The sequence below is a fragment of the Vanacampus margaritifer genome, chromosome 13 (genome assembly GCF_051991255.1).
Source record: "Vanacampus margaritifer isolate UIUO_Vmar chromosome 13, RoL_Vmar_1.0, whole genome shotgun sequence".
NCBI lineage: Eukaryota > Metazoa > Chordata > Actinopteri > Syngnathiformes > Syngnathidae > Vanacampus > Vanacampus margaritifer.
Window position 1 is genome coordinate 16,254,993 of NC_135444.1, and position 112,297 is coordinate 16,367,289.

At 39.2% G+C, this 112,297-nt stretch overlaps 6 protein-coding genes and 1 long non-coding RNA gene across 12 annotated transcripts in view; 2 read left to right on the top strand and 5 right to left on the bottom strand.

Moving 5' to 3' along the window:
* Window positions 1-24,849, bottom strand: part of mier2 (mesoderm induction early response 1, family member 2) — a 33,484-nt gene extending 8,635 nt beyond the window's left edge. For 4 of the 6 annotated variants that reach the window (XM_077584482.1, XM_077584481.1, XM_077584478.1 and 1 more), the window contains exon 1: window positions 1,849-1,903. The gene's annotated coding sequence lies outside the window, so the exon portion shown is untranslated. The other 2 variants (XM_077584479.1, XM_077584480.1) reach the window with 2 other exon arrangements.
* On the top strand, window positions 24,832-26,131 carry s1pr3a (sphingosine-1-phosphate receptor 3a). The gene has a single exon (XM_077584484.1). It carries the CDS (start codon window positions 24,832-24,834, stop codon window positions 25,999-26,001), a length of 1,170 nt encoding a protein of 389 aa, XP_077440610.1. The 3' UTR covers window positions 26,002-26,131.
* A 7,893-nt stretch (window positions 26,132-34,024) lies between these two features.
* shdb (Src homology 2 domain containing transforming protein D, b) lies at window positions 34,025-69,158 on the bottom strand. Its single transcript, XM_077585195.1, has 7 exons — window positions 68,885-69,158; window positions 66,950-67,320; window positions 62,362-62,512; window positions 58,566-58,787; window positions 40,163-40,337; window positions 39,110-39,229; window positions 34,025-34,660 (listed from the first exon to the last, which is right to left on the bottom strand). Exons 2-7 carry the CDS (start codon window positions 67,280-67,282, stop codon window positions 34,474-34,476), a joined length of 1,188 nt encoding a protein of 395 aa, XP_077441321.1. The 5' UTR covers window positions 67,283-67,320; window positions 68,885-69,158; the 3' UTR covers window positions 34,025-34,473.
* Window positions 69,159-73,060: 3,902 nt separating this feature from the next.
* On the top strand, window positions 73,061-85,369 carry ankrd24 (ankyrin repeat domain 24). Its single transcript, XM_077585168.1, has 22 exons — window positions 73,061-73,195; window positions 73,573-73,703; window positions 74,412-74,500; window positions 74,584-74,648; window positions 74,730-74,787; window positions 75,511-75,581; window positions 75,661-75,767; window positions 76,455-76,621; window positions 76,881-76,897; window positions 77,057-77,149; window positions 77,687-77,788; window positions 77,864-77,983; window positions 78,070-78,199; window positions 78,464-78,639; window positions 79,341-79,504; window positions 80,186-80,931; window positions 81,564-81,880; window positions 81,942-82,175; window positions 83,237-83,413; window positions 84,077-84,238; window positions 84,331-84,396; window positions 84,509-85,369. Exons 1-22 carry the CDS (start codon window positions 73,082-73,084, stop codon window positions 84,575-84,577), a joined length of 3,375 nt encoding a protein of 1,124 aa, XP_077441294.1. The 5' UTR covers window positions 73,061-73,081; the 3' UTR covers window positions 84,578-85,369.
* On the bottom strand, window positions 82,230-83,391 carry LOC144063157 (uncharacterized). Its single transcript, XR_013296504.1, has 3 exons — window positions 83,229-83,391; window positions 82,853-82,984; window positions 82,230-82,592 (listed from the first exon to the last, which is right to left on the bottom strand). It is a non-coding gene; the product is annotated as an uncharacterized LOC144063157 (long non-coding RNA).
* A 488-nt stretch (window positions 85,370-85,857) lies between the features above and the next one.
* shc2 (SHC (Src homology 2 domain containing) transforming protein 2) lies at window positions 85,858-107,144 on the bottom strand. Its single transcript, XM_077584408.1, has 14 exons — window positions 107,042-107,144; window positions 104,638-105,384; window positions 99,280-99,350; window positions 96,360-96,420; window positions 96,116-96,235; window positions 95,919-95,972; window positions 95,794-95,845; window positions 95,585-95,711; window positions 92,977-93,157; window positions 91,369-91,462; window positions 89,973-90,140; window positions 88,836-89,143; window positions 88,590-88,750; window positions 85,858-87,696 (listed from the first exon to the last, which is right to left on the bottom strand). The coding sequence occupies exons 2-13, from the start codon at window positions 105,367-105,369 to the stop codon at window positions 88,622-88,624; spliced, it is 2,097 nt and encodes a 698-aa protein (XP_077440534.1). The 5' UTR covers window positions 105,370-105,384; window positions 107,042-107,144; the 3' UTR covers window positions 85,858-87,696; window positions 88,590-88,621.
* cimap1d (CIMAP1 family member D) lies at window positions 106,216-110,337 on the bottom strand. Its single transcript, XM_077584409.1, has 4 exons — window positions 110,134-110,337; window positions 109,797-109,907; window positions 109,396-109,509; window positions 106,216-108,995 (listed from the first exon to the last, which is right to left on the bottom strand). The coding sequence occupies exons 1-4, from the start codon at window positions 110,171-110,173 to the stop codon at window positions 108,508-108,510; spliced, it is 753 nt and encodes a 250-aa protein (XP_077440535.1). The 5' UTR covers window positions 110,174-110,337; the 3' UTR covers window positions 106,216-108,507.
* Window positions 110,338-112,297: the final 1,960 nt, after the last annotated feature.

Consider the following 112,297-nt stretch of genomic DNA (forward strand, 5'->3'; position numbering starts at 1 on the left):
TGCGATTAATCTGTGTTAATTCATGATTAATGCGATAATTTTTTTGTGATTAATTAAACAATGAACACTTTAACTTTGACAGCACTAATTATTAAACAACAAAATAGCCATGTGATGTGAAAGTATTGTTATTGTTCACTTGGGGTTGGCATTTTCTGTGACTTTGAGTGTGAAAGGCTTTAAATGACCTGGTGAAAGATATGCGTGTCAGCAAATCAAAGTTACTTTGGCAGTTGTGAGTTTTTTAGTTAGCCAGTCATGGTGTTAGTGGTGGCCATGCTCCCATGCATGAATTTTGATAACGTGTTTGCTTTGTGACTTTTTGTTTAATAAAGTGATTGAAAGTCATTTCACCCGTTGTGGCAAATGTGTTGTATAAACACCAGATTCTGCCGTTCAGAAATTCTATGGCCAATCTGGAAAAACATAACAGAAGTCAGTCACACTTGTTGATACCATTAGCTATGTTTTGCTAGTCAGTTCCCAATGTTTGCAAAACTATGGGGACATTTTGTTTGGAAACAGGAAAGTAAACAACACAACACAAGTAAGGGGATTTTTTTCTTCTCTCTCAGAACATTATTTAAGTGAATAGTTTTGCATCGCTTTTTCAGTATTTGTTTGTCTGCCATGTTGGCAGGTGAAGTTAGGAGAATTCTTTACTCAAAACACTTAATAAGCACTGGAACAAAACAATACGTCGACCTCCAAAATGGTGGTGTGTGACGTCAAGGTAAAACAAGTGAATACCAAATTGACAAGTGGCTGTCATCTTTGTGGAATTTTCTATAAACGATTGAATGTGCACTTCAAATGCAAAAAAATGAAAAAAAAAACATCACAAAAAACTCCCAAAACATTTATCACCAACAATCTTCCATCTGCGCTAGTTAAGTGTAAGCGTTTGAAACTTGACGCTCATTTTGACTCCCTAACGTCTCGAGATTTTGGCCTGCTGGGATAAGTATATTTAGTGTTTCAATTCTGAATATATGAATGTGCTTTTGGGCAGCTTGTATTACTCCTTATGGTTTGACTTAACATACGATTAATACATAGGCCTGTTATATCTGTGCCAGTAAAACTAGCTGATAAGACCTCACGCCTTATATTTTGTTTCATTCTGCAATATGGAAATTCCCAAAGTTTCGTTTGGCGGTGGCATCCCTTGTAGCATGCTTTTGGAGCATAGATTAAAGTTTTAGGCCTCCGGAGCAACAGGGAAAAGGAAACCAAGGAAACTTTAGACAGTAGCACACAAGTTGAAGAATCTCCATTCACTCGTTTGTGTTATTTGTTAAACACGACCCGTTGTGGTGACAAAGTTGTGTTGCTTCTGTTGCAAGTGTGTGACCAGGGGCGCTTTCCTGCCACTTGGTGCTGAACGCCTCTTCCTTCTCGGCGGATCGCGCGAGAAGGAAATAAAAAGTCAAAATGTCCCACAAAAAAAAAAGGGACGACAAAGACTACGCGGACAACTTTTTCCGCGTGTAAAAACTTCACCAAACCACTCGGGCCAACGCCGTGTTTATAGCTTCCCTTCTTTTGTTTTCGGTTCAGTTCCTTTCGACAGGCTATGAGAGAGAAGGAGGGGGAGGAATGGCTCTTTAACGCCGAGCGAGAGGATCGAAACGCCGGGGAGCTTCTCCATTCCTCCCCCTTCTACCTCCACTTCCCCGATGTTTAACCCCCGCGTTGCTACATTTCCCCCCCTCCACCCCTTCCGCGTTCGTTCGCCGGTCACACCGCCGACATATACGCCGTACCGTGCTGCGTGACTAGCGGCCGTATGTGGCCCTGGTTTAGCCCGTCGTCTGGGCGACTACAGCCTCGTTTTCGTCCACTTACCTCCGCCGCCATTCCGTTCCTGCGTGAGCCGACTAGCCCGGATGTTGTAGGTCTGTTGTGTAGCACTGTGTAACGCGATGTGTTATTGATTCAGGTAGTTGTGTACTTGTGACCACAGAACTTCACTTTTTATCATCCATTAAAAACATTTATATAGATTACGTCCCAAACGAGCCTTAGGCGTGTTAAAAGTCATTTTAAACCCACCATTTCCTCTTATTTCCCCCTCAACACTTTACATCTGCTAACTTCCCCCACTGTAAAGTACTGTACAGCAGATATTTCCTACTATAAACTACGACGCTACAGAATATTAAAACGTTACCAGAATATTAGCAATATTAGCAGAATAATGGAACACTGAGGTCTTACTGTAAGTGGCCAAACATTTGCACAAATGCCACTACAACAAGTTTGTTTAAATTGTGTTTTTCTTCATTTTAAAACGTTTTGTTTCATTGGATGTACAACACACTCTGCTCTGCTAACGTGTAATAAGCAGGGCTGTAACAATGCACCAGAGTTATTTGAATCATTTTAATAGAAAACAACCACTGCCGCTTTCTAAAGATAGCACCCAGGGGCAGCAGATACAATGAAATCAGCAGAGGTCCCAGAATTTAACCCTGTGGAACACCATCCGTTTCAATATACATGTGAATTTATATTGCCCAAAATTTTCTGACCACTTTCTTTCTTTGCTTGAGATAGTTAGTATGAAGGAATACAATAATAAAGAAATCACATGACGCACCATCACAACAGTCACAAGTCGACTACTGAGCGCACCAAATTCCCTGTAGCACAGATGGGCTAAGCAATATAGCATGAAAAATTCTACTGGAAAAGTACGAATATCACCACTTTTTCCATTTCTAATTGCTGGTCCCAAAAAAACAACTGAAAACCAAAAACATTTAGTGTCATAGTAAAACTACTTTGTATATCATGAATTAGTCATGCTACTAACATAGCAGCCTTGGTTAACATCACCTTGTTTACTGTACAGCGCTAATGCTAGCTTAGCACTGCTAGCGCTGCTTTTATTTTGTTTTTTCCTTCAGCTCCACAGCCTTCTTTGTGACTTTTTATCACACCTGCGCAATTTCAAAACTGCCTGTGATCATGAATGGCCATGTTTGAGAATCACGCTCTTGCACGTCGCTCAACTTTGGTCAGAGTCCCAAGGAGGGCAAGAGTTTCGCGAATGAAGGGCTACATTTACAGTAAATCTGCTAGTGGTTTTAAAACGGCAAAGTTCCCATCTACAGTAAGTTTGGGGTGTCTGCTTGGAAGGTTCACAAAATGTTTGAATTTCACTTGGAAAAGTTTTTTAAAGCGCTGATGGCAAAAATGCCTTGTTGACAATAGATGCAGAGCTGGACCAATCCATTTATATGATGGCTTATTACCAGTTTTTCTTGAAAACATTGGACAAAATGGTCCGTTTTCAAAAATGTTGGTGCCTAAATTTTCCTCCTATATGAATGACCCATAGCCTTGAAATAAGTCCAACTAAACATAATGTATAGTGGCTACGTATGTAGAAGGGAGGGGGCAGCCACAGTAGTACATGGCCAGGGCAGATAAAGATAGAAGCTGCTCTCTTCACACACGTATGCTTGCCAGAGGTGCCAAAAGTCCTCACACTCTGTACTTGTAGAAGTGCACAGAAAATAAATAGAAGATACTTGTGTAAAAGAAATACTCTGGTTAAAGTAGAATTACTGATTCAACTCCATTATTTAAGTTTAAAAAAAAACACTCTAAAAACAACAGATACTCAAGTAAAATACAGATACATGAAATATCTACGCAAGTACAGTGATGAAGTGTGTGTGTGTATTTATATATATATAGATATATATATAATTAGTATTTTTTTAATCCATCTCGGGGGCGGCCATTTTGCCACATGCTGTCGACGGAAAATTACATCACAGTGCCTAAGGGCTCAGGTAATGACCAATCACACCTCACCTGTTCATCATCTTTTGATTGGTCATGTGACGTTCGCAAAACGCGCCCTTAGGCACTGTGATGCCATTTTCAGCAGCAAGGTGGCAGTGCAAGGCAAAATGGCCGTCCCCTGATATAGATAAAAATGGGTCGATTTTTCTGCCCAATTCATACATAACACAATATTAATCAGGATGTTGTGTTTAGACTGTTGTGTGGGGGCACACAGTACATATTATTGTAAATATATTTTTTATTTATTTAATGTATTTTCACATCTTTTTCAAGTAATAATTCTGTGCACCTTTTAATAAAGAAAAATAATCCAGAAAAAAAGATCAAAATAATTCATTTTCATCGTAAATTCAGTATACCACCAGAAAAAAAAAACTGATCACAATAATAAAGCATCAGCTAGAATCGAGATGATGCTAAAATTAAAAAAAGCAGCAGTAATCATTAAACAAAATCAATACTGAAATCGGTGATACTAGTCTTATTACTTGGTATCTGCTCAACGTCAAATCAAGCAGTATCACACAGCACTTGTGTAAAGTACCCCGTGTGTTGCCATCTGCAAGCATTGTAAAGTAGCATGTGACAACAATTAAAAAGCACACGCCATAACGCTCGTCTTCACTCTTCCCTCTCAGTTATGTCGCCAGCCTCAACAAGGTCATTTTCGAAAGAACATTTTGGATACAGGCTTCAATATTTTTTAAATTTCTCCCAAACAAGGGTTTAAAGAATGTATGTTGCAACACTACTACATTACTTCAAGTAACCAGTAGGTGGAGACTGCACTACTTGCAAAACAAAACAAATCGTCGTCCATGAGAAAACTGTAGCTTGACTTCTCACTTCACACATTTTATCTATGGTAAATAAAGGAGTTCCCCATGCGTTAGTGGCGTGAAGAGCTGCTTTATTTACTTCTCTTCTTGTAACCCCTATCAAATAGTTTATAGTTTACAATTGTGCTTGTCACCCAAAATATGAAAAGCACAACTTTTGTAGAGGTACAACATACTTTTTTTTTTTTTTAATCATGGATTACTGCAATATTTGATTTTGATTAATCTCAGCTGATTTAGGGTGAGGTGGTGTACACATAAATCATACGGACAAACAATCATTCACATTTACACAATCGACAATTCCAAGTCTTTAGTGACTCTAATGTACATGTTTTTGGAATGCGGGGAAAAGCCAGCAATAAACCACGCACAATCATCTAAATCGATTTTCATGACGTCTAAGTAAAAAAAAAAAAAAAAAAAAATGTTAATGAATTTTTCCTTTGGACTATTAATGTGATTTACCCAAAAGAAGGATAGAAATATTTATTATAAAAAAAAAAAAAAACGTGTTCATCTGAAGCAAAAATGAGTGAAACTAAAACAAAGTGTCAATAAATTGGGATGCATTGATACCAACACTGATACTGTCTGAATTTCTTGACTTCACTTGTACTCGGATACATTCTGTAAACGTACATATTGTATATTTCCTCATTCTTTGCCGACTTCCACCTTTCTGTGTTTGTGTGACCGGTCAAATCATCTTCAGTCCACTTCGCATGATCATCAGCTGACTCACACCAACTACTACAGACCAACTTGTGACATCATGACATTATAGTACACACAATATACAATACAGTGCATTTGAAATAAAAACAATACAAATGTGATCGTCTGGAATGAGATTGTTTGCACAGATGGGAGAAGAATGGAACAAGGAAGGAATTTGCTCCTCCCATCAATTACACCTGGTTACAGTTTCTTTCTTATTGGTCGTATGAATATTGCTATTGAAGATGTTTAAAAACTGAAAACATAACTGTGGAAGCTACTGAAAATAACAAAAGAATATTAGGCCCACAATAAAAAGAAATATTATGGGAATAAAGTTACTTAGAAAAAAAGAGTAGGCACTTTTTTAAAAAGATAAAAAGCTTTTTTTTTTAAATATATATTACAAGATAATAGTCAAAATTTAAACAGCACTACTAAGTAGTATTAGCCCTCTATTTTCATACAACGGCATTCTGTGAGTATATATATATATATATTTTTTTTAATGTGGCCGTAAAATTGCTTCGTACAAAACAAAAGCAATCTTAATTTAGAATACTACTTCTATATAAAATTTTGAAAATATATTGTATTTCTAATCATTCATTTAATTTTAAATTTTGAAAAATTGTTCCTGAATTGTTCCAACTCTAAACTAATCCAGTATTAGCGCCGACTGTAACAAAAAAATATATACTACAAGAATGAAGCCGTATTTTTTTTTTTTAAGAAAAAAAAATCACAGATACAAGAATATTTTTTCAAGACAAAAAGTCATGTATATTTGACGTAACAAGTAATATGAGAATAAAGTAGAAATGTTAAGTTAAAAAGTCATATTTTAAAGAGTGACTTTCACAAAACTTAGAATTGTAAAAGTACAATTCCATTCTAGTTAGATTAATTTTTTCTTTAAAAAATACAAATAAACAAACCTCAAAATAAATATATATATTTAAAACAACAATAATCTAACACAGTTTTATTATGGGAAGTTTACAAATGTATTCAAGTACAAATGTTACATTTTTTTCTTTGTAGCGTGGCTGTAATATGCCTTCCCTTCCACAAGGGGGCAATGCTGCTATGTTTATGATTTAATACAAGCAAGCGCAACTAGTTTTTCTATGGTGTCCATCATCAAACAATTTCCATCAATTCTGCAGTACATCATGTAAAGGATTCGCTAGTTAGTGGTGATATTTCTACTACTTGATATCTTGAGCCATACTTCCCAAATGGGGATTCGAATAACCAACAAAAATGTGGTGGTGTATTTTGTATGTTTCTGCATTCATACTAAGGTCACTTATATATTCAAATAATGTGAATTTACAGCGTATCACTGCAGAACTGACAGTGATTTCTTGATCTCCATTTGAGACTTTCGCTGCCTATTTGCTCGGACATTCCAGCCGCTCTTCCCGGTCTGTTCCATTAAGTGAACATTTCCACTGCTCTCCCTCCGTTGCCCACTCCCCTCTGCAAACAGGATGTTTGTGTCTCGGCGGGGCAGCGCACCAATACAAAGACGATCATCAGATAGCGCGGCTGCCGGCACAGACAGATTAACAGGGATTTAGCGGGGCTTCCACTCGGACCCCGCTGCTAAATCAACGCAGGAAGACGCCAAGTATGGAGAGTCACTTCCGATGCAGTTTTTCGTTTTTTTAAATGTTTTGATTTGTTTGTTTGTTTGTTTTTTTAAACAAAAAAAAACAACAACAACAACAAAAGTTAAATCATCTTTTCATTGTTATGCATACACTTGCCGGCGAGGGGTTCGAGAGATAACGCGTGAAGCCTCTCTGTGGCGGTGGTCGTCATGGTAATGAAAGCTAGACTCCCCATTGGACGAGCAGTGTATGAGGCGGGACAAGGGCTGGCTCACTTGCATGGGACAACGGACTGAGTTCAGCCAGACAGGAAATGGTGCAAATAAGTGCTGTAATTCTTGATTGTTGTGATGTTTTGATGAAAACGTCACAGACAAGTTATTAGGACTTCTTGGAATTGTAAAAAATAATTTGGGGGGGAAAAAGCAGTAGACCTTCTGAGCACCATGAAGCAGGCCTGGCCAGACGTGAGGTTTTGGCCGCAACAGCAGGGATTCCAAGGCCACATGACAGGACTCAGGAGACTTGGGTTTCCATGTATTGTACTGCATCAAGTGGCTGAACTCACCGCATTTAATATCAGATGCCTGGCCGGTGGTTTGTGGAACACAGGATTGTTATGGTGACAGGAGATTGTTTCACTGCGTAACAATGTCGCTCCAGAGTCTGCCAAAGTACGAGCGGCAAACAATTGCATTCAAACAAGTGATAGAAAAAAAGATCATTAGAAGGACTGAGTTGATGTTCATTTTTGTTGTGCAAGGTGGCGGTTATTGCGAATAAATGGCAAAAGGAACGCTCATGTTTATTATTCAATACAGATTTTTTTTAGTCTGATTCCGATATTTGGCAGGATAAAATTCAGATTTACTAGCCGATTAACAAAAAACAATGAATAATAATTTGAATGTCTTTATTTGTCTTGTTTAATGTGTTAATGTGTTTTAAAAAAAAAATAAAAAATTTAAGAGAGCAAAGACAGCACATTATATGTGTATGGATGATTCAGTGTACCCTGGATTTATTTATTTATTTATTAATTTTTTATTATGAGTCACTGTATGTATTTCTGTTTTGCAAGATGGCGGTTATCGCGATTATGCGAATAAAATGGATTAACGTAAGGATACGATAAGTCACATTACACGCACTCGTGCATGCCTGACATTTGTGATACGTTGCGGGTCAAAGTGACCCACTTTCAAGTTAAAGAACAAATATTAGCCTTTCGCTATCAAACTTGACGCAGAAGGAAAAAAACATTTCATTAAGACACGATTGCAATGAAAACAGTTGCTAACGGAGCTACAACAATGTCTCTCTGGATATTTTTGGAACATTTAGCCTTTAATGGGTCAAACTGACCCAACAGTTTTTTTTTTTTTACTATGAAACTTCACAATAACAGATGATAAGAAATGGTTATATTTGGCATATACGCAATAAAAATAAGATAGAAACAAAGTTTATTGGGTTGGTTTTGGAATGTTAAACATTTCAGGTTGAATTGATCCATTTTAAGAGTGAAAAAGTATAAAATATCTGTATTTTTATTTATTTTTTGCTAAGAAACGTTGCATCGACAGACAATTAAAATTGTTCATTTTTCTTTTTCAATTAAAATGTTAAATGTTTATCGGAATGCTTTTGGAACATTAAACATAATCTGGATCAAATTGCCCCATTTTAAAATGTTAGAACGTCATACTGATGCTACTCATTAGCCTGTCTATGGTGTTTTGCATTTTTGTTAGCATAAAGCTAAACAGACTTGACAAGCTGAAGCTTTGTGGTTGTTTTAAATACACAACGTGTAATTCTCTTTGTTGTAAAATGTTTAATGTTTATCAGAATGCTTTTGGAATAATAAACATAGCATGGGTCAAATTGACCCATTTTAAAATGTTGTAGCGCGTTGCTGATGCTACTCGTTAGTCTGCTTATGGTGTTTTGCATTTTTGTTAGCATGAAGCTAAACAGACTTGACAAGCTGAAGCTTTGTGGTTGTTTTAAATACACAACGTGTAAATTCTCTTTGTTGTAAAATGTTAAATGTTTATCAGAATGCTTTTGGAATAATAAACATAGCATGGGTCAAATTGACCCATTTTAAAATGTTGTAGCGCGTTGCTGATGCTACTCATTAGCCTGCTTATGGTGTTTTGCATTTTTGTTAGCATGAAGCTAAACAGACTTGACAAGCTGAAGCTTTGTGGTTGTTTTAAATACACAACGTGTAATTTTCTTTGTTGTAAAATGTTTAATGTTTATCAGAATGCTTTTGGAATAATAAACATAGCATGGGTCAAATTGACCCATTTTAAAATGTAGCGCGTTGCTGATGCTACTCGTTAGTCTGCTTATGGTGTTTTGCATTTTTGTTAGCATGAAGCTAAACAGACTTGACAAGCTGAAGCTTTGTGGTTGTTTTAAATACACAACGTGTAATTTTCTTTGTTGTAAAATGTTTAATGTTTATCAGAATGCTTTTGGAATAATAAACATAGCATGGGTCAAATTGACCCATTTTAAAATGTTGTAGCGCGTTGCTGATGCTACTCGTTAGTCTGCTTATGGTGTTTTGCATTTTTGTTAGCATGAAGCTAAACAGACTTGACAAGCTGAAGCTTTGTGGTTGTTTTAAATACACAACGTGTAATTCTCTTTGTTGTAAAATGTTTAATGTTTATCAGAATGCTTTTGGAATAATAAACATAGCATGGGTCAAATTGACCCATTTTAAAATGTTGTAGCGCGTTGCTGATGCTACTCGTTAGCCTGCTTATGGTGTTTTGCCTTTTTGTTAGCATAAAGCTAAACAGATTTGACAAGCCGAAGCTTTGTAGTTGTTTTAGATATACAACGTGTAATTCTCTTTGTTGTATGTTTAGTGTGACACCAAACTTGAAGTAAGGAAGGCCATAAAACAGTTTGAAGCGTCTTTTTGAAGAACTGTTTACTTCCTGCTGCTTGTCATGTGAGTCGAGTTTGAGACGCTGGTATCTTCAATTCTACTTGTGTGACAAGTAAGACTGTTATATAAAAAAATAAAAAATAAAAAAATAAAAATCCGTTCCCGACAGTTCCAAAAGCCTGTCCTGTATGATAAAGTCTCATGTCATTTTTCTTCATTCCTGGCGACATCGTGTAATGTTCTCTCGATTTATTAATAGTCATTTTGGCTTTGGCCCTAGAAGAACAAGCAGACCTCATGGAAACAGCAGAGGGCACGTCCTGTGAGACATTCGCATACAAGTACGCTGGTGGAAAGTTATATGTAGCACTGGCCTCTCCACTTTTAGGCGCTCCCCACCCTCCAACCCATGTATCACCCTCTTCCCTGTGGTTCTCCGGCCCAACCGCTTCTTTCCTGGTCTACGTTTGCCACTTTTGGCCTTAAGTCCCTTCAAACGCAGCTGTGTTGGCTTAAAAGTGTGCCGTTTTTTTTTTTCGTTTGGGAAGGAGTTGATTCTGTACAGCAGAATTCTATTTTGGATCAAAGCAGGCCAAAAAACGCCAGTTGGCCTCCGATGTGGGCGACACAACCGATTCTCTGTTTGCTCGGATTTCCTGGCGTGTTGTTTTTCAAAAAGGTGCAAGAAACCTGTGCATGAATCAGGCCAGTAAGTGGTGTCATTAAGTCGGGGACGCCCCAGACACTCGGGCCTTTCAGCGGCCACGCGCACACACATGTGCCATAGATACTACGCACAAGCCTGCATCTGTTTGAATCCACCGTCACGACCCCCCCCACCCAACGTCGCTATCATATGACCCCCAAGCGGGGGTCGGCTGTGTGACATTACATCACTTCTCTTAACGGTCGCTTGGCTTCCAAATCTGTCGTTAATCATTTTACCGTTTTAACACCAATTTTGATAGGCTTTTGCTGGAGGGGGTTTGATGCAAATTTTAAAGACCACCATCAAGGAACTTGAGTACGTCTCAATACTTTAATTCATCTGAGAGACTGTTTGTGCTGCTGTTTTTCTTAGCAATGCAGTTACATATAATGGAAAAATGACTTTAGAATTGTTCAACATATATGCCTGCCCAAGTGTGAAATTCTTCAATATTATTTTTTTGGGACCCGCCTACAGTGGATATAAAAAGTGTACACACCCCTATGTAAACTGTTGTTTTTGTTTATTTGTTTCTATATTTATACCTTTTACATTTTTTTAAAAATATTTTTATACCTGTGCATGTGCCCTAAGTTTGGGAGGGTGATCGAGGAAGAGGTAGGGAAAAGGAAGTGCCTTTTGATTTATATGAAAAATAGCATTTTATGCTAACATTTTATTGATTGATTAATATTTAATTCTATATTCTATTCTATTTTTACATTTATTCCCATATATATTTTTATTTATTTTCAAATCTTTTTTTAATTTTTACTTTTATTTATTTATGTACACAATAAATATATATTTTTTCTAATTCCATGTATTTCTTATTTTTTGTGTTTCATTTTTGAATAATATTTCATATCCATTTTTATTTTATAATACTTTTATTTATCTATTATTTTGGCATTTTTGGTCCTCAATACAAATGCAGGTTTCCTTCATATCAACACGACAAAGATAAACAATGCCAAAACAACTTCCACCATTAATGTGAGCTACAACCTATAAAACTCTTTGAATTTCTGTTCATCGTTTTGAGAGGTGAAGTACATGTAAACAACTGGAATAATGTGGTTGCACAATTGTACACACCCTCTTATAATTAGGATGTAGCTACTGTATGTGCAGAAATCACATTTAGAGTCAGCACACACCTGCCACAATTTTAAGTACATCTGAATAACCTCAAATAAAGTTCAGCTGTGCTAGGAGGCTTTTCCTGACATGTTTTTGTTTTTAAGTAGAAGCCTGAAGGCTGCCATTTTGATTTCTTTCATCATTTCCTCTACCAGATGGGGGGGGGGGGGGGGGGATACACCCCCTAACCATGATGCTTCACTGTGGGTATACCAAACATACCTTTTAGAGTAACGGCCCAAAAAGTTCAACCTTGGTTTCATCAGACCACAACACATTTTCCCACATGTGCTTGGGAGGTTTTGTGGGTTTGGAACAGGGGTGCGTAGACCTTTAATATACACTATAATACCACAATCAACATTGAATTTCTCCACCCATGACATGGGCTAATATCTGGCATTTTATTTTTATCCTAAAACGACGGACACGGAAGCATAGTTGCGTCAAAGCCAAAAGCGCAGCACAGAACATGAACGTAGTGTGTACCTTTGTGCTTGATTGTCTTCAGTCCACTGAGAAGGCATGTCTTTTATCTTTTGGGCTTCTTCCATTTCAAACAAGTCCATTTGGTGTGAGAGCTGCAGAGAAAACATGAAGTCACTAAAGCCTGTAAGCCTTTTTTGGACATTTCTAATCTACAATATTTTGATTCTGGCCAACCTGGATAAAGTTGGATTGGCATTCAAACTGAAGTAAGCCGAAGCCAAAACACACATAAAAGTGCACAATGCCCAAGTCATTTGCCAGCTCTTGCTCAGGTTATATGGAGGCAGTAACTCTGTTTTAGAAGCATGTGTCTCGACGCTGGCAGTGGCTGTTAAAAGTAATGGATTTTAGACATGTGCTCAGTTTCCTGTTAGACGGTTCGGTTTCGACACCAGGGAAAAGTGCTCACTGGCCAAGGCGAGGGCAAGCTTGTAGCAGCGTGTGCATAAGTGTTAGGTAAGGCAATAACGGAAAGTAATGGAGTACAAATACTTTGTTACTGGACTTTTTTGGTTGTCTGTACTGTACTTGATTGGTTGAAAGACTTGAATCAGTAGTCTTTTAATTTAATCTATACTTAAGTATTTTGTACTTAAGTACATTTCAAAGTCTGTGCTTTTATGTTTATTAATGTTGATACCAGTTTATTTTTAACACAAGTATTTGTACTACTTACAGTTTGAGTATTTTTGCCAGGCCTGGTATTGTATGTTATTGACAGTAGAAGTTGTACATTATATTTGCACTTTTAGTTTTTACTTTTATTTAAATCAATACCTCAACTACTTAAGTACATAGTATTAGTACTTTTGCCATCTCTAATATTTTATATAATTGACTGTAAAAATCTAATTATTTTTTTGCTTTTGTACACTCTAAAAACAGTTGGGTCAAAAATAACCCAATTATGGGTAAAAAAAATTACCCATCCTCTACTTGGGTCAATTTGACCCAATTTGAGTCAAGAAATGGGTCTTTTAGTGTAAATCAACTCATAAATATTGGGCAGATCCTTTTAAAAAAAAAATAAAAAATAATATATATATATATATATATATATATATATATATATATATATATATAAATATATAAATATATATATATATATATATATATATATATATAAATAAAACAACCCAGAAAGTTCGGTCAAATTGACCCATGAAAGGGATCGGTCCACTCTTGATCCATAATTGGGTTACTTTTGACCCAACTCTTTTTAGAGTGTGCTTAAGTCCACTTCAGAGCATGTACTTATTTTTTACTTTACTTTTGCTTTAGAGTTGAATCAGTACTTCTAATTAAGTAGCTGTTCTTCTACTTAAGCAGAGTGGGAGTCTGGGTTTGCTTAAAAGGCGACGTCAACGTCAAGACAATAGCTTTGTGTTTACATAGAAGACCCATAAACCTTGGCGAGACCTGGAATCTGACGCGGTGTTGTTGTCTCCGTTTATTTTCCTGCCACATTCCCACCGTGCGATACTGTATGACCTCTCCCCTCGCCCTTGTTCACTTCCCTCTCTATAAACACTCGCGACCGTCACGGGCAACCGCGCGGCGCGTCCAAGGACCTTCGCCTCCGCGCGCTGCCAGGAGGACACATGCGGCCGGAGGAGCGGCTGGGCGAGGTGGGAGGTGAAGGAGGGCCGCTGTGATCTTAGTAATGGACCGTGGACCGCGCCATCATGTGGTGGTCTCATAAACAGTGGTGCGCCGCAGCGAGGCGAGGCCACACACTCCTCGCCCAATCTTTTGTGTGAGAGGATGTGTGTAGTCCACCGCAGCATATGTCGTACAGATGGTCCTCAAAAGAAGATTTGAAAGCATCGCAGTGACTGTGGACAGACACAGTCGGGACGAGGTCCCTGGTTCTCAAAGTTCAAGTCATATTTGCGCCTTTGACGCACATTCTGTACCATGGGGTCAAACATTCCCGACATGCAAACAAATCACTACTTTTGCAATGGAGGAGGCATGTTAGACCTGCTGTTGGTAATTTTGCAGACATGTGCAACCTGGGGAATCTGGGGCAATGAGGGCTGCGCCGCTGTGGGAGTGGTCACAGCCACGCCGACGCCTTTCGCTCCCTTTAAATGCTGGTCCTGCATTAGAGTCTTGTGCGCCCTCCATTAGGCTTGGGTTGATATTTGATTCTGATGGTATAAAAACCATGAGCAAAAATATTGTGGTATCAAGGTATTTAAATCAGAGCTCTAAAATGTCTTTTTTGAACTATTTCCATAAATAAAAACATTATTTTATTTTTAAACAAAATATATAATATTTGATCAATTAAAGGCAGACAAAAGGACAGGCACAGACAGACAAAAAGTCAAAAAAAAAAAACAGTTTTAATTGTAGTAAGTCAGTGTCCCATCACTGGTGATGAAGACCCATGGGCTACTAATGTTGTCCTTGGGGGCTAATTAGTACCCACTGGCACCATCTGTTTTTACAAATGTTTTACAAGTACAATGCACATAAATCAAAATAGCAAAAAGGGTTAGCAGCTAAGCGCAGTGACTGAATATCTCTCGTCTCCCTCCCTTTTGTGTGTGTGTGGAGTATATACAGTAACTGCTCACTCCTCGCCTCTCTGCTCAACCAAGACGGTGTGGGGTGAGGGGTGGCTGGCCTCTCTCATTAACTTTAAAGAGGTGGCACATTTAGTTAGCAAGAAATAAAAAATCTCATTACTGGTTTAAACTGTATTAAAAACTTGACTTTTTTTTTTAAATTACGGTCAAACCAGTAATCCAGTCTACCTAGATGAGGTGTTAGCAGGTTGCGACCAAATTCTCGGTCCTGGCCAGCTCAGGGTGGTAGAAGCTGTAAACGGCTCACATGGATTTCTGATGCATCCAGTCACTCCTCTGGTGGAGTGGACGTGTTTTTCCCGGCTGTCAAAGTGTCGGCGTCTAATGTGATGTGAAGTGTGTTTTTAGCTTTTATTTGGGCCCGCGTGTGTGTGAAGCCTGGCGGCTTTTAGGATAGTCTCCCTGTCTTACTGTTGTTACTGGTTCAATGCTCACCACAGCGCTGCAGATCTCTATCAAGCCGCTTCTTTACGGGGTGGTTAGTTTGACGCTGTTAGCCCGCTAGTGCACATTCAGCAGTCATTTCATTCACAGGCACACATTACTCTTGACCACAGACTCCCTAGTAGGGTTACATGTTGGCCTCGGATCCTGCGTAGGTCAGCACAAGATCTTTTCAAAAGTTTCAGGCTGTTCAGAGGCAATGTTTGACCATTTTGCACCTAAATGGTGGGATCCAGAGCTGGCAAAAGTACTCACACTTAGTACTTCAAAAGAAGTTCACAAGATGAAAACAGAAAAAAAAGAGTGGTCAAAGTAATAGTAGAATGAAAGAAAGTAAAAGAGTACAGACTATAACATGTACTCAAATAAAAACGTTTTGATAATGTTGTGAGAAGAATATTAAAAATGCTTAATTAGCTAATGCTAATAATTGGAAAAGCGTATCTTACTTGTTTTTGCGTCGTTTGTGTAATTAGTGGTAGTCCTGCGCAAAAAAAACAACAAACAAGCAACACACAAAACAAAATGGCTGCTCTCATCTTTTGTTATGTAGTGTAGCATGTTCTAAAATGTAACATTGTAGGACGGCTTAAAAAATAAGCATATCACCGTCTCACTGATTCTAGTTGACTTGTGCTTTTTGGACATTATTGTATTTGAGGATAGACTACCATATTTAAGTTAGCATGCTACATGCTCTAATTAGTGGTCAAATATTTCCACACACCGATGAAAACCATTCTGATTAGCACACAGTTGTTGTCTGTCCATTATTGGACATAACATTTTGCCGACACCGATGGATTTTTTACATTTCTTATCGCCAATCCAGTGGTCCCACTGCTATGAACATTTTAAGAGAAGCGGCGACTGGATTAGCTAAAGCTAGCTAGCTAGGCTAACAGCTAAGCTCTTCCTATTGTTGTAGTCTAGGACACAATGCAGACGTTTAAAGACCGTTGCTTCGACGGCAGGAGGCGAGGACAGCAAATGGGCGACTCGGATGTCCTCTGTGAATTGGCCAATTGGAAGACGAGACGCCAAAAACACGTTAGGCTCAAGCTTTAAACTTTGATGCAGAATCAACTTAGCAATTCAACTCCAAGTAGGGAGTAATGATAAAAAAATCATCCAAAATACAAATACCTGAAAAGCAACAAAGTACTTGGTTACTTCCCATGTCCATATTTGGTATACCGTATGTTTGCTCTTTTCCCAATGCCAGCTGCCGGTTAGCTTAGCTTGGCACAACGACTGGAATGAAGTGGCTCTGTGTGCAGGAAACAGCATTAACTGGCTCTATCTTGTATGGTCAATCGGAACAAAAATACTTTGTGGTTGCGGTCTTGGCCGGGCAGTGTAGCTTTTGTTTGTTTTTGTGTGGTTCCAATCAGTCAACTTTGTACTGTATTTACAGAAAAAATATCCAACTATTATCCTCAAGGATGGTCATGTTTCCTTCAAAGATAGCCTTAATTAACAGTGACTGTATCCATCAAAAAGGCGAGATACAACAAAACCCTGCCAATTCTCCTTTCCCCAATTAAAATACCCAGTTTCAAAAGATAAATATAACATTGTCTTCATTTATTTTTTAAAACACTTTTACCTATTAAAAAAGAAAAACACTCAACTCCAAATACTGACTTGTTATTGGAATACATATTTCTGCCTTTTCAGTCAGTTTTGCATCCGTGCAAATGGGAATTCCCCCCCCCCCCCCCCTCCAAAAAGAAAAAAAAGTTTGTCTTGTGTGGTTTATCCTACGCACCCCTAGAGATTTGGGATGACACGGCCGGAGCCCCTCTGAAGTGACACAGCCATACATCACACGCAAACTTCCCAAAAAAAGATGAATCACAACAGAGGAATGTTTTGTTTAAGTCACAGACACTGAAGTGGTTGAATTTGCCTAATTGGGTTAATACAGTATGTTTGTTGCACTATGTAGGAATGAACCCCATTTTGAGAACTAGTGGTATAAAAAAAAACGAACGGATGGATGGTTGTTTAGTGTGTTGGAGAGAAGTTAATCATTTCCGCAAACTGTTTTCACACGAAATTGCAGAAATGAGCAACATTTCCTTTACAGGATTATGCAGAGCAAAAAGTCTGCAGTGAACAGAAGGCGTTCATAAACGGTCGGGACATAAATGGTAGCGTTTGTGTGACGTAATAGGCGATGACATGAAGGAATGATGTGTCCTCGGTCCAAGACGTGTGCATGTCTTTCCTCTGTGGTTGCAATGATTCACTCAAGTTAGGAAATGGAAGGATCAGACATTTCGAAAAAGCAGAATTATTAAACGGGCTGTAAAAAGTATACGTCACCTACTCGGGGCTAGAACAAGTATTGCAGTAATACACAGATACAAAGTCAAATGCGCAAATACACACAGTCAAGAGGTTCTGGGTTTGAGCCTCGTCTGAGGGCATTCTGTGTGGAGTTTGCATGTTCACCTTGTGCTTGAATGCTGCATTTTTAGGTCTTTGACTTACTCAATTTTTTTTTTATTTTGCAGGTGTCTTCATGCCGGTAAAAATGTATGTTTGGTTACTGGGGGGGAAGGAACTCTTGTAGTACCCCATTTTTTGGGGGGTTTATATTTGGCTCCAGTTTCCTTACCAAAGTCCGTCATGTGCATTTTGATACAATGCACAAAAAGTACCAAGAAGCCCAAAATTTATAATACTTTTGTTACTACAGTGAAAATACGCTACTTTTTTTCTGGGAAACATTTTTGCAAAAAAAAAAATTCTCAAAAATATACAACTTATATTTGATTTTTTTTTTTTCAAACTAAATCTAAAACGGATCTCTCTAAAATATAAACAGTGGACCAATGAAATGCCTTTGGTGGGGTTTTTCTTTAGTTTTTTAACCTGTAAAATTATTTTAAAAATGCTGACAAAAAAAGATTTATTTGAAAAATTAAATAAAATCCATAAATAAATCTGCGTGTGCCGAACCACAAGTATGTGGAGTTCCACTGTGCATATATATATATTTTTTCTTACTGAAACTTTTTAAATGAAACTATATAACTTTCTTTTTCTAAATATTAATATTTTTTCTACAATATTTTAAAAATAAATAAATGAAAATACATATGCAAATTCAATATATGTATATATTAGAGCTATGCAATTAATCAAAATTCAATTACAATTTCAATTATTACACTCCACAATTACAAAATTGGCATAATCGTAAACAAAAATAAAAGATTATTGTTGTTGTTTAAATGTAAGCATTTGCACCTTTTTTATTTTAAAATGACACATTTAATAAATCTTGTTTGGCCCAAATGGAACTTACATAACGATAGTGTTTCAAAATATTTTATTTTTCTTAATATATTTAAATGTTTAAGCATTTTCTTGTTTTGCACCAAAAAAAATATATATATATATATAATTTTTCCATAATCGAGCAGACCTAGTATATAATGACTTTTTTAAATATGATTTTAGCCTCATAAGAGTACAACTTTTATTTACTGCATACTACACAGACGGACTACGCTAAATTTCCAAGTCTTTATTCTTCAATATTGCATGTGGGCGAAGAAGATCCTCTCTTGAAGATATTCATTTTTTACTTGCAGATAAATATAAGCTGAAAAAGCTAACATGCAAACTCCACACATATTTGAACCCCAAACCTCCCAAGTGAGAAGCAGGCAGGCCAATAAGCCACCATTCTGCATGACAGGAACTAGCAATATACATAAAATATTACATTTAGAATTAACTTCCTAACAGACCACATGAATGTGTCTTTCCTTATTCAGTGAGCCTAATGCCAAACTGGAAATTAATGTCAGTGCCGACATCCACCACTGAAATGAAAACAAAAGCCCCATTGTAACACGAAGGACTTTAATGCTCTCACTTTCTAAAACTGTCCTCAATTCTTAGGTTTGTTATTCAGACCGGTCCTTACAGGGACATAAAAACTTTTTTATTTATTTTTTTTTTTTTACAAGCGTTCCCAGAGGTCACAAAGCAGTTGTGAGAAAGCGAGCGCCGGTTGTTTACTCGTCGATCTATTTCCATCATATTCTTCAGCCATATTTAACTTTCCTATCATAAAGAAAAGAAATAACGCCATGAGGATGCGGACTTGAGTTCCGGAGTGATTGCTTGAGACGCAACCGGGCTATGATCAAGAGTTCCGAAATTGTGGCAGGTTTATAAGCAACACTCATCTTTTTCCCTTCCCATGCCCTAAATCAAAAGTCACCAACCATGACAATCATTTTCACATCATGACTGATTTGACCTCTTCCCACAGATTACAATAAACAACCTCACTCATTCGAAACAAAAACCTCTCCACGGCTTTCCCGTCATTGACTATCATACAACGTTATGGGCGGTTTATCAGAAGCTAATGCTGTTAGCTAACAGGAAGAAAAAAAAAAAAGTCCTATCATGCATCCATCCTTCCTTCCTTCCTTCCTTTCTATCCCGCCTGCTTTGATGGCGTTATTCCGAGTTGGGTGCAGATAAAAAGGTTATCTGAAAGATGCAGCAAAGCGGGTCCCCAGACAAACGGTCACCTGATGGCCTTAAGGACCCCCAGGAGCGCCTGCTGATAAACCACCACAAAGCCCCACCACATCTGATACATTATCTAACCACAGCGCTCAACTCGCAGACCCCCGACAGACCGCCGTGTAAAACACCGCGGCAGGTACAAACAATCCGGGTTTGTGTAACGTTGGCAGTGTGAAAATGAAATGAATTTGCTGCGGCAGTGGAGGGAAAAGCAGCATTGGAAGTTGCGTCAGGTTTTTCCTTTTCCACCACTACTTCTCCATTGTTCCCACCTCCTTTCGCATTCCCCAACGTCTAACTCATCAGCGCTGGCCCACGTCACGCCGCCATGACTCACTGCGGACTCGCACATGTGAACTGAACGCGCGCACACAAATAAACACAAGCTGTGTTTTTCCCACAATTTACCGATCATGTAGCTGCATTTGTCTTTTCCACCATCCTAGAAGTGGTTTGCATTTCGAGGCAGGGATAAGTTTCTAGTTTCGAGTTAGGGTTGCGGTTTGAAGTTGAGGTTCGGTTTTCAAGTTTGGGTTCGGCTCGCTGCACACCGAGTCGTGTTGTGTGCGTGATTCTGCAGCTGGTTTTCGTGCAAGCAGCTTCGCAATTTGAATCACAGATGAATTAACTAATTAATCTTAATATCACCTCTTTTAAAATTTGTCAAAAATGGCTGATATATTGTCCCTTTTTAAATGTTTTTTTTATACAATACAACATAAGACAAAAATAATGGCCACAAAAAAATGTAAGAAATGGGGAGGGGGGGGATAGGGCATTTTTTCTCTCTGCTGTAAAGAAAAAAACAAAACAAAATAATAAATTATTATTACTGCCATTGACGGCTATAGACGTCAAAAATTAATTTGAGCTATTTCTATTAGTTTAACATTTTTTCCCCCACTTTTGTTAACAAGAGTATGAAAACCTAGGAAAAAAATGATTGTACATTTAGACCAAATATAAAATTTGTGATTAATCATGAGTTAACTATTAGTCATGTGATTAATTACAGTTAAGAAAAATTAACCGCCTGACGACCAAATTTTTAATAATCTTTTCTTTTTTGAAAAAAGATGATTTAAAATTATAAAATAAAAGATTATTAAAAGAATTAGGTCGTCAGGTGATACATTTTTTTCATTGTGATTAATTACATGACTTCAATAGTTAACTCATGATTAATCACAAATTCAAATATTTTTCTGTTCTAAATGTACAATAAAAACTTTTTTCTACGTTTTCATACTCTTGTTAACAAAAGTGGAAAAAAATGTTAAACTAATAGAAAATGTTTAAATGAATTTTTGACGTCTAAAGCCGTCAATGGCAGCGAATGAGTTTTAAGGACCTCAAGTCAGGGCGACGGATTTTTAACTTAGGATTTGATGTCAGGGCTGAAGTTTTTCGTGTTTCACATCATGATGGTTTGAAGTTATTATGAGGAGTGTTTCAAGTTTGTTGTCAGAGTATGTGCACATCTGTCGCCGCCTGCTCAGGGTAAAATCAACAGCTCCGAGGGTCGTTCACGTTGCTCCAATGCAAGGAAGGCCGACCAAAGGCACACAAACTCAAAGACTGGAATTTCACTGCGCGGCTCATATTTGCATTCATGAATCAAAGTGTTGCTTTCAATGTTGAAATCGCATCCTTCTGCTGGGGATGAACCTCCACTTTCACCCCGCTGCCACATTTAGCTTCCGGCTTTACGTATAACGCAAGACAGTTGGAATGACTCTTCCATTTCATGTCCATTTTGGTCCCGTCCAATGGGAGAGGTCTGACCTATCTCATACACTCGAGTGACAAACGGAGCACAGTCGTTAGTCACTTTGGAAAGGAAAAAAAACGATGACACGTCAAATTGGAGAAACATTGGTGAGGTTAGAACATTGTTGGCCCGCACACAGGCCACGGACTCCCCATAAAAGGGAAACAAACACATAAGATCCCGTTTCTTATCTTTAGACTGCGATAAACTCATTGACATTCGGCATTAATGAATACAAGGAATTCATTTCCTTGATACTGGTCACCACAGGAATTGTTGGACATGGCACATCTGTCTACATCTGCAACATGTTTATTATTGTGGTTGTACTTTGGACCTCCACTGCACCACAATGAGAACTGTTTCTAATACTTTGGTTACCTTAGCAACTAAATACGAGAAATACAGCTTGAAAACCACATTACAAATTCTTAAATTGTGGAATGAATACCGTACGTTTGCAAAAGTGTTGCTCAACAGTGAGCATGAATATCTCGGGGGTTTATTTTGATCATTTCAAATGTACTTTCCTATAAAGGGTCATTAGATGGTACTTTTTGGGGGGCCTTGTTTGTATCTATGGTTGTTTTGCATGATATGTAATATATTACGTTACAATTATTATTATTTTTTTAATAATGATTTTTTTTCTTTCTACATTTTATTATGCAATTGAATACATTTTGCATTCTATTATCCATAATACAAAATTAACAACATAGAGTATGCATATTCATATTCATGAAACTGTACTATAATAATAGAAGACATTTACATGGGCGTGCAGAGGGTGGGGCTAATGGGGAGATGGCAGCATACACATGTGCCCGCCCCCCTCAAAAAAAAAATCTGTTGTGGTGAAAAAAAAGAAGAAGAAAAAAAAACGGCATTCACCACAGCTCATTTGATATTTTTAGTTTAATGTATTATCATCATCATCATCATTGTTATTATTTTTATTTTATTATTTATTTATATTTTTATTATTTAGTTATGAAATATATATACTACTTTACAGTCTTAATTTGATATGTAGTAATAGTTATATATTTAATATTTGCTCTATTTAGTGTATATTAATGATTAAAAAATAGTATTATACATTATATTTGTTTTTATTAGTCTTTAATGTCTAGTGTAGTTTATGTATTATTGTATTTTTTTCCCCCATAATTTTTTGCTGCACAAGAATAAAGTGTAGCTGCACATCCAGTACAGTAGGTGGCAGTAGTGCTCTGTTTTATTTTTATTTCAGGCAAATTGATTCACGTTAAATCTTTTCTGACAGACTAAAAAAACGTTATTAAAGATATTCTTTGTTGTTTGTTGGTCTATTTTTTTTCTTCTTTTCTTTAATGTTAAGACAATGGTGTACTAACGATTTTATAGACAAATGTATAATTATTGTTGGTGGACATAGCTGTCAAGGCATTTTATTTCCATCTCCAAATTGCATAAAGAATGTATTATAATTATTTTTCAGTCATAAAAGTGCATGTGTTTGATTTGTGCTATACAGTAAGTGAAGTCCGTACATGATTCCTGGACGTGAGCAAATTTAACAGTGAGGGAGGAGCTGAAGTCACAAGAACCGCCCAGCATCCTTCTGAGAGGACTCCACTGTTTGCTGCTGCCTGCTTGAGCAGCAGAACCGACCGAGCGCGCCTCGAAAAAACTTCACACAACTTTTGCCACCGCACTTGTGACTGGACAACCGTTACACGTATTTTTTTAAGACATCTATAAAGCGGAGGGACATGTTTATACGAGGACAGTAAATGCAGGAAGAGCTTTACAGACCAATGACGTATTCAAATGTGGTGAGTAGTTTATTTTTTCTGTGGAAGTTTTCTTTCTTTTCCCCCACAACAACATTGATCCTTATTCATTCATTTATGCCACATTTGACCTGTTTTGAGAGTTAGGCAGGTATTTAAAGATCGATTAAGACTGAAACATGCAATTCCGATCGCTTTTTATTCTTTTGGTTCATTTCTAACATTTAGTTCTTTAAAATAAAGTGCAGTTAGTCATAAAAAAAAGAAAGACAAACCAATTGAACTATTTAATCAATGTTAGAACTACTGCATTTCTGTTCTTTCTGCATTCTTGAAAAGCTGGGTCAAAAAATTTAAGTATTCACTCACTTGGTTAAATTTGACTTAACTTCTGGTTGTTTTGAAAACAACCCAGAAAGTTTAAATTAGCAGGTTGGTCGATTTTTTACCCAAATTGGGTTGTTTTTGATCCAACAGTTTTTAAGGGTGTATGCACAGGTAAGTCATCTTTCTTTTGTATTTACCGAGGGCTATGCACATTAATAAATATTGCTGTATACAGCCCACAGGTAGTGAAAAGGCTTTTTTTTAATGCATTATGCAGAGCCAAAAGCTATTCTACAAAAAAACAAAAAACATTTAAAAACATGCAATAAAATGATAAGAGGAAAAGCATAGAGAATAATGTTGAATCTAATTTCTGGGTAAAATAAAATAAAATAACCCAATTGTGGTACAAAAATAAAAATATAAAAAATTGGACCGACCTGCGACTTGTGTCAACTTGAACCAACTTTGTTTTGTACAAAACAATCCAATGTTAGATGCAAGATGTGGATCAGTCTAAATTGGGTTATATCAAAAATAACCCAATTTTGGTTTAAAATAAATAAATAAATGGCAGATGTGCTACTTTTAAAATTTGACCTAACTTTGGGTTGTTTTATACTGAACAACGTTGGGTCATATTGACCCAAGTGGGTTAGTCCTTTTTTTGGGAGGGGGACCAATTATTTTTTTTGACCTAGCAGTTTTAATAGAGTTAAGAACATCTATGGTAGCCTATACTGACATACGTTGTCTAAAAACTATATCCTTATAATACAAAATAAAATGGGGGTTATTCTTGTTTACATTACTACTCCTGAATTGCATTCATCTATATTGAATTTTTATTATGAATAATTCAGTAATGCATTTTTATGCGTTGTGCATTGTGAAGGATATTATATATACTGTAAATGCACAACAAGGTATAGCATAATTTGAAATTTTGAATCCTACCTTTGCATGTGATTGGCAGACCCTGCTGAGGCGGCTGTAGTAGGATGCCAGTCCCCTCTGAGTCCAGTGCTGTGGCGCCCCCTGCTGTGTGAGCGAGGGAACTGGGTGGTGCGGTTGGTGAGGGGGGGGACGAGGCAGCATGGGCACCGCGCTGCAAGAAGGCATGAACATGGTGATCGTGGCCCACTACAACAACTCGGGCAAGTGGGAGCGGGGCCGTGGCGGCGGCGCGTGCAAGACGGCCGTGCTGCTGCTCATCTGCGTGCTGATCGTCCTGGAGAACTTAACGGTTCTGCTGGCCCTGTGGAAAAACAAGCGCTTCCACAGCCGCATGTACTTCCTCATCGGCAACCTGGCCTTGTCCGACCTGCTGGCCGGCGTGGCCTACGTGGTCAACATCTTCACCTCGGGGAACAGGACCTTTTTCCTGACGCCGGCCCAGTGGCTGGCCCGGGAGGGGAGCATGTTCGTGGCCCTCAGCGCGTCCACCTTCAGCCTCCTGGCCATCGGGATCGAACGGCACATGACCATGGTGAGGCTACGCCCGTGCGAGACGGCTGGCCGCGGCCGGCTCCTGGGCCTCCTGGCGGCCTGCTGGCTGGTGTCGGTGCTGCTCAGCGCCCTGCCCAGCCTGGGCTGGAACTGCCTGGACAACCTGGGTTCGTGTTCCACAGTGTTGCCGCTGTATGCTAAGAGCTACGTGGCGTTCTGCATCAGCGTCTTCAGCGCCCTGCTGGTGGCCATCATCATCCTCTACATCCGGATCTATCGCCTGGTGACGTCCAGCGGGCGGCGGGTGAGCAGCCGGCCTTCCGAGTGTTCCTTGGCCTTGCTGAGGACGGTGGTGATCGTTCTCGGGGTCTTCGTGGTGTGCTGGGCGCCCCTCTTCCTGCTCCTGCTCCTGGACGTGGGCTGCAGCCCCGACGGGTGCCCCGTTCTCTACGAAATGGACTGGTTCATCGCCCTTGCCGTGCTCAACTCGGCCCTAAACCCTCTCATTTACACGCTGTCCAGCAGGGAGATGAGAGCCGCCTTTTTCCGCCTGCTCTGCTGCTGCCAGAGCGGCGGCGAGTCCACCGGGACGCCAGCGGCGGGTAACCCCAACCTGGGCACGGTGGGGCCCACGGCGGAGAACAGTAAGAGCAGCGTGGGGGGCGGAGGAGTGGGGGGAAAGGCCACGATGAACAGAGGGATCAACTCGGACGGGAAGCACGGGGATCCCGCCGCCACCGCGTTGCCGCACCCGGCGGGACCCGCCGAGCTGCTGTCGGCCGTGCTGGTGAAGGCGGGGGCCCTGAGCAAGTTCTGACAGGAAGCACCTAGAAAGCCATAACATTACGTACACCTGCAGCATCTAATGTGATGCAAACTTTACTAAGGCACATATTTTACAGGTGATAAATCTGCCCCAAAAAACTCCACAAAAATTTAACAGTACACAAATACTGAAAAATCACCAACAACTGACACCAACTTTAATTGCATTCCTTATTTTAATAGATTAAATCCAAAACATACTGCAAACTATGACCCCAATCATTTCAAGCTCATCAACATTCAGTGGGCTACAGATGAGAAAATCAACTGAAACATCTGGATCAAAAATATTCCCATTTGGATCAAAATTGGACTTACCCACTACTTGGGTCAATTTGACCCAACTTCCTGGGTTGTGTTGCACAAAACAACCCAAAATGACCCATTTTTGGGATTGTTGTTTTATACAAACCGACCCCCAATTTTTTTTTAACCCAAATTGGGTACTTTTTGACAAGTGTTTTTAAAGTGATTACTCAAAAAGGGACAGCCCACACTTGGGTCAATTTGACCCAACTTTTTGGGTCCCCAATTTTTTTTTAAAGATTTTTTTTTTAAAGTTATTTTGTACAAAATAACCCAGGTTTTTTGGCTGCTTTCTGTGTTATTCATTTGACCCAAAGGTGTTCCTAATGTTGTGGCCGCTGAAGAGTGTAGTTTGGAGGGTCGCAATGCACTATTATGTGGTCAGTGTTGGCTGGATGGGAATAAAATAATAATAATAATAAATCCAGATTCTAGACTAATGAAAACCACTATGTACTACAAATGTAAAGTACGCATAATATGTTTGTATTTAAATGGTTAGTGTCATGGACAACAAAAGAAGAAAAAAAACATTCCTATGAGTAGTGTTTCAAGCTTGTGTTGTGGTTGTTGTTTTTTTTTTGTTTTTTTTATGTAGAATCTACTTGGGCACTTTTGTTTTGTTTTGTGTGTGCTATATGCAACACCTGCATTTTTTTTTTCTTCCCGCAACTTGACTAGTATTTATTTTCTGTGAAAACATTTGTTGCTTGAGGTAGATTTTGTGCCCTGTGTGCATAAAAGCCGCCACGGTACTGGGACTGTATGGTGTTAAATGGGACAATTTGAAAAAAGAAGACCAAAGAAATGGAGAAAATCATGACACTTATTATTATTGTTAATGAGGAGATGAGGCTGCTGCTCTTGGCGCGTTACCACTACTGGTGCACAAACCCCGTTTGTCCTGATGGTGGCGACAGAGCACCACCTCAATACTTACATGCGGTTTCGCTGTAACAAGAGGAAGCTTTGCCAATTAGTTTTGTTTTTGACAATGTTTACGTTTCCTCATCAGCATCTAGAAACCACTCAGACATCAACTAACCACTAGTAGTGATTAGCAGTGTTGGATGGGAATGATTTCATAGTTGTAGTCTGATTCTTTTATATAGTCAATAAAATAAATATTTAAAAAAAATCATATTTGGTGTTTGTCAGATTTTAATGTGCCATTTGTGTGAGTGTTGTTAACTGTCAAACTTAATATTGAACTAAGAGAATTAGATTTTTTTTGTGTGGAAAACAACTACATGGCTTAGCTTAGCTTAGCTTAATGCTATCGCTAACTACGTGCTTTTCATTTCAATCAATTTTTTTTTTTTTTCAGTTTTGATAATACTTTTTTTCAATGCACGTACTAAAAGATCCACTAGTCTATCCCAACAACGGCTAAAAGTAAACAACAAAAGCCTGCTGACTTTTCCCCCCCTCTCATATTAAGGGCTCTCGCATTAAAAATGACCAATCAAGGTGGCACAAACTGCACTTATTTGTGCATTGTTTTGCAAAAATCATCTCATTAAAAATATTATTATTGAGTTACTGTTTGTCCTGCTATTGCTCAATTGTGAACTTGAGCAAAATTATTACAATTAATTAATTATTTCTCAGTTTTGTGGTTCAAATTCTTAATTATTCCTTTACCAAGGACCGCTTATTCATAGCAGAGTTCACTATTGGCAGTACATTGCACGGCAAAGAGCAGACAGGAGCTGACGGAGTGGCATTTCACGCTCACCTCACAGAGATTACTGCTTGTTCCGCACCTTCAATTGTGATGTAGAAAGACAGCAGGGATGCGAAAAAAGCACAACCTCCTCCGGGATAAAAGGTCATCGACAGTTGGCTTGCCCACGCGACCGCTTGAGCGGTTCCTTCCTCGCCGTTAGCCGAGACGGCCACGACCTTTTGCCATTTGAAAAAGGAGGAAATGTTAATGTGGATGGAGATTTGACTGCACAGTAATCTCATATTGGAGTGTCACGGATATAATAGGATGCCATGTTGGGGTTCTTTGTGTGTTGGCACGTATATAAAAAGTCTACACACCCCTGTTCAAATGCCAGGTTTAAGTGATATATTTACTATTTTTTTGCTTTCTAGCAGAAAAATGAAGACTGCAAACGTGGACTCCCTCCACCTTGACTTAGGCCCTTTTTTTGTTTTTGCAGTAATTTATCTTGGGCTCAATTACAGGGCACATAAAAACGATTGATAATCACATCTATGGAAAATTGATTGTGCCGAGAAATGAATCATTAGACCACAATGCTGCTGCTTCCAAAACATGTCCACTTTAAATTAATTTCTACAGCAATTTTCCTTTTCTAGAGCAACAACTAAACACTCACAAATGTCCTTTTTTTTTCTAAGTGGGTCAATCACCTTATAAATCATGTTAACTAAATAACCGTCGCCAGCTCTCTGTGAGGGTTTAGACACGGCGGATTTGTGTCATTCTCAATGTGCAATTTGCATTTGCATATGACTAATGTGAACACGACAAGAGGACAAAAGGATCAGCGCACCCCCCCGTCATCATGATCCCTGGCTCTGTGGACGATTTGCATGATTTGTGTTAGTGAAATGTGCGGCTGTGTGTGTGTGTGTGTGTGTGTGTGTTAAGTCTTTTTATGGTCTACTCTGAATTAATTTCCTGAAAGTGAAGACCGACATAGGCTTGGCTGATGAGTCGGAAATGTCAAAAGACAAACACAAAACGTGATCGACATTAGAGTGTATTTAAAAAAAAAAATGAAGAGTTCAAACACAAAAGCAAAATTCATTCAGGGTATTCTAAGTTACTATATATCAGGAAAAGCTAATGTTGAGAAGAAAAAAAAAACTTTTATTGATCTTTGATGCCATTTAAATTGCAAAACCAGACAATTTAATAAACAAAATAATTTTGCTCCAAAACTCCAAAATGTGTTATGACTGGGTTTTGGGTCGCATACATGATGATTGCTATGCAGTTACTATGTCTTTTATAATGATGTATTAGTCACTCTAGTTTGTCTAGGCGCTCTTTTTTTGTCATATAGGCCTTTATTCTGTCATATCTGTCAAAAACAACCAGATCCCAGAACCTCTCAATTATGAGGCGGACATGCTAACCACTAGCACACAATGCTGCCCTTGTGGATAACCCAAATATCCTTTTCACTTCATCCTATTGAACTAGCGGACGAGCAATCTAGCGCTCGCCTCGCATGATTCCTACTTGGCGGAGGTCACGCTCGAGTAGCTCTATCCAAAGCGTGGGACCTGCCGAATGTCTTATCATGGAGTCAAACTCTGACAAATTCTTCCTTAAAATAACTCCACATCTACCCAAATCCCTCAAAACAGCAGCTGCCTTCTCTGCAAACCAGCTCTGATTGCAATCTTCCGGCAAGGCATGCATGCACAAACACACACAAAGACACGAAGGCACTGAAACACATTCAGTTTCTCTCTCTCTCACACACACACACACACACGCCTAATTTTATTTGACCTCCACACTCCAGGCCCCCCCTGCCACAAGTGCAAGCTTTAGAGAGTCTCAGTCGAGGGATAAGCGAAGCAGAGCGCGACGGCCTTTTAGCCCGATATGCGTGTGCAGTCTCTCACTTGTGGGGTTGAACACGCTCCGTGTGTAATGTGTATATATAAATACGCTTGCAAGAAAAACGATGTGAACCCTTTGGAATGACCTACATTTCTGTGTAAATTGGTCCTAAACATGTGATCTTCATCTCAGAACAATTTTTTGTTCATTAGTGTTAAAAAAAAAAAAAAGTTGCTCGACCATTAATTTGCTCCCAAAAACGTATATGTTCTATTTTAAATGTTTTAAGTGTCCCAAAGACGTATTTATTAAAGACGTATTTATTTATTTATTTTAATGTTTATTTTTAAGCTAGAGCCTACTTTTTTTCCTTTTTTTTTTCCAGGAGAGCTCAGTATTGTTCATTCGATTTGACATCATCATTGCTCTCCTTTTTAAAAAAATTAATTAATTAAAAAAAAAAAGAAGTTTGCTAGATGCTAGAGCCTACTTTGATGCAGCCTCTGACCCGAAGAGGACGGTAAGCAATGGTAGTTATTACAAAAACGGCTAGCAGGGGGCAGCAGAGTTTAAGAGATCAACCAGGGCCGTGTTGAAAAAAAAGCTCATTTACCCACAGTTTTAAGCAGATTTGTGAATAATGATGAAACTTTGCTATAGTCTAATGCTATTTTTTGCAAAGAAGAGACTCTAATCTTTCTTTTGGTAGGTTCCATGTTCTTATAGCAATGGAACATAATATTCTGTTGGCCTCAGTCAAAATCCAGTAAAACAGCCGGGAGTGAAGGGGATTGCTTCAGAGAAAATGGCAGGGAGTGAATAAGTTTTTAAAAAGTGTTAATTTTAGGGAACTAATTTTTTTTTTTTTTTAAAGATGCTGCTGACCCTGGGAATTCTCTGCACCTTCTGTTTTTGTTTGAAATTAAAATACAATTCTAATACTTCAGATATTTTGACATTTTAACTTAATTTACTGTAAAAAAAATAAAAAATAAAACAATAGGGAGCTATTTACTTAAGTTTTTATTCATGCTATTGCCCCTGGGAGATCCCTGAACTTTTTGTTAGATTTTCAACTCCAATATTTTACAAACCTTAAACGTTCAATAAATAAATATGTAAAAAAAAAATTTTTAATTAAGAGCTAGAGTTTTTTTCTTCTTCAAATTTTGATGCCACTATTTTTTCTTTCAGTGAAAATGAATATCGGCTCCAAATATCGGTTGTCAGCATCCTTGACTACTAATAATCGGTATCGACCATGAAAAAAACCCATATCAGTCTATCTCTACTTGTTATTGCCTTGAGCCTGATCTTGGCCTACCGTTACACCCATAGAGTTCTACATTAAAGCGGTTTCAACCAAACCCCCTGAAGGCAACCATAACCACAATCTGTGACGAAAACAAATTTGACACTCCTGAGCTCCACCGAAGGAAGATTGCTTTTCATTAAACACGCCGGGATGACAGTCATTTCCACTCGTACTCCCCAGGTACATTATTCACACGTACAGTTGCATATTGTGGTCTGTACTCACTGTGCCGGGCCAACTGTGATAGATGAACAGCTGCCAACGCCGCCTCATGATTGACACCCACCAACACACCTGACATTACACACACAGGCACGCACAAAGTCACGACAGCTGCATGTGAACACAGTCTAGCAGTCATTTGGAGAGGAAGGTGATACTGGCGCCGGTGTATGTGACAAAATGGAACTTTTGGTTCAATTAGCAACTAGGAACTGCAAACAACAGCTGCGTTCATTCTTTTCATTTTTTATTGGCGATTGAAAATAAAAAATGAACGTAAATCACAACACCAATATTCTCCTTCCCTTCCTTTTTAACCATTGTGCATGATTAAGTTAGGAATATGCCCTTTTTTTTATTCATTGGCGATTGTGCTTCTTCTGTTGTGCCCAACTTGGCCACCGGGGGCAGTATAAAACATCTCAGTTATTAGTCGTTCTTCACAGAGGATAGTTACATTATCTGTCCACTTGTATTAATAACTAATAAATAAATAACCTGATTTTCGGCACATAAAAATGGAAACAACAAATGATTGGAAGCAATGCAATTGAAGTGAGGCTGCCATTTGTTTGATTCCAACATTCTGTGCTGCCACTGTCGTTACATTTCACATCCTTCCCCAGGGAGTCTTGCCGGAAAAATGGGACCATTGCAGCACCCCCTGCCATCCTCAATGTCAATGTCTCTCACACACACTACACTTAAGATTTTTTTTTTTTTCCTACAGTACCCACCACCCCCCGCCTTCCCAACAGAGAGTGATCCAGCTCGCCTCGTCTCTCCGTCACGCGGGTAATCAGCCTCCGCTATTTCATTTGGCTCTGTAATGAAAGCAATCCCAGCGCTTTTCACTCTGCAGCGCAGCCCAAATAATGAGAGCTGCCCCCCTACTCCTACCACCCCCCCCCCCCCCATCCACCCCAAGCGTGCTGTTAATGGATGGAGGAGAGCAAATGTGTGTGTGACTGAAACACACAATGCTGCCAAGTGTTCTGTTTCTTTTTTCTGTCTTGTGAAGGTTTTTATTGAAAAAAAAAAAAGTAATTGGCGCGTCTTCATCCTTGTGATTTATTCTTCAATTAGCACTGATACAAAGACAAGCACCTAGCGCGTCGGTTTTGTGTTACTTCTCTGTCATGGGAGTAAGGGTTAGCTCACCTCGCCCCCTCTAATGCTACTAGCTAGCTAATCTTTACATATTAGCTTTCGCATTTATGTGTAAATGCCCAAATGTTGGTTTAATAGCATACTACATGTGATGTGATGTCAGTTTGTGCTAGCTACTTATTTTTAACCCCTAGGCGTTATTGTGACCATTTTTTGGCTTTTTGTTGGTTCTGACCAAGCAAGCCATTTCAAAATAAAATACTGCCCACGGGTTAGGCTAGCTGAGCTAATTGAGCCTTAGCGTTGAGTATTGTGTACACGCTGCAAGAATGGAGTTGATGCTTTATAGTCTTTGTTCTTTTACAGATGACACAAAATGATCCAAAAATAGTCATGAAAACTCGCTTTCATTTGTTAAAAGCGGCGGAATGTTGTGAGACATTTTTCGCCAAAGAAAACATCAACCAAGAATTTCAAATGAGCGAGAGAGAAAAAAAATCCAGATGGCAAGAATTTACTCAAATACGACTCACCAATCAGCTTCTAAATCACTTGGCAGGGAGACAATCGGCAATCAAACGTGTGTGTGTGTGGGGGGGGGGGGTAGAAAGGGACGACACTTTCAAGTGCTTCCTGATTAGCTTGCAGCCGGCAAACATGGCGTTTAAAGTCAGTGGAGAGAGACGCTTCTCTCAGACAGCCGAAATTATTTTCAACAAAGAGCCCAAGCTTGAGTGGGATTCTGCATTAAGAGGAAAAGTCTCTGTGTGAATTAGGAGAAAACTAACGTGACGTGAAAAGTCACCTATTCGTGTTATTTTTCTAGCTGGTTGTGTTTATTTGGGCACATTGCAAAATGGCCTAAAGTGCCAGAAGATGGCACTGAAGCCCTGGAAAATAGGAAAGTAGTAATTGGCGTCAAGAAAGTATGTTGAAATGTTACATCTTGACAGAGAGACTACAAGCATAATTTTTTGGTCAATGTCTTGTCTGATGTAAAAAAGAAAAGAAAAATAAAATATTTTTAAAAGGGAGGTCAACTGTAAACATTTCTTGATATGCTATATTTGACCTCACTAGTCGAAACATGACATTCTAATTAATATTACATTTATGGAATATGAGTTGTGCAGCAAAATCCAGTCGTTTTTGTCCCCCTCAGGGGGCGGCCATTTTGCCGCTTGTTGTCGACTGAAGATGACATCACAGTTGCAGAGGAGGCTCAAGCAACAACCAATCACAACTTAAACTTTTTTCTGAACCTGAGCTGTGATTGGTTGTTACCTCAGACCTGAGCAACTGTGATGACATTTTCACTTGGGAACAAGTGGCAAAATGGCCACCTTCTAATATTGATAAAAACTGCTGGATTTTGCTGCTTAACGCATATTCCACTCGGGCAATATTAACCAGAATACTGTATTTAGTCTAGTGGGGCTGCATAGAACATATTGTAGTCAAGAAAAATTTGGGTGGGCGTAAAGCTCAGTAATGAAAGACACATTCATCATCCTTTATAGTTCTATTTATTGATCCTAGTATAAATGTGAAAAACCTGACAAGAGGAATATTTAACCAGTGTTAATGAAGTGTTTTGGTGAAACAGCAGTAATTGAATCTCAATCTTCGGCAAACTCTCCCCTGCGAACAGAACCTCCGCGAATCACGACTTCTCCCAAGGTGCCACTGACTTCCTCAGCTGTAAGGCCGGTGCGCCCAAGAAAAAAAAATAAAAAATGAAAACGAGAATTTCTGATGTGCTGAAATCCATCAACCTTGGTCCAGCACAGATATGTCAGAAAGAGAGCGGGGAGAGGAGTTCAGGTACTGGCTTCCCTGCGAATCAATCTCCTTGGATGTCAGCAACGCTTGGCACAAGTAGAACAGCAGTTAAAGGTCCAGTCCAAAAATAACCGGGACGAATGAGTTTGAAGTTTCTCTACGAAAACTTTTCAGAGTCAGAGCGTCTGCACCAGCACGGGAAAGAGCAGCGACAGGTGTTCGGCGCCGCGGATGGGGAGCTTGTGCGTGGTGTAGAAGTGCACCAGCTCGGGGATGGAGTCGAACAGCGGGCTGTTGTGTCCCAGCACGTACTTGCCGTCTTTGCATTGCGTGAACTTGATGTGCATGAAACCCTGGCAGCTCCTGGGACCAAAACAACAAGCTCAAATTACCACGGGGGAGTCACGGCGAAAGGAGTCATGAAGCCTCCGTGGATTAAGGGAGGGAGGGGATGTTATGATGGATGAGGATTAGCACATGCGGATGCAACGAGAGAAAGGGGAAGCGTTGGACTGTGAAGGTGGGTGAGAAATATGCAGGTCCCTGGCGGTCATGGCCGACTTCCACTTTCATAGGTCTGTTTAGGAATGTTTTGCCTTGGCGGAGGTCTGCGCTCCACTGTGGCAGCTCAGATTGGTAAGTCTCCTTCTTATATTCCTCGCTTGTAAAGCTAGATATGGAGGACCAAAACTGCCAAAATTAAAAATAAAGAAGTGACTGAATAAATACATAAAAGTGAAAATAAAAACGTAAAAATAAAGATAGAGATTCAAAAAATAAAAATAAATGTTGAAATAAATACATAAATAAATGTATAAATATAATTAAATATCAATTAATTAATAAACACAATATTTCACATTTATTTATTTCATGCTACAGACGCTCTGTCAGGTTGAAATGTTATTCAAATGAGAGGGCGGTCCAAAGGGTGTCTTGGGTTCTGCCATTTTTTTTGTATTTATTTCGACATTTATTTTTAGAATTTCATATTTTTGTATTTATTTTTTACCTTTATTTATTTATAAATATATACATATGTATATTTTGATGTTTTTATTTGTATTTTTTTTATTATATTTTTATATTAATTAATTATATATTTTTTACTTTTTATTTTAACTTTTAGTCATTTATTTATTTACAGTAATTTCTGGACTATAAGCCGCTACTTTTTTCACTTGCATTCGACCCTGCGGCTAATACAAAGGTGCGGCTTATCCATCAGATCACAAGGGGACGGTGCGGTAACATTAAAGCACCTGCGGCTTACAGTCGGGTGCGGCTTATATGTGTAACAAACTCGAGTATTCCCCAAATTTATCTAGCGTGGCTTATAGTCAGGTGCGCCTTATAGTCCAGAAATTACTGCAGTCATATTTATCTTTAATTTTGGTAGTTTTGGTCCCCTATACTAGATAGCAAATCACACATTGGCGCAAAGCACACATAATCAAAGCACTGCTATTTTACAATCAAATCATCATAATTGATCACCTTCAAAACATCACTTACATGAACCCATCGGTGAAATTAGAGCTTTACTGTCGATTATCCACTCAAATCCTGACAATCTTTTGGCACAACGGCCCCCAGGTCGCGCTATTCTCTTGTCAATGCTGTTGTCGGCCCTCCTGGTGGGAGACAAACTACGTGGCTGGGGAAAAAAATGCCAGATGGATGCCGCATTCTATCATCGTCAACAAAGAGTGTTGTTTCTCGGGGGGAATGTTTGCGTCAGGCAGTCACAACATTCTGATGAAGACTAAACAGAATGAGTGACGCTTATCTACAGTAGTTGTTTTTAGGAGCCGAAAGCCTGATACCAGCTTAAAGGTTAAATCATAGATAAATCGGAATGTGTTACATGGGTTACTGATGTATTCTATTTGTGTGAAAACCTCGTTTGGCTGTCCCCGCATCAGCTGAAATTTGTACGTATGATTATCATTTTAAGTGTTGAAAGAAGCTTGAGAACAAATCTATTACGTCTGAACACTTGAACTGTCAAAAAGTGTTGTCAAGTGTCGCCTCTTGCCTCACTGTGTAGAAGCCGTGCAGCATTATGTTGCCTCAAGATTGAAAGTCCGGATGTTGTATATGATATATGTGAGTAAGTCTCTTTTGTTTACAATGGATCGATGTAATGCTTCAGTACAAAAGCAGCTCATTGTTGTATTTATTGCATCACTCATGGCTCTAAGACCTTTGAAAAAGAATTTAAAAAGAGGTTTGCTTTTGTGAAGCATTAAAATGGAAGACAACCCCAAAATTTTCTTTATAATATTGCATTTGTGGATTAAGCAGCAAAATGTACTTGTTTTTATCTATCTCAGGGGGCGGCCATTTTGCCACATGTTGTTGACTGAAAATGACGTCACAGTTGCTCAGAGCTGACCAATCATGGCTGTGATTGGTCGTTACCCAAGCCCTGAGCAACTGTGATGTCATTTTCAACCGACAAGGCAAAATGGCCGCCCCTTGTGTCGAATCAAAACGTCTGGATTTTGCTGCTTCATTCATATTCCACAAACGCAATATTAATTAGAATGTCGCATTTAGACAAGCAGGGCTACATCGAACATATTGTTGAGAAGAATTTGAGGTTGACTTCCCTTTTAAGGCTTTTTGTCTGGTTGAGGGATCGACGTGAATGCAGTTAGCATTAGTGGCGTTTTTCGGCATGTTATATTATAGATTGAACATCATTTTTGGGTTGGTGTTGTATTAATTAACACAAATGATAGCAATATAAAGTATAATACCTAGTGGTATATCAGCAAATGAATGACTTTTTTTTTTAATAGTTATTTTGAGATATTTTTCTTTATATTTATTTATTGCCTTTTGTGCAATGTCAAGTACGTGCCTTGACGCATTTAAGTTTGGGAAACTGATTTAAACCACATGCAAGGTCACATCGAAGTGAAATTCTAATGAATGTAAACAAAACATGTCCATATCACTCACTAAGCAAATTGAAGGAGATCATAACGTTGAAGGCTGAATTTAATTACACTGTCCCGAGACTCCATATCCGCTCGCTTCACACGAGCAAAATGCGGAACCAGAGTTGCGACCTTGCGACTTGACCGACAGGACGTGTGCAAAAAATGTGTGAGTAATCCTCAAAGTTGTTTACGTGCAACCCCCCTCCACATCCCTCCCATCCTCAACACACACGTGCACTCCTCCAATCTCTCTTGTGAGTCTTCTCCCTTCTTGTGTTGCCCGCAGAAGGTGATTCATATTCATTAGTGATTACGGGGAAGATGATGTGTGCACTGAAGTGTGCTCTACCTGCCTGATTACCACTTAGGAGGGCCCTTTGAGACCAAAGAAGAAGGCTACAGTGAGAGGAGAAGGCGGGGTCAGTTGTGGGGGGGTCAAGGACAGAGGCATGATGGGAGGCCAAAGCGATGGATCGTGGTCGTAATTACAAGGGAGAGATTTGACCAGATAAGCATTATAGCAGCCTGCAAATGAGTAGCGGAGGAGGAAGCGTGAGGCAGCTGTCCTAAGTTTGGGTGATGAAAGAAAGGAGGAGGGGAGAGACAGATGGAGGTGTGTGTGTGTGTGTTTATACAGTGACTGCTGTTCAGGTGGCTTCACACACACTTTGCAGCAATGAGAAGCATGCGATTAGTAAAAGCAAACTGATGTGATCGAGGGCCACGTTTGAGTTTTCAAATGAACAGATGGGCTAGGTCACCTGTAGATGAGGTTTCAAAACAAAAAGTTAAAACTTGTGTTTAAGAGTTCATTTAAAAAATAAAAGAATACTTTATTGCTGGTTCCTGTTAAATTTTAATATGAGCATTAAAATTTATTTGATCATAACAATTCAATTATTTAACAGTGTATTATTTTTACATTTCATAAGAAATAGTTACAACAAAATAGGTAAATTTTTAATGTTATCACTTGAACTAAATTAATTGAAAAAAATAATTTAATTTGACTAATATTTTTGTATTATGTAAAACTGAATTTTGTAATAAAATATTTTGTTTATTTTAAATGGTTTTACTTAAAGCTAGATAAATTGTCATTAATTAATAAATAATGATCAGAAAATTTAAATTCCAATTAAAAAGTACTTTTTAATGTTACAATTTTTTTTGATCGTAGGGAAAATTGGTAATTTTGCACTAAAACGCTAATTTGTTTGCTAATAACAAACAGTGAACAAATATTTTACTAATATTTTAATATATTTGAAAAATATGTTAAAATATTAGTAAAATAATTGTTCACTGTACAAAAATATTATTTTTGTAATAGTATTTTTAAGTAAAATGATGATCAATATTCTTTCAACTATTATTCATGACTCCAAATAATTGAATAAATAAATAAGTACATTAAAATAATGCACAACTTACTAATTTTCCATTTATTAAAACTTTATATCTGTACATATAATTTCGTTTTAATTAATTAAAAATGTTTTACTCATTTTTTTTTTACTCTAAAATTGTTCATTTTTATAATAAAAAGGAATGCCTGCTCTTCCTGATCAATTAACTATTACTCAGTAAAATAAAATGAAGTTTATTTGACCAATATTGTTATATTTTATTATTTGCAATGAATCATTTAATAATTTAATAAGCTAAATGATTTTTTTTAACTAACAAAAAAATAATAAATACATTTTAACTAAGAATCAAAATGTCTAAACTAATGCAAAAAATATTACAGAACTATTCAATTAATATAAATACTCAGTAAGCCAGATTAAACAATGTGGCCCTCTGGCTAACCCACCCCCGGTTTAGAAAGTGCCCGGGTGAGTGCTTATGTGTGTACCTTAGAGACAGCGAGTAGTCGCATCTGTTGGTCTGGCTGTTCCTCACCAGGTAGCTACACTCTTTACTCAACGTGAGCAGCGACTCCGCTTCGGACCGAGACAGTGAACCGTGGTACCACCTGAGACACAGAAAAAGCGAGAGTGGTCATGCATGCTCTCTCGCTCACATTTACTCACACAATGTGTGCATGCGCACACTTACAGTGTGTCTGGTACCTGACAAAAAGTGAACGTCTTCTTGTTTTTTAGTCCATACAATGGATTAAGGAACACCATTGTTTGTAACAACCATAATTAATGAGGCATTCATTTTGTGTTTAATTTTTTTAAAGAGCCATTGAAGGTAATAAACCTCACAGCAGCACTTAAATGACCATCATGGATTCAATGAGGCAACAAAATCGGCTAGCGCCTTGCGTATTAGCGTGTGTAAACATATACCTTTTCAGCATGTGCTTAAGTGATGTCGACTCGTGTGGTTGGATTCCATTAGCGAAACAAAGTCTTTATGTGCAAAGAGGCGGCACATAAATCACACCAATGATGTCTAAAATTACAACACCAAAGTAAATGTGTGTTTTTAATGTTCAGACCTAATTAGTTTTTACTCTAATGCTTCACAGCTCCCTGGGTTCGGCTGGGCGCTGCTTCGCCGAAACACATTAACGCGTCGTATTGTCCACGCTCATTAATGGATCAAAGTGAAGGGAAGTTAGCCGAATAACACAAATGGTCTTTTAAATGTTAAAAGCTGCTCATAATCAAGTGGAAAATCATCCCATTGAGATGTCATGTATGAACTCATCTTGCACAGCATTATGGGCATGTTTAGAAGACAGTTAATGTCAAGTGTATCAGCAATGCGCCTACTGCTATAAAACTTTTTATCACTTTGCCATCCATTAGATTGAGGTAATTAAACTAATGGCCACAAGGACGGTGAACATGAAATCAAGCAAACCTCTTAATGTGATGAAATGTCAACAGCAATGTGGCCTATTGGACAAATCATGTACTGTACATTATATGGATCAGAAAACGGGCAGACATACACTTGCTTCTCCAGAGGCTGTGTGGGGTCCACCCTCTCCCCCACCATGGTGAGGCCCTCCTGGGGCATTCGAAACTTCACCCCCCCGCCCACCAGCGGGCTGGACCGGGGCCCTGGGGGACGCAAACGCTCGGTTGGCGAAGACGAGCGATCCCATTCGGTCCCGTCGAACTGCACTGTTTGAAAAAAATGAAATTATTAGTGACTGATATGGGTCATTTTTATATCGCTTGATCAATAAAGGTAAAGTCATACACACCACAGAATTTCATGTCATTTGAATATTTCAGCTTGCCTCTCATATTACATGGCAAAAAAAAAAAAAAATAGTCACTTTCCTTAAATCACGCGCAGCAGAATAGCTACGGAATCTGAGGCTAAATGGATAGCAGGTGGAAAGCAACAGAACAGACGGAGTCAAAGGTCGCGGTGACTGCAGATGTTTGAGTTCATGGGGGAGGGGTGGTGACGACGGAGTAAATGTGGGGAAGATGGCGGGTCGTGTTCAGGGCGAGAGGTCACCTTGTTCTTGAGCGGAGGGATCCTCCTCCCCCCTTTGACCCACCGGGGCAGGCCAGGACAGCTCTGACAACTCTCTCATCTCTAATAGAGGAAGAGGGGGTGATGCGGGTTCGGTGTGGGGGGGGGCGGTGGTGTCAGGTGAGAGAAACAAGAGGGACAGAGTGAGAAAAGCACAGATGGCTTCAACAAAAAAGCAGAAAAGTGAGAGAGGCGGCGATGACGAAGCGGTGAGAACTCAGTCCAAGATTTTAATGAGAGGAAGCAAATGGGAGTGAGACGCGGCGGCAGGAGGTCGTCTTGTTATGTGATAGACTGAGGATGCTGGATAATATACACAGTAAGGAATGGGATGCTGAGTAATGACCTATGACCTGCCATGATACCACATGTTTTTCTACCTTGCTAAAAAAAAAAAAAAAATTTTAAATTGATACATCAGGTATGATACGCCAAACATATCATATTAAATAAAAGACATTTTGAGCCCTCTATTTCACGATTATAATATTTTTGTTCCCCATTAAAATCCTGATGTATATGATCTGACACATGCATTGCGCGGATAATCCATTAGAGGGCAGTATCACCCATCTGATGGCTTTTCCAGCGACCTTGCAAGATTGCCCCAATTGAGAAAGGAGAGACAATTAAATGTACTTTCTGATTTTTGGAAAAACTATGCTTGATATGTCGCTTTATTATTATATTTATCAGTTATAAATGTACAAAAGTCATATGTGGAAGTTGATTTTCAATTTGTTTGTTTTGTTTTGTTTTTCAAAAGGACCAATAAATACTGTATTTACAAAGAATCTGAATTTTCTCTGATATATTTAATGGTCCAGGCTTTATAGGGCTAAAAGGTTTTATGATCCATTTCTCTTATTTCCTATTGGATAATTTATAATCAGAACCAATTGAGTGCATTCTGTTAAGAGCTGCCAAAATTAAATCGATTAATTGACATGTAAATTAACTCATTCACTCCAAGCCATTTTTACTGAAGCAACCTCCTTCGTTCTTGGCTCTTTTACTGGATTTTGACAGATTTTGCAAGGCCCACAAAATATTGTGTTCTATTAATATAAAAACATGTAACCTACCAAAAGAAAGGTTAGAGTGTCTACTGTCATCAGGAAAAAAAAAAGTTTTTCCGTTTTGCAGCAATTAACTCTTTCACTGCAAGACGTTTTCAGAAACGGGATGTCGCCAGTGCCAGCCGATTTAAGCATTTTGACTGATCTTTCAAGGTCCACAGAAAATGTTGTGTTTGGACTATGGAAACACACATACTACCAAATGAAAGATTGAACTCTCATCTTTCATCAGAAAAAAAAGTTTGTTTCTACCTTATTCCGTTCTTTAGTAATCAACAATAGAAAATGGTTAGTTTCACCGAAATGCTCTGTTTTGAAACAAAAAGTGGAGAAAAAGAGCTTTTTGTGAAACGATGTTATTTCATGCACTCTAGTGAATTGTACACTTCTTTTTGTCCATGAATGATGCCACAAACACCTAAACAGTGCTTTACTTCTGTAAAACGCTTTCACCAACAATGAAAAAGTGTTTTTAGTTTGCAAAATACATTTATTTCCATTCAACAGTGTAACAATTTGACAAAACAATTTTGCAAACTATTTACAAATGTGTGCAACTGTGGTACTATTTACAATTATGTGGATGTTTCAAATACAGTTTTTCTTTTTGTAACGCTCTCCTGCGTGCAAGGAGAGGGAGCAGGGTTTGCACAACAGATTACTTTCACTTTCTATTGTCCGTGCAGACGGCCTTTTTTTCCGGGGAATAGCAAGTAGCAGACTCTACGCACTCTTCGTCGTCCGATTGAACGTCCGCCTGAGCGTGCTCGGTTGTGCTCCGCGTTTTCCGGTGTTGGCATCGCTAGCCCGTGAACCTTTTAAGACGTCGTCATAGCCGCCGCGTCAACGCTTCCAACTTTGCCGTCAACCTCGGAGTCACCATCATCATCATCGATGATGATCATCGTCGTCATCAATGTGCTCTTTATAGCGTTGGTCGATGCTTTTCGTCTTTGAAAAAAACGGCTCGACCGTGAGCTGCTTGCAAACCGGTCGCCATTATGGCTTCTTCCGCCATTGTCCCCTCAACACTCTAGCCCCGCCTCACGTCTTCTGCTGACGGCTACCCAATCTTGTCAAAAGAGAGTCATTGCTGCCATCTAGGGGCCAAAAATAGTCATTAGGCTCACTAGACCTGCTTGAAACTTTCAACACAGCTGGGGAAGGCTTTCCTCCATCCGTTTCACCAAAAAAAAAAAAGAAAATTGGATGACGTCTTTTAACGTCATTGGCGGCCCTCCGTAGGTTTTTACTTGACGTCTTTTAACGTCAGTGGCAGTGAAAGAGTTAACATTAGAAAATAGCTAAGTTTCATCATTATTCACAAATCTGCTTAAAACAGTGGGGAAAGAGCTTTTTGAAACATGGCCCTGATTGATCTCTTATACTCTGCTGCCACCTGCTGGACGTTTTTGGAATAACTACCATTGCTTCTAGCATTCTCTTCAGTTCAGAGGCTGCATCAAAGCCTTCTGTATGCTATAGCATAACAAAACAAACAAACATAAAAAACGCATAAATACGTCTTTGGAAGCATGGTGATATTTAAGGTTTTTGGGAGCAAATAAGTTCATCGACAACTATTTTACAATAGAGTAATCATTTGGAACCATTTCTTGATTTAAAATTAATCGAATAAATAATTGATTCTAAACATATCCGATAGTGACAGCAATAATTCTGTTCAACCTCAGAAGTTTCTGGATATATATCAAATCCCATATTTCAGTCCACTGAGGGATGGTGTGCACCATATACAACAGTTCCTCTGGACACAGCCATTCATCATGGGAGAGAAGGGAGATCATTTAAGAGATATACTGCATTGCCTGCATTGTTCACTGTTATGGGATGCTGAGAAATTTCTGGGCCACACCAGCAACCAGGACAAAATTGAGGCTTCATGTGTGCCATGTGGCAGAGTAATTGAAGGGTGTGAGGGCTGTGAAAATGCTTCTTACACTGTCCTACCTACAGTGGAGGGAGGGAGGGGACGGTGGGGGGGTTACAGGGTGCAGAGTGAGGCAGAGCTGAAAATAGCTCATTATCCACCATGGCAGGCAATAATCTGTCGTCTCTGTAGTCTGACACAAGCGCACGTTATGCGAATTGGATTTGCCCGTTCTTGTGCGATACTCCGGCTAAAAAGATTACAAAACAAATACAAGGAAAAGAGATGTCTTAATGAGCTGACAAATCTAAAGACCCCCACCGCCCAGCCCTCTTTCCTTCTCTCCGCCAAGCCCGCCTCTTCAAAGGCTATTTGAATGGGCGTAGGGAGAGGGACCTGGCTGTATAAACATGCCTCCCTCCCCTCCCTGGTTAATTATTGAGCAGGCAGACACACTCCGCCACTTTCTCTGGCTCTCTGTGAATTATTGATGCGTGGCACGGTACAATGGCCCCATCTGGAGCGGGCCACCGAAGCCAGGACCAAAGTGTGGCCTGGCACCCCTCAATGAGACTCGTACGCACACCTGACACTGAGAATACGCCCATCGGTCTGTCCGCTTGCTCTAACTGGCGAACAAAACGGAACCACGGGGCGATGAGTAGCCCAAAGAGACCCATTTGATCAAATTTAGCATGATTTGGGTCTTTAAGAATTCCGTATGCCATGAGCTACAAGCAAGCTGCTGGCATACAATACAAGAGCTGTATCACAAATGGGTCATTTGCAAAGCTTGAGAGGTATTATTTTTTAGATGATTAGTCCATTTTAGGACTTTCTTTCCCAATCTTTTTGTGAACTCTGTAGTCCAAAGCCCGTTCTCACTGACATGTTGTGCTTGTTCCAATAACATGTTTGTGGACAGACAGAAACTGGTTTACAAAAGCACAGTAAAGTGTTGTTAACTTTGTGACTTTTCCAACCCCTCTATAAACTTTTTTTTTTTAAGTGACGAGTGACTTAAAAAAGAAAAAACTAATTCCCCCCAAAATCTGAAATTAGATTTTTGTGAAATTATTAATTCATTAATTAATAAATATATTTATTTTATTTAATATATTTATTTATTTATTTTTAATGCAGATTAAAGTAGTATTGTTCCCAGTTTTATAGTATCGGCCGATACCGAGGTTTTTTTCCCCAACATGAAAAAGCTGTCCTGTCATTGGTTGAGAGCATTCAAGGGCCAATAGGATATCTTGACTCAGCATGCAGTGACCACGTCACACATCAGTGAATGTCGTGCACGAGCAAGACACAAGATGCTGTATTAAAAGGAAATAATGGTATCGGCATGTTACTTGTTAGTACTTGCCGATGCCGATCCTACTGTTTTAATGCAGTATTGGGGCCTATCCCAATACCGGTATCGGAACAAAACTAGATTAAAGTTGCCCAATGGAGGAATTTGCCCCAAAATATCTTTACAATAGCCTTTTTATTTGATAATTTATGACTCAAACGTGTAATTAGCAGATTAACATTTTAGTTGTGCTCCTACAAGCCTCTGGCCAATGATTTTAAGACTGGATTCGGGTTTGAATTTCCCGCTCTCTATCTGCGGATGTGACGTCATTTGGGCATTGTCTGCATTGAGCAGCTTTAAAACTGAAATTGTCAAGCTGATTACAAAATTGCGTTTTTTTTCTCTCTAAATTTATTCCACACAGTTTACGTAACCTTGGAACCACGGGCATACCGTTAAAAACGTTATCTTCCGTTTTATGCTGTTTTTTTGTTTTTGTTTTCAAAGCTTGTAACTAGTCTATCTTACTCAAATATTCCATTTATTAAAAAAAAAAAAAAAAAAACAGGGATCCTATGTATTGCTCAAAAATTTTACGAGAAATACTGAGATCAGTTTTGTTTGAGATATATCTTCTTTTTTTCATCAGGATGAAAAGCTCTTTTGACCAACTACTGACTAAAAAAAAGATATCATTAGTCTTGCACTCTAATAAATCCAGTTTATGCCTGAAAGTCCAACATGCTGACAAAGCATCATGATAAGAAGACAGACGACACGCACGCTGGCAGGGAACATCTGGGCTGCCGTTGACAACTCGAACCTGATGATGTGCTACGCGCGGAAAGCTGCGTGTGCTCAGCTTTGTCCTCCGATACCGCACAAAGACTTTGCGGAAACAAAGACTTACAGACAAAAGCCAGGCGCTCACTTAAGCGCAAACAGCCTTGTCGATTCTACTCAGAAGTCTCCTCAATTCTATCTCGCAATTGAGCTCAATTTAAGAACTCGGTGTGTAATTCGGTAATTTGGCCAAATCCGACATGAGCCTGGAAGCTCGCTTTCCTGATAATTACAGGAGAGGAGGGCAAATGGAACATGTTTGAGTTGAGTGACGGGTAACTTTAAGCACACCTGCTGTTTTTTTTGCAAGCTCAAAAGAAAGGAGGGGGTTGCACAAAGACAGCTTCATTTGCTTCATTAATGAAGACATCTGTTTTTTTGGAAGGGGCTGGCATGCATATACGCTCATGAAGACCTTCTGCTGGGCACGCGGAGCCCCCCCCCCATAAAGACAAGATAATTAACACCTTATGTTAGTGCAGAGAGAAAAGGGCCATTCACACAAGTTTATAGCACATTGGTCACAGCTAATCAATTCCCGGCCATGTTTTGAATTGATTCCCATTTGAATTTATGCCTCGAGCTCATCATTTCCAATCATAGACTTGCACATTTTTCTGTAGAACATAACACAAACAGGCGCTGCTCCTCCTTACTGAGAGGAGCCAGATAAGGTAGTTTGGGCATCTGGTTAGAATGCGTCCTTAGTGAGGTGTTTAAGGCATGGTGGACCCGGGGACGACAAAGGAAGGAACGCCTCGGGTTCCCCCCCAAAAGATCTGGAAAAAGTGGCTGGGGAAGTCTGCTCAGGTTATTGCCTGAGTGACCTGACCCTGGTGGCCCTTGATTAATTTTTTGAAAATAAATCTATTTACCGCAGCGGAGCAGTTTTAAATTGAGCTGCTTCAAACCCAAAGAGGAAGAAAGAGCGGGTCTTGGCCAGAAGCCAGTAACCTGGCAACTGCCAGATTGATAATTGTGATTCGCTCAAGGGAGTTCTTCACAAAATCAATCTGGGAATTCTCCACAGTGATTTGCTCGGGAAAGGCGGGGCATTCCGTACAATACTTCGAGCCGATTGGACGATGTGGCATCTTGTGCACGGTTTGTTTTAACCAATCACGGCAACAGATAAAAATGTTGTCTTCGGTCTCGTCTTAGGAAAGAAAAAAGCACAAACATCATTACCAGATAAAAATGATTCAGAATCGATATTTGATCCAGAACGATTTTAGATTCAAAATGACTTGATTGACGATGATTTCTGCTTCAATATGCAAAGAATTGTCATGATCTACTCCAGTCTGACTCGCTAATGCTAATTAGCGCGCTACTCGTGGCATTTTTATCACTCAAAAGAACGACTATTCATACAAAACACTTCAGGAATGTATACAGGAAGGCATCTTAACATTAGTGATCGACATATGATCTTCCTACACTGCAAAAAAAAACAACAACAAAAAAAAAAAACTCTTTGACTGCCAAAAACGTTAAATAACGTTTAGTAAAATCCTATGGAGGAGTGCCAAAGACGTTAAAAGACGTTTTTTTCAAAACAGAGGTGAAACTAACCATTTTCTATTGTTGATTACTGAAAAACGGAATAAGGTAGAAACAAACTTTTTTTCCTGATGAAAGATGAGAGTCCAATCTTTAATTTGGTAGTATGTGTGTTATATATATATATACATAATTTTCTGTGGACCTTGAAAGATCAGTCAAAATGCTTAAATCGGCTGGCACCCACGGCATCCCTTTTCTGAAAACGTCTGGCAGTCAAAGAGATAATAATGAGAAAAAAAATATTGGAATAACTTGATCATGACTTTTTACTTCTATGTGGCTACAACTTAAAAGTGTATTAGCCCGCGTGGAACCACACTGCCCCTAAGTGGCCAAACCGTGTACAACATGAACAGTGCTCCCAATAAAGGCACACACAAACAAAGGCAAGACAGTATGAAATAATTTAAAGAAAATCGGTTTTGGGACATTTAAAATCGATTCTGAATCATACTAAATGAGAATCGATTTCTTGGCACACCCCTAGTTAGTATGGTGGCTTAATTGGACAAGTGTTTTGGGATATTTATAACTAAAACTGTTATTATAGCCTATCATTTATAGGCAATTCTAAAAAAAAATTGCTAATTTTTGCCCTTTAGGTTTGAAAAGCGATGGTTCACTGAATTCGCCTGCTCTTTTTCCTTGTCTAGATCCCATCAACTCACCCGTCCATCTTACAGCCAAGGAATCACAAAGGACATGCCTTTCCATTAATGTCGGGCTAAGGTCACGGCCGTGGAGAAGTAAAAGTGTCGAGTGATGGGGGAGAACGAGCAAATGTGACAAAGAGAAGTCCTTCCGCGGCGCCACTAAATTGATGAAGAGGCTGTTCTCCGATGATGGCCCGCGGGGCCTACCGAGAGCAGCGCACTGCAAATCTCATTTTCTGTTTTTCTTTCTTTGTCTGTGTGTTTGTTTCCATGCGCACCGCCACACAAAACATGGCCAGGCTCCAACTGACGCATACACACACACACACACACTCAGACAAGAAATCCTACATCCAGACAGTGCTTACACACACTGACATGACCCGGCGTACACGCATATGCTGACTGACAACTGGTAGAAGAACCCAATTGACCAAAGTGCCATAACCGACAAGTTTTCGAGATATGAGCCATCTTGAGTTGTGAGCAAAAATTTGAGTTACGAGCAAACATTTGACTTGCAAGCGCTAGTTACGATACATGGGGAGCAGTTTGGTAGATACTGTAGAAGGGGTGGGAATCTTTGACTGTCTCACGATTCGATTCCGATTTTTGGGTCTGATTTTCGATTCAGAACGATTTTTGATTTAAAGTGATCTGATTGACAAAGAATGATTTTTGCTTCAGTTTATAGATGTGCAAAGATAATCTACTCCAGTCTCACTCGCTAATTCTAATTAGCATGCTACTCGCGGCACTTTTATTACTCCAAAGAACGGCTATTCATACAAAACGCTTCAGGAATGTATACAGAGAAGCATGTTAACAATACTCACCAGCATATGCTCTTCCTACGCTGCAAAAAAAAACCTACTTTTATTGGAATAACTTGATCGTGACTTTTTCCTTCTACTCTCTAATGTGGCTACAACTTAACAGTGAATCAGAACGTGCGGAACCACACTGCCCCTAAGTGGCCAAATCGTGTACAACGCTCTCAATAAAAGGCACACACAAAGAAGGGCAAGACAGTATAAAACAATTTAAATTAAAAAAATATTGTGATTCTCATTTAGTACGATTTAGAATCAATTTTAAATTTTCTGAATCGTACTAAATGAGAGTCGCAATTGATTTTTTTGGCACACCCCTAGCAGACAGTGAACAATTCTTCAAAAAAAGAAGCCAAGCACTTTCTTTAAGCTAGCTTAATGCTAGCTCCATGCTAACATACAAGGCAAAAAAACAAGGACGGACTAACGAAACTAGCGTCAGTATTGTCGTGTTGCAACCCCAGAAGAAACGGATATTTCAACACAATCAACAGCTTGTGATGAGTGCAAATGGTTGGCATCGAATCAGTTAATCATCAAGCCAGTGTTTTGAGAACATACTGTATATAAAACTACCAATTAACATTACTTTAGTGAGGCAAGAACGGCTTTTTCAAAACAATGTATGGGCAAAAATATAGGGACACGTTGCCATTAAACACAAAGGAAAATAAAATGAATAAAAATTTGGACTTACATTCCTCCCTCATAAGGCCCAAAGGTGTTTGATGACGGCTAGCCTGGATCTCTCCAAATTCATTCAGAAGAGCCAACTAAAATGTTCCCACAAAGTATAGAATTACAGTACTTAAACCCTTACTCTGATGACCCCCGATTCTTCTTCCTAAAACAAGCAGATGTTGCAAAACCACAGCTGTTTTCTGTCTCTGTGCATTCAGCTCTTATTACTTTTGCAGCTTTGAACCGAGCTATTGTGGGGCAGATTTCTAGAGCGGATGCTACACCTAAAAGCGCATAATTGTCGGGAAGGCTGAAGGCAATGTGAAGTCATTTTCTCTAGAGGCATGTTGGGGTGGGATATTATGGAAAACTGGCATCCCATATGATTCCCATTTAGATTGACCTCCTTGTGGGAATGTTGCTCTTATCTAAACAACAAAACAAAAAAACTGCCTTAACTAATCAACAGGTAACGGGAGGAGAGCCACCTTGTGATCAACAAACTTTTATTTTTTTTTACAGTTACTTGGAACGGAGCGTACAAAATTAACCTTGGGCGAGACAAAAGCTGCTTCACCAGCTCTGGTACATTTCCATGACAACACAATACTGTAGAATGTGTGAAACTGAATGCAACTTAGGTTGAACAAATCAGAAAGGCAGACACAATTTGAATACTTACTGCTGTGTTCGATGACATAGAGAGACCTCAAATCTAGCCAGATGTTAGCAAATCTCAGAAGACCTCAAAATGTTTGCTCTACTGTTCCCTTCTAATAAATATTTACAGCTTGGAAGCCACATAGCTGGTGACAAAAGTTTCTAATAGGGGTGTTAGAAAAAATCGATTCGGCAATATATCGCGATATTACAGCGCGCAATTCTCGAATTGATTCGATATGCGGCCGAATCGATTTTTAAACATCATTTTTTTATGGGAATATTCAACAAAACATCTTAGGGTTTACACATTAAGCATGGAAGAATGTTATAATAATGGAACATTAAGCCTATTTTATTTCAGTGTAGTTCAAACATGAAACAGACTGCAACCTGAATTTTCAGATAAATAAATACATTTTCATACAAATTTTACAGTGTACATGTTTACTAATTAGTATTTTCTAAATTTGAGTTTAAAAAAATTGCAATAATCAATTTATAGATTCGTATCGGGATTAATCTGAATCGAATCGTGACCTATAAATCGTGATACGAATCGAATCGCCAGGTAGTAGGCAATTCCCACCCCTAGTTTCGAACATGTTGATAAATAGCTGCTTTTGCAAATTATAAATGGGCACCATGTCTTTGGAAATGTTCGGCAAGGTTCAGTCAGTGATTGTCTTACACTAAGCTCCTTTCTTATGATCTGGCAAACAAGGTGAAAACGATTCCGCTTATGTTGTCTGTTTTAGCGGGAATTGAGCTCATTAGTTGCTGAGGGGTCGAAAAAAGTCACTAAATAGCTACCAAATGGCGGAAAATGGCAACGGTGATGCAATGTTGTTAGTGGAAGCGGTGAACTACAAAAGCCATAAACAATGTATGAAATTCATATACATACACACACACACACACATACAAAAAAACAAAAAAAAAGGAGCGCAATGATGATGACATGTCAAATCGGTAAAATTACCGAATGAACAATACTGAGCTCTCCAGAATTTAAAAAATAAATAAATAAAAACAATGTATGAAATTCATGGATTAAATTGATGCGTTGCCTAACCTTAGTCGAGAGTTGCTTTAAAACGTGCACTGCTGCTGTCTAATGAGCAGCTGCACTGAAACGACACGACAAGTGATCTGCTCAGTGATACCATAAAGGAGCGTAATTCACCCGCCTTCAACATCATCCGGATCCTCCAGCCAATTTGGGGACTATTCCCCACTCTACAGACACTCATATAGCCATCGTGACGCGAGAATGAGCCTACTCAAAACTGCGATACAGCACAGGGTTATAAAATAAGAGGAGGGGAAAAACACGTTCATCTGTTCATTAGGTGTGTCCGTGAGATGGCTAACGAGATGGCGCCTTTCATTAACTGGCTGATTGGTGCCGAGCAGCTGCAAGGGTTGTCTGTTGACGTCGGCGAATTAATGAGTGCCGTAATTGGAGCTGGATGAGGGAGACTAGTGACAGCTTTCAAAAGGCTGAAGGTAAAAAAGCCAGCGAGATTGAGAGAGGACCGTCACGTCCGAGCCCCTCAGGCAGGCCAGACGAACGCAGACGGCCAAAGTGGAAGATGTGGCCAGTAGGAATGAGGTCAAAAGGATTTGGAGCAACAAACAAGTGATCAAATGTCTTGTGTTGCGTTTTATTGTACTTAACAGCATTATCAAGAAATACTTTTATTCTGATTAATATTACATTTGTGTAATATGAGTTAAAAAAAATGCAAAATCCAGTCATTTTTATCCACCTCAGCGGTCGGCCATTTTGCCACTTGCTGTCGACTGAAGATGACATCAATGTTGCTCAGGGCTCAGGCAACGACCAATCACAGCTCATCTGTTTTGTGAAGCTGAGCTGTGATTGGTTGTTACCTGAGATCTGAGCAACTGTGATGTCATTTTCACTACACTAAGTGGCAAAATGGCCGCCAACTGATTGTGACAAAGACTGCTGGATTTTTCTGCTTAACTCAGATTTCACTAACACAATATTAACTCATTAACCACCATTGACGGCAAAAATTCGTTTAAACTATTTCTATTAGTTTAACATGTTTTTCCACTTTTGTTAACAAGAGTATGAAAACCTATATATTTTTATTTTACATTTAGAACATATATAAAATGTGTGATTAATTGTGAGTTAACTATTGAAGTCATGCGATTAATGACAATTACAAATTTTAATCGCCTGATGCAATTTAAAAAAAATTAGGGGCGTCATGCGATTAAAATTTTAAATTGTAATTAACTCTTTGACTGCCAAAAACGTTAAATAACGTTTAGTAAAATCCTACAGAGGAGTGCCAAAGACGTTAAAAGACGTTTGTTTCAAAACAGAGGTGAAACTAACCATTTTCTATTGTTGATTACTGAAAAACGGAATAAGGTAGAAACAAACTTTTTTATCTGATGAAAGATGAGAGTCCAATCTTTCATTTGGTAGTATGTGTGTTTCCATAGTCCAAACACATAATTTTCTGTGGACCTTGAAAGATCAGTCAAAATGCTTAAATCGGCTGGCACCCACGGCATCCCTTTTCTGAAAACGTCTGGCAGTCAAAGAGTTAATCACATGAATTCACTTACATCTTTTCTAAATGTACAATTAAAAAAATTCTAGGTTTTCATACTCTTGCTAACAAAAGTGGAAAAAAATGGTAAACTAATGGAAAGAGTTCAAATGAATTTTTGACGTCTATAGCCGTCAATGGCAGTAAATGAGTTAACCAAAATACTGTATTTAGACTAGTGGGGCTACATAGAACATTTTTGGGGAATGACTACCCCTTTTAATGAAATATGCCTTAAAAAAACAAGCGGTTTGATTTTAAAATGTCAATGGCAATGTGCTACTCTAAAAAGTGTTACATTTGAGTGAAACTTCCGCCATGCTGAAGAAAAGCTTGTTTTTGAACAATATTTGGTTAAAATAAAACATTTTGATCACCGTTTCAAGACAATGTCATTATTATGTATTGTTAATCAGTAGTGGCGAGTACCCAAATACAAGGACTTGTGCACTATTCGTGCTACTACTTACCTATTATGTATTTGTGGGTTTACGTCACTTCACAAAGAGTAACCATAACGACGATATGCGAGTTTGACAATGGCTGGTCTAGAAGTAGCGACAATAATTAGCGCAGTTCGTCTGCGAAAAGCATCAGCTGAAGTTCTCCCTCCCGCACTCAACACCGACGCACTCATTTGTGCCGACACGCGCACTACTTGCACGCCACATCCTCTCACCCTCCAATTAGACGCTTGGTGATAATCAGAGTACAGTATGTACTCGCATCGTGCAAAGGCGTTGATGAGGCGAGGGAAGACCACGGTGACCCCCACCTGCACCTACACCCAAAGCCACCCACGCACATGCATGTAGGCTCTCCTAGCCCCCCCCCCTGATTCGCCTCCTCACCTCAACACAGCCCGTAGCCATTTCTCACACATAAGCCCCTCCCTCTTCACCTCACCTTGGATGTGCATGTGTCGCTGTCCTTTGCCTTCACACCTCTCATTCCCTCCCCTCTTCCTTTTGCCATCCGCCAGTCGTTCCCTGTCCGCGCAGAATGGCTCTGTGGCCGTGGATTAAGGGCGAGAATGGGAAAATACGGTTGGTTTGTTTAGACTGGCGTGCTTTGGTGCGTAGCGAAAGGCAACATGCCAGCACGCAGGCCGAAGGACGCTAAATGGCAATGACAGGGGGTCAAAGCGCTACAGCAGAGCAAGCATTTTCCTCCTTTGGGCTGTGTCATTGTGCCGTGTGAGAGTGCATGTTATCTGAAAAAGATGCATTACCTTTTTAATTTGCTGCCATACTTTTGCTATTAACATCACACCCAATGAAATGAACAGCAACGTCAAACTGATTTATATCTGGCCTAGGCGTACATCGTCATAAAGGGCGGGGTTGAATACAATTCAGGGACGCAATGATTGAACTCATTCGCTCCCAGCCATTTTCACTGAAGCCACCCCCTTCGCTCCCAGCTGTTTTACTGGGTTTTGACAAATTTTGCAAGGACAACAGAATATTGTGTGCTACTGTTATAAAGACATGAAACCTACCAAAAGAAAGATTAGAGTCTCTTCTTTCATAATTTATACCTGCAGCAATTAGCATTTGAATATAGCTAAATGTCATCATTATTCACAACTGTTTAAAACAATAAGGAAAAGAGCTTGTTGCAACATGGCCCTGGCTGATCTCTTATACTCTGCTGCCACCTGCTGACTGTTTTTTTTGTAATAACTATCATTGCTTTAGCGACCTCCTCAGGCCAGAGGCTGCATCAAAGTCTTCTGTATGCTCTACCATAAAAAAAAAACATTAAAAATTTTTATAAATGTTTTTGGGACAATGGCAATATTTAAAATAGAGCGTTTTTAATATGTTTTTGGGAGCAAATTAGTTCAAATGTAACGATTCAATTTGTTTTTTTCAAATCAAAACCGATTTTTCAATACAACTTTTTTCAAACTAATACCAGTGCAAGTACTCAAATATTGAGTAGTCACTGATACCGATAACAAGTACCGATACCGCTAGTATTTTTGATACATAAAATTTCCCAACCAAGAAAGAAAATAATTACATAATTGACATACAATTTACAAATTACATCATTTCTCTAAATATAGCATTTTCCTTAAAATCGTATGAAATTATAGCAATTTTCTATTAGTCTAACATCTAATTTGTAGTTCCTAATCGTAAAATAGATATTAGACCGCGAGTACCAATATCTTGAAACAAGCTTGGTATCAGCCTGATACCAGTACTTACAAAATACTGCATATAGTGTAGTAGTGGCTGTGTTAGATGAGCGCCCGCCTTTGAAACCCGCCACACACCGAGCAAAGCGGGCGAACGCAACAAAACCGTAACAAAGTGCGCAACTAGTTTTCATGAGAGGCCAACACGTTTTACTGTGATACAAAATTTGAATCGCAGTGTTGTAGACTTAGCGGCAAATTTAAAAGTCATATTGTATCAAAATGTCCTTTAGCTCCAAGACATGCCAGTACTGTATGTTGTGTTTAACATTAATAGTTAACTATATGTATAATTCATAATGTTTGTACTAGTGGCTGAAAAGCAAAGCGTGGAGCGTCTGTCGCAGATATCCACACTCTCTCCTTCATTTCTCGCACATGTCCTTTCTTTGTATTATTATAATACAAAGACAGGCCAGGGCGAAATGTGTCTTCCTTGCCGATTGTGTCAGGTTTCTTCTGGTTAGAAAAAAAAAAACACTAAGCAGTTCTGTATATGAAAAGCCTTCAACACATTGTCCGTGATTGTCCAGTTGAGTCAAATTCAGCCGTGTCGCTTGGTGTATGGCGGGTCTAGGGGTGTGAATTGCCTAGTACCTGGCGATTCAATTCGTAGGTCACGATTCGATTCCGATTAATCCCGATACGAATCTACAAATTGATTATTGCGATTTTTTTTTAAACTCAAATTTAGAAAATACTAATCAGTAAACTTGAAAATGTATTTATTTATCTGAAAATTCAGGTTGCAGTCTGTTTCATGTTTGAACAGTACTGAAATAAACTATTAAGGCTTAATGTTCCATTAATATAACATTCTTCCATGCTTGATGTGTAAATCCTAACCCTAAGTAAGACGCTTTGTTGAATATTCCCATAAAAAAAATTGATGCTTAAAAATCGATTCGTACGCATATTGAATCGATTCGGGAATTGCGCGCTGTAATATCGCGATATATTGCCGAATCGATTTTTCCTAACAACCCTAGGCGGGTCTAGCTGTGACTCCATTTTACTAGTAGGTAAATAATTAGAGTCAGTAGGTATATTATACATATTTTTTAAATGCTTTATAAAATCTTATATAGCGGGGGCGCAACAATGAACCGCAGTGTGGCTGGAGAATCCCATATTTTTAGATAGGCTTTTGTGTCAATTCTTCCATCTGGTAATGTGATTTTAGCACCAAGATGGGCTGCAGTCGCTCTCAGTGTGACTCTAATTAGCACTGGATCGGTCATGCACATGTAGACATGTAATTAACTGGGGGTGGGAGGCTCTCGTACACACTGATGGGGGGGGGGGGGGGTCGGGGGGCTTGGGTAGTGGGAACGGAGCAGAGTGCCGACGAGGCACGGTTGATTTATTATCCCATCACCTTGACCTTGCTGACTTGGAAGATGCGGCTCAATTAAGCCGGCTTAGCCTCTTATGGTTAACACTGATCTACTTGGACGGACTGGATTCCTCCTTTACGTTCCATTCGTCCCAATAACGTAGTCATAAATGACAACAAATATATACCGCCAGGCATCTTTGAATTAATGTTATGCTAAAATTCCCACATTTCGAAACCATTTAAAATCATAAAACATCACATGTTTAGCTCATTAGAACATCCAAGTAAATATTTCCTACATTCCCCAAATGCCTCGAGTTACGTCGTACGCAACCTGTTGTTTCAACTTTACGGCGCCCGTGCCTCGTACGTTGCACCTTCTTTTTTGTTAATTTCCCACACTAATCACGCCATTTTAAAGTTATTTAAAGTTGTGTTGTTGTTACCTCCAGTAAAGGACGTCCATCGTCAGGTCGGCTCGCCGTCAGGCGCGTCACATTTCCGTGTTTAAGTTTGAATTAGCTCCGCTCTGCCGTCTTTCAGCAAGGAATGTCCGTGCGGAAACACGAAACATTGGTTCCGGCTCTACCGGGTCGCGAAAATATGTTTTCTTTTGTTTTTAATTACTGCACAAATTATTTACTATTATTATTATATTATTATTATACAAATTATTTGATGTAAATATCGACTTTAACGGGGAAATTGGATTTAAGATGAAATTCAGATTACAGCGCCAGCTAGGAACAGAACTCCGCCGTAACTTGAGGACTCCCCAGAATTCCAGGGGGAAAAAAACCTTGTGTCCCTCATGACTGAACATCAACCCAAAGGTTGTCATGACTTTCGGACTTCATGTGTAAAGAGAAAGAAATCAATATTCACTCAGAGTTGTTTAAAGAGAATAAAGGAAGACAGATGTGTCATTTGGGAGAGCTGAGACCGTGTAGGTCACACCGGTCTCCGTTTCTTGCATCAAGCATTTGTACTTGCTATGTGATCTAGCTTTAGAAGTGCAGGACAATTAGAAAATAATTCCACTGTGCGGTATACTGTAACAGGCTGTTCTTTGATACCCCCCACCCCTTGGCAGCTTTCAGCCCATGAAAAGTGCTCATTATGAGAGATGACTTTACCGCTCACTCACTCCACACAACACAATCTCTGACAATTCTACGGAACAGTCCCATGATGAAAAAGATTTGGAGAACTCTTGCACTTTATGCTTGAGTAGCTATTGATTGGTTGTTTTGCTTCTTCAGAATGATGGATGAATCTCTATTATGAGAGCATCACAACCAGGAATGGACATTGCAGCATTATTTCTTTCATTGATTAACCAAGACAATGAAAAATCAACTAACAATTCATTTTTATACACATTGTTCACATTCATTTCAGATGGCAAAAAAAAATATTAATAAAGGAACTCCCACACCCCCCCAATAAAACCATTTGAATCTTAATTCGAAGAAGCTTTGATCTTAAAACGTTATTGGCAGGCTAATTTGGTCAAGCCAGGAAACCCAAGACTTCTAATTCTCTAATTCTCTAATTCAAAACAAAAAAAAAAAAAAAAAAACAGCTGGTTTGGGATTCAGTTTACACAAGACGAGGATGGGAACTGATAGGAACGTAATAATTCTGATTCCATAATCGAAACCGATCAAACACTTGATCGATTCGATGCTGGGGGATTCTCATTGGGTGAAGGAATTAAGTAATACACATGATATACGACATCAATGAAAATCAATTTACACTCCAAATTCTGAACCAAAAAACACTCCTTGCATATGACGTCATTTGTTTGTGATGGAAGAGGAATCAATAGACGGAATGGCTAGGCAAACGACTGTTTTAAAAATAATAATAATAATAATTCCTGACACAAGACCAGCACTATAGAAAACTCATTCAGCCAATCTTATTATTAGACTTTAGCCCAATCTGATCGGCTCAATGAGATTGACCGATACTTGACCGATAAGACTGCTAAACATTGGCAAAAAATGCTTGAGAATGCTTCTGTTGATGCTCACGTTCAGTACATAATATACACAGTAAATAAACAAGTAATTTAAATAGTCATATTGCTTGATCATGTGATCAAATCGGGCCCCAAAAATCTTGATTGTGTAAAGCCCACTTATTATATTTAGCATTAGCAACAAATGTTGTATGAACTTAACATTCCACAATCGTACCTGCAAAAGCTTTGGAGATGTGATCTTTCTTCCACTCCCAGGGTTGGTCATACTCGTCCGCCGGCCTCTCGTCGTCTTGCGGCAGCCTGCTGCCCTCCTTGCCCTCCTCCTGAGCTTCTCCGAACGTGAAACCCGGACGTTGGCCTCGCCCGTCTTCATAAGGGGTGTCGTACAGCTGCAGCCCGCCCCGTGACCGTCCTCCGCCCGGGCCACGTTGGAATTCTATCAAAGCAGATACAAAAAAAAAAAAACACTCAAGTCGGCGCACCGTCGGAGCGTGCTGAAGATCACAGCCGCAATAATATTAACACTGGTATTGTTTGGTACCGAGAGCGCCTGTTGAGCGCTGACATGACTAGAATTAAAAGAGCGGGACGAATGATGTTTGCGCAGCTTGCGGCGGGGCTTGGAATCTCATATCGCGTCTTAACAAGGCTTTGGGCTCCGATGCTGAGTAGCATAAAAGGCACGCGGACTCATCCGCACGACCCCCTGCAGCATCCGAGCGTCGCTCACAACGGCGCCCTTATTCCCCCGTGAAAAATTCTCATCACTTTCTCAGCAGGTCCCTACTGAGGAATATTTCTTGGGAGTCAAATATGGCCCTGGGATAGAAAGGATTATTGACGCAAGCGAGAGAAGTTAATCAGATTCTTGCATCTCATCAACAGGAGCCACTAATGGCGTTTTATATCTGATGACCTAAAAAAATGTACCCTTTTAAGAACAGGTGGTAGGAAAAAATGAAAGTAAAAAAAAAAAAAGGGCACACCTAAAAAGATGAAACAGAACCGTTTAATTGTGAAAGGCGGTGAAAAACTTTCACACCACACCAAGAACGCTACCGCCGGGCTGCCTGGTCGTCACCATGGCGACCAAATGGAGGCCCTGGGGAAAGGCCCTGAGGCTGTGAAGAAGAAGGAAAATGGAGGGAGAGCAGAGGAGCAAGGCAATAAACAGGAGGCTAAGAGGAGGAGGAGGCGGGTGAGGAGCAAGCAAAGCGGGAGGGGGCGGGCGGGAGGCAGAGCGATTGTTGAGCACGCATGTGGGGGATCTGTCAGCGTTTGATGTTAAGTCATGGCGACAGAAGAGCGGCGGCGCCGAAAGCTGCTCTACCTGCGCCGGGAACCCGAGGTGTCAGCGAGGCCGCCGGGAGATGGCGAAGATGAAGGTGGAGAGATGAAAACATGGCTTATAGGGAATAAAATGAGAAATTCATTGGAAGCATGATGGCGGGAAACACAAGCGCACAGGGGGAGAGAAAATGGAAATCTGACAGAAAGGTGAGCGGGGCTGAGGACCGAGGGAGGCTGAGGCATAAAGATGCATGTAAGAACAATTCAAGACTGAAGACCTGAAAAATTGGGACGCCCGTTTTGATGAATACGAGTATTGTGACACCTGACCGTGACACCTACAACAGTGATTCCTAACTACTATGCCACGGCACATTAGTGTGTATCTTTGTTCAGCTATCTATGCCAGTAATGTTTAGTAACAGGTAAAAACAATTAAGTGCTTTTTAAACTAGATGGCATAAGGTACAATTAACTAGGGGTTTGCAAAAAATAAAAAAATCGATTCTCATTTAGTACGATTCAGAATCGATTTTAAATGTCCCAAAATCGATTTTATTTAAATTATTTTATACTGTCTTGCCTTTGTCTGTGTGTGCCTTTATTTGGAGCGCTTTTCATGTTGTACCCGATTTGGCCACTTAGGGGCAGTGTGGTTCCACGCGGTCTAATACACTGTTAAGTTGTAGCCAAGTTAGAGAGTAGAAAAAAAAAGTCACGATCAAGTTATTCCAATAAAAGCTGTTTTTTTGCAGTGTGGAGCCGTTCTTTTGAGTGATAAAAGTGCCGCGAGTAGCGCGCTAATTAGCATTAGCGAGTCAGACTGGAGTAGATCATTACAATTCCTTGCACATCTATAGAATGAAGCAAAAATCATTGTCAATCAAATCATTTTGAATCATAAATCGTTCTTAATCGGAAATCGATTCTGAATCGAATCGCAGGCACAAAAATTGGAATCGAATTGAATTGTGAGACATTCAAAGATTCCCACCCCTACAATTAACCCGTGTATAATTCATACAACAGAATAAGTCATGGCTTTCGGTGCGTATATTAGCATCACTGAATAATTAAAGTAAGCTCGGTTGTGTGCCGTGAGATTTTTCTAATTAAAAACTAAGTGCCTTGCCTCAACTTTTAACAAGAATTTGCATCGTGTGGAATTTGTCCATTGCTCCAGTAGACTCTCTCATTGAGTTGAGTTACCAATCGGCGCCTCGTGGCTGAAGCCATTGGGCAGCCATCTTACGTTGCCACTTTTACTGAATACCGTATGTAAGGAGAGCCTCTCAAAGAACAAACTTCTCTTTGAGAACCATTCGGATTTATACCATGTTAGAGAAAATTAACAATCATATTCTTAGCAATGAAATATGCATGTAGCACTTCTTCCCAGATTTATTAGCACAACCGCATGCGACGCAAGATGGCCGCCGGTGGCATCTCCCCGACGGCAAGTAAGCGGCATTATTACTCCATACATATATAAGTCTGTGCACTGGACAAATCCAATCTGCTCCCACAAAGTTGCAAGTATAAGATCTTGGTAAAATGGATAGTTAAAATGTATACAGTGAACCGAATTCACAAATTAGCCCATTTAGCATTTTAGTCTCTGGAACCTATCTTTAGCTAGTCACTGAAAAACTCATCAAATGGTGGTCATGTGGGCTTTTTATAATGCTCTTAGATGCCACGAGATGGCACCAAACGCTGTTGCTAATTGGAAGGCAGTTCATTGGTGTCAAGGAAGTATGTTGAAGTGATATATCTCGACTAAGAGACAAACATCTTTGTCAGGGAGGACTCATTCTCATCAACTATTCAACCACAAAAAATATGACTCGTTTGGCAACATTGGAGGAGAAAATCCAAATATTGGCCTATGTTAAGATCTTAAGTACAGTTATAAAACAACAAACATGTGAACATGTTCCAAATAAAACTGCAACTCAGATATAGCAAATAACTATCAATCCTACATGTCCCGTTGGAACACACTTAATTGAAGCCATATTACTTAGTCTCATCTCGCGAGTCTCAGAGTCAGTGACAGCCTGATAAAAAGCTGTCAAAAGACAAACAAAAGCTCACACATCAAAGCTGAGCAAAAACGATTGTCCATACACTCAATCACTGTTGTGATTCTCATCTCTCGTCATTGTCTCCAACCAGCTGCTACAACAACAGATTACCTCCCATCCGCAGAGGAAATTCATTAAATAGCCGAGATTATCAGCGCATTCGAACCACCAAAGATGCCAGTCGCATCATAGAGAGGGCAAGGCAATAATTTGTTAAAAGACAGATTACCCTGACATCCAGACTCCCCTGAGGGGCCGAGGAGAGCCCTCAAGATGAGGCCAGATAGACGAACAAGGAAAGAGGAGGAGGGCGGGAAGTGGTGCGAGCGGCGGGAGCACTTTTACGCTAAACCACTGGGACAGGGCAGGGAAGGGATGCTGGGAAGACAGAGACGTTACAGGAGGAGAAACAAATGGAAAACGGTAGATGCGAGTGAGATGATGCAGGAGGAAAACCACAGGGGAGGGGGGAGGGCCGGTGGTGGAAAACTCCAAAGGGACGCACAATCATGCACGGACAGAAAGAAAATCACTATGCAAAACAGCAGTCAAAAGCCTTGAGGGGGGGAAAAAATAATCTTGAATGGCAACTTGTATTCGTTACTTTACAAATGAAAACAGCAACATATTCACCTGTTATGACTCGCTGGGCCTCATAAGGTTCCATGTAGCCATTGTTTTCTGAAGGAACCGGTCTAACATCTGGTTCTGGTCGATGGTCCAAGCGAACGTCAAAGGGGTCCGAATAATCAGTGTCCCCCGCCAGTGGAGCAGACGGCACTGCCTGAAAAGTCAAAAGTAACCCACACAAAACCGACACATTTATAAACACAGAATATACGGCATTAAATGACTTGGAGACATTTAATAACAAACAAACAGAGTTACTTAGAGCAGTGATTGCCAACCACTCACCTCTCTTCCACTGACACCACATTATTTCAGCTATAGACCGCACATTTTTTATAAAATTTTTGTTTGGTAGTTTGAAATAAGCTTCTTTTTTTTATATATATATATATATATATATATATATATATATATATATATATATATATATATATATATATATATATATATATATATATATATATATATATATATATATATATATATATATATATATCAAATAGGGATGTAACGATAACTGCGTGATATTGCGGTATTGAAATACCAACAATATCGTCGTCGTGATGTCACGATATTAAAAGGGGCACATCTCTTAAAAAGAGGTTGTATTCCATTTATGTAGTTGCAGCACCCTCTGGTGGTTAGTTTATTAGGGCAGTTTAATTTTAATTAGGAATGTTTTGGCCACTGTGGTGATAATCTCTCATATAAATCAGGCATACAAGCAAATTTATTTTTATTTTAAAAAATTCTGGCAATATTGTGAGTTTTTACACAGAATCGTGAGGTTTTTTTTAAATTATCACTATTAGTTAATTAATTATTTTTTTAATTGCTAGATTTCATGTTTTTTTACTGATTTATTTATTGTAATTTGTTTTATTTTTTAATTGCTAGATTTTATGTTTTTTAACTGATTTATTTATTGTAATTTGTTTTAGTTAATTATTTTTTTAATTGCTAGATTTTATGGTTTTTAACTGATTTATTTATTGTAATTTGCTTTAGTTAATTAATTATTTTTTTAATTGCTAGATTGTATGGTTTTTAACTGATTTATTTATTGTAATTTGTTTTAGTTAATTAATTATTTTTTTAATTGCTAGATTTCATGGTTTTTAACTGATTTATTTATTGTAATTTGTTTTAGTTAATTAATTATTTTTTAATTGCTAGATTTTATGTTTTTTAACTGATTTATTTATTGTAATTTTTTTAGTTAATTATTTTTTTAATTGCTAGATTTTATGCTTTTTAACTGATTTATTTATTGTAATTTGTTTTAATCTTCCTCTGCAGCACTTTGAGATTTCTTTGAAATGTAAAGTGCATTACAAATTAAATGTATTGTTAGTATAATTATTAATATCGCCAACCTGCCACAATGCCGTGAGAATTATTGTTTCGTGAGGTTCACATCGTGATATCTATCGTATCGTGATGTTTGGCTCGTTATATCTTGTTAGACATTATTAACATTTTAATTCTTTATTTCATATATTAACCATGTTGAAATGTCTTATAGATGTGTAAAGTAGGTGAAATAGTGTTGAACTCAGTATAATTTGACCTTAACCTAAGTTGGTAAATTGTTTGGTCTAAAAAAAATTCCTTCTCAGTGTTCTGTGCGAAAACACATTTGGTCTTTGAGAACAGAATCTGCTTCGAACACACGCACCCACACACACACTGACTCTGTTGGCATCATCGCTCACGGCCACTCTAAATCTGATTCAATTTGTTTATGAGATGTTGTGAGAGAAGTACCCGGAGAAGTATATTTTGTCTGGAGACCGGCACAGCTGCAAATCTGTTGTATAACGTGTTTAAAAAAAGGCGTTTCACTTTCCAAGCTCGATACTATAGGAAGCCTCTTTCCACGAGGGAGGGGACACATTCGGCACTCTGAAATTCCACCTGTTACGTGATGTTTGGAGTCTGTCACGATGTCCAGAGATCTCTGTTTTTTATTCAATCATTTTTGCAAAGGTGTTTTTTCTTACATTAAATCTGTCTTCATATTTTTGGGACACGCAAAAGAGGAATACATTTAACCTCTTCAATCTCCAATATCAAATATGTGCATGGGTCAATAAAAGGTTGGGAAACAGTGACTTGAGTGTAATCGGTCAATGTGCTCCCATGGGAATTTAGTAGAAAAATCCTACAAATTTTAATGTTGACGATTTTCAAGCAACGTTACACCATCTACATTAGCAGGGTAAAGTAAGAAGTCAGTATTTGATTAAATTTCAGTGCATTTCTTACATATTCATAAAAAAAAAAGAAAATCCTGACTGATTAACTGAACAGTGTAAATAAATAGCGTATTAAAAAAAAAAAAACACACCCTTGCTTATGAATGCTGCCAGACAAACAACTGCGCGCACACACATCCCCGCTGAATTGCTTGCATGCAAAGTAGATGCTGGTTGTTGTTTTTATGGTAATATTGTGACACTTATTTGCAACAACATTTAGAGTGTCGCAAAGGGCGGCAATTTATATTTAGCAGCAGTATGAATACACTGGAAATCTTTAAACAACATTCTGTGCCGCAGTTGCCGCATGAAAGACGGAACAGAAACTTAGCCATGTTTTTGGGTTACAACAATGGAACTAATGCATTCATTGAGCATCTTATAATGCAGGAAGAAAAGAGGTAGCCATATGGTCACGCACACACACAAACACGCAATCTTCCAAACATCATCACTCATTGGCAAAATGCTCGTCTGTGTTTGTCTGACGATTCCCAGTTGAACGCATTCCAAGCCTAAAAATAAAACTAGATTCGAGCGCACACATTGATTGCGTTGTCTATTGATGTAGAGGAATCGCTTGTATTAATTAGCGTGTAGATTTTCCCACAGATCCTGGCAAATTAACGAGGGAACGAGCTATCGAATAGGAATTCACACTGTTAATCGACTTTTGCTGTCAAAACTTTGAAGTAGTTTACTTTTTACACAAGTTGAACTTTTCTATGGGAACCAAGTCCTGCCGTGACAACAAACCTAAAAAAAATATTATTATTTTTTTCTGGAGAGCTCAGTATTGTTCATTCGGTAATTTTGCTCTTTTTTTTTATCCAGAAAAAGAAAAAAAACATTAAAAAAATGTAAATAATTGTTTAGAATTGCCTACATTACTAATTTAAACCTGAAACATACCACAAACTATGATCCCATTATTCCACTGTTTTTTTTTTAATGCACCTCTCATAACTTCCTGCACTAAAAAAAATAAAAATAGGTAAAGCTAGTCTCAGTCTAGATTTATCACTTCAATATAGTTCAACAACACAAATGTACTAATTTCCTATTATGCAGGGCTTTGACCCCATTTTGTGACATTTAAGTTTTTTCAGAAAGAGACTAAAAACCACAAATAGTTAAACATGGAATAGCTGGGGATGGCTTCGACCAAAATAAATAAATAATTCAATAAACACTTAAAAGAATGCAACACAAAGTGTTTAATAAGTATTCCTTATTTGTTAAAGGGGAAGTCAACCCCCCCCCAAAAAATTCTTAACATTATGTTCTATGCAGCCCTTCTAGGCTAAATACGGTATTCGGATTAATATTGTGTTGGTGGAATACGAGTTAAGCAGCAAAATCCTGCAGTCTTGAGCAAAATCAGAAGGCGGCCATTTTGCCACTTACTGTCGAGTGAAAATGACATCACAGTTGCTTGCCTCAGCTAACAACCAATCAGAGCTCAGCTTCAGAAAACGGGTCAGCTGTGATTGGTCATTGCCTGGGCCCTGAGCAATTGTGATGTCATCTTTAGTCGACAGACAGTGACAAAATGGCTGCCCCGAGTAATATTAATCAGAATGTCATGTTTAGACTAGTGTGGTCACATATTATTGTCAACGATGTTTAACGTTGTCTTCCCCTTTGACAAAATACAAAGTAAGAGTACCTTGAAAAAATAATAATCGCATATTAAAATTGCCATCACAATATTGACGAGAAAAAAAAATCCATGAAAATGGCTGGATGGATATTTTTCAATTTTTCAAACCCCTACTACTACTACAGTAATACAATACAAGCGCCTCCCGTGGTCCTCAACACATCCCCGTCCGCATTACAGCCCCCCAACACGTGCTCATGTGGGCTTCCCTCAGCTCGCAAAGGCAAACCCAATTCATTATTTAAAGGTTTAACCTCACGGGACCGGCGACCACCTCTGATTCAACACGCTGCTCAAGCCATCAATTATTATCTCATCTTACTCTGGTAGATCCCCGTGTGGCGCACGCACGCACGCACGCGGCTACAATTTATGCAAACATATTTGTGACACGCATTTGCTCGCCGAGTGCGATCAATAAAGCTGTCACGCCGATAGTAAATGGGACACGACTGAATTGGGAGAGTGCTTTCACCCCCCTTCACACCCCCCCCCCTCCTCCCCCAAGATTCATTTGTCAGCACAGGTGACAAACTCAAGCCCCGCGGGCCTGATCCGTCCCTGCATCTCATTTTTTTACAGTTTCCCAGGATTTTTCGTCGACTTCCGATCACAACAACAAGTTCCGATATTTACAAAACTACAATGTTAGTAGAGCCGCACTTACAGGTTCTTGCTGATCATCTAAAGAGATGGCGCTAAGCAGGATCTTGGTCCGCCCCAGGTCCTGGGAGTCCACTTTGATGAGTCTGTGCTTGGGAGATTTCACATCCGTGCCGGAGGACTTCATGGGCGAGCCGTACACGGGCGTGGCCGGCTCCGAAGTCCCGGATTCGGCCCTGGGCCTGTTTTCCGAGTCCTCGTACGGATCTTCAAAGTCCAGTTCCCTCTGGAGGCGGTAGGCTTTTAGGATCTCGCTCTCGGTGTAGTCCGGCGTGGGAGGCTGCGGGGGTACCTTCCTGCTGCCAAAACTTAGGTAGTCTTTGAGCCACTTGGCCATAGCGGCTTTTGCTTCCAAACACAGGGTGGTGCTAAAGACTGGACGGGGCAGAGAAGGACACAAAGGTTATGACTTTTTTTTTTTTATGAGCTTACATTATTAGAAATAGGTGTACAGATGGAGTCTATTTCTGTCCCTCAAGGTAGAAACGACACTAATGCAATCCCATACGTTTTTATATCCCATCAAGGAACCATGGGATGTAGATACCGTGTTCTTAATAGCTTGTGTGCCCAATTGCATTTAGATCACGTGTGAAAATGGGCTAAAAATAGGAAAGCCATTCAAAAGACAGTCTCACTTGAGCTGACCTTATTATTGGAGCCTCATTGTTTTTGCTGAACAACTTTTATGGTCTTTATACGTGTAAAGTATCTTCAACAATTGCTGGACAACCGTTAAGAACATCAGAATGCAAGAACATTTCATGTCAATTCAATTGCATTACATTACAGTAAAGCACTAATTATACATGAAGTCAAATGGCATGACTAATATTTGTGACAATACGACCACAAGAGCGAGGAATTGCTTGTGTAATAAAAAAATGCAGATGGCTGTTCTTAAATGGAAACATTCATTTTCAACGACATTATGTGCGTTTAATTTCGTTTGAACTAATTAGAAGACTAAAAGGGGATGGGTATGTTGTCAAGCTGTACATGTTAAGTGTTCAAACTTTTTTTTTTTTAAAGTGCAATCACGGACAAGATTTGGAACCCGACAGCTTGCCAATATGGCCTCTAATAAAATTTGATTGTTTTCCCCAAAAATCAGATTTCCGATTTTACCCCAAAGTTTATGTATCGAAAACAAAAAATGACAATTACATTCAAATAAAAGTGACCTTTTTCCCCCCTTCTAGAATTAGCTTCATCTTTCCTGATACCAGACAAGCTTATTTCCCCACCATTAATTTACATTAACTCCCATAGAAATCATCTATAAAAATATTTTTCTTCTAAAAATATGTGCTTCAAAATAAGGATGACCCTTAAAACTCAAACAATTTCATATCATAAAATGAAACTGCATGGCTCAGCTGGTCTGTGTCTGTTGTTAAGCTTTCACGCTCTTTTCTCATGTAGTCCAAGTGAAGCCAGGCGACCTTGATAACATATTTGCAGCTTGGAAGCGCACATACCTCGGGTCAAAAGTTTCCAACATGTCAATTAATCACTGCAACAACAAAAAAAAAAAAAGTCCTGACAAAAAAAACTCAACAGAACCGATACGCATTAAAGAAATAGAAAGAAATACTTTAAAAAGGGATTGTGGCTTTTCATACTGTCAAAAGGACACCGGGCTAAACTAAAGCAGCTGGGCAGACACTCCTTTCGTTCAAGGCAACAATATCTGCTAGGTGAACTTTGCCCCCCAGGGCTGCGATCAAAGTCACAATTGCAGTCCAGAAAATAGCATTAAAACGCTTAAATAACAAATACAGCCAAGTTCCATACATGCCTGCGATCCGCAAGTTAAAACCAACAAGTCTGAAATTTGCGGTGGAGCCAAACTCAAAATAAGCACTTTTAGTTGACTTCCAACGCTAGAAGTGCCACAAACATCGGTTTGACAAAAGCAAAAAGCACATGGACTCACCAGCCAATGTGTGTTTACGTGTTCAGCCCCTCAGCCACTTTGCACGCTTCATTCCGTCTTCCCTCGTGTCCGCCCACGAAACAACTTCCACGCAAAAAAAAAGGGAGAAACAAATCGTCTTTTTCAAAGCAGGAACAATAAATAATCCGGGGTGGAAGGAGAGGAGGGGGATAAATGCAGCGGCGATCCTACGAGGAGCGAAGGCAAAGTTCCGAGTGAGTGGGAGCGACTGAGTACGCTCGCAGATAAAGAGAACGAGAGAGAAAGTCAAAGCGTTTAAAGGGGAGGTGCTTCACTCGCTCCTATTATCTTCGTCTGCTTCCACGCGCACTGGAGCGTCCATTCATTTAAATATCCGCAAACATGGAGAGCAGAGTTTCCTCTAAAAATATCCACGCTGGCGGGGAGCACGCGGTGGAGTAAACAGAAGGGAAATCAGCTCGCACGAACACGCTGCGTGAATGTGCATTATTTATCCCCATGACATCACCGGAGCTCTTTTTTTCCTGAACCTCATATAAAATTGGCTGCTGATTCAAATGTGAATCATCTTTAACTGTCAGCACACAATACAATCAAAATTACTAATACTTGAGTTAAATTAAAATGGATGTCAAATTAGATTTATTGTTTGTTTGTTTATTTTTGTATGTCATTTTTCACAATTTTAAGAATTCTGTCTTTTATTTGTGGATTGTTTTGCATAAAATTATGAGGGAAAAAATGACATTTATTCAATTGTGGAATAAGGCTGTAACATTGAAAATTGTGGGAAAATTAAAGCGCTGTACATGTAAATTAGTGAAAATATTGCACAGCACTTTCAGCATTGTTGTCAGATCTTATGCGACTGTAGAGATAATTTTAAAAACACTTTTTTACAGACCAATACCAGTGCGAATACTCAACTCGAGGAGTCTGCGATACCAAGTACCGATACCACTAGTAAATTTGGTACAGAATTTTTTTTTCAAAAAAACAATGACAGATAATTTAAAACAAAGACCTATATATTCCAATATATATATATATATATTCCTTAAAATTGCATGAAATTAATAGCAATCTAATTTCAAATTCTAGTTCCTGATTGTAAAACGGCCATAAGAGAGCGGCTTTCATGAGTACCTTGAAATAAGGCCAGGAATCAGGCTCATATTGCTATCTGATATCAGTATACACACGTCCCTAATCAATTGCATACCTGATATACAGTATAGGGCAGCATATTGGTCTAGTGGTTAGCACCAGAGCCGTGCAAAGCTGCTAGATGCTCAGGGCGACCGGCCGTTCTTTCTGTTGAGGGGGCTGAAGCGGTCTGGGGCAGCAAACGAAAGAATCGGCAGTGCAAAGTTGCAAACATTCATTGGTCCATATACAAGATGTGGTAAAAAGCGCTGAGGCCTGCTCATCCTGATTGAGCAACATATTGAATGTCCTCTCACAGATGTGTTCTTCTCCATTGTCCACCAGATTGGACGTGCTACAGCCATTAAGGTCTGTAAATGCCGTTTTTTTCTTTATGACACTCATGAGCTCGCTTACTCCTACAGGCGGGAAGGAGGATGAGGTCATTGTACTGGAATCCGAATGCACACACACCCTCCAATGCGCAAGATAACCATCAACATCAGACCCCTCACATCTTCCTCCTCTTGCTTGTTGAGTGTTTAAGGGTTTCCTGGCTCTAGTTATGAGCCAGACCATTTGGAAGAAAATCTGAAGCCACTGGGGGCTTATGATGGTTAATCCAGTATTTTGTGGGTCTCTGCTAACCGCTTTGAATCAGTTGTGACTCAAAAGACGCAATCATTTAAACATTACGAACCAGAAGAAAAACACAGTTGATCCATAGAGGCTACTATTAATGGCCTCTATAAAGAGAGGTTCTCCATTTTGCTGTAATGGAAAAAAAGATGACAAATTAATCTTGTAGAGGTCAACTTCAACACGCTTGTTATTTGGGATTCATTTGAGCGGATCCTTCAAGGTTAATCAAAATCCCTTCCATGATGACAGCTGACTTTTGAGTTGCAATGACAAGATTTCTGTTGAGTCTGGTTGGAATGGCGACTTCAGCCTGTGTACAATCCACAGTGACTTTTGAAAATTGGAAAAATAATACTTCTTTTTTTTTCGCCCAAAAATGACCTTTTTGGGGATTTTTTTTGGTGTGTGGTATCGCTGATGGAAAATCTGGTCAAAAATTGTTTTCAGATAAGAGTAAAACATTAGCTTAATTATCATTATCACACTCACAATCAAGGGTAGTTAGAAAGATAAGAGTCCACCGGGGTGCCAAGAAGAGAGATTCAAACCCTAAACCTCACAATTGTGAAGCCGACTTGCCTTATAATAACATACACATTGTAAAACTATCAGAATCCAGCCCATGCCTGCACTCTCCACCATTATTTCTCACATGACACTTTTATGTCCCATCATCTTGCAATATAATAACACTCCATGGTTTGTCGTTCCCCATTTGACCCACATCATGATCATCACTGCCGTAACGCATTTGAGTATGTTATACAACTTGGCCAGAGAACTTTAGAACTTTTTGGAGCGAGAGGTGGAAAATCATGATGCAAAGGGAACATGTGGAGAAAGGGAAATCAGAGAGTTGAAAAAAAAGAGGGTCTCATACAGTGAGAGATAATCACAACAGAGAACGGCAGGTATAAAAAGGAATATTTTCAGAAAAAATTAATAGTGCCGCCTGGGCGCCAGCAATTTCATGGCATCACACAGAGACAACAAGGCACTGTGGAATATTTCAGGAAAATTAATACAGCTTCCTCATTATGAAGGGATAAATTGGGTTTTGGTGTTGTTTTCTCTTAGAATCACACTTCTAGCTGTTGTTTTCCCCAGAAAATAGCAATATTTATCTGCCTAAATGAGGCCATATTTTTCTTTTTGCACTCTGTTGGAATTTGGAACAGTAACTTGATGGCTTGTTTTACTTGTGTTTACTGACCTCTACTGGTAGATATTGCAAATTGCCGAGGAATGACTAAATTGTCACCCTGTTACGCATTTAAAAAAAACACACTCGTGTCACAGTGACTTTTGAAAATTGGATGTTGAGTTCTGGAGAAATCCATTTTTTTTGCCACTATGAGTCTATGGTAAACACTTTAGTAAGTTAAATAAATCTCAAAGTCCGAGTGCTATTATAGGGCTTTTCTAGCATGTTGTCTGTTTACTTCCGGGTTTAGCTCCAACAATAGTTTGTCTAACTTTTTACAACAATAACAAGAATATTCAAGTTATTTGCTATTTTGTGTTTGAGGGGCAAGCGTAGAAGAGGCGTTGAAAAGTCTTACGTGTATACCAGTGCTTAAAATAATTAAAAATTACTACCTCCATGCATGCGGTACCGTAGCCAAAATGATTACTCACATCCAATCAAATGCCAACCGGGTTATTTGCGCTTCTCTGATTGGTTTATTTGTTGATTTGGGTGGGGCTAGTGCCAGTGTCCCACGACGCACCTGTGCTTGCGCGTGGTGGTACCTGAGTAGGAGAGAGGCTAGTCGTGGGACACTCACCTACGTCATTAGCAGGTCGCTAATGTTTTGTTTCTTCCTATTTTTAATACATTTACTACGTAGCCTAAAATAAAAAAATAAAAAATAGTACAAGGTTGAGCAACATGAAGAGTCTGAAGGCAAAGTTTAAAAAGAATGAGGTAAGTGTTTGCTGGTGTGAATCCCGAGTATCTTATATATTTTTCATTTTGTTCTATATTGTGTTTGTTAAATAGGATTTTATGCTCCCCGGTGAGTGTGTATAAATGTGAGGTGATGGGTTAGAATTCAGTACTGTATTGCCACAGCAGCATGGCAGCGGGGCTGCTACAAAACTGCTGCTAGAGCAGAGGGTCGATGGCCAATAGAGCTCAGATAGCATTCAATTATTCACACACACACACACACACACACACATGGACACAGCAGTTACATTGCACCCCCCTGGTGTCACTACAGCAAACCCCTGCCATAAGTGAATTGTGGTGGGGGGGAGACCACCAATTTTCACTTTTAGATTGTCACTACTAAAAAAAAAAAAATCTAATATGATATTTTAATACTGTGTAAAGTTCCCCAGCTATCCTTCAAATCTACTTTATAATGCACATATTGGTGCTCCCACAGCTTGAAAGTGAAAGCCCGTGTCTCTCACATCGCAATGACCAAGCAGCCAAACTGGCAGAGCACACAGCCAGCATGTTTCTCCTCTTATTTGCTGAGTCCTGATATGGAACGACAAGGGCACACAGCTGCAGGATGGAACGACCGCGGGGTACAATGCTCACACACAAAAAAAAAAACTTGGAGAGAAGCTGTTACTGAGGGGAAAGCTTAGATTTTAATTGTAATTTGTAGGGGCATTAGGAAGCTGGTAATCAGCTAGCTAGCAGGTCATAGCTTAGGGATCCCGTACTGTAGTGTATTTAGTTTTGTGTGTGCTAGCTGCATGGATCCTCTGCAGCCTGTCGTTAGCTTGATGACACGTTTTTGTCATTGTCTCAGCCTGCTTCCACTAGTATGTATCATTTCACAATAATGAAACTGCAGTACAGTTTGCTGTGCTTTTTCCCCCCCCACTGCTGTGTCATGCTATTTTTAAAACAACTGTTTTCCTCTGTTTTTTTTTTTGTGTGGCTTGAATCCCAAAAGAGTCAGGACTGGAGCAAGAGTGACGAGAGGCTCCTCCAGGCTGTGGAGCAAAACGAAGCTGACAAAGTGTCCGCCCTCATCCTTAAAAAGGGTCTCTGTCCCACCAAGTTGGATGCTGAGGGCAAGTCGGCGTAAGTGGGTCACTGTACTGTCTGTCACGTGAATGGAGCTGAGCCAAAAAAGCCAGACAGGAAAAGGAATTGAGGACTAGAATGCTGTGTTTTAGTTCTGAGCATATCCTTGAGCAGCGATGGGCAACTTACATGATAACGGGGGCTACTATTTTTAATCAGTACAACTGGGGGGCCCACATAGGATAGGACCACGCGCTTCCTTATTAGATATATGAAAAAAATACCATTTTAAATATAGAATGTATTATAAGTGATCAAGTTTCAGTCATTTTACACATGGGACCGTCAAACAGTTAGCAGCTAACCTGAGCCAACAACATTTATTGACTCCCACATCACTCACCAGGCCAGGCTCCACTTTTTTTTTAAAGCCACACACATTCAAAGTTGCAAATGTTTTAGTGTAGAATGTGAGGATGGCGACTTCAATTGATAACTATATAATATATACCATTGTAACCGCACCTCACATGCGCAATTTGTTGTTTTAACAATGAAAAATATTTTTTAATCCAATTAATTAATCAATGGCAGATCAGGGCGCAAAAATCACTCTTAACACTGCCGACACTCGAGGATAATAATTTCCGACATCTAATAATCAGGCCTAGTTCAGCACAATTGTCGGTGTGTGCGTCTGTATTTTCCACTTTACGGAATAAGTAAACGCGTACAAATAGCCTAATACACGTGTCCTTTCTGCAGCTTCCATCTATGCGTTTCTCGAGGGCATGTCGACTGTCTGGAGGTCATCATCGCTCACGGAGCAGACCTCAATGTCACAGATGGCGCTGGTGGGTCATTTATACGATAAGATGAATCCTTTTATCCACCAAGGCCACTGCATCACATGTTGTTTACTGATTCTAATTGGTAGGCTTTGCCGCTCTTCACCTCGCTGCTAAAAACGGACAGACTGAGTGTTTAAAAAGACTTTTACAGGTAAGTGAAGTTGACAACATACATGTTCTCGTTTGTGATTTATCAAATGTAGCAACTTTTGTCCTATCCTGTCTATAAAAGGAAAGATTGGAAGTAGATTGCACAGACGCCATTGGGAGGACGCCCCTCCACCATGCAGGTACAGTAATGGGAATTATCACATACTGGAAAGCATAGTTAGATGTGTTTTCATTACAATATTTTAAATTTAATTTTTTTTGTTAAATTTTTGCAATTAAATAATCTTCAGATCCTGGAGCTTGTGGATGCAATATATATATATATATATATATATATATATATATATTTTTTTTTAAATAAAATAAAAAATATATATATTTAAAAAAATATATATATATATATATATATATATATTTAAAAAATATATATATATATTTTTTTTAAATAAAATAAAAAAATATATATTTAAAAGAAAATTATATATATATATATATATATATATATATATATATATATATATATATTTTTTTTTTTAAAAAATAAAAAATATATATATTTAAAAATATATATATATATATATATATATATATATATATATATTTTTTTTTTAAAAATAAAAAAAATATATATTTAAAAATATATATATATATATGTATGTATATATTTTTTTAATAAAATAAAAAATAAATAAATAAAGCAAAATATTTTTTCTATTGTAAAAGTTGTGCAGGGCTTACTAAAAATTGAGAAATACTACTGTCAATTCAGGGAGAATTTTGATACATAATTTATGCAGATGTATTTAATGTTGCGGCTAGTGGGGATAAAATAATAATATAATAATTAGGCATCATTGAAAAATGTAAGTCATGTGAATTTTAAACTTCAATTTTGTCGACAGCGGTCAGTGGCTGCTTATCCTGCACTGAGATTCTGTGGGATTTTAAAGCCGATCTTGATGTGCAGGATGGGGTAGGTTAAATCATTTTTAACTGATATAATAGTTGCATTAATACTCCAGTAATACATAGATCCCCCCGCCCCTGTTCAGGATGGAGCCACCGCCCTCATGCTGGCAGCGCAGATGAGTCGAGTGGAGCTGTGTGTCTTTCTGCTGGGTCGAGGTGCCAACGTAAACATTCAGGACAACCAGGGGAGGTACACAACTCTTCTTCTGTGCTGCGGCCTCAGCCAAGGAAGCCGGCGGGAAGTTGTGCGTCCGTCAGTCAGGCTTTAGCAGCTGTGGGATTCCTGACAGATGGAACGGGGGCGAGAGCCACAAACCTCTATGGGACCATTATCACGGCAGTGGAGTTGCGCTGGTCGGAACAGAAGAAGGATTCATTAAGAGTCTGCGGCATTTGGATAAAATTTCAAGGGTGGTAGTTCAAGGCCTGGCAGAGATTGACAACTTGCAGTTTGATGTTGGAGGTAGCAAACATGCTGATTCAGTCTCATGCGAACCTGTTCGCTGGTACAACTCTGCTCATTATAATACTGGCATCCAAACAAGAGAAGTGTTGATAATTGTGTCATGGAAATGGGTCATTTGTGTGCCACGGGAAATGACATGATTTTCCTTAATTGGTCACAAAATTATTACCGTATTTTTCCGACTACAATTTCATCCGAGGTGTAGTAAAAAAAAAAATTGGGGAAAAGTACTATTTACAATTCTACCTTTGGCCACAATTCAACACACAATTTTAGTTAAGGTAAGCCATTTTAAAGTAAAAAAATAAATACATTTATAATTGGAAACAAAACTCGCCATCAACATGATTTTTTCGCCAGTCAGTAGAGGTCTTCCATTTTTTTTTTTATTACAAAATTATCTTCAATCAGGACTGCCTTGATGCTGGCCTGCGAGAGTGACAGTGCAGAAACAGTGGCCGTTCTACTGAGGGGCGGGGCCAACACGCAGCTGGTGGACGGACTCGGAAACCAGGCGGACGACTACAGCCCTGACAGCCATCACATCGTTCACATGTTGCAAAATGGAGCACCTCCTGGTACGGTATTAATGTCAAAGTATTTAAGGGCGTACACGCATTTGGCCATTTGAACCGTGCTTCAGCCGTTTGGCTAGTTTGAGTGCTCTGGTGCATACTTTCCATCCTCTGGCATACTTGTAAGGAGTGGGCCACGTCCTGGCATGATTGGACATATCGATGCTCAATGGAGATGTCAGACAAATACTGTCAAGTTGTTAATCTTGCTACAGTGTAACGAAAGGAAATATTCTCTCTTCCCTTGCATACGTATTGTCAGAGGCCGCACGCGAGGAGGTAATTTCGCATTTACTATCGTTCCTCTCCGGCCCATCATCATATTGTGACCTCATTATGCTTTCATTCCCATTTGTAGTACATTCTTCCTTAGCCTTATCAATACTTTCTCCTTTATTTTTATTCGGAATAACCCCCCTCCTTACCCCACCAATGCAGACCCCCCGGAACAGCTCGCGAGCCTCACTGGCGCAAGGGGGTAGTACCCCTCGGAAAAGGAAAGCCCCTCCCCCACCACGGTCACCTCTCCAGGTATTGTATTCAGTGTGCACCATGCTACCTATTTTACCTTAGAAAAATATGCAATATTGAAATAATGATCTCGATTTAGTCATGATCTATTTAATGTGAAATCTCAGCCACGGCCTGCTTAGAGGAACACATTGTATTAAGTTAATTTGTGTTATCTAGTGGAAGATCATGTCATTGTTTTGCCTGTCACTAGCAGTCAAAGGCATAGAAAGATGACGGAATATATACATTATTTGTAATAAATGCATATCATTTTTTGCATCAATTAAGTGAAAATTTACATTTTCATTGGCAGAGTGGTTAGGAATCAACGCTCTAATAAACATTAGTTCAAGTGAGCCAATATTGGTTTAAACTTACAAAACATTTTGGCAGTGTTTGTTCAATTAGACCAATTTAAATGTTTGTTAAAAGTTAAATAAAACAATATGAAATTAATGATGAGAAAATAAAAGGATTCATGTCCAGTAAATAACAAAATAATACAAAAATTCAAGCGAGTTAACATTCTCCTTCCTTTTCATCGTAATCATTCAGGGTTTGCCACCCACCCCTCATCCACGTAGTCCCGCTCCCCCTGTGGAGTCACCCGAGCTCCCTGCTCAGTCACCTTCTCCTCAGCCTCCAGAATCTCATCAGGTTGCTGCCAGTTTATCTTTTTGAAGTCATTGAAATGTTCAAGAATTACCACGAAGTCTTTTATTTTGTTGTAAGGTGGAAGATGAGGAGGTGTTTGAGGAGATCCGGCGGCTACGTCTTGAGCGAGGTCGTCTCCTCCAGAAGATAAAAGCCTTGGAGCAGCAGCAACAGAATGCCCTCTCTGCCTTGGGGGAGGTACTGCAATCTTGATGCATACTTTTTTTTTTTTTTCCTATTACGAATTAGAAACAGTCTTACACAACATGCGTGTTTGTCTTGAGCTGTCACAACTGAAACTGCGCTTGAAAGAGGCGGAGACTGAGAGGGACAAGTTGATCGAGGAGCTGAAGGGCGGCCATGGCGTCGGGGCGAGTGACTCAGAGGATATAGAAGAAATGTTTGACTTCCCAGGTATGTCATTTGTGCTGTAATTCCCAAGTATGCTAAAGTGATGAGTCATATTTTTGCTTACTGGGGAGAAAGTCAGTTGAGCTAGCTTGGTTGTTGAGTCAGGGATGTTTGTGCATGTACAGTGGCAGTAAAGAACCAATTATTTTTATTTTGACAAATAATAAATAACAGAGACTCACTGTTGGTAAAATGGCCAGATGTCCCAATACTTCCAAACTTGCCCATATAGTGTGTCCGTTATAGTCATGACATGCTTTCTTCCAGAGAGGTTGCTCTCTAAGCGTTCCAGAGCCTCACCTGCTGGTGACGAGGCTTCCTCTGAGGCGGAATCAGACAGCCCCACCCCTGCCCCCCCCGCAGACCGCGGAACTGCGGAAGAATTGCAGCAAAAAATAGAGGAGCTTACATCACAGAATGCCGAGCTGGTTCTCAAAGTTCAGGTACAAACTGTTGGAAAAATCGATTCTTAAGTTTTCCGCGTGTTCGTAATGTTGACTTTCTGAATCAGGCTGGAGATCGGTGAACAGGACCTTCGAAGGATTTATTTTGCAGAAAATTCTGGACACAGCGGGTTTACAAAAGCACAACTGCTCCTCGCTTGTGTCATTTCAGCGGACTCACAGCATTCTTATACTATCTTGAAAAAGTATTACAACGCCTCACCCCCCCCCCCCCCAAGAAACAGCCCCCAAATCCTTAAGACATCATTCAATACACATTGACAAATGGCCCTTTGATGTGGAAACAGACAAGGACCTTTAGACATGATGACATGAGCAGAAATTGTGACAGCACTTAAAAAGACACATCCACAGATAAAAGTTCTACTGAGGAAATAAGTAAATTAAAACTGTTATGACTAAATCTAGGCAGAAGATTCTCTTCAAAACCCATCGCAACTTGCAGACAAGATGACAAGACTCTGTCATGTCAAAGTGTCTTTTATGTCATAATGGACTTTATGATGTCATATTTGATCATTATACCTCAGGATTATGTGCGTTTTGGCTTCCTTCAATTTTCATTAAGCAGCCACACCCTGTTTTTTTTTTGTCATATGTGTATTCTACTTTATGTAGCGTGAAAAAGCAAATTGCCGCACTGCATTTCTAGCTGTTGACTTCACTGCATTTATCTGCAGATGCTAGAGATGTTCGAGAAGGACGACACCGACATGCAAAGCCCTGGTGCGGACTTTGTCCCCGTAGCTCAGTATGAGACCATGAGGAAGGAGTTTGAAGCCCTGCAGGAGCGCTTCTCTCAGGCTCAAATGTCCAATGGGGAGTCTGGTGAGGTGGAGGAACGGTAAGATTGCCAGTAGCATGGATCGACAGTAATCCCCCACATACTGTATTTGCGCTACCAAACAAACCTTGTGATCGACTCCTGTCGGGATAAGCCAAAAGTCACAAACTTTAACCCTGGCGAACCCACGGGGTCAAATTTGGCCCCTATAAATTCTGCTACTCAAATAACAAACACCTTTTTTTTTTTTTTTTACAAATATAACTTCAAAAGTCCAGAGTGCCACTTCTGACCCCTGCATGGAGCCATCTAGTGGATGAATATTGCATTTACATGAGCCAGAGTGGTTGTGACAAGATGGCTAAAATGCAACAAATAAAACCAAAAATATATATTGTTCAATGTAGCTGTGTATTTGATTGATTATTTTCTTAAATTCTAAATAGTTTACTGACAGTTTTTGTTATTCTGATTTTTCGAAATGATACCCCTAAATCCCAAAGGGTCAAATTTCGCCCTAATCCTAAATTAGGGAATAAATTGAAAAAAACATTGAAAAAACATATATTTTGGTGTTAAGTGATCTTATAGCAGTCATTTAATATATAATTCATAATTTTCCAAAGAAGAAAAGGGTTCTTGGGTTCTTCAGGGTTAATCCATACATTAGAAGTGACTAAATGACTTGAAGATTTGATTTGAGCATTGCTTAAGATTTCCGATCTTTGTTTCGGTCCACAGTGGTCATGAGACATCTGAGGCTGGATTTTCTGATAGTCCAGAGGCTCTGAAGGAGAAGCTGCAAGGTCTGCAAATCCAGTTTGCTTCCTCCCAGTCCGAGCTGGAGCAGCTAAAGGAGCAAATGCGTCTCGGGGTGTTCTCCGTGGAGTGTGACGAAGGGAATACGGCGGCAGCAGGTGCCAGCGAGGTTCAAGACTCCGAGGCCCAGCAGCTGAGGGCAAAATTGGGCGAGTTAGAGGAGGAGCTTGCTCAGAGCCGCGTCAAAGCGGCCGCTCAGGCCTCCGAGGACGCTGACAGAATCAAACAGCTGACGGAGCGAGTCGGCGAACTTCAAGCCGCTCCGGGTCGGAAAAAGTCTGCGGGCGACTGGACAAGCTCGAGCGCAGGAGAGCAAACTGAAACCGAGAAGCTTCGAGAAAAAGTGGTCGAACTGGAGGCGAGCGTAGTACAGGGAGGGAACACGTCGGGAGGCGCGGGACCGAATGGAGATCAGGTTCGTCGCCTCCAGGAACGTGTGGGGGAGCTCGAGGGCGAGCTGAAAACGCGTGTACCCCGTTCGCACCTGGAGGAGGTGCAGGTCGCCCTGGGCCTCCAGTGTGAACAGCTGGCCAGGGAGAGAGCGGAGGTGGCGAGGAGGCTCAACGATGCCCTCCTCCAGTTGGAGAGAATCAGGCCTTCTACAAATGGCGAGGATGAGGATGAGGAAGAAGAGCACTCGGAGAGCTCGGAGCTCTCGGTCACATCAGGTCTGGCAATTGATAGATTCATTTGCGTATATTTGTCATGACTCAACCAAATTGTTTTTGAGCTTCCATTAGTCGAATTGTCAGCTAACAAAATGGCTGCTAAATCCTGGAAAAAGTCCAACTCAATGTGAATAATATCATTATCGTTGATGTTTTTTTTTTTTTTTTATCAGTGAACAGTGGACAAAAATATATTAAAATCTGATCCTTTTTATAAATTAAATCATCCCATACTTTTAGAACCTCCATTGAGTGTTCTTTTTTTTTTCTGGAGAGCTCAGTATTGTTCATTCGGTTATTTTACCGATTTGATATGTCATCATCATTGCGCTCCTTTTTTTTTGTATGTGTGTGTGTATGTATATGAATTTCATACATTGTTTATTTTTTTTCTAGTTCACAGCTTCCACTAACATTGCATCACCGTTGCCATTTTCCGCCATTTGGTAGCTATTTAGTGACTTTTTTCGACCCCATAGCAACTAATGAGCTCAATTCCCGCTAAAACAGACAACATAAGCGGAATCGTTTTCACCTTGTTTGTGAAAAGTGTGTGTGCGTGCGTGTGAGTGTGTATTGAGTGTTCTACAGATGCCATTCCTCTGATTGACCGCACGTGTCTGTCCAATCAGAACGCTCCAGACGAACACTCGCCGTCGTCCGCGAAGAGCTGGAAGTGGCTCGACAGGAGGCTGCCCAGGCTCTTGACTGCTTATGTGCCGAGCGAGAGAGCCGGGCGCACGACGCCCTACACCTGAAGGATGTCGTGCCTCTGTCTAAGCACAAAGAAGCGCTGTCCGCCGTGTCGGAGCAGCTGGCCCAAACCCTGCAGGAGCTTCAGCAGGAAAAGACGCTGCGGACGGAAGCCGAGGAGCAGGCGGCCGGACTGGAGGCTAAACTAGATGCCATGCGCGAGGCTGTACCAAAGGAGGAGCATGACAAAGTCAAGGTTGGTGGCCGAGTCTGCAATAATAAACACAAGCGGAAGTGTTGACTTTCCACCCTGTTAGGCAGAGCTCCAGCGCTCCCTGCAGGCCAGTGAGAGCAGTGCAGCGGCAGCTCAGGAAGCTCTGAGCGACAAGGAGACGGAGCTGAGGCAACTCAAGTCCGAAAAGGCTGCCCAACAAGGTCTTATCTCCAAGGAGGACCACGAGGCCCTGCGGGTGTCCATGCAGGCCGAGATCAACGCCATGGCGGCCCGTCTCAACGACCTCACGCGCAAACACGAGAAGACCTGCACTGAGGTCAACGTGTTTCCTACAAACCCTCACGAAGTAGTCTTAGTCTAATGAGTCTTTATTGTGTCGACCAGAATGAGAGTCATGTTCCGCCTTTATCTTTTTCCCGCCTCTGCATTATTCATCTGCCTCTCTGTACGATGTATATCGATGTACTCAAAGTAGAGTATTAGTATAGCACCACGTATGTGCACTGAAACTGATACTGCTGACTTTCACTGCCAATGGCTGAAGTTAACACAATCGTACAGTACGACATATATTGCAACCTCTAGTTCAGTGCAAACTACAAGCATCAATTTGAAACATTTGTATCACACAGATTATCTTTGACTCTTGAGTGGTTCTTCGGGTGGTAATAGGCAGACTTTGTCACATCTTTTAGGTGGCTTTTATAATCCAGGGGCAAGAACTGGACGTACGCTGCAAAAAAGGACAGTAGAAAATGTATGAAAAAAAATTATACATTAAGAAAATTATTACTTCAAATAAGCAAAATTATCTGCCAACAGAGCAAGAAAATTTTACTTAAATTTACCTGTAAGATTTTGACAAATAAGAAAATAATACTAGGCCCATATCAACCACTGCGGTCTTGAAAATAGTATTTATAGGCTAAAAAGAAATCATGTTGACTTTTATTTAAGCTGTAATGTATAGAACTATTTTCTTAAAATACGTACGTATTGGTTTACATTTGTCCAACTTAGCCTGATGTCCCATTTTTATTGTCTCTGGTATGACCGAGCTAGGGATTGAACCCACAACCTCCCCGTCTGAGGGCAGACACTCTACCACTGAGATGATTGCATTTACTGGAAAAGAGGAAAAATGAACTTAATAAATATAACAAAACTGAACCACTTAAACCTATTGCACTTTTGTCTGATTGTTTTCAGACTCAAATAAATAATACATATCTTAAAATAAGCAGAATGATCTTGTCTGACAATTTTATTTTAAGTAAAAAATAACTTTTCAAACTGAAATGAGTAAATTTATGTTAAATTTAAGAAATTATGTCTTACTGAAGATTTCAGTTAACACTGCTTACTCTACCTGTGCAGGTGTTCCAAGTGCAAAGGGAGGCTCTCTTTAACAAGAGCGAGCGTCAGGTTGCGGAGACGCAGTTGGCCGCTGTGCAGCAGCAGCTTCAAGAGCTGCAAGCCAAGTCCAGTCACATTCAGGAACTCCACATTAACATCCAGGAATCTCAAGGCCTTGTTAAGGAGAAGGACCGCAAGGTGAGACATTACAAGACTGCTGTGTGAAATGGACAAGTGTTGGAAACGTGCAATATTTTAGTGTCAGTGGGATTTTTTTTTTTTAAACCGCTTGTTGTGCCATGAGAGATGATTATTGCAGTCTTCCACTAGATGGCAGTAGGTACAAACGGAATCCACTTGTTGCCATTCTTCTGCTGGTTTTCCGTAAAATGAACACTTAAAGATTAAGTCAACCCATTTTGACAATAATATGTTATATGCAGCCCCACTAATCTAAATATGACATTCTGGTTAATATTGTGTTAGTGGAATATGAATTAAGCGGCAAAATCCAGCCGTTTTTATCCATCTCACGGGCGGCCATTTTACCACTTGCGGTCGACTGAAGATGACATGAATGTTGCTCAGATCTCGGGTAACAACCAATCACACTTCAGCTTCAGAAAACAGGTAAGCTGTGATTGGTTGTTGCCTGAGCAACATTCATATCATCTTCAGCCCCCTGAGATGGATAAAAACGACTGGATTTTGCTTCATAACTCATCTTCCACTGATGTAATATTAATCCGAATGTCTTGTTTAGACTAGTGAGGTCACATATAACATGTTATTGTCAAGAAATGTTTAACGTTGACTTCCACTTCCGCTCATTAAAACCTTCACGACTACTTTTTGATACAGATAACAGAGCTTTCTAAGGAGGTGTTCCGGCTCAAGGAGGCACTTGGATCTCTGTCGCCACCTCTTGGCATCATGTCGTCCGGTTCTCACGCACATCACGGGAACCCGGGACAGCAAGTGGCACTACAGAACAGGATTGCCATACTTAGCCAACAACTCCAGGTACAGAACAAATTTGTATTCCTCTAAAATGTGTGCATACATCATGTTTGTAGTTGCATTAGTATAAATATGATACATTTTTCTTCTCCAAGGATTGGGAAAGAAAGCACAAACAGGTGGTGGCTGTGTATCGCTCTCATTTACTGGCAGCTGTGCAGGTCAGTTTTCTAGTGGCACGCAATCACACTGAGGAAAAGAACCTCCATTAAAAAAAAATAAAAAAATAATTAGCCCAATGTCCAATGGTCCGTTTGTGTGTGTGTCCAACAGGGTCGTATGGATGAAGAAGTGCAACGTCTTCTCCTGCAGATCCTCAGGATGAGTCAACAGGGTCAATGAATTCCAGGTTGACGGTGAGCTAACATGTCTCGCACCATGTAAACACACCTCCGAGGCGCTGCGAGGAGCCGAGGGGATGACATTGGCGATGCTTAGGGCACCATTAGGGGTCCTTCTTCTTTTGGGTGCCTTAGAACTCACCAATTTTTGAAAGCGTGTGCATGTATCCCGGCTCCATTTTTGTCCCATGCTTGACCGCCCGAAAGTAGCTCCAATTTCATCGATCGGCATGAAATTTGGTGGACATGTCTTTCAAGGACAAACGAAGTTGACTGTTTTGGTTTGAATTGTAAGGTACATATTTGACAATGCAAATAGATGCAATTATTTAATAATGAATCTTTGTTGGCAGAACAATTAAATGCTTTTCCACCAGAAACCAGAAGGTTCGTAATTGAATCTCCATAAGCGCATTTTTTTGAAATTTATGTTTGATGTTGTGCCGTGGAGAATGTTCCGATGTAAAATATGTGCCTTGGCTCAGTTCAGCTTGATAAACACTAGCCTACGGAATGCCATTTAATGTGGGCGCAGCATTGCGTTAAAGCGCCATGAAAAAGAGGATTTGCAGCTTTAATTGCCTTTGTTCTTGTTGCCGACAAAAATAGTATTTGCTTCATCCCACATCTAAGTTGTAAAACCTTATAATGAATCAAGTGTGGTGTGCCTTTAAGTCAGTGTGATTTAAAAAAAACATTTTTTTTTAGAAGAAACAATTGTGGGATTGGCCTAGCATTTTTTTTTTACCGTATATTTTCCTGTTTTGGTTAAAAATAAATACATAAAATGTGATCTCCTGGTGTTTCTGTTCACTGTAGCACTAGTCATCTCATTTGGTTGTAGCACGTGTGTATTAAAGTGTAGAGTTTTAATTCAATGTTCAATGACAATTTGAGGAGTAGGAAAATTATTGAGGAAGATTATCGTTTCCCCACTTCCTATTCCTCGGTTCAACTTCCTGTTTTGCTTTTCTCCAAGGCCACAGTATTAACGAGACAGCTGGGATTACTGGGAGACATGATTATACAAAAAAAAAAAAAAAACATTCAACAATCTATCTAAGATTGTAATATTTTGGACATCATAACCAATTTTTTTTTTTAATCTGAGAACCCCCACAGGGCAAGGAAAAAAAATTGGCAAGTGTATTGTGTGCTTCTTTCCCAAACCAGATCTTCATTGTAGTACCAAGACTGACCTGTGAGAGGCGTTATGATGCTCCAAGGCATCCACAAGCCCAAAAATACAAAGGTCACGTGTGTGTGTGTGACCCGCTTAACACAATCAGTGCGCCATTATTTTCCATGACTTTTATTGTGAAGGATGTTGTAAGTGAAGCATAGACGAGAAATTCCTGAGAAAGAAAGGAAAACGAGAGTTGATAAGGCTGTTAAAGGCGGTGCATTCATTGAAACTGCAGCCAAGAGCAGCGGAAAGTCATATTAATACCTCAGTAGCGGCAACACAAAACTGCCATTCAGAGATATACCACAAAAACATGTTTTCCTGGGACAAAGAAAACATATTGTAATCCACCTTTGTATGACGTGACCCTAAAGGGATTTAGCATCTGAGAGCACAAACAAACATACTGTACTGTAAAACATCATTAAGACATTATCATTATTGTTATTGATATTATATATTGACCCTAAAAGGAGCAGCTTACATTCATGTTTACAAGTACACAAGCAGAATCATTCTGACGTTTGTACAATCATTCATTGGCATTGCGGGAGAGAACAATCCGTTTGCAACAGGGACACGCACACACATTCTGTACACTAAATGCCTGTCCCTGCGTGGTTATTAAGGCACTGAAATTGGACAGGCTGTGGGAATGCGGGAAGGGGGGGGGGGGGGAGTTATTTAGGCGCTCACTGGTCAATTCATTAGGTACACATAAGAAGATCCTGTAGACGTGATAAAGCTCAGTTTTGAGTGATACAGTCCGACAGATGCTCGTTTAATGTTTATTATTGTGGCGTGCAACTGAGCTGCATCTGGATTTGGTTACTTTAACAAGAATGGTGAAAATATTTAAATATCATGCTTTTACATGTATTTTTTTTTATAATTAATACATGTTTTTATATTAAATATATTCTTACTATATTTACATGATCTAATATGTATTTTTTTTCCTAGTACTTCCTTATTTACAACAATTATTATAATATTGAAATCACAATACCTTTTGTAGATTATTTAATAATATGATATAATTTAAAAAAAAATCCTTGATAAATTCCCTTGAATAAAAAGAACTGTTCAAATATTAGAACATGGAAATAAAATCTTAAAGACACTTTTTTCCTTTCAATATATTATCCTTCTATACTGCTTATCCTCACTGGGGTCGTTATATTTGCATTAATGATCTCTAATGAACTCCAATTTTTTTAAGTACTTTTGATATTACCTTACTTAACCACTAAACAATTGAATGTTAGAAACAGTGTAGTTCTACACCAGTGCAACCACAATAATAAACACATTATTAAATGTAAAATTGAGCAATTTTATTATTTTTTTCTTGGACTATACCTAATAAAGTGGTCAGTGAGTGTATGCCATATGTGTATGTGACAAAACACGACTCATTGAGCTCGACTGTATATCGTGACAGTCCATCAATTGCAGGTTTGGTGCTTTTGGTAAGCAGTCTTTTTTTTTTCTTTTTTTTTTCCTCCATGAGGGTCACGTGACGGAATGTCATGTGATGCTCGTTTGCATCCATGTGTGCAATTAACTGGTGAGGTAAGTGGGGCTCCAGGTGGCGGAGTGGAACTGTCACTTGCAGGTTGGCGTGGGTTCGCTTCCCCACCTGGGAGACCTTGTTTGTGTGAGTGCAAAAAATTAAAAAAAAATTAAATTAAAATTAAAAAAAACTGGTGAGGTAAGTCATTGCAGAGCAGGGGTAGTGACTGTACAACAGAAATGGAAGTCCTGGAGTTCTTTTGTTTAGCTGCATGCTGAGGGGACTTTTGGACAAGATCAGGGACAGTTTGATATGAATAGCCAAAAAAGGCAACAACGTCTCACTTTCCTTTTGTGTCATTTGTCACATAAGTGTCCACTTGGGATAAACACCCACGTCCTCTCCTATTTGGTTTATACTAGAATAAAAAAAAGAAACAGAAATATAGGATTAGTTTAATGCCGATTTAAATCTTGGACATTGTGTGATCACTCATGCTCACTGGATGCAACATATATAGTGTATTTTAAGTTTTTAGGTTGTTGGTTGAATAGAAATATTTGTTAAATTAAAATGACTGTACAGTCAAACCAACCAACTTACAAAATATTTAGGTAATGTTTGTCAAATTATAAAAATGTAAATGTTGGTTAAACTAAAAAATATATATAAATATATTAAAACAATATGAAATTAATGCCGATTAAAAGAAAAAAAAGTCCAGTAAATAACTAAATATTTTGTGCCATTTGAACACAAAAACATTAAGGTATTATAATGCTTAACAACAATATTAAGTTATTGTTTGTTAAATGAAAAAAAATGAAAATATTTTATATATATATATATATATATATATATATATATATATATATATATATATATATATATATATAACCTTAATGTCAGGCAAAAATAATAAATTATGTTACTATAAGACATTAAGTTAATCTCAATAATGTAATACAAAAAGTAAAATTTTGTCACATACAAAAATTTTGATAAAATATGTTAATGTTGTAAAGAAAAACATGACATTTACAATAAGTGTGTCAAAAAAAAATCAAGTTAATGCTAGTAAAATACAAAAGTGTTAAGTTAATGATAGTTGAATGTGGTTCATGTTAGTTAAATACAAAAATATGACGTTAATATTAGGTAGACATGAAAAATGTTCATGCTGATGATTGGTACCTCATATTGAGGCCTATATAAGAAGTGAAACCAGCAAATTTCATATGAAACGAATAAAATCCTTCCCAAATGACCATCTCCCTTGCTAATCATGATCTCTTTTCGTCCCATTCTTACCGTCCCAATGCGAGAGGAGGTGGGCAGATGGCTCATTGTTTCCTCCTGACCACCTGCTTGAGGTGGAGCTCGCTCTCGGCCGCCACAATAGGCAGCTCGTTCTTCAGGTGGTAGGCGATAAGGTGGCTGATGCTCTCAAATAACATGTCTTTGGTCCGGACCTTTATGTAAGGAAAGCGCCAAAAATGGTGTCACAAGGTGGGTACAGAAAGCAAACTCTTGCTGCCCTAGACTGACTAGACTCACCACTCCCTCAGGGTCCACGAGTAGCAGATGTTTTGGCAGGCCGCAGTGCATGCCCGTCAGCACGTACTGGCCCTGGTTGGTGGTGCTTTCCCGCACAAGGAAGTCTCCGTCTCGGACCAGCAGCTTCTCGGCATCCCGCCGGCTCATGCGGCTGTGGTACCAGGTTTCCCGCCGAAGCTGCTCCTCATTGGGGGCCACCGGGGCCCGGCGCCGCGGAGGGCTGGGCCACTGGTCCTCCAGTAGCTGCACGCCTTCGGCCGCGGTAGCACCGCCAGCCTCGTGCAGTTTTAGGGCGTCCTCGAAAGGCCCTGCAGGGGACCATGAGTGAGACATAACTCGGGCGTGTCCACTAAAATAAAGTAAATACCCTTTTTTTTTTTTTTTTTTTTAATATATCATTAAAAACATTTTAAAATGGTTTACAGATTAAATCTGGAAATAAATATACTTGCCATACTTCTACAAAAATCTTAGTCATTCAATCGAGTCATTAACTCATTCACTGCCATTGACGGCTATAAACGTCAAAAATTCATTTGAACTATTTCGATTATTAAAAAAAAAAAAATTCCGCTTTTGTTGAAAACCTAGAATTTTTTTATTGTACATTTAGTTTTGTACATGAAATTTGCGATTAATCGCAAGTTAACTAGTGAAGTCATGCGATTAATTACGATTAAAAACTTTTAAAAAAAATTGCCTGACGCCCCGAATTTTTGATATTTTCTTTCTTTTCTTTTTAATTCATTCACTGCCGTTGACGGCTATAAACGTCTAAAATTCATTTGCACTATTTCTTTTAGTTCAACTTTTTTTTCTTCCCTTTTTTAAAAAGAGTATGAAAACCTAGAATTTTTTTATTGTACATTTAGAACATATAGAATTTGTGACAAATCGTGAAGTCATGTGATTAATTACAATTTAAAAAATTCGCCTCTTGCCCCTAATTTTTAATAATCTTTTTTTATTTATTTTTTAATGAATTTATGGCAGTGAATGAGTTAAACATACTTCCTTGCACAAACAATGTGGACAGGTGAGTTTTTAGCAAATCTAAAGCAGTAATTAGAATTGCCGTTAGCTTCACATTAGATAATCATTGACTGCATGCATGTCATGTGAAATGTCGGGACTCACTCATGTCAAAGAGGTCCTTCTTAGGACTGTCGGGCCCCCTGGCCCCTCTCTGTCCATCGGGTCCCTGAGCCAGAGAATCCAAGTTTTCCAAACTCTGCGTGTTCACATACTGATGCTCCTCGTAGTCTTTATTACCAGGTGGCTGGCCATCAGCGCACAGGTAACCATCTAACATAAAAAAAATAATAATATTAAGTGGAAAAACTCATATACACTGAAGAGTTTTAAAAAATACACAGTCAATTTTGTAGAGTTAATTTGACTCAATTAAGAGTGGGGGCCAAATATACTCAGTTTTAGAGTAGGCTAATATTTACACTTGGAAGAGAGTAAAATAAAGAATTGAAAAAATAAATAAAAGTCACTCAAGGGTAGGAAGATTTCAGCTGACATGAGCGATATACTAACACGCAAGAGGAGCTGCGCGGCTTAGGGAGTCGATCGGCTGTCTCCCAAGCTGAAGGTCGCGAGTTCGTTCCTCAACCCTTGAGTGGCTTTTACTCTTTTAAAAAAAAATCTTTATTTTACTTTTTTCCAAGTGTAAATATTACTCTAAAACTGAGTCTATTTGGTCCAACAAATTTATTCTACAGAATTTACTGTGTAAACACTATAAATGCAATATACATGTGTGCAGTACTGTATGTATTAAAAGTACAAACACACTGTCATTCAAAAGTTTGGGTTCAAGAACAGCACTGCTTTTACCACATTAACTTCAACACTTCATTTCAGGTTAATTTAATGTTTTCCTTTCCATTGGGTGAAACTATAATTTTCTTTTAAAAAATGTGGCAATTTTTTAGCGGTAGTGTGTGATCAATGTTGTATCATTCATCAGCATTCGATTAATCATATCATCAGGAACCTCTGGAGTAAATTGGCTGCACTGAGAGAAAAGGGGGTGAAAACATTTGCAGTTATTTTTCAATTAAATTATTTGTTTAAAAAAAAAAGTTTAAATATACGATTTTGTACCACTTGGTGTGGATTCTTTAAAAAAGATATATATTGAAGCCTAAAATTTGTCAAAAGTTCAAAACGTTCAAGGGGGGCTAATACTTACGCAAGCTATTGTAGTTAGATTATATATTGCTGAATCTGATTTTTTTATCGTACAGTTTTTTCGATGTTTCTTTTTTAATTACGCATGATAAAGCCAATCCATTGCTCGTGTATTAATAACAGTCATGAAAATTTGTTACAAATTTGTTAAAAATAAATTAATTCATTCATTTTAAAAATAAATAAATTAATTTAAAAAATAAATAAATAGAATAACATTTATAGAATGGATGTGGTTTTCTTTATGATTAATGTAATAAATTATTATTTTCAGGTGTCCTTCCACTCAACTTTATTGAGTAGTTCCTCATGTGGCCACCGGGTGTCTCACCTGAGCCGCCGCTTGCATCCGCTTCCCAATGAAGTTCATAGCAGAGCTGACTTGCACGATGAGCTACTTGCTCCCTTTTTGCTGGTGAGCCCATCTACACACAAACGCGCGCTCACAGTCAAACTTTCAAAAACAAAGCCATCCATCCTTAATAATGCATGAACATCTCTCTCATCACCGCCACCGCGCATAATGTAGTTTGGAGGCACTCTATTTGAAACCCAAGCCACAGCATGTTAGCATGTTTTCCCTCTCGCCCGGGGGTCAGCGGATCAAGTGAGTCATATTTGTCTTTGGGCAATTAAGGTGCGGCAACATCACAGGCTGTGAGTGAAGTGGAGGGAGTGTGTTTGTTTTTGGAACTCAGCGGCCTTCGACTGAATAGTATCACACTGAGAGGTTTTTTTTTTTTTGATCTTGTGTTTTGGTTACTTGAGTTCAGTGAATCCCAACCACTGCGCCACGGTACGTTAGTATGCAATTTCAGTTCTGCTGTGGGAAATTGTTATTTCTGTGTTTGCTAATAATTAGGGGTGTCAAAATTAGTGTGTTAATTTAAAGTTCCTTTAATGCCACAATTTGTTTTTTATATGTGCGATTAATGACCGCTCCTTACTTTGAAAGCTTGTACTGGGGATATAAATTTAATAATAATGCATAAACTTGTGGAGACTGGGGTCAAGTTGTATTTTATAATTTAAAAAATGTGCAGAATTTCACAAGCCACTTCATGATAAAGATTAGATAGCTCTTAATATGGAAAGAAAAATGCACTGAGCTGTCGCCAATGTCTTACAAATGCAATTATGCCACCTAGTGGCAGTAAAATAACCTCAACACAAATCAATGCCACACTCATTTTTTACAGTTTCATTATTATGAAATGACTGTATCCATGACTAAAAGATGTAGCCATATTTCTATTAGTTATTTTTTTTTTAGGAGTACAGCAACAAGAGTATGAAATTTAGAAGAAGAAAAAAAGTAATTTTTTTTGGTACATTTAGGACAGATATAAAATTTGTGATTAATCATGAGTTAACTATTGAAGTCATGCGATTAATTACGATTAAAAAATTTTATTTAAATCGCCTGACACCCCTACTAAAAATGCATCTTTATAAACATAAAATTTAATGTTACAACATCTTTCAAAAATAATGACTCATATTTTGAAAAACCGTTAGTCCTCTTAACTCTTTGACTGCCAAAAACGTTAAATAACGTTTAGTAAAATCCTATGGATGAGTGCCAAAGACGTTAAAAGACGTTTTTTTTTCAAAACAGAGGCGAAACTAACCATTTTCTATTGTTGATTACTGAAAAACGGAATAAGGTAGAAACAAACTTTTTTTTCGGATGAAAGATGAGAGTCCAATCTTTCATTTGGTAGTATGTGTGTTTCCATAGTCCAAACACATCATTTTCTGTGGACCTTGACAGATCAGTCAAAAATGCTTAAATCGACTGGCACCCACGGCATCCCTTTTCTGAAAACGTCTGGCAGTCAAAGAGTTACCTAACAATTTGGTCACTCATGACCCAAACAACAATTTTGAGTCAAAGCTCCAGTCCACCTGCCCCCATGCATTCCCAACTATCAATTACCTGTTGTGCTGCCCTGCTTTGCGGCTGTGTGAGGATGTGAGCTAGCTGAGATGTACTGGGCCGCAATCTGGAATCCACCACCCCGCCGACAGGGGGCTCCTTGCCCGGGATGCTGTTGTAGTAGTCGTGTTCGGAGAAGTCGTCATCCTCCCCCCACACCGGCTCCTCCGTCCTGATGGACCTGAGGAAACAAATGGCGCGTTAATTAACATCCACGCGCAGGACACAACCGATTGGATGCGCTCTATTTTAATATCACTCGGTCCAGCCTGAAGTCGAGTTGCCATTTAATATTTATTTAGCTTTTCTTTTTTTTTTTTTTTATGGGGGTGGCAAAGTTTGGTCCGCAGTGCGCATACATCCCTCCAGTTTTTAATGTGGCCCGACAATCATTTACATTGTTGCATTAATAAAATTTTGGGTTCGAAATGTTTCAATATTTCTTTGTTTTGTTATTTTAATTTTCTTAATTAAAAAAATATTTTTTTTAATTCTACATCCTAATATAAAAAGTTACATAAACAATTTTGTACTAGGCATATATCTATTTTGTTAAATAATTGGTTAATTAATTATAAGTAAATGCATTATACAATAAATGATCCATATTATTATTATTATTATTATTATTATTATTATTACATTACTACTTATCTCATTAAATAACAGGATGATTATTTTAGTGTTCATCTAAATACTGTATAGCAAGTACTGTATTTTTTGGGCTATAAATCGCTTCAGAGTAAATCGCAACAGTTTTTGTTTTTATTAAATTAAACATGACATTTTAACTCTATTACCTTCTTTGTTTTCAAAGTCAAATGTGGCCCTTAAGGCATAAAGTGGTTGGTCCATCCTCCTGCTTAATAAGGTTCTATCAATAGTGCCAATAATGACGACGATGTAGGCGTTCAATTGGATTAAACCGATCACACGTCATCTCCACATCCGAATGTGATTCTATTTATTAGATCTGCCAAACATTTATAAGTGCTGCTGGATGGAAGGACTGCAGACAGCACGAGTGTGTGTGTGTGTGTGTGGTCTTGTTTTTGTTACATAGTGGGGCCAACATTTCGGGATTTCACAGAGTTTTGGGGCCCACCCGTCCGTCCATGTGGGGCCATTTTGCTGGGCCCCACAAGTTTAGACCTCTTTCTGAGGGTCAAGACTTGGTTTTAGAGTTTAGCTTTGAATCGGGTTATGGTTAAGGTTAGGGTAAGGAATAGGGGTCGGCAATCATTTTTGATGGCTGGGGTTAAGTGAAGGGGCTCGGAAATGCATTATGTCAATGAGCTGTCCCCACTAGACATGTAAACCCAGCTGTGTGTGTGTGTGTGTGTGTGTGTGTGTGTGCGTGTGTGTGTGTGTGTTTATATCACATCATGGGGACCATTTTCTGGGGTTTTACTATCATTGTGGGGACCACATGTCCATGTGGGGCCATTTTGGTGGTCCCCGTGAGTCCAAATCTCTTTTTGAGGGTCAAGACTTGGTTCTAGAGGTTAGGTTTGAATTGGGTTATGGTTGAGGTTAGGGTAAGGAATGAGGGTAGGAAATCATTTTTTATGGTTGGGGTTAAGGGAAGGGTCTAGGAAATGCATTATGTCAATGAGATGTCCCCACTAGACATGTAAACCCAGCTGTGTGTGTGTGTGTGTGTGTGTGTGTGTGTGTGTGTGTGTGTGTGTGTGTTTATGTTTATGTCACATCATGGGGACCATTTTCTGGGGTTTTACTATCATTGTGGGGACCATGTGTCCATGTGGGGCCATTTTGATGGTCCCCGTGAGTCCAAATCTCTTTTTGAGGGTCAAGACTTGGTTCTAGAGTTTAGGTTTGAATTGAGTTATGGTTGAGGTTAGGGTAAGGAATGAGGGTAGGAAATCATTTTTTTATGGTTGGGGTTAAAGGGAAGGGTCTAGGAAATGCATTATGTCAATGAGATGTCCCCACTAGACATGTAAAAACCCAGCTGTGTGTGTGCGTGTGTTATAATGTTGTTTTTTTTCTCATCTGTTGCATTGTCAAAAGCAGTTTCCCAAACAGGAAGTCTGCCATTTTGGTTTGAAAGAGGCTGTGTTCAGATTGAATTCATTCAAACTCATGTTAAATATTATATATACATTTAAAATGCTTCTAAATTACCCCAAATAAAGTTCTGCACACATCTTACAATACAAGAAATGGTCGGCAAAGAGATTCGAGAGATCTCAATGTTCAAAGGTGTCAGTCAGAAGGGTACAAAAGAAATCCCAAGGGATTAAATATACCATGGAACACAGTGAAGATAATCATCATCAAGCAGAGAAATGTGGCAAAACAGTGACATTAACCAGAACTGGGCCCACCAAAATTGAGGAAAAGATGAGAAGAAAACTGGTATAGGAAGCTGCCAAGAAGCAAACAGCAACACTGAAGGACTCGCAGGGATTTATAGCAAGTACTGTATATGTGACAACAATCTCCTATTTTCGTCATACAATACGTCTGTATATGCGGAGAAAAGTTTTACTAGAAAACAAAAAATGGTGTGGAAAAACCTACTAGAACATCTGAACTTTATATGGGGTTACTTTTAAAAACGACTTTAAATGGTGGCCGTCACCTGTCCAAAGAGGTCAGCGTCTTGGGCGGACTGTGCAGATACTGTTTGAACTGCAGTTCGAAGGCTTGGCCGATGGTACTGATGACGCTCTGGGCCAAACCGTCCGAGCACTCCAGAATGTGACACGCTGACAGAGAGGGACGACACAAGCCATCGGCCCCGCTGTGAGTTTAAAAGTCACAAATTTGAGCTACTTGTGGACACGCTACCTCTCTGATTCACTGGGTCTTTTGCCACGTACGCAACATAGTCGGGCGTGTCCTGTAAAGATAATATAGAAAGGCTTGAAGGGAAAGATGGTTGGAGAAAATTGCCACCAAATGACTTGACTCACTGTGTCTCCGCCAGATGCGAACGAGATGGACTGCATGGGGTGGTGTGCTAACATCTGGAAGATAAACAGAAAAAAAGGGTTCACATTTTTTTATTATTATTATTATTATTATTATTATTTTATTTTTTTTTTACATTTTGAGTTCTGTCACTATACGTCACTATCAGACGGATGAACAAAGATGCAAGATGACGTACCTGTCGTGTGGTAGGAATGAGCAGTCCCAGACCGTCGATGGAAATATTGACAGCGATGCTCATGCCGGCGAAACGCAGGTTGCTCTTTCCCATGATGGATTGGAGAGCTTTGTTCACAGCCTAAATAATGACAATGAGCGGAAACTCCAGCTAAGAGATGTCATGTGTCACCAACGTGACTTCTATATACAATATGCAAAATATGATCATTAGGATGGAGGAGGAGGAGAAATTGACGACCGACCTTCTTTCTCCATGCACTTTTTCCACCTGGCACGGCGTCACAGAGCCTGTTGATGGCCTCCCTAATTAGTGGAATGAAGAAAGGTCAGAGTTCAAGTTATCCGACTGATGAGATCCACCCATCAATCAATGTCAGATCTGATGGAGATTGATACCTGCTGGTCATTTCATTAGGTACGATTTTGCACCTTCAAATGGTACCTCCAAAATGTTTACCTTTTTAAAAAATGTAAAGCAAAGTGTGGATGTATTTGTTAAACATTTTAAGTTTTGTGAAACAGAAGTAGATTTTGGAGAAACAAAATTGATGTCAATATTTATTTTAAAAAAGTCAAAAATTTGATTTATTTGTAAAAAAATATTTTACAAAAAAATCATTTTTATAATTTTCCCCAAAATATAAATATATAATAATATAAGGTAATTAATCTTAATAAATATATTATTATGAAACTAATAATAATATAAATTCAATATAAATTAGATTTTTTTGAATTTGGTTTATTAAAACATTGCAATTGCATTTTTTAAAAATACTTTAAAGAAAAAATAATTATATTAAAAATGAAAGACATTTTTAAACAATTTAAAAATATTTTCTATTAAAAATGTAAAAGATCAGATTGATTTGTTAAAATATATTTTAAAGTCACATTTTTAAATGTTTATCAAAAATTACAAACAATAGATTTTAAAATACTTCCAATACTTAATTTAAAAATCAACTTTGAATTGTTCTTATTCTATTATTTTTTGTTGTTGTTACAAGAAATTTAAAAATCATTTTTTTCTACAAATAGATTGGACTAATATACTTTTACCAAGCTAAAGTTTTTTTTAAATGGTACAAATTTATGAATATATTTTGCATTGTGGTTCTATTTAAATTATGGATGGATGGATGGATGGATACATATATAAATTGCATTATATAACTGTTGGATTTTGCAAGTGTACCTAATGACATTATAATAACAATTAAAGCCCCACATAACGATGAAAAGATCTGATTCCATCACGCACTAACTGAACAATGCTTTTTTTTATGTCAGCTTTTAAAAAAGATTTACAACCTGTTAAACAGCCAAATGATGAAAATATCAAGTGTGAATTAGCCGTGGCATTTTCCACATTTACAAGGAAGACTGTCACAGAGAGCCTCCCAGGAATGACGAGCAAATGGACGTTTGCGTCTGTGTCAGGTGGTGGGAGGGAAACAGGCGCTCATTGCCTCACTGTCATGGGACGCCAGGGACAGCATTCAAGAACCCGGCGGCCCCTATTGAGTGGCTCGTAAATATTTAAAAAGCAGCAGCAGTCCCAGGCTTTGTCTTGAGTAAAAGGTCTCAGGCCTCTCCTTTCTTTCCTTACACAACAACGCTGAATGATTCATGCTGGTGAGGGCAGCCATTGTTGTTGTTTTGGTGCACACTCAGGCCCATAAGATGCCGGGTGTTGCTGTTTAACACCACCGACAAAGACGCCAATGTCAGATGGCGACGTCCTGTATAATCAACTGCATTCTTGGCATTGACGTCACAATTTGTGTTGCGCAAAATCGGCTGCATTGATTGTATGATTCTCAAGTTTGAATCAGAGTTCTTGTAGGCTGAAATGTGGACATTTTTAGGCGTGTGGTATTGGTTAGGGTTGGGTTTGAAAATTAGGGATTAAGGTTAGTAGTTGGGTTTGGAATTGATGGTTAGTGCTTAGAAGTGGTAAATCCAGGTCCAGAAACCAAAAACCCTGCCACAGTTTGGCTTTAGCCCCTTGTGCTAGCTTGCGAGCTCCTGGGGAGCTAACTAGCGAGCTTGCTAGCTAGCACAAGGGGCTAAAGCCAAACTGTGGCAGGGTTTTTTGTCATGTTCGGGTTCTGGTTTTGGTTGTGTGTCTCCATTGGTCTTGAGTGTGGTCCTGCCCTTCCTCGTGTCGACCAATCGGTGCCCTCAGCCACTTGTGTCTTGCCCCAGGTGTGTCTTGTTGTCTCGTTAGTGTGTGTGTATTTAGTTCCATGGTTTTGGTCAGTCCTTTGTGGGATCATTGTCGCTGTCACCTTCTGTTTGTTACTTTGAGTTTGGATCGTTTCAGATCTTTGTTTATTTAAAGCTAACCAGTACCCATGTTAGTGTTTTTGTAAAATAAATTATGTTCAGTATAACCTGCATTCCTGCCGTGGTTCTCCTGCCTCCCTGCATTTGGGTCCTCCACTCCGCACTCGTGACAGAGTCAACTCCGCACCGTGACATTTTTACTTTCTGGACCTGGATTTGCTACCTCTTCTGATACCAAGGTTAGGGTTAAGGTAAAGTGGTAAGGGTTGTTAATGTTAACTTTTGTTTCCACATATTGTTATGTTTTGTTGTTTGGTCCATCTTATCCCCTCCTCCCTTGGATAACTTCCACCCGCCAACATTATCCAGCGGGTTCAACGGGGGACCGCTGCAGCTTTCCACAGTAATTAGTGAACATCATCAATAATAGATCCCAAACCCCCTCTATCACTCCATCACTGCTACCCCCCCCCCCCCCCCCTCTCCCCTCTCACTTTAGCCTAGCAGGCTCATATTACTGCCAATCGATTGAGAGAGAGAGACGAGGGTGGGAGAAAGTGAAGGAGGTGGAAAGGGGGCGGGAGTGCTTCTCCTGAGAGGCCTGCTGTATACAACAATAACATCATGTGTGTGTCGGGCCCAAAAACACAACAGCTTCTTGTGCCATTGTGCATCCTGTGACCTGACTTCGGACAGCAAAATGCGTTTGAAACATTCCGTTTGTTCTTAAAAGAAACAGCTCCGAAAAAAATGTCTTGTGGTAGCGGTTAGTGTCTAGTAGAGCTGTCAAAAAAAATCAAACTAATTGTCCATCCAGACACATCATGGTGGTGTCATGACATATAGTGATTGAGTTTGCGAGCGTCTTACCTCGTCACCTGAGTGCGTGTATTAAAATCCAGGGAGCGCATTGACTTCAGCACTTCAATGCAGCCCATGTACTGCACACACAAACCAAAGAACAAAAAAAGTAATGTGTGAATACAATTAGGCCATTCACAAACACAGTTACACAATACGGGTAGGTTGGGGTTTCTTCTAGATAAAAAAAAAAAACATTACATAATGCAATGCTGTCATCCCAGAGTCTATTTCCAACCCTGCATGATCTTAAATCCACGAATAGTGCCTCATCCAGATGAGTAGCGTCCTAATGGACGGCAGGCTGAGGTGCTAATGGCACCTTGACTGGATTAGAAGCACTAAAAGCTCCCAGGCACGGACAAACTGTAGCATCTCATGTCTCTGCTGGGAGTAGATTTGTGTCAGCGTGCGTCAGGATGCCCCTCATTTAACCTACTAATGTGCATAAAGGTGCTAGAAAGCAGAGATTCCAAACCACTGGATCGCTCCAAAAATTATTAGTTTCCTACCAATAATGTAGCGAATTGATTTAATGATGAATTTGTGTTCATTTGTTAGGATGATTTTTGTTCTAAAAAAATAAAAAATAAAATTTTAGTTTTCTGGTGTTCTTTTTTTTTTTTTTTTATATATTGTTGAGGGACATTTTCCAACATCTGCAAAGAAAAAAACATCTGCAGTTGATGCAAGTTGTGTAATCATCGGAGAGAAATCAAACCCCAAAAGGGGAAGAAAAAAAATAATGTCGTAGTTTCATGTGTTTTTTCCCATAACCGAGGGGTAGAGAAAAAAATATTAAAATGGTTTGTGGGGGGGGGGGGGGAACTGAGATTTTGATTTTAGGCCATATCGCCAAGCGTAAGAGGGCTTTTCCAAGAAATCTGACATTAGTTCATCATCTGATATCATTCACAATTTAATACCACGTGTAAAAAAAAAAAATAAGCAACAGCAAGATTGTGATGTGAGCATTTTCGGGGAAAAGTCAATAAAAATCCATTTGGTGGATTTGGAAATGTCATGATTCAATTCAATACAAAGAGGAAAAAAGCATAGTGCATTTTGTTGTTTTTGATGAATTCATCTTTATTTTATTTTTTTTTTTCAATTTGTGTAAGGCATGTAGTCCAGAGTCAGATATTAATATTACTAGGGCTTAACAACAATAATGCAAACAAACTTTACAAATTGTACTGTACTGTAAAATATCTGCAGCCGTTCTAACCATGCATATGCCTGATTGCGTTAATCCAAGATGGGGGAAATCGAGAGAGACCTTTGAGCCCGGCTGCTTAATGAGCCTCGTAACGAAATTTGAAGATGGGGGAAGTCTTCCATCAGGCAAATTGACTCTTTTTTTTTTTTTTTTTTCCTCCCCACTTCTTCATTGAATGCATCCATTGTTACACGCACGCATGTGTATACACACACATCTGCTGATACAACACATCCCGTCTTCCAGCCGGCCTATCTGCCCCCCCCCCCCCCATCTCTTTGACTGCAGGGACTGTGATTTTCCAAGAAGTATTCCTCGGAAATTCAATAACAAACTGTCATCTTCTTTCGTTTTGCCATCTCTTATGAATGTTATTGTTTCTTTTATAACCACAAGAGAATCTTTCTGAGTTCGACATTTTCTGCAGTAATGTTACGCTATAGTCATAAAACACATATTTTTGCTCAATTGTTTAACCTTTATGAAAATGGCAACGTTGGCTGCTGCCATATCGTACAGAAACAAATATTTTATTCAAAAAAATGTTTGAATCAAAAGGTTTAATTTACTTTTTCTTTCTTTTTTAAGAATAAAGTCAAACAAAAAGTGGTAATCTAACAGGAATGAATTCGCAAAATGTGTTTTGTGGTTTTCAAGGAATTTGTATCTTGGGAAAAATGCCAATTTATTCATACATATATAATTATTTTTTTTTTACCCTAATTTTTTATATTTATTCTAAAATTAAATGTAAATAAGACAGGTGGAAAAACTTTTTTTTTCTTTAAACGATATTACTTTAATCTTTTCATATTGATGAACTACAACTGTATTTTTTTATTTTTTAACACTGTAAAAAAATTACATTTTTATTATTATATAATATAATTAAATATAAATATTTATAATTATTTATAATTAATATAATTATATAAATATAATTTTAAAAAATTATTGGTGAATTTTCATCTAAATAAGATTCTTGAAAAAAAAATACTTTTTTGTGAACAATACAACTTTTAATCCTGGAAAAAAAGAAGCTAGTTTATTCCATTAAAAATAAATATTATGACTTTTCTTCTTAGAAAAAAAATCTAAAAAAATATATATGACTCCCAGCTCGAAAAAAAGACATTTATGTCAAAGAATACTTTTTTTCTAACTCAAAAATACATTTGGTTATTTAAGAAAATGCTAGTATTCTAGTAACCTTATTTCTTGAAGAATAATTTCAAGATGACAAGATTTACAGGAATATTAACAAAGCACACCATTGGTGTCAGGTTCCACAAGGAGAAGAAAAACAACAAAAAAGAGAGAGAAAAACATAAAGTCCAATTCTGCCTGAAAGGGAGTGGGAAGAAGAAAATTTATTTAATCCCACCCCCATCTCCCATTCAAAATTTCAAGCTACTAACTTTAAGACTCAATAATAAACAAGTACCCAGAGAGCAATAAATATTAAATAACCAAAGGAAAAAATTAATTGAGAATACAAATGATTTAATGGTAAAGAAGGAACAAGCTCATATTTACACAGACAGAAAGCACTGATGTCATCTTAACACAAAGTATTCTCAAAGTATTGTGACCAGTTTAAATAACAGTTTAAATCATATCATAATGAAAACAAATGTCTGTTACATCAGACTCTTTTTAACTCTAAAAAAATTGACTTTTCACATTTTTAGGTGGCTTTTAAAAAAAAATAATAATAATTTTTTAAATACTTTACTCTGATAGCATTTAAATGTTTCCGTTTCTGTGTAGCCTTATCTCTCCTTTGTAGACTACAAGTACCTACACTAACATGAATGCCCCGCCTCAAATAAACACCACGTACGGGGGGGGGGGGGGGGGGGAAACAGGTGATAAAAGGGTCTGACTGATACCACTGTATTATTTATAGGAAAATTCCAATAATACGTTACATTGCATGTTACATTGAGAACTCGCTCGCTTCTGTGCACTGCAAAGAGCGTAGTAATCACGTGAGAGCATCACTTTAGAATAACGCCTGCATCTTTCCCCCGGTGGACGAGTGCGTATGGGGTGTGACTGTGTTTGGGTGAGAGCGTACGCTCTTAATAAATTAGCCGAGCACAGCAGAAATCCAATGTCACGATGACACTAATATATGCAGAGAGTGCCCCTAATGCATGGATCTACATGTGCTTTGCACCTAAAAGTGTGCCCATCAAATCGAGTGAAGCGCCATCATACTGATTGCAGAAGGACGCCACCCCCCCCCCCCCCTCCCCCCTCCCTCGATGTTCCGACCTCCGTCCTGGACATCACATGACGCCAGTGACTGTGATTAAATGTAATTGAATAGAGGAATGAATGGTGCCGGGGTAATGCCGTTAGAGTCAGGAGTCCCCACCCGGTCTCATGGGGAGACGTGAGAGGGGGAGGAGAGCGACAGGGTGGGGGGGGAGGTGCAGAGGTGAGGGGTTGATGGGACAATGGAGACGTCAGGCTGTTTAGCAGCTTAGCGTAGCCGTAGCCCCTTTCACACACTTTTCCTGTGTTTTTGAGAGAGATATCTCATTTCGCTTCATTGGTCCAAAAAGCTTGTAAATGTGTTCATCTAGCTATGCTAACGGGGAAAATGCTCTTCCGCTAGATATAGTACCCAGTTTGATTTGCCCACATTTTCCCTGACATCTCAAGAACGAATGTGTCAAAGGAGTTTTGGTTTATCCGTGCTGGAGTTGCCCTTTTAAAGATCCTGTTTTTTTCCCACACATGAATGTCAACAAATCCCGAGCACCACTCCCACAAGGTCCAAGTGAGGCGATCAAAGTGAACGTTTGTAAGGGGTGTCGAGCATTTTTTTTTGATAGTGTGATGCATGGCAACCACGCTAAACACACGCCGGGAAGGTGCTTGGACGCCAAGTCATTAATCTGGGTGAAAGATGCGTTCCCAAGCTCAGCCACGTGCTCGGCATAATAAGATGGCAGACATGTTCTGTTTTTTCTGTCTTTCTTATTTCTTGAGGATCAACTACAACATAATCTTGTTTTCTAGTCTTGCTTCTGTGACCATGTGAACTATGAAACTCTTGTTTTATTTTGGTGTTGATAGACATCTCGTTCTGTTTCCTTGACTGTTCTGGGTGTAAGATGTACGATTTCACGCTAATACTAATAACTTTTTGTTTTGGCCTATTTTCTTTGATCTTTTTTCGTGTTAAAGCAGTGTGACACCCTCTTCCATTTTTCTGCACGTGGCCTGTAGTAGAAAAAGTTTGGATGTCCCTGCTCTAAACTGCCTAGATGTGAATGTGAGTGGTCTGGCAAGCAGTCCAGGGTGTACCCCGTCTTCCTCCCAGTCAAGTCAATTTCATTTATATAGTGACGAATCATTATTATGTGATTATTCATTTCAGCCCAAATTAGTTGGGCTAAATGAATAATCTAAAAACTTGGGCCGATTTGGGGTTATTTTGGACCCAACTGTTTTTAGTGTGCACTATAAACATATTGGGTTTTAGGATTAAATAAATAAAATAAAATATAGCCCACAAAACAACTGGATTTTTTGGGTTGTGGGTTTTGGCTGTAAATTTTTACCCACATTTTTGGCCTAAATGAATAATCCAAAAAGTTGTGTGTTCCCCTTTTGACCCATGTTGGGTTATTTTTGACCCAACTGTTTTTAGAGTGCACTCTAAACATTTTGGGTTATTTATTTAACCCAACAATTTGGGTCAAATGAATAACCCACAAAACATGTTAAAAACATGGGTTAGAGTTAGAGTTTTTTTACCCAAAATCAATAAGCCAAAAAAATGAGTCAGCCTTTTTTGACCCATGTTGAGTTATTAGAGTGGACTTTTGGATTATTTATTTAACCCCAAAATTGGGGTCAAATGAATAACCTAGAAAACATGATTATTTGGGGTAATTTTTTTGGGGTGGGGGGTAATGAGTAATGAGTCATTTATATTGTATTTTTGACCAATATTGGGTTATTTTTGACTGTTTTTAGAGTGTAATAGTCCTATATGATGACATCATCAACGTTAAAGTCTGCTGGGATAGGCTCTGAGCCACCTGCTGCCCTCTTGACGAAAGCTATAGAAAATAGATGGATGGAGGAATTTTCAAACAGAAGCGAATTCAAAGGGAATCTGAACTCACCCTGACGATGTAAGAGGCTCCCGGTCCTGCGATCTTCTTATCCGGGTGCAACCATCCTTGAGTAGGTTTGTGGATGAAGCTGCCCTTCTGGTTGAAATCCTCCCCGCTGTGCCACATGCCCTCCACCCTCGTCCTGCGACTCATTCCCGATCTGGATCCTCCTCCGCCAGACCCCCCGGGGCTCGCCGTGACCTCCCCGAACCCGTGTCCAGACTGCGCCGCCACTCTCTGCCCGCGAATGGCCTGCAGAGAGCACGGGGTGACACACACCGGGTCACAGGAGTTGAGCACGGCTGCCAAACTGGCCACGGGGCCGCTGGCCAACGACGCCACGCTGTGCCTGTGCGACGAAGATGAGGAGGAGGAGGAAGGGGACCCTTGTTGGCCGGCTTTGCTGGAGTCCTTACTGGAGCTGGAACTGGAGCTGGAGTTGGACGGGCTTCGGCTGAGCAAGGAGTTAGAGAACTTCCACTGCGGCATCTTGGGGATGAGCATGCAGAAGGTGGTGGCGCCGTCCTGCTCCCCATCCAGGCAGGGCGAGTCGGCCAGAGCCGCAGCCCCGGAGGACCTGGCGGCGGAGTCCAGGGGAGGCAGGGGGAGGCCGGGGGCCGAGGAGGGGACCACCGGAGTGGCCACGACTTTGCCGCTCATGGCTAAGCTCTGCATCAGGTCATCGGAGGAGGACGTCACAGACTCGTTGCGAAAGCGGTCATACTTTGGCTTCAGGAGCATGCCCGGAGGATCCACCTGAAGAAGCTCAGTGTTGGGGATGGGGAGGGAGAGGGGGGGATAGGGGAGGGAGGGAGGGGGGAGATACAAAGAATCTTCCAGGCGGAGTCTTCTTATATCCAAGTAGATGGGAGTGATCTCGTTCCGCGCACAGGCTGCGCCGTTGTCATGCCGCTCCTTGCACCTCCTGTGTGTGTGTGTGAGAGCAGCAGTCCTCCGAACTCATACACTGCCTTGGGCCGGCTCGCTTGAATTGCATCGGGTGCTCGCCCTCCCTCCCTCCCTCCCTCCCTCTCTTACTGCGGATGATGTCATTGGCTCTTTTCGCCCTGCCCTGCCCATGCTCTTTGACAGCATTAGCTAATCACATCTGTCCCTTTGCCACACACATACACACACACACACACACACACACACACACACACACACACACACACACAAGTATGCACGCGTTGGGTTTACATTTCTAGTGGGGACATCTCATTGACAGTGCATTTCCTAGACCCTTACCCTAATCTTAACCATTGCAACTGACTGCCTAACCCTAACCCCAACCAAAACCCAATTCAAACCTAAACTAAAACCAAGTTTTAACCCTCAAAAAAAGAGGTTTGGACTCATGGGGACCACCAAAATGTCCCCACAAGGACATGTGGTCCCCACAATGATAGTAAAAACCCAGAAAATGGTCCCCATAATGTAATATAAACATACACACACATTTTTCTTTGTATCTTAGTGGGGACATCTCATTGACATAATGCATTTCCTAGCCCCTTACCCTAACCGGTTGCCTAACCTTAACCCTAAACAAAATCCAATTCAAACCTTACTCACTCCCATCTGATCTTATGGTATCAAATATTTTTATTTTCTATCAGACAAAGATTAGTTACAAGGCCTCTCATCATTTTAATTGTTTTAATCGATCCGCACCCTTAACTTGTCTCATTTTGCTTATTTGCATTCACACTGTAACAAATTTCTGTATAATCTACAGTAAAAAATTACAGCATTTTCTTGTTTTTCTAAATTGGACAGTATTTAACTGTATACAGCAATGCATTATGGGTAAAACAAAGTGCATTGTGGGTAAAAGCAAAGTACAGTAATTTGCTGTATAATTAGCGGTAAAATAGTACATTAAATTCGATTGTTGGATTTTGGCAGGTAGGCTATTTTTATTTATTTTTCTAATTGTCTGGAAACTATTTTGCCAGTTATTTCTTATAAATTCGTCAATTTGTTACAGTGCATGTAACTGAAGCATTATTAGAACACGCAGGTGTACAGAACGCAGGAAAATGTAATGCAACTTAAATTTATATTATTAAGTGTTCCAGTGGATTAGATTTGTGTGTTCAGGAATCACACAGTTAAACTTGTAGCTAGCAAGAAGTGTAAAAAAAAAAAAAAAAAAAAACATCAGATGAAATATGAATTTGAATGATACAAGCATGCAAAATAAACCAAGATCCACCTGTACAATAACACTATTACAAACAAATGTCACTCATTTGCATTGCGCATGTCGCACAAACAATTTTCATCGACACTATTATATCACGATGAAGTCAAATGACCTTTTCTATAACAGTGTCAAATAGGACCATCACCCTCTCTCAATTCAACTCTGAGTAAAAATCGAAATGACATCGTTGAATTCAAATCTTACCTTTTCATGTGAAGTTCTGTGGAAAACGAGGGAGGGGAGTCACATCCAGTTAACTTTGATCCAAAATCAGCTTAAAGAAAGACCAAGCTAATATTAGCAGGCCACATTAGAACAAATCATGCAAAAAAAAAAAAAAAAAAACAGCTGCTCCACCCTCTCTAAAACAGCCAATCACAAGTTTGTTTGTCTCACTGTGGAAGAAGTTACTAATAAACCAGATGGAATCAATAGATGTTGACTGTTGAGCGATGACACTTGCTTTTTGCCTTATGAATGAGAACATAACAAAGAAAATCCACTTGCATTATAATAAAAAAAAGGGTGTTAATAAACATGACTAAAAGAGAAGAGTTTAATGAGTCACCTCCTCACTGTGATACTTTGCATGCACAAATCCAGCTGTGAATACAGCAATGCTCATTAGCGGCCTATTAACCTCACTCACCGCGGTATAAACAACTTGAAGAGTGTGGAGTACAAGCACAAGGCTGAACAATGCTCACGCTGAGAAATAAAAAAATAAATAAATCTATCAATGACATCCCAGGGCCATTTTTTTGCCATTTTTCGCCAAGCCGTTTTGGCTGTTTAAGAAATATAATTACAATTTTCATTTTCTTTTTTTTTTTTTAACTCATTCACTGCCATTGACGGGTATAGACGTCAAAAATTCATTTAAAATATTTCTATTAGTTTTACACTTTTTACACTTTTATTAAGAATATGAAAACCTAAAAAAAAACTTTTTTTATTGTACATTTAGAACAGATATAAAATTTGTGATTAATTGTGAGTTAATTATTGAATTCACGTGGTTAATTACAATTAAAAAAAATGAATCGCCTAACACGGTTAAAAAAAAGATTATTAACAATTAGGGATGTCAGGCGATTAAAATTTTTTAATTGTAATTAATCGCATGACTTCACTAGTTAACTCACGATTAATCACAAATGTTGTGTCTGTTCTAAATGTACAATAAAAAAATTTAGGTTTTCACACTCTTGTTAACAAAAGTGGGAAAAAAATGTAACTAATAGAAAGAGTTCAAATGAATGTTTGACGTCTATAGCCGTCAATGGCAGTGAATGAGTAAATTATCATCACAGTTAGCTTTACAATTGTCATCATATTAGCATGGAATGGCTATGCTACACAAAAATAATTTTTTTGCTCTTTGGGATAAAATCACCCCGTTGAAAATTATTAAACAAAAATAATGCTTTACATTATTTTTTTTTTATTTGGACTATTGGTTAGTTTCCCCATTCAAAGCATGAAGCAAAATATGTCAAAATATTTCTTCTTCTTTTTCTAATGTAAAACTTATATTCTTACTTATTTTCCTTACATTAGCCCAAAATGGAAAAGCTACACACATATATATTTTTTTAATGCATGAATGCTTTAAATGAGGACAAATCAGGCCATCTGGTGGACAAATGCACAGTGTGGCTACGTTATGGCTAATCGGAAATAGCGACAACCAGCGGGGTGACAAACTCAGAGTGCCTAATCCCCATGGAGAAGGCCGGAGCCCGACTTTTGTGCACTGTCACTCTTTCTGGATTATAAAATCCAGGACCGGGCATCTCTGTGCCATCTCTGGGCACACCGTGTCGCCCCAACATAGAAAAAGCAGGCGGCTTCGGGAGATAAACGCTGGGGTGTGTGCTGTTGTATCTGCAAGGCCCCGGCGTCTTAGCAAGATCCACGGACGGCCCACCTTGGCTGAAACAAGCTGACATTGAGTAGCTGGCGCTGGCCGTCTTGTTTGGGATGTGAGAGCCAATTAGTGGAGGGAGCGTATACTTGTTGGGAGCGGGCACGGCGTCCATGGTGCGGTACTGCGTGCGGCAGCCCATGGTGTAGGACGGGGGGCGACGCTGGAGGTTGCAGGGCGGGGCTTTTTCTGGGCTGTAGGTGCCCGGTCCTGGCGTGTGGAAGAGCTCCTCTAGTGGGAAAGACAACACATGGGCATGTGTTGAGTTGTAATAAATGACACCAAGTCTTTAACCTTTTACAATTGTTTGTCACAGGGAAAGGGAAAGATATGCAAAGAAACATATGCAAAGTCAAAGCTAATAAAAAAAAATTTAAAAAGTGTAACATGACTTTTAAGCCACCCTTGCAGAAAACAGTAAAATTGTTGCTGCATGCTTTGAATGGGAAACAGTGCCACCTGGTGGGCAAATATAAATATAAGTTATAACATGGATGTGGAAGACACAAACAAAATAAAAATGTCAATCTTAACGCAAACAATTGTGTAATTTTAAAATAAAACGTGAGATCAAAAGGAACTTTTTTTTTTTAAAGGAAAAAAATAAGTCATGTTTACGCTCATAACATACTTTGTACTTTAGTTCTGCCCAACATGGAGTATGCAGGTGTGCCGTCTCTCCCTAAGCGAGTCATTTTTGCATCAATGTGATACCGAGGTCCCGGGCTGCAGTCAGCACAATACACTGCACATAAAAACAAGCACACACACACAACACTGTACATAAAAAAAAATCATCATTTTTAGCCTTCATGGAGCGTGTAGGTGCAACAAAATGCTCTTTCTCCCTCTAGTGGTTCAATTGTGCAACAGTCCAGACTACAATATACCACATTAAACAAATTACAACCATAAAATATTTTGATTATTTATGGTTTAGTTTTTTCCCAATATTATTAGATTATTTCTGAATTGAATTTCATTCGACACTACAAGATTTGTAATATAAATTGGGATACAAGTGGGGCTTACTATTGTCGCTCATCCTGCTGTGGAAGGAGTACGCGGGGCTTGTTTGTTTAGTGACGTCATGGCCAATAAAGCCAATCGTAGGCGGTAGCCCGTATCGCCCTGGTCCTGGTCCTATGTAGAAATAGTGGAACAAATAGAAACATACCATTTTATGTGTCTATACATACAGTGGAGGTGCATTTTAAATTTATATTCAATAAACACATTTAATACTGTAGGTTTTAAGTTTATTTTTTCCCAGACAATTGTTATTTCTAAATTGGCTCAATAAATATATAGCTATGATTTGAAATGTAACTCATCAATAACAATATGAATTGATCATTGCTGAACTCACCTTTTTCTCTGCCTGCAATAGCTGGGTACTGTTTCTCCATTGCTGTCTTTGAAGATGCCTCTCAGAATGTCTTTTGATCACGAAGCCAAATGTATCATGTAGTCGCCCATGTGTTCCAAAAAGTCAGCACTGAAGAAGCCCCCCACCTTGATCATCAGCTAGGTGAGTGTAGCCCCTCCCTCTCCTCCCTACCATTGTAACGCAATCTGCTCCCCTCTCTCCATCTTGCAAACCATGAAGCTCCCGCCCGCCTTTCACTTTCCACTCATGTAATATCACTCATTGGCCATGCGTGCAGTCGCCATGGAGACCGCTCAGTGCTTATCTCTCAGCCCCCTGCAATGAATGGATACGCCACATTCCAAAAGGGAAAGATGACCCCGGGTGTATGTTGCTTTCTACATTTCCTTTTTCTTTGTCTACTGGTTTGATCCATAACATCAGAACGGCAACGGCAATGTTAATCATGATTTTCCAAATTAAAAGTGTATGTTTGTATGTGAAAGCACTTTATAAATAGAGTTGAGTAAAACGAAGTCAAATTATAAATGGTAAACTGTCCTGAAAAGAAGACAAAGTGTTTATGTTGCACTTTCCTAAAAAGAAGACAATAATGATGACACGTTTTCCTAAAAGAAAGCAAACTATTGATAGTGCAATTCCCCTAAATTAAGACAAACTATTCATCTTGCATTTTCCTAAAAAGAAAAGATTTTAGCTGTTGATGTTTAATTTGAAATGTAATTACAGAGAATGGATGGATGGATGAATCGGCTTCTAGAAGATAAGAAGTTTGTCTTACATTGTGTTCCCTTTACTTTAAGTGAGCTTAGAACCAAAGTTAGTACCAAATCATGATTTTGTGGCGTACAGTTACAGCCTAATACGCCTTGTTTGTATTTGATTGCAATACGCAGCTGGATATTGTTGACATTGTTAACATTTTTTGTTTTATTTTACATTTTTACCTGTTTTCGATTTCATTATAGATGTGTTGATGAAGGTGTAATTATGTTGACCTAATATAACCTGATGAGTAATGCTTTTAACATTCTTGCTATCTTTTCTACTGTTTTCCCAGACATGAGAAAGTTAATATGTTTCTATGTTTATCTAAGAAGTCTAGTTGCTGTTCGTCAGAAATCCGTTTTTTAAAAGTTCAAGGACGATCTAGTTTACTGGGAAAATGCAAACTCATTCTGTACCTCACGGGATGACAGAGGCGTTTCCTCATGTTTTGAATAAAGAGGCTGTGTGGGCAAAAGAGCACACACACATTGGATGACACTGCTTAGGTGATATGCAATTGTGTGACCAGAGATCTCTGTAATAAATTCTCCTTGCAAGGAGCCTTTTCACAGGAATCTCATCTTTGAATGATTTGAACATGCAAAAGATTACAAATCTTAAATATAATCCTTCAATATTCATCTGTCAATCTCAATCCTCTTTCATATTATGGACTCGTGGAAATGTTCTGTTCCTGTGCCCTCTTCTGACCCCACCGCTTTGCAGATTTGATGACCGCCGTAACCGAGCGGCTTGACAAGTGACATATGAAGAAAACAGGCATTAATCTTTAACAGGCGCTGCTGCGTTGGTAACCCGAAACGCACGTTTGCACTTGGACGGTATGCCGTGTATAACTGATGTACATGTTTAGAAAGAAAGTGGAAATATCAAGGCTCTCAAGCATGGATGGAATGGGCAGTAGGTTAAGGCAGACAGGAAATGAGCTGCAGCAGACCTCGAAAAGGAAATGGTCGTGCACATTGTGGCTTCTAGATAACAGAACACACAACACCATCCACTCAGCTATGCGTTTTCTATTGTGTTTATTCTAAACACGCACGTTTAATTCACACATTCGGATATTTTAGGTTGATATGCACCAAACATGCAACAGTTTGTGGGAAGGAAGCCAAAAATCCCACGCAAACTTGGGGAGAATGTGCAGGCTTCACAGAGAAAAGCTGCAGTGGAGATTTGAACTTATGACCTTCTAACGTGCAGATAACATTTTGAACATGAAAGGATGAAAGATTTTTGACAACATGCAGCCATGCAGCATACTGTAGTGTGCAAAGTCTGCCACTACCCCAGGAGTAAAGTCAGTAAACATTGATTTACTGTATATGAAAAGCATTTCGTTGCCATGAATATA

What these genes read in the sequence shown, in the direction of transcription:
- shc2 (XM_077584408.1), bottom strand. Translation starts at nt 105,369, where the DNA reads ATGCTCCTGAAGCCAAAGTATGACCGCTTTCGCAACGAGTCTGTGACG. An exon ending in AAAGTGCATGGAGAAAGAAG is followed by an intron (nt 96,236 to 96,359) that starts GTCGGTCGTCAA and finishes GTCATTATTTAG; the next exon opens with GCTGTGAACAAAGCTCTCCA. An exon ending in TCGTGGACCCTGAGGGAGTG is followed by an intron (nt 88,751 to 88,835) that starts GTGAGTCTAGTC and finishes CCTTACATAAAG; the next exon opens with GTCCGGACCAAAGACATGTT.
- cimap1d (XM_077584409.1), bottom strand. Translation starts at nt 110,173, where the DNA reads ATGGAGAAACAGTACCCAGCTATTGCAGGCAGAGAAAAAG. An exon ending in TATTGCAGGCAGAGAAAAAG is followed by an intron (nt 109,908 to 110,133) that starts GTGAGTTCAGCA and finishes ATTTCTACATAG; the next exon opens with GACCAGGACCAGGGCGATAC. An exon ending in GGGCAGAACTAAAGTACAAA is followed by an intron (nt 108,996 to 109,395) that starts GTATGTTATGAG and finishes CTTTCCCACTAG; the next exon opens with AGGAGCTCTTCCACACGCCA.
- shdb (XM_077585195.1), bottom strand. Translation starts at nt 67,282, where the DNA reads ATGGCCAAGTGGCTCAAAGACTACCTAAGTTTTGGCAGCAGGAAGGTA. An exon ending in CATCTCCAAAGCTTTTGCAG is followed by an intron (nt 40,338 to 58,565) that starts GTACGATTGTGG and finishes TTTTTCAAACAG; the next exon opens with TGCAGTTCGACGGGACCGAA. An exon ending in CAGCCTCTGGAGAAGCAAGT is followed by an intron (nt 39,230 to 40,162) that starts GTATGTCTGCCC and finishes TCTGTGTCTCAG; the next exon opens with GTGGTACCACGGTTCACTGT.
- ankrd24 (XM_077585168.1), top strand. Translation starts at nt 73,082, where the DNA reads ATGACCAAGCAGCCAAACTGGCAGAGCACACAGCCAGCATGTTTCTCC. An exon ending in CAATGTCACAGATGGCGCTG is followed by an intron (nt 74,501 to 74,583) that starts GTGGGTCATTTA and finishes TCTAATTGGTAG; the next exon opens with GCTTTGCCGCTCTTCACCTC. An exon ending in CACCACGGTCACCTCTCCAG is followed by an intron (nt 77,150 to 77,686) that starts GTATTGTATTCA and finishes GTAATCATTCAG; the next exon opens with GGTTTGCCACCCACCCCTCA.
- s1pr3a (XM_077584484.1), top strand. Translation starts at nt 24,832, where the DNA reads ATGGGCACCGCGCTGCAAGAAGGCATGAACATGGTGATCGTGGCCCAC.